The 121,681-nt window shown below is 40.9% G+C and overlaps 3 protein-coding genes and 2 long non-coding RNA genes across 13 annotated transcripts; 1 reads left to right on the top strand and 4 right to left on the bottom strand.

The window, feature by feature from the left end:
- Positions 1-13,109: 13,109 nt before the first annotated feature.
- On the bottom strand, positions 13,110-19,890 carry C7H10orf53 (chromosome 7 C10orf53 homolog). The gene is made up of 3 exons (XM_077821279.1): positions 19,527-19,890; positions 14,870-14,989; positions 13,110-13,333 (listed from the first exon to the last, which is right to left on the bottom strand). Exons 1-3 carry the CDS (start codon positions 19,618-19,620, stop codon positions 13,269-13,271), a joined length of 279 nt encoding a protein of 92 aa, XP_077677405.1. The 5' UTR covers positions 19,621-19,890; the 3' UTR covers positions 13,110-13,268.
- LOC144267365 (uncharacterized) lies at positions 19,110-105,225 on the top strand. Of its 3 annotated transcripts, none has more exons than XR_013346610.1 (5): positions 19,110-19,344; positions 97,427-97,563; positions 98,720-98,843; positions 98,961-99,019; positions 100,451-105,225. It is a non-coding gene; the product is annotated as an uncharacterized LOC144267365 (long non-coding RNA). The 3 variants fall into 3 exon arrangements; XR_013346609.1 differs by having other exon boundaries at positions 99,104-105,225; XR_013346608.1 differs by having other exon boundaries at positions 98,961-105,225.
- CHAT (choline O-acetyltransferase) lies at positions 23,353-74,157 on the bottom strand. Of its 7 annotated transcripts, XR_013346607.1 has the most exons (16): positions 73,915-74,156; positions 68,201-68,339; positions 64,929-65,120; positions 61,994-62,112; positions 58,988-59,041; positions 53,742-53,922; positions 51,958-52,135; positions 43,691-43,860; positions 42,806-42,906; positions 41,990-42,118; positions 40,699-40,821; positions 38,215-38,356; positions 33,776-33,838; positions 29,840-29,977; positions 27,233-27,592; positions 23,353-25,112 (listed from the first exon to the last, which is right to left on the bottom strand). XR_013346607.1 is itself a non-coding variant. In XM_077821271.1 (15 exons), the coding sequence occupies exons 2-15, from the start codon at positions 68,255-68,257 to the stop codon at positions 27,323-27,325; spliced, it is 1,917 nt and encodes a 638-aa protein (XP_077677397.1). In that variant the 5' UTR covers positions 68,258-68,339; positions 73,915-74,156; the 3' UTR covers positions 23,353-27,322. The 7 variants fall into 7 exon arrangements, 6 of the variants coding, with proteins under 6 accessions (XP_077677397.1, XP_077677398.1, XP_077677400.1 ...); XM_077821271.1 differs by having other exon boundaries at positions 23,353-27,592; XM_077821272.1 differs by lacking the exon at positions 73,915-74,156 and adding an exon at positions 72,610-72,658 and having other exon boundaries at positions 23,353-27,592.
- Positions 76,533-79,410, bottom strand: SLC18A3 (solute carrier family 18 member A3). Its single transcript, XM_077822337.1, has one exon. The coding sequence runs from the start codon at positions 78,682-78,684 to the stop codon at positions 77,128-77,130; it is 1,557 nt and encodes a 518-aa protein (XP_077678463.1). The 5' UTR covers positions 78,685-79,410; the 3' UTR covers positions 76,533-77,127.
- On the bottom strand, positions 83,437-103,009 carry LOC144267366 (uncharacterized). The gene is made up of 5 exons (XR_013346611.1): positions 102,939-103,009; positions 100,241-100,300; positions 98,644-98,774; positions 87,906-87,957; positions 83,437-83,523 (listed from the first exon to the last, which is right to left on the bottom strand). It is a non-coding gene; the product is annotated as an uncharacterized LOC144267366 (long non-coding RNA).
- Positions 105,226-121,681: the final 16,456 nt, after the last annotated feature.

Here is a 121,681-nt window from a genome sequence, read left to right as displayed (position 1 = left end):
AAATACAAAAAGATACATGCATACAAATAGCATACAGCAAATATGATTCAGAAAATCATAACCTTTTCATAGACATGTTACTTGACACATTTTGTATAAGATTTGTTGCAATTCTATAACAGTGGTAGCAACAATGATCTACATGGTCATACCTCTTAACTTATTTGTAAAAAGGGAAGAATGAAATTTGGCAAATGTTAGGTGCAAAATTGCTTAGTCTTTGTAATGAAGTTACCCCTCACTGCTAGCCCACCTCCATGCATCTTGCTCTGGTAATGTAGCATTTGCTGCATCGGGTACCCCCTTGCTGCTCATTACTTGCTCTGCAATAGTCTTTCTTCTGATAATGTGGCCTGCTGGTCAGGTCACCATTTAGTCCACCTCTTCCAGGGTTACAAAGTCCAGCAGGACAACTGTCCAAATACTGTTTCCAGACAGTGTTTAACCCCAGCTGGGGGTTCTATGCCACTCTACCAGTGGCTGCCAGTGGAACTTAGGCCCACCTGGCATACTGGGTTCCAGACCAGGGACCCTATAACTAGAAATTCAGGCCCCCTGTCCTTGTTTCCCTGGGCTCCTTCCTACCAAGCCTCACTATCGTCTCTTGCCTGGTTCTGGTTTTACCATGGGCACCTACTCTACTCCCTGTGGTTACTTCACCCACTTCTAGCTTCTTTTGCCAGACTCCTTACTCCAGGACAGGTTCTCAGGACCTACTCTCCCCCTGGACTTCCCCTTGTTCCTGCCCCACAGGGAGCAACTACAGACTTTCCCCTGCACCCCCCTTCCTGCTTTTAGCTTCCTGTCTTTGCAGTGCTGTTCCAGCCCTTCCCCAGCTGGGCTTCACTTTCAATTAACCTTGGCCCTCCCTCTCTCAGGTGATGCCAGGTGACCTAACTGGCCTCTTAGGCAGGAGCACCATTTTAGATTTTGGTGGGGGCAGGGAGGGGCAACTTTAACTGTGATTCCAAGGACTACTTAGGCACCTGAAAACGCTAGGGTGTTTTTGCAGATAATTTAGAAATTAGCTGATAGGAGCACTGTACTTAATTCCTATATAAAAAAAGAGGATTTAATAAATATTAGACCCACTCAGCTCTAATACTAACATGTTCTCACATCTTGTGTCAAGTCACTTAAGTACCACTGGTTAGGTTTAAAATTTTAATGTATATTTGTTACTAACTCTTGAATACAACAATTGAAACAACTGTAGAAAAATCTAGATTACTTTCTATCACTTTTTTGCAGTTCACCAAGCTTGGAACAGATCATTTAACTTTGGAACATCCTACTATAACTAGGACAAGGCCCCATGAGTTTATACTGCACCTGCCTGGGGCTCTAGAGGTGTCACCTCACTACAAATAATAGACAGAAACTGACCTTAAACAGGAGTGAAACTGACATTTTCAAGTCATTTTCACAGTATTGCCAATCCCAAACTTTCAAAAATCATGAATCAGTCTCACCAAAAATCATGAGATTGGCTTTAAAATCATGAAATTATGTAAAAATACCAGATTTGGGGTTCTTTTTATTTGCCTTCTGCTTTTTGAGACTTTGGAGTGCACTGGGGTCAAATTTTGAAGCTTTCTCCGCAGCCACGAGGACTAGAAACTTCATTTTTCTTTAAGAACGAAGGCTGAAATCATCACATATCCACTTGACTCCAGGAGCTGAGGCTTTAAGGAAAATGATAATTATCGTGAGACTCATGACAAAATCATGAGTTGGCAACACTGCTTTCACTTCTGTTTAAAGGCTAGTTACTTTCCAGAGGGCTGTTAAACACAACGCTGCAGTGCTTGAGTTGCAGTTCTCACAGGAGAATATTTTAAACCAAACACCAAGAAAATTCTATATTTTAAAGTTGAGGGAAAAAAACCTGAGATTTCTGAGGTATATCGGGGCACTGCAGGCAGGAAAGGCAAATAAACAGACACAGGAGCTCTGGGTAGCTCTTCCTTTAGAAAGAAAGTTGGAGGATAAAATCTTCTAGTACTTAATCAACTAAAACATCTATTGCCATCAGTGCCTCCACTCGTAGATATAAACATCACAGTGATCACGTGATAACATGTGTGGTCAATAACTGTACACTTCCTACTTAAATATCTGAGCCATCTTATCCAGAGTTACACATCTTATTATATGCATTGGTTCAGGGACTGGATTTTCTGGCATATTAAGAACAGTGCTGAGCACACATATGGTGCCCAGTGAATAATGCAAATCATGACAATAATAGTCAATTTTATGGACTCTGTGGATGCAGTTTCTTTTCTTTGTTCTAGAATTGGCCTGAATACAGCTGAAACCCTAAGAATTTGAGGCATAAACACATCTGATACTTATATGACACTTTCTCATTCCTTTCTTTTCTCGAACTCAGAACAAAAAATGACCAAACAAAATGGTTTTCTGTTAAAATGTAAAATTGCACAGCAGCCATTGCTCTACAACCTAGCATGGGGCAGGACCTGCCACCTCTTGGGAGTTAAGTGATCCCCTCTCATCTGACGCTCATTCTCCATCCTTCCTAACCTCTGTGTTGCTTTTCATGCTGTCAACCATGACATCCATCCTGGGACCATTTGCTGTAATCTTGGAGAACTGGGCTCCTTGGTTTTGCTCCCATCTATCAGAGTCCTCTTTTTTTGCAGCATGCAGCAGAGAGAGAGTGGCTGGTCTGCTGGATAGGGAGCTAGCCCTCAAAAACTTGTGTTCTGCTCCCCGCAGGGACTTCCTGTCTGACCCCAGGCCAGTGCTTAAAGGACAAAATTTCAAAGGTTTTTAGGCACCCAAAGATGCAGCTAGATATCTAGTAGGGTTTACAAAGCACCAAACCTTCTAAGTGCATTTGAAAATCTCACTAAGTGCCTAAATACCTTTGAATATCTGGCCTTTAATCTGTGTGTGCCTCAGTGCCCCATATGTACAATGGGGATAAGAGCATTGCTCTACCTCTCTGAGGGGCTGGGAGGAGAAATCGGTTAGACACTGTGAGGCGCAGCCTCAGATACTATGGTGAGGGGGCCACATAGGTAGAGTGGGAACTTCTCTGTACTCTGCTAGCCCTTCCCTGGGTTTGACCCCTTCTTTTTACCTACTCCCCCAAATGTCCTCCTTTTCTGAATGTAACCTAGGCTCAGAGCTTTGCTGTATTTTTTCTGAGGCCCCTGTGTTCTCTCTAAAACAACCCCTTCTCCCTACAGAGGGATTCCTCTTTTAGAGGCTATATCCTTAATTAAATCACCAGCCCTTTCTTATCTTAATCACCCTGCCTCTGTTTGTAAACAAAATACTGACGCCCTGCCCCAAGGGCACCTCTCCTCTGCAGAACTTACATTTCATATTAATGCTGTGCTGTAGTTAAGAACTCCACCTGAAAGCTTGCACACCTGTATGAAACTCGGGGCTTCTGCCCTCCCCTATTCCCCCCCCCCCCACACACACACACATTAGTGCCCTTGCTCTTGGGCCCTCGTTAACCTTATCAGGGTGATACATTTGGGCAATTAAAGTTGATTGGGTAGCTGTAAAAAGTTTTAAGTAAATATATAATCGGTTCCTAAATTTAATCTTGATTTCACTCCTCCTGAGTACTCTCATTCTTTCAACTGAATTATTTTGTGAGTGAACAGAGAGAAAAACTTTAATTAAAAGGTCATTAAAGCCCATTTAATATTATGAGGCACAATATACACACTCCAAATGTTACTGCGTACGTAGTACATAGATTTGGAAGTAAGGGCCATGCACGATCCCTGGCTCCATCTTCAATAAGTTACATTATAATTGGACCTGTGAATTATATACAGGAATGAAATATGTATTAACTGGAAAAGCTTCACTTCATAAAACATTAAGGTTGTACAGTCAAAATAAAAAGGAAAGTGCAAATAATAAAATTCCTACAGCAATTTGTATCCTGGACTGGGATCTTCCTTTGTGGGGTTTGAGGGACAAGATTGTTTGAGTCCAGAATTATAACCTATAACTCCCATGTACTTATTTTTAAATGTCTCCTCCTGGTTACTGAAACCAAAAATAGCAACATGCTGATAGCAAAGCCTTTCATCCTGCTGTGGAGGAAAGGAAATGTTTGTTATCTTCAACCTCTCTCCATACTGAAGACTTAGTCTTCATAGGTCTGCTCTTTCCAGAGACCCACACCAAAAGACCAAGCTTTTTTTTTTTTTAGGAACTGGCCTTTTATCCCAAGTAGTAGGTGTATTTAGGTAGAGTAATACCGCTAGTTCCAGTCCAGACGTGCCTCTCTGTAAACAGGAAGTGACAAGACACCCGCCTCCAGTGGAAAATGCAAACTACACCCCAACAAAGGCCTAGTTTTCCTCAGGTTCAGCAGAGCAACAGGACTTTGTTTGAGGTAAGCACAGGGCTTTTATGTTCCATGTTGTCAATAAGTTGGGGATATTCCTGATTTAGCACCCATGTCCTATGTATGTTATCGTATATGATACACAGTTAACTAAACATCAGGAATAATAGCAATATTAAATGCAATACTATATGTATGCAATGTGGCTAAGTTACCATTTCTGTAGGAACCTCAACTTTTTCATTTTGTAACTCTGCATTTTAAGCCTGCCTCTTCAACAGCGCAGTAAGTTGTTGTGTGTTTTAGTGCAAGGCGAGGATTTATCATAGATACTATGTGCAACACCCTCACCATTTACTTCCACATTGCTCATCTCCACAGCAATACAGAGGAGACTGTGGACATCTGAAATCCACGAAGTCCTTATTAAGCCCCCCTTCAACACAACATAAGAAGTTCTTCATCTTGCATACAAGTTGTGATAACTATGCATGGGGAAAGAATGATAGTCTGGGGCCTATTTCTGTTGATTATATAGTGTCAATAGATAAATATTGATCACTCATCTGTAACTTGAAGATTCTGAATGAATAATCAGATACAAACGCTTATACCACCAGGATTTGGAAGATTATATTGTATGTCACTGCAAAGGTAATTTCCACTGTATTTGCAATTTTATCTCAGATACTTTACCTACGGTAAGTCATTTCACTACATTCATTCACAGTTAAGTACATATATAATTTTATTGTAGCTCAGCCAGATCTTTGCAAGGAAACTTGATTAATAACCCAGTTATTTTAACATTAATTTCTAGTCTATGTTATGCTTATTCCTCAGATAAGTAGCTTCATTTTTGTGGATACTATTATTCTGAAGGCTGAAATAAAATAACATGTTTTCTTGAAACAATGTAATGAATACAACTGGATAAAATGGTGGTACATAAGCCCCAATGAATGGAAAGAAATGTTTAACAAACTGTTCCCAATAGGCATTTTAGAGATGCAATATTTATTACTATACATTAATTAAGGCTTTATAGCAGTGCTTGAATAATTTTTTAAAAGGGAGGGGCAAGCAAGGCTGATCCCTTTGGGATTTTTGTGCAGTTAAACCTTCTTGTGTCAGTGGTTCTTGGTGCTAAAATAACGTAAATTTCATTCAGTCCTCTTTTAATTAAACAATATTTACAATGTTGAGGCTGTGGCGTTGCACTGTGAACAGTTGACAGTTGCTCTTGAGTTTTATGGCACAGATGCTGGCATCGGATCAGCAATTTGGCATCTGGACTGAAGCAGAATAGCTTTTCAAAGCATGAAATATCTTATTAATATGGCTGAGTTGCATAGGACTCCTGGGATATTCTCTGATTCTAACAATCAATTGTAAAGCAGTCTTTGTGTCAGTTTGTCTGTTTTTTTTAGTGCAATATACCAGACAAATACATATATGTGAAATACAAAAATGGTGTAAGACTATTTCTTTATTTTCCACCTTCAGGTACCAAAGGAGTCAAATATTTTACAGCTTTACTCATCAAGTAGCCTTTCATAGGAATTTTTGCATGACATATACTGTTAAATTACTCTGAGAAAATGTATTGGATTGTCAAAATCTCAAATTATTGTTGACACAATTCTAATTCTGGTTTGAGATAATTCAGAGCTGAAGCTGTGTGTTGCCTTCTGATGCTTTTAAATCAGATTCTTTTTTTCTCTGATAACAGTGTACTGACTCAAATAGAGGAAGTGGCATTTTAAAGCTGTTTAATGCTGTTCCTGTGGTTCCAAATGGTAGCTAGACAGATTCCTATGCAGTGTTTGCGTAACTAACTTCTCTTACAATGTGAATACTGCTATTTGAAAAATATCTTTGCTCATTTCTGACCATCGATCCTTATTTAATGGTAACCCAGAATCCTTACACTACAATATACTGAGATTTTTATAATGGCAAGAGATTTCTTTTGTTATACATGGGCCAAATTCTGAAGCTCTTGCTCAGGCAAAACTTCCACTGGCTTCAGTGAAAGAGCTACCTGAGTATGATATCAGAATATGGTCCCATATCAATAAAATTGCTCCTGCAGAGACTGTCATCAAATTCTTCTGATATTTCCCTGTCTCTTGGGTGCCACTATTGTGATCTTCATTTGTATGAGAAGAAAAGAGATGGAAATTCCAGACTATAGGTGGTTATTTTTAGGTCTTTCAAAGACCATTCAATTCCTTTATTAGACATACTAATAGAATACTATTTGTTACAGTGAACCCACTACTAGAAAGTTCATGAGCTCAGTAGATATATTTATGCAGAGAACTGCAGTAATTTTATGGTATCTGTCTTTGTTATGAAACCCAAGAGACAGCAAACTGAGTTTCTCTTGTATGTTCTATGGCCTATCGTTAATCAGTAAGCACACAACCAACCTTACAAATTCATGACACTTCAAACTATACTTCAAATTTCCTTGCCAGTAACATGCATATGTATATATAACATCGTATTTATTTAGTGCTTCTGTGCATACATGTATGTGTGAATGAGGAATAGTTCCTTATCTTTAACATACTGCGCAAGATGTAACAAAGTTTAAACATTTTTTCATTCAGTTGGCAGGTTAGTAATGCAGCTCACCATTTCTTGCATGAGCCTATTTGGAGTAATTTGCTAGCTTGAGTCATATATTCCTTGCCAGAACAGAAAAATCTCACTTGTACATTACGTTAAGTTATTTTCCAGTAAAACAAAAAAAGAGATAAATTGGTAGAGAATACTCTCAAGATTCTAAATATAGCATCTCAGAATAACCCTAAACCATTATTAGCAATTACAGAGATACTTCAAATACATTAGTTAAAGCACAAAAATCTTACATTTGTTCATTGGCTAAAACCTGTGAAAGTAAATTGTATTTTTTTCTCTTTAAACATTCCCCTGCAGTATTTGCACCCAGATTATTGCAGTACTGTAGTATGTATTTATATGGCACTTTTGATCAGAGAATCTCAAAACACTTCACAAACGTTGAAGAATTAAGCCTCACAACAGTCCTATAGGTGAGGATTATCTCCATTTCAGATGGGGCGGGGGAAAGAGAGAGAGGTTCAGTGACTTGCTCAAAATCATACAAGAAATATGTAGCAGAGCCAGGAATATTGCTGGTGCATGAGGAACAAAAGATTAAAACTGACATTCAGCCTTTTCTAGTTTCACTGCCGAGATCAGTGCCGCACAAAAAATAAATATTGAATCAGCATACAAGGTGAAAAGTAAATGAGACTTCTTACTGTTTTGGGATTTTAATAATGTTAGGTACTGTTAGTAACAGGTAATAGACCATTTAAAAATACAACATCCTGACAGTATCCCTATAAGAACATAAGAATGGCCATACTGGATCAGACCAATGATCCATCTAACCTAGTATCTTGTCTTCCAACAGTGGCCAATGCCAGGTGCTTCAGAGGGAGTGAACAGAATAGGCAATCATCAAGTGATTCATCCTGTCTTCCACTCCCAGCTTCTGGCAAACAGAGGCTAGGGACACTCAGAGCATTGATGGACCTCTTATTGATTAAACAGTATTCCCAGATCTGTGCTGGCATCAGCCTTTTTTTAAAATTCTTCCAAGTAAATTATTGACTGTGGCAGCTATAGGAAATGAGTGATTATCATGGGGGAAACTGTAACTTTAATGTATAAAATAATAAGAAGAGGCTTGTGAGCAAACAAGATATATGTTGCTTATCCATGTGGGGAGATATTTACTGCTTTTCACAATGCCTGTGCATCGTTTAAATCTCAATGAAATGGTGCACATGCATGTTGCTAGTCCTCTCCATTTCACTGAATTTCATTAAATTACACTCTTTTACCAGTGATGATTATTGCCATGGCTATGATAGGCTCCTGAGAATTTACAGCCTGAAAAAAATGAAGTGAAATAACAATAATGATACTTAGCTTTTATATAGCACTTTCCATCAGTAGACCTCAAAGCACTTTACAAAGGAGGGCAGTGACATTATCCGTGTTTTACAGACTGTGAAACTGAGGCACGGGGAGGTGAAGTGACCTGTCCAAAGTCTCACAGCAAGCTAGTCCTGGAGCCAGGAATAGAATCCAGGTCTCCTTCATACCAGACCAGTGCTTTATCCATTTAGCTACTCTTCCTGCAGAGCATCACTCTCTTTTTCATCCTGTCATATGTGCACTAAAACTGCTCATGGCGGTTCTTAGAGCTCACAAAGAAAATGTGTTGTTTCAAGGCATGGTTCATGCAGCCACTGGAAATAATGGCCAGGACTTTGACCTACCAGTGCAAATGGTGTGTCCCCAGCATATTATGTGATGCTAGATTACACTTTTTTAAATGGAAGCTCAGATGCACATTCTATGTAATGCTTTATAGATAAAAACATCACACACCCATCAGAGACAGAAAAGACTCAGATTATTTTCTCTCCTAGTGTCCATTCTGCAAAAGGAATGGCATGAGTACCACATAACCATAGCCCTATTGTGACCTATGCTTGCTGCAGTTGTTTTAATCCTTTATTTACCAAATGTTAAGAATTTATGAAATGTCTTTAAGTTCTTTCAAAACTACAAATATATGGAAACTGACAGTTTGGTTGTTCCCTCCTCTCCACTTGTTAAAAAATTACTGGAAAATAGTCAGATTTTTTGAAGCATGCATAAAACATAAAGAAAATCATGCAATACAGCATAATCATCTTATACAAGATTATTACTCTAATAGGCAAACTATTTTAGTTATATTGTGTTATTCTGCCATTAGTACCACTTGACTGTCAACTGTGCAGCAGAGGGGCTGCAATCAACAAGGATTTTTGTGTGTTTTCCATTGTAAATAGTATTGAGGACAGAAGGGAGAAAGGCACTTAATGGCACAATTTCTTCAGTGATTAAGAATACTTGAGATCCATTTCAATGATCAGAAATGTGTCTTAATGAGACAATTAGTCAAGACATAAAGGCCGCATAGCAATTTAGTTTGGGCTCCTACTGGTACAATTTAGTGTTTCTATGTTCCTCATGATTTGACTTTCACAATATATGGTATGGAGAGAGAATCTACAGGTAAAATTTCCTTGTTCAGTCATTCCCATGTAGCTCTAACTGTAGGACATGCTAAACATGAAGATTTGAAAGTACAGTAGTCACTTTAAAACTTTTTTAAACATTAAATCTCTTTGCTAAAGTACAGTGCAATAGGATATCCAGCCATCTAGAGCCACCATGGCAACTAATTCCCACTAACCTTTGGGTGGAGGGGTTGAAACCCTCTAAGTAGTACTTAAATTTGTATTTTAAAAATTATTTTTTCCTTTTGCAACAATAAAACAGTGGTGGAGACATCACACATGCTGGGGCAAAATTAAGCAAACCGGGCCTAAGATCTGACTAACAAGTTCTAACAAGGCTGCCTAAGAGTTTGATGGATTTAATTTTTGTCTTACCCGTTCTGATAGTAGTGAATCTTTTCTTGGTTTGAGGTGTTGCAGAGCAGTGATGATGTTACTCTAACCCAGTGGTTCTCAACCTATTTACCACTGTGGGCCACATATGCGGCACAGAATGTGTTATATGGGCCGCCTCCAATACTACCTGTATGGCCCTGAGGATGTCACATGGCCACAGCTCTCTGCTGACTGGGCCACAAGCAGCCCACAGACCGCAGGTTGAGAACCACAGCTCTAACCCAAAGGAAGATTTACCTCTACCTGAATTCAAAATTCAAACTCTTATCCCACATTCCTTCCACACCCAAAACTCTATCCTGGCAAAAGCAGCCTCAGCTTCCACTAATGTCAATGAGAGCTGTGGCTGCTAATAGCAGAGATGAATTTGGCCACATGGCATCAATGGGAGATTTGGGTGTGCAAAGAATGCAGAGTGAGACCCTCAGTAGGTTATTGGTGAGGCCAACCACTATGAGTTTTTGTCTAAAAAATGTAGCTCCTGACCAACTGTTCAGTAAACAACTTTGGGGTTCCTGTAGATTCTTAAAAGTGAAATTCACATCTGCATGTTCCTGAAGGTTCATAGTATATCGATCAGAGGGACTCTATTTCAACTTTGAATTTAGTACAATATTTTGAATTCTTTTATACATTCATTCAAATATGAGAGGTTCTTTGTAAGAAATTAAAAAGAGGCCATGTCCTTGTGTAATGTATAAACTAAAAACTTTTAAACTTGTTTAGAAATAGGGCTCACTCCTTCAAGCTCTCTGCATATCTCTTCCATTTACTTCAATGGGCATTCCATTTACAGAGAGCTTAATGGGCCCCTAGTCTTCCATTCCTGTGTATAAAATGTTCCCAAAATTAAGATTGATCTAAATTAATTATTTAAGCCAAAATTAATTAATCTAAGAGGTGCAACACAGAACTTGCTGCCGAGTCCTTTTAAACCACCACTGAGCTTTCCTGATTCTGGGTTGTTCCAGGGGCTGGCATGGTCTCTGGCATAACTTAATACAGCTCATAGACAGCCCTCAAGAGCAGCTGTGCTGCCTAGCATCCCTGCAGTGCTATGTGCTGTTAATCCACGCTGACACATTCCTATGCTGGGGCTTGGAAACAGTCCTCTGAAGACAACCTGTGGCTGTCTTCCTCAGTTCCTGTGCTGGGGGAATTATCTGGGGTTTTCAGAGACCTTTATGCTGTTCTGGTCCCTTTACCCAGCATATATAAACCAGAATGGGGGGTGAGAATCTCAGTCCTTGTCTTTTGTATTCAATAGTGATCGTTTCCAAGTGTAGAACACACCTTTGTCATTGGTGTAAATATTAATTTTAATACTCAAATAAAATGATACAGAGAAGGCTATTTCTACTCCCTCTTTTACTCTGAGAGTAAGTCAGGAAGCATCCCATTTGAAGAAGGCAAAAAAGTTATTGTTTTGTTTTAGTTCTCTGAAGGGACAATAAAGTTCCTGCTTCACACAATTTTAGCTACTGGTATGCTTAGTTCTTCCCACTTATTGAAGATGGGTTCTTAAATGCCTCTGGCATTCTCGTCTTATTAGTAAGGGACCATAGCAGGGCATACTGATGGTATTATTTTGACAATGTTTCATTACTTTGCTTCAGATCCATGCTGCAGTAAATGCAGTTTGGTCATTTGTAATTGAAACGATCTCCCTGCAGGTTATGGTTCATAGGAGATGTTGTATGGGGTAGTGTTTGATTATCTCTTGCTCTATAAGGGTGAGCTTCTGTCTTCCTGTAGACATGTTATTAGAAACTGTGGTTGTACCACCTAAAACTACTTTAGGGCAACTACCACGATGCTCCTTTGTTCAAATAGTGGCACTAGGATGCAAAGATTGATCCAAGGAGTCTTCCTGTTTCACAGGAAGGAAGTAATCAGTTTATAATTTTTTTAAAATGTATCCAGGACCTGAACTGAATAAGCTTTCAAAAATGCCAGCAAAATGATCATTTTCAAACTACTGCATTAACCTAGGCAAAATTATTAAGATGGACTTAAGGTTGACAGTTGCCTGCAGTGTTGTTGTAGCCATGTTAGTCTCAACATATTAGAGAGACAAAGGTGGGTGAAGTAATGTCTTTTATTGGACCAACCTCTGATGGTGAAATAGACTAATTTTCAAGATACAGAGAGCTCTTCTTCACTTCTGGGAAAGGTACTCAGAATATCACAGCTAAATACAAGGTGGAATAGATTTTTGAGCATAAGTAGTCAACACATTTTAAGGCCACTTCACCTTTGGACATAAATTGGTCCAATAAAAGATATTACTTCACCTACCCTGTCTCCCTTAAGGTTGACAGTATGTATCAATAACTTAAGGATAAAAAAACCCCTGGAGTTAGAGCATTAGAGAGCCAGCAAATTCAGAATTAAAGTTTTAAGAAACACAAACATTTTAAAAGTATGCTAATAAGCAGTTAAGGTTACCCAAACAACATTAACCCTGACCTCATGATAACATTCTCTCATCTTCCTTCCCTTAGGATGTTTGCTAAATACTCTAGGTTGTGTCTAGTTACAGAAAAGGGCAACAAAAACGATGAGTATGGAAAAGCTTCCATATGAGGAGAGAGTAAAAAAGCCTAGGACTGTTCAGCTTGGGAAAAAAAGATGACTAAGGGGGGATATGGTAGCAGTCTATAAAATGGTGTGGAGAAAGTGAATAAGGAAGTATTATTTACTCTTTCACAGAACACTAGATCCAGGGGTCACCCAAAGAAATTAACAGGCATCAGATTTAAAACAAAACAAGGGAAGTATTACCGGTACTTCACAAAGGAGGCCAGGATCAGCACAACTTCTGTATGAGTGAGTATGGGATACTAGTTTTGTGGTCACTGATAAAACTAACCATTTAGTATGGATGGTTAAAGTTGTATAAGAGATTCTGATTTTTCTTAGGAGAGCATTATGGCTCAGAGATTTTATTATTTAGGTGTCTTAACCACATTTCCATACTGTCAACGTTTTTTGTTTCTTTTAAAATTAACCTTAACTCTGAACTGATGGTCTTAACTTGAAAAGCTTCTCCCTAAATTTTCTTCATGGCAGAAATAGTTACACACAGTGATGATATGTTGCATGAAGAGCTGTCTTAAACCTAAACTCTAGAATACCCATGTTGTAATTTAAAAGAATTTATTAAAACCATATAGAAACTATATATGAATCTGTAATATATTTAAGATTAAATTAATATATAGTTGATTCTGTAAGAAGGTAATACATACTTGTTTATTTGACATGACCATATTTTATTTAATTATGCAGAGAAATACTAAGCAATGTGAAAATGTACAGAACGACCTTTATCCTGGCATTTCTGATGCCATTGTAATATAATTCCTTGGTCTACAGTAAACCAGTGTGAGAGAACATGTGCCTGATAATCAGTAGGCATTTAGCACTGCTATTCTGGCTTCTTCACATAGTGGATCCAATTTGCCATCACCTCCTAAAGGAGAAAGATAACAAAGAATATGCAGAGTAAATAGATTTTCATCTCATACTCCTCCTCCTTGTCATAGCATTCATACACTCCTTTAAGGTCTCTCATTCAAGTACTGGAACCCAACTCAACCCTGCCTCTTCTGTGATATCTGACACGATTCCTAAAAAATTGGTTAAATCTTCAGCCCACTGTAAATCCTGATGTCTTGGAATTATGGTAGTATCTGGGTTTTCCTGGGACCCTATACAAGTAACAACCAGGACTGATCTTGGTTAGCTGAATAATTTGATGACACTGGATTCAGTACTTGGAGTGGAGAACTTCAGAGAATACAGATATGTTGCAGGCAATGGATGCACACTGCTGGTGATTCAGTAGATGGATAGCACTCCGCTCCATAAGCCAGTATTTAATCAGTGCACCAGCATGGAATTAAGTGTTGTTGGCAGTGACACCTTTCAGATAACAAAACTGAAGTCTTTGCTGCATGTAATCGATAGTGATTCTATGACATTTTTGAACTGATAGAGCTGGCTGGAAATGGAGCTGGAAAAATTTGAGCTGGCTGGAAAATGGAAATTCCTTATGGCAAAAAATTTCATGCTTTTGGGAAAAAAAAGTCCCAAATCGAGATGAAAAGTCAGACTGCCAGGAAGGCTCACACCAATTTCACTTTCTCCCTGCAGGCAGAAAATGAAATTGGCAAGAACCTTCCAGGTGAGCAACCAGGGAGGTGTCATTTTGACAAAACTGGATGGGGAAAATTTCCTAGGGAAAATTTCAATTTTGCAAAAAGGGCAGTTTCTGTTAGAAAATCATTGTGCTGAAAACTCCCAATCAGTAATAATATTAATTAGTGTTCTGGCCAAACTCCAGTATAGGTTATTAGATGCAGGTATACTAAATTTCACCTGCCATTTTAGTTGAAACACTCTTCACCTTTTGTCCTACCTTGCTGTGCCCCGCACCAAATGCAGCTTTAGTCTGAAATGACCCTGTTATATATAATCTTAACTACCTCACATAACTGTGAGGATAAATTAACTATGCATCATACTTATATGGCCTTATTACTGTTGATTCTGAGAGCCTCACAATCTTTAATGTAGAGAGACAAGGTGGGTGAAGTAATATCTTTTATTGGACCATTCTTCTGTTGATGAGAGAAACAAGCCTCGAGCTAACACAGAGTTCTTCTTCACAATACCCTTGTGAGATAGGGAAGTACTATTTCCTAATTTCACAGATGGGGAACAAACATACAGAAAGATTAAGTGACTTACCCAAGGTCAAACAGCAAGCCTGTGATGGAGCAGAGATATGAATCTGGGTCATCAAGCTCCAAGCTACTGCCCTAACCACTGAGCCATCCTTTTTTTTGCTGTGCACTTTAAGATGCCTCACGTATAATGCATTTTAGAACTTCTAAGTATTAATATTAAAATTGACAGAAATTTGACTATGCCTTAGGAAGTGCTATTATTTCAAAATTAAATAGCTTTTAAAGAGGAGTTACAGTGAAGAAACTCCTATACTTACCAAAGTCCAGGTCATTAATGTTGCACTGGAAAACAGTCTCTCCATTCACTATGAGTTCTACATTATTCCAATCTGGTATCTTTTCTAGAATAAGTTGGTGACCCTCCACTAGCAACACAGCTACAAAAAGAGCAGAAAAACAGCATGTGGTAACTGTCATTTGCTTGGTTTTCCATGAACTTTTAGTATTTCTAAATTCTGGTATTCATAAGAGCAAGGATCTGATAATAAGGCACAGTGCAGGCAAGCACAGTGCAAGATTACCCACAAAATTCTACCAATTCTAATTTGTACCTTCACTATTACAATAATGGGCCTGCTTCGATGGAAAAACTCCACTTTCTCAATTATAGTCTTGCATTAAAAGAAAGGCAGGACGCTCGCTATGCACTTAAATATGCTATTAATGGTCATAACAGCCATGAGGAACACAATTAATTTGTAGGTAATTTCAAAAGAAATCTTCAATAAAACATTAAAACAGTGTTATTGTGCAATTGGAGCAGCAGGCAATCAACCTTTAACTGTACGGTTGACTGGCACATATAATTCATCTTGTTTCTGAAAGAGTGCTTAGAGAATTATTTCTGAATATAATTTAATATTTCTGAGATCTTCTAAAGTAGTTGGAGAATCTGATCAAACACGTCCTCTGTTTGTTTTTCCAAAACTCGATTGGAGATCCATTCTGAACAGAATGTAAAGGAGTACTAGTGGCACCTTAGAGACTAACAAATTTATTTGAGCATAAGCTTACGTGAGCTACAGCTCACTTCATCGGATGCATTTGTTAGTCTCTAAGGTGCCACTAGTACTCCTTTTCTTTTTGCGAATACAGACTAACATGGCTCCTACTCTGGATTCTGAACAGACTGATCCATGTTGGCCACCTGCTTTCACAAACTAGGAGGGAACTAGTTTGTTGCAGCACATTGTACAGTGCTGTCTTAAATTCAGCAAAACTGAGGAAATAGGAGGATTGGTTATTAATACAGTTCTAGCAATTCATTATTAGTGTATTGTTCTATTTTGGACCTTCATATGCTTTGTAAATGGCATCTTATGCTGTGTGTGCGTGTGTTTTGGCAGTCTAAGCAAAATCATGAAGCAGTGTACCGTTAATTACTTATCAATAGAAAACTAAAAGAGTTTGAGCTAATATTAAGATTACCACCAATGCAAAACAGTCCTTTTCAGCTCAGTGTTCCAGTCAATGTTTCTTTCAGAAAAGTAAACAGAAGTATCAACTTTTTGCATCTAATTACTATTACAGTTATGACTTTTATGTGTCCACTTCATTGTTTAATCAGTTTAGCATAACTAGAGACAACTGTGAAAAATATGATTATAGAATTTTAATTTAACTTCTTGAGAAACTGCAGATAGTGGCTCAGCAAGGAGTCCACTTAATAAGGTAGTGCTCCTTGAGTTTCCAGCAGCCTGAGAGTTTGGGAGAGGCTTCATTAGCTACTTCATTAGAACGCTTTCTGGAGAGTTTTAATGGTCATCTGTGATAATTAGCTCTGTAAAGTTCATATTTACAAAATATAAACTACTTGCTGTAGGTGGTATTCCACTTCTTTACTGCCCACTCCACCATTTATCTAATGTCCTCTGAATTAATTTCTGAAAGAGATAGTTCAATGAGGGACTTAGTCAAACAATTTCATTAGTTTAGGATCTGATTCTGCAAAATCCTTACCCATGTTTCTTACATATTCCATTGATTTCAGTGGATGTCTTTACATTAGTAAATACAACATACACAAGTAAAAGTTTGCTGAATCAGACCCTTAATTAATTTTTTCTTTTGTTTTAATAAAGATATTGCATTAGAACAAAAAGATATATAATTTATTATATGACAACTCATTTTAGATGCATTTCCAGGTTTGGATAGGCAGAGGGTTTTTTTGTGTATAAGCTATTGTAAATGGAAACAAACAATACAATTAAAGTGGGAAAATATTACTTATTCCCTAATAAATGGAAATTAGACTACAGAAGTTCTTCATTCGTGTACATCAGAAAAGAGTTTTGCAGCTATATTAATATAAATCATTTTAATTACAATTCTTCTCTTGTTTGGGACGCTGAAATGAATATATTTTCCCACAGCTATGTATATCACCATTAAACTCTTCTAGCCATAGACAGCTCTACTCTACTTCTCTCAGCACTGCACTAAAGGGTTAAAAGCTTCTTTTGCTACCTTTATACTATTTAAACCTCAAGCATAATATACTGAGCACCTCCAGGCCAGCTCAGTTCCCAATTCAGATGTCTCAGCTGCTTACTGAGGGTGAAATCCTGGCTCCACTAAAATCAATGGGAGTTTTGCCATTGACTTCAGTGGAGCCAGAATTTCACCCTTAACCTCAAGGTATCCTTCTGTCTACTTTCTATTAGTTGTTGAGAGTTATCAATGATCTGTTAAAAGGAAGACTAAATAAGATTACTTTGCTGGTTTCCAAGTACTTTATTTTACAGCTATCTTATCATGAATTTATGTAAACTATGAAAATACATAGAATTTAAGTTTAACTACGCTCAGCAAAGCTTATGCTTTTAATGGATTTTTGTGTAACTGGAAAACTAAAAGGAAAAAAAACATGGAAATAAACATAACTTAAATATCAGCTTACTTTATGAGCTAGAAAGGATTTTAAGTACTCATTCTTACTAAGTCAGACTTAAAGATCTGCTCTGTTCTCCAACACAGTGGTTCTCAACCAGGGGTACACAGATGTCTTCCAGGGGGTACATCAATTCATCTAGATATTTGCCTAGTTTTACAACAGGCTACATAAAAAGCACTAGCGAAGTCAGTACGAACTAACATTTCATACAGACAAAATGAGAAAGTAATCCATTTTTCAGTAATAGGGTGCTGTGACACTTTCGTATTTTTATGTCTGATTTTGTCAGCAAGTAGTTTTTAACTGAGGTGAAACTTGGGGTACCCAAGACAAATCAGACTCCTGAAAGGGGTACAGCAGTCTGGAAAGGTTGAGAACCACTATTTAACTTCTGTTAATGGAAATTGCATGCCTAATTGCACTGATTTCAACAGAGTTACATGAGGGTTGAACTGGGTCTAATATGTGTATTAGTTGAATTAAGGTGTTATATTTTTGAGGGCCAGTTTAAATGTCAAATACATGTATTTGGTAGATCAACTGATAAATCACTGTATAAAGCAAAGGAGAGAATAATTAAAGTTATTCTTGACAGCCAGTTGTCATTAATTACATAGATGTTATGAGATGTTATAATCTTACTGAGCCATTATTCAAACTTCCCCAAAAAACAAAATCTGATGATTGGAGTGATAGTTTGTAAGCCATTTGCACTGTGTAAAGAACTGCACGATTAAAGCAGAAAGAAATTTTTTTCCCTGGCATATATAGAAACATAGACTATCCTCAGTGTTTACAAGCAGTGAACTGAAAATGTAAATGCTGCTGCTGTATTTTATTAATAGGGATGAGAGGAATATTCACTCTAAATCTCATTTATATATGTATACTTGTAATTTGCAGGCGTTTGTATTCAAGTGAGTGACCAAATAACTATAATATCCATCACCGCTTTCAAGTTTAGTGGAGATGAGATGTGGAAGGTGTGTATTTAAAATTGAGGAATAGTTACTGAAGCATGATCAACTTAAAAGTCACATTTGTATGTGAAGACTGTTTATCTAGTGTTATATAGAACATACAAGTTAAATATAACTGAAAGCTTTGAAAACCCTGAAAAATATCTGTATAACTTCTCTTGTACATTGACAGTCCCTTGTGGATAGACAACTTGGCCCCAATCCTGCAACCACTTGTACAACTTAGGTAACGTTATGCATGAGTGTAGGTAGTGTGTTAAGAGTTAGTTGAGAGAGAGTGTTTACAGCAGGGGTGGTCAACCTGTGGCTGCCGAGCTCCATGTGGCTCTTCAGAAGTTTAATATGTCTAGGCACCGACTCTGGGGCCACCTTTTGGTTTACAGGATCAAGGCTGTAAGTCAGTTTCTTCTGTTGCTTGTGTGAGACTCACATAGTTACAGTCCTGACAAACCATTTTTACAGAAACAGGAAAAGCTGAGGGAAACCCCCAGAAACTGGCCCCGGGTCTCACCCCCGCCTAGTGCATGAACCTAGTCCAACTTCTTTTAAACTAACTGGATTTCAAGTTGCCTTCCAGCAGGGGATTTCATTTCCTCCTCTCGCCCCAACGGCAACGTTTGGCTGCCGCTGCTTGTCCTCTGTCCTTATCCCGTTTCCTCAGGGGCAGGGCGGCCGGTGCCCCTACACGGGACAGATGGGGGCGAGCAGCTGCAAAGATCTGAACCCAACTCGGGACCGAGCCCTTCAGGGGTGGGCGGAGAAGCGGCTGACGTGACGGGAAGGCCCCGTACAGCTTTAAATGGGCGCCCAGGGCCGGCACTGCCGGCGAGGATCTCCCGCCACATTTGTACCCGAGGTAAACACCTAAAGCGGGCTCCGTGTGAAAGCTGCTGCACGAGGCGTAGGCAGGGGCGGCCGCGCCCCCCCCCCCCACCACCGCTCCCCACATTGGCGGAAGAGCTGACAGCCGCTCCCCCAGCCGGACTTGGGGCTCTGCCCTCCCGCCCGCTGGTGGGTCGGGGGGAGCCGCCCACGCACCTTGCAGGCCCTGCAGGCGGAAGGGCCTGTGCTCCAACACCCCACAGCTCCGGTAGGGGCCGAACCGGAGCGTCACCAGCGCGCGCGGGGGCATGGCGGGCGCAGAACCCCGGCCCCAGCGACAGCAGCCGCGCCCGGCGGTTGCTAAGGCAGGGGACTCCGGGTCACGGGCGTGGGGCCGCCCTGCTGGGTGCGGCGCCCAGGCTCTGGTCTCCCCAGCGGCGGCGTGTGTGGAGAACGGCGGGGACCGTAATTTGCCGCACCGAGGGCGGCCGCCGCTGCAGCCGGGTTTCCGGCATGGAGCAAGGGCTGGCTGGGCGTCGGGCTCGGGTTGCGGGTGGCACACAGCCTGGCTGGCGCGGGCTGTGCGCGGGTCCTACGCAAGCCCGCACAGACACACGCAGCGCCTGGCAGGGTCTGTGCGTCACACACGCTTACACACAGCCTGTGGGTCCCGCACGCGCAATCTGGAACCAAGACAGAGCCTGGCACTGTTTGTGGGACACCCAACCCCCAGGTTCACAGTTGCCAGCTCTCACATGATAAACAAGCACCCGACTTTCAAATTAAGCCAGAAATCAAGCTAATCCCATTTCAAAACAAGCCAACCCCTAAGAACCCCAACACTCCATGTGACTAGATTTCCCGCCCCCCCCATGCAGTCTGGGACTTTGGTGAGCCTGCACTGCACCCCTCACTATCTCCCCACTCTTTCCCCCTTTTTGCCCTTTGCCCCTGCTTGCCCGGAGCTGATAAAAAACAAAACAAAAAACAACCCAACAAACTACAAGCCAAACAAGCAAGGAGCTACTATCCAACAAGCAACTCACAAGCCAATTCAGCCAAAAATAAGCTCAGGTTTTTTGGGGGGTTTGGCATGTCTGACCAGGTTTCACTTTCATTTCAAAAAGGGGTTTCATAACCTTGTGTAATTTGCAGTCAGTTCCCCTTTTATAACAAGCATGAGTGTTTATGTTAATAACCACATGGAAGCACACTCTGAAAATACAGTTACTGAATAAATGAAACGTGCGTCTGTATAAAGCACTGCCGTCCTGATGGCATAGGCTAAAATGTTATTTCTGAAACACACTTTTCTCATGTTTGTTATGGGAGAGCATAAGGGCTGACCAAGAATGGACCCAGTGTGCTAGGCACTGGGAAAACACAGAGCAATAGGCAGTCCTCATTACTGAATAATGTCATGTTGACTATAAAGGTTATTTTGTTTTGAGACGTTATTTAAGGAAAGAAGAGTCTGGGATAGCAGTTGAATTCTCTGCCTAAAGCTTCCTGGACAGGAAAATAAGGTTCTCAACCATACCTCAAATATTTTAGATATTTTAAACTGGTATTGTTGGAATGTAGAAGCAGGATTGAAACCTATAAGGGAAGGAGTACTATGTAGTGGTTAGAATGTGCACTTCCAAGTTTTGTTTTTGGGTCTGCTACTTATATGGGGAGGTGACCGTGGGCAAGTCACTTAACCTGACTGATTTAGGTCTCTTCATTCAATACACAACATAGGGCTTTCACTGCCTTCCATTTTTGACAGTGTCTTGATGCAGTCTCAGCTTCTTCCCATGTCAATTTGATAGCTTTCAGTTCTGCTTCAGTTGTGCTTTCCCATGTTATCTTTGGTCTACCTTGTGTCGCCTCTTGCCCTGGAGATTCCAGTCCAATGCCTGTGTTATGTTATGCAGCTCTTTCCTCCATATATGTGCTAGCTATCTCTATTTTTGTTCTGTAATTTCCTGTCTCATAGGTTTTGCTCTTCCATAATTCTTCATTTGTGACTTTTTTTGGCTATCTAATGTTGAAAATTTGTCTAAAGCAGTTGTTTATGGAAACTTGGAGCTTAGATAATAAGGTCTTAATAAGTCTCCAAGTTTCAATGCTGTATAGTAAGACCAACTCTCGAATGGTATTAAATATTCAAAGTTTCATTTGGAGAGTAAGAATCTGTTTCTCCAGATCCACTTTCAAGTTACAAAGGCATGTCTGGCTTTCACTATTCTGGCTTTAATATTTTCATGTATGTATAGATCAAATAGTAACCCTATGTATCATCACAGAACTGCCAATCAAATAGTCACCACTTTACATGAATGTTATAGATTTCCAAAAACCTTTGATACAGTGGAAAGAACAGATTTATGGAAGTTGCTAAGCCACTATGGAATCCATCAAAAATTTGTAAACATCATTCAGAGCTTCTATGAAAACATGACATGCCAAGTAGTACAGAACAGTTAACTGACTAAGTCATTTGTCATCAGACAAGGATGTCTTATGTAACCCATGATCTTTTTACTGGTAGTAAGTAGGTTATGAGAGAGACCATAGAATGCTTATTGGCAGGGAGGTAGACTAGATGATCCTTGCAATCCCTTTTAACTTTTGACTCTATGAATAACCAAGGGACATACAATGAACTTTTACACAGAAGTTAGAAGACCTTTGTCACAGACAGGCAGGGCCATCCCTAGCCATTTTGGTGCCCTGCGCAGTTCCCCCCCACCCCTCCGCAGGGTGTGTGTGTGTGGCCCCAGGCCTCTGCGGGGCAGGGGTGGGGCAGGAGCAGGCTTGGGGCCAGTAGGGAAACCGCCCCCCAGCATGAGCCAGTGGACCGGGTTGGGGCCAGGTTGCTGCACTTCATGTTGCCCAGTGAGTGCAGGATGGGCCTGACCCTGCGCTTAAGGGGTGGCGGGAACTGAATTGACCCAGCCCATTCCACTGTGCTCCCCTGGCTCCCGGACTTTGGGGGAGGGAGGAACTGACCCCCAGCACTCGCCGGTGGCGCAGCTGGGAGCTGGCGGCATGGCGCAGGCTGGGTCTGGGTCGCTGCACTTACCGCCGCCCGGTGAGTTCAGGGCACTCGACCCCTGCTGCAGCCCTCAGGGGAAGGGGTGGAATGGGGCCGGGGCGGGGTGGGGGCGGGGGCCATGGAGAAGAAGTGGAGCAGGGGCTGGAGCAGCATCCAGCTGCGGAGGTAGCCGAGTTGCCGAAGCAAAAAAACAAAACAAAAAATCCCCCGCCGGAGCAGCCAAATCCGCAATATCGGGATAAATGGCATCCCAACCATGCAGCGGTCGGGAGGTGGGACAAAGAACTAAAAATCAGGACAGTCCCGATTTTATCAGGATGTCTGGTCACCGGGGTAGGGACGGCCCTGCAGACTAGGGTTTGGGTGGCCAGGTCTAGTGGTCGGAATTAGAGGCAGAGGCCAGAAACAGTACTAAGGATCAGAGCTGCAGTCAGGAATCAGGAGTCAGAGCCAAGGGTCAGATCTGTGTGAGGAACAGAGCAGAACAGGAGCAAGGCATGTATCAGCGCAATCGAGTGGCAGGCATAAACGTTGAAGAGCCAGTGGCCTGGTGCTGCTTCTGGGCTTCAGAGCAGGCGTGGCCTCTCAGCCAGGCAAGGGGTCTGGTCAGTCAGGGTGTTTAGCTGGTCCCAGGCATGGCTGCAATCCCTGATTCCTGACAACCTTGACTTTGCACATTACATCAATTTGCTATTCCATATCCATAGAGACGTGCAAGCCAAAACAAATGCTTTCCAGGCCTGTGCACAATTAGTAGGGTTGAAAATCAACACTGAGAAAACCAGAACCAGGCCATCAACACACAAGAAGAAACACCAATTACACTTTCTGGGACTAACATAGAAGAGGTCTGATATTTCACATACCTTGGCAACATTGAAAGTACGTCAGATGGAACAGATGAAGATATCATAGCACATAGTTTTAACATATTTGCTTAAGTAAGAAATGAGGCTAAAATAACTGCTGTCTATATGATTTAATAAACTCAATCAGGTCTTTTCTTGCAATACTTTTTATTGGACACAGATTTTTACTGTTTAAATATTCTGAGTTCATAGTACCAATATACAGTTTACTTCAATTTTATATCTCTCTAGATATAGATATTTGTTTCCTTAAAGCATAAAACTTAGAACAGAAACAAAATTAAGATGCTATAAATACACATTTACATTTGCCATAAATCTATACTATGTTATAAAAATAAAAATGTCACTAAAATATTAATTTTGTATGGTAATTCACATACCATAAAAGGTTCAGATACATTGTTATAGCCATTTCCTACTGAACTTACATGCATAGTGTCACTGAGACTACTCACAGGGGTAATGCCAGCAGTATTTTATCCCTTAATGTGCATCACTATTAAGATTTCTCCCACTTCTGTCTGTTCATTGTGAATTTTGATATTCATGAGAGTACTCTTTTTAAGTGAGATATCAGTCCATAAATATCTTTGAGCACAGTCTAGCACTGGGTGAGTGGGTGGGTGAAAGTGTGTATAGGCTTGGGATGATTAGATTTTTATTAGTAAATATCAGTAAACCTTGATTTCACCTTACACACACAAACTGATGAAAAATATTTCCACTGATGATCAGAATCAAAATTTACATATAATATTGCTGAGAACATTACATAAAAATGTTGCTGAGAACTTGTTAAGTTTGATTTATGGATATTTACTTTGTATATGTTGACACTTGATGTTGACAGTTTATTTTTAATGGTTATATAGCTTTAACTTTTTGAATCTGTCTACTATCATTAAATAATTGTCTGACCCCCCCGCATTTTACTGCAACTCTGAAAATTTAAATAGATAAAAATTAAAAGTGCTTAAAACCCATAATTTTGTGCAACTGTAAAAATTTAAATCAGTAAAAACTGAAAAAATGCTTAAAATAAGCAGATATCTGTCAAAATTATTTAAAAAATAATTTTGCCAAGCCTATATACAGTATATGTTCGTATATATTGCACGAAACCTTACCATCCTAAACCATTTTGCAGTTAACAGGTGGATTTCAAGTGTCATTAACATGTTTATAATAAATCATTGCCACTTGCTATATTAATGTAATTATATTGAATTCATCCTACCAAACAACATTCTCAAAACACTTAGTATGAGTGATCCATTCACAGTTTTGTAGTTGAAAAATATGTAATAGTTTTCAATTAGCTTTGCATAGTTGCATATGCTGAGATTACGTGTTTTAAAACTGCAGAACAAAATTTTATTCTACTGGTCTAAAACAACTAATTTTAAATACATTAACCAAAACTAACCACTTCCTGAAAGCCACAAAATATTCCACTACAACACAGTTTCATACAACATGGTGATATGTGATTTAGTTAACCAAGAGGCTGGACCGTAACTGAGAAATTGAGAACACCTTCCGGCATCACAGTTGCTATGAAGTTTTATCCAACTTGCATTCATTAAGTACAAACGTAAAATTCAGCCACATTTGGACTGACTGCATTTCTTGTGCACAGAGACCCTGATTCAGTAAGATTCAGTGATGTGAAAAGCAGATGAATAGGAAAAACAGGTCAATATATCTAAGCCTGGAATCATTAAGTAATTGGTGGTAATCAGCAATCAGTAAGTATTGGTGGTTGTTGATTTCTTATTCAAATGAAAGGATGATGACAAAACCTTCTATTGTTAATCAATTTGCAGTGAGGAAAATAAAAGCATCTGCAGATGAGTGATGTATTCTTTTGTGGTCAGTTTTTTCTGCCTGTCAATTAATAGTAAATAAATATTATAAAATACTATGATTTTTTTATCCAATCTCAATTTCAATGCATACAGTTGTATGCTGAGTACATAATAATTAGTCAGCTATTTTATGGCATTTGCTTGTGCCAAAAAAGGTGTGCAAGTAATACTTTGAAATACACATTGAAATCTGTCAAAATGTAAAATATTTTTCCAATCTTAAATATATCTAATTAGAAATAATCATAACCACATTTTCTATAAATTAGCAAACTTGGAACTTGCTCATCGTTTCAAAAAGCTCAGACACAATTTTGTGATCATAAAATCAAAATATTTTGGTGTCAAGCTTGTATTAAAAGTGAAGACTGCCTTCACAGTGACATAGAACAAAGCAAGATCATATTGAGAATGTTGAAAGGTAATTCTCTTAGCAGCAGTATGAAAACAAAATGTAAAGTCACATTTTAAACAGCAAATTAAAAAAAAATGGTTACTTGCTAGACAACATACCCGCTACATAGTTAATGTAATTTTTTGTTATATTAACTTTGGAGCAAAATCATGCTGTAGCATTATTTAATACTTTAAAAATAGTCTCTCTTTTTACTATTCACTGAATGCAGTTCTGTGCTGTAATGAAACTGCTTTTTTTTTAAGCAGCAAACCCGCATTAAAATATGGGACCACATCCTCAGCCAGTGTAAAATTAATGTAGCTGATTTACACAAGTTGAGGAATAGGCCCATGGTGCTTAAATGTAACAGAGCCCTATATAGCCCTCCTCCAGCAGAGTACCTCAGCATGTACTTAACTGGAAGTACATGAATCGTCCCAATAAAGTTAATGAGACTGCTCGTGTTTAAAGCTAAGCATGTGCATATGCGCTTTACTGGGTTGGTTCCTAAACTTGATTAAATAAACTACAATTATCCTTACAGCTATCCAGTTAGTTTTGTGTACTGGATCATATCTGGTCCCATGCTCTTAGGGCTATGAATGATGAGGACAGGCATTCAGTTCAATGGGAGGAGAAAGCACAGATCCCTACTCCCTCCTGTCCAACTACAACCCTAGCTAAACTTCTGAGAGTGACCCTTCTGCCTAACTGGGGGTCTCCTCCTGCTCCTAATTCAATCAATAAGAGTCTTTCTATTGATTACCATGAGAGCTGGATAGGAATCAGGATTAAAAATCTCTAGACTGAACTAGCTGTGTCTTTCAGTCAGAGAGAAAGTCACTGAAACAGAGGTGGGGAGTAGAAGGGTTTCCCCACTCCCAAAATAAATTGTTCCAAAAGTTGTACCGGTGCTATATTGTTCTTACCACTTAGTTAACTGTATTAAATAACATTGAAGCAAATGCTTTATTTAAAGACACATAATCAATGCAAGACTAAAATGCTCTATATACTGTGTATGAATCACTACATCTGTATCTAAAAAACAAAAACAAACCAAACGGGATGATCAGAGGTTAGAATGAGTGAAAAATATTCTTAAACATGGATCATGCCTGGAACTTCTATAGTGGGGACTCCTGCAGCTTGCAGAGCACGTGTGAGTGCCTGCCTCTCTACTCCAGGTGTTTGTAACTCTTTGATTTCTTATGGTTGCATGCAGCTCTACTGTTAGTCACGTGATTAACCTTCACTCCTCTGCAGAGAGCTGACAAAGAGATTTAAGTGGGACAAGTGCCTCGGCCTTGTGCTGGGCCTCTGTAAAGGGATGTATTTCACCCAGTAAGAGGAGGAAGTAAGTACGTGAATTAATTTAGGGCAAAATTCTCTCTGCTTCACTTGACTCTGATGCACTGGTATGCATATGGAACTCCTCTGATGAAAAGACCCCATGTAGATTATTCTTGATTTTACTAGGAACAGATGTGTGCTTGGGGCTAGTCAAGGTCAGAATAAAGATGGATGTTAAAACTACTTTTGCATATTGATAGGAGTGGTGGTACAGTATGGTTCCATATTATTGCCATCTTCAGTTCAACTAAACAGACCATTATTGCTGACTCTAGAGCAAAAAACTTAAACTTCAGTGTTATAGTATTCTAGCTTTCATCTTGATAAATGATAATCATACCTAAAACAAGCTGCATTTTTGTTCTACAATAAAATGTTTCTCATTGTACCTTGCCTTTGAACAGTTGTATCATTGTTTCTTCATAAGGATCTGCAGAGTTGGAGAAAGGAAAGGGTGCAGGAAAATAAGTCACAGACCGTTAGAGCTTGCGTCCATTTTGAGATTTTGCAGCTGCTTCTTGTTTAGCCAGTGATTTTGTCGTAGTAGAGTTGCATTTGCTGCACAAATCTCTCATTTCCATGAGACTTTCTTCTACAGCTTTAGCAAACATAACTGAGGAGGTCTCTTTACAGTCTTTAAAGCTTGAGATGCAGAATAATATATGCTCTGGCTGTGGGTTGTAACATGCACCATAACCATTGGGGACCACAGGCCCATAACAGCAGAACATTTCCATGGTGGTTGGAACCTGATAGTAGGGAAAGAGTGATTTCAAGTTGAAGCATTGAAATAATCTAGTTAACATTAAATAATTATTTTTTAAAAAGCCCCAAACATTTTAAACATAGAGGATTCCCTTAACAAATATGGTTGCCTTAATAGGAAGTCTGGAGCACAGAGCTGGACACCAAAATCAGCACTTTGGCAGATAAAACGGCTATGTATGGCTCTAAACACTGATCTGAGTGTCCAAATGCAGATTTTGGATGTTTTGTTCAGTTGCTATATTTGAAAACTGGGCTCATTGTCTGAGACTGAAATGCATATATTTCACTTATTCTATCATTTTAAATAGACCTTTAATGGCTATTAGCTTTGCATATTGATTTCTACAGAATAACTATCAATAATTTCTACAGAATGCATATAAATAATTATACTGCCTAAAATTTCCCTAAGATTTCACTCCGCTTATCTCAAGGTTAATTTAAACTTGTAATGTGCAAAGTTTAATTAGTTATAGAATGTAATACTTTTTCAGCTCTTAACATTTATAATCCGGAGGCCGGGAAAAAACAGTGTGTTTTAATTCATTCAGCTATTAGTTGAAACAATTTTTCTGTTACAATTCGAATTTAATTGTGACATAATGCTGGATAAAACACTTCCTACTGAAGGAAATTTAAGATTTGTTAGAAATCTATATGTTTCAGACTTTGTATACATGAGCCTTCAAAAGTGACATTTGGCTTTTTAATGGCATAGAACAAGCCATTAGTCCTGCTAATAGAGTCACAGAATTGTCGGATAAATTTGCTGTGCAACAGCCGAAGGCCATAAAGCTATTCAGAAGCACTTTTTTGCTCATGGATGGTTTCTTGGAGAATTTATGTAGTGGTATTCTGGCTACAATCCTCATGTCTGAAAGCCCACAAACATTATGACAAGATCAAATTACTTATTAAGGTTTTTATGCTTCAGCACAATATTATCAGTCCGTTTTATTGCACACTCCCAGTCATATATAATTGAGGTAGAGTTTCAGTAACTGAATTACTATGTAGATGTCTTTTTTCACTAAACCTGCTACTGTATGTAGAGAAACGTTTAATTTGTAAGTTTTGATGACCCCAGTATTATCGTTCAAAATGTTGAATCTAGGAAATATTGGTGTGGCTAATCATCTTGTTACCAGCATATACCATCTGTAAATGTAAAAGCTCATTTGCACATCAGGAATTGCAACTCTGACAATTTTTGTGAATATCTGAAGGACGACTAAGCCTATAGTTACGATATTTACACTCTACATGCCCTAATCTGTTCATGTTGTTATTCCGTGTATGTGTTGGACAGGCAGAGCCAGTGATGGTCTTAGGCCTGTGCCAACTATGAGGTTTGCCTTTGGGGCTCCACACATATCCAATCCACCAGTCACAGGATCCGAAAAGCACACCTTCATTTCTAGTTGTTGTGTTGCACAGTTTTCATCTCATCTTCTGGTTAAAGCTCTTGAATGTGTTTCCCTGCTGCTGCCTTCCTCCTAATTTACTGTTCAGTGGAATTTCCCATCTGGTCTATTCCAGAGTCTGTAGGCGAAAGCCTTGCAACCAGGTATGCGGGCAGTGTGTCACAGTCATGTAACAGCCAGTCAGTATTGTTTTAAGTGTGAAAAGGTGGGGGTATTCACAGATGAGGAAAGGCTGCGCAAGGCCTTGTACCTTTTAGTAACATGCATAGATCCTTGCAAAACCTAGGCTAGCACTAGCCTGAAATTTCAGACACAGCTGCTTTTAGAAAGAGAACTATTTGTTCATGCTTCTTTGCCTCTCTAGCCACAATGGCAGGACGTCTGGCTTGGTGGCTGTGCTGTCTGTGGAAAACAGAATTACTACAGGAGTTGGTGCCTTCAAAAAGGGCAAGGGCAGAAGGGAGACCTAAAGTGGAAAGGAAGGAAGCACAAGGCTCTCATACAAGTTTTGTTGGGTTTTTTTGTGCTCAAGACTAGGCGTCACAAAGTTTGTCTGTCAGTTGGGGTACAGCTTTGGGATAGAAAAGGGAAGTTATGGCTTCAGCCAATTTTTGTTATGTGCATTTTGACTATAGAAAAATACTGTGGAATGAAAATCAGGAATTTTGCATGGCTGTTAGTGTCACTGTCACAATATTTCAAAGCCACCATTCTCATTGTGAACTATAGACTCAGCTGATTAGGAATGAATTAGTTCTGTAACAGGGAATCTTGCTACAAGACCCATGAATTTGAAACACTCACCTGGCTGGTTGAGAGGATAAATCGACTGCTTGTCAAATATGTTTCCTCTGTAAATATCTCTGGCAGTTCCTTGAAGTGCTCCCGTGCTGTCTCTCTGAGCCCTAGCAAGTGATTGTCTATTGCCATTCCAGTAATGGCCTAGCAAAATATAATTGAAAACAGACGGTTTTACTGACAGCATGCAGAACTACAGAACTCCCAGCTGTTGCTGTCATTTCCCTTGGTTAGACTTGGGGGACTTTGTGTGGAATAATGCCCTAAATGTATTTTAAAATTACTCAGGGTATATTCATTGTGGATAATCAATAATAAAAGTTCATATGGTACTTTTAAGTGCTATGTAAGAGCCTGATCCTGAGAAGTGTTGAGCACCCACAACTCCTACTGAGGTCATCTGGGGTTATGGGTGCTCATTATCTCTGAAAATCAGGTCCTGTAAGTATTATGGGCGGGATTTTTAAAAGAGACGAAGGAAGTTAGACATCCAATTTCCAGTGAAACACCTTTAGGCACTTGTGAAAATCTTACTTCACAGTACATGTACTGGTTTCAAGGAAATTTTCTTAGGAAGCTCCAAAACCTCTCCAAACGGCAGCAGATTATTCTCAGAAATTTCACTGCTTGTGGATCTGGGTCTGGGCTGATAAGGGGCTTAGGGTTCAACAGAATTTATATCCACAGAGTTATCTAGGGTTTCCAGTCACTGGAGAAGAATGGGGCCAGGCGGTGGGGATGCTCTCTGCTCCTTAGTGACTGAAGCTACAACTGACTTAACTTCCAAAGTCCTATCCTGCCATGCATTGGCCTGGGATGAATTCTCTTAGGGCCAGCTCTCCTCTGATTGCTCTAAAGTCCTTATCTAGAATGTGGAAGAGAGAACCCTAAGATACCATAACCACTTTGTTCCAATCTTCCTGTGCTTTAGGAGACTAGAATTGAATTAACTGAGAATTTAAAATTATTTTAAAAAGTCTTGGCCACAGCAGCCTAGGTTTTGACTGGTCTGAAGTGAGTGGAAAGTCACTCCAGATTAAAAGATACATTTAAATCTAATTTTTCCTTCAGTTTATTCACCACAACTGCCAGCCATGGATGCTGTCAAAAACCCTTTTGGTACATATTCAAGTTCTTGGTGAATGTGTAGACTTTATCTGGGACAGAAAGATATAGTTCCTCACTGATGAAATCATTTGGGAAGGGCAGATCATTTAGACATAGAACAAGAAAGTTCAAATGGCAATTAAAGTAGAACTGATAGCTAACGGGGCACAGAACCCTCAAGGACAGGGAAGACAAGATGCTCTAAAAGGGAAGGAGAAGAGTAAGAAGGCAGCAATTTGTTTTTTCTCTCAGGGAAAGAATTGTCCCAATGTCTAAGATGAATGATGCAAGGGGAAGGGAGTAAATAACCTTGTCTGGCTCATGAAGGAGAACACACCCTTTGGTCAATGGTCTGTACGCCTGTCAGCACATATGGTTCAGAAACACTGGAGAAAAGATTGTGCAACGTAACAGTGGTTACCTTGGTTTTTCCTATCGAGGGAAATTGACTTGATGATCAAAGGACATATTTTGCTATCATACAAGATTTATAAGGCTCTTAGCAATGACATTTTTGCAACATAGATCGATGCCATGTCTGAAGAGAGACTGAGACAGGCTAACGAAATAAACTGTGAGTCAACACATAGGAAAAAATTGTGCTAAATTGAATTTTAGGGCTCCAAGTTTAAGATAGCAATGTTGCTGGTAAGCCCTAACCAGGGAAAATAAAATCACCCTAAACTGCTGTTTGTGTTATGAGGTGGATGTTTTATTTTCTTCATGGCTGGTATATTTCAGTCTGTAACATATACAGTTTAGTCAGATTGTGTAAACCTTCACTTGAATTTTCCCATAGTTTTAAGGCACACCAGTTAAATTATGTTTTTATGAGAATGAGGGAATGCCCAATGATCAAAAGTGGGTGGAGTACTTTTACATCTAAAATTGAATTTCATTGTCTCTTCAAGTGCATGCTAATATTAAACTGTCCTCAAAAAAAGTGGGGGGGGGGAGGAGCTAATGAAATATTAAGGTTGAGATTTTAAATTCCTTATAAATTAGGAAAGCCAGAATTAAAATTCCCAAAGCAATTTTAGCTCTGCCCCATGAGTTACACAAAGGTCTAATGTTTGTAACATTGCATTAGACTGAAAATGAACTACTGCATATTTTTGGCAATTTTAGGGAAAGGAGGCACTCTTAGTTATGTTAAGGGAGTGCCCAGGATCTCACTGAGATTGGGGCCCTTTTGTGCTAGGGACTGTACATACTCACAGTGAAAAACAGTCCCTGTCCTGAACAGCTTAAAATCTACATAAACAAAGACAGACTCAGAATGTGAGAAAAGAAGTGTTAATATCCCCTTTTTAGAGATGGAGAACTAAGGATCAGGAAAAAAAATCTGTGGCAGAACCAGGATCTGATCCTCCAATGTCCTAGTGCAGTGCTTTCACCACAAACAGTCGTTCCTCATCCCTTTCTTCATTCCACAGTCTGAAGAATGCCTCCTTGGATATGTCTTCCCCCTCTCACTCTGCACGTGCTTTGGGATAAGGACTAGTGGAGGATGCTTTCTTGTCTATTACTACTATTTAAGCAGTAATCAGCAATGATTATGCCCAGCAGCTTACAGTGAATTTGTTAGGCATTGGACTGAGGCAAAAGTAAAGGTGGTAAATTTTACAACAAAACTGGTTATTAACAATTATTAACATCATGAGTGACTTGAGTAAGTTATTAGTATTGTAAGTCAGCACTTTGTCTTGACACAGCAGGTTGTGAAGTGTTACCAAGACTGAGCTGCTTCACTTTTAATCAACAGAAAATGGGTCGTTTTACTAGTAAAGTGATTTCTTCACTGGGGTATCCCCTTGTTTTATTGTAGAGCATATTCAATAGTCTTTTAAAGGGAGTATTGTACAATTATTCATTTGCTGTTAATAACCATGCAAGTTCTAAGTCAATGTTTGGAATCTAAGGACCAAATTCTCAGCTGGAGTGTATGAATGCAGCTCCATTGATGTCACTAGAGCTATGCTCGTTTACCTCAGTGGAGGACTGGGCTCTAAAGGCATAGCTGCTTCCCCGAAGGGTAATATAAAAATACATCACTAGCCAGCTTTAGAAAAGTAACCCCCGGTATAGTAGAGACCTTCTTGAACAAAAGCCTTGGATCTAAATCCCTGTAAACTCTGGGAGAGATGTGCATGCTTGCTTCTATTCCCTATGAGAATGGAGTTTTTGGACACTAGAATAAATACTGTGCTGAATAAAGGAAATAGAGGTGGGTGTCTCATTGAGCTCCTGCATCTGCCTGCCTGTCTGTATCTACCTATTGCGTCTTTTTGTATACTTATATTGTAAGCTCTTTGGGGCACGGAATGTCTTTTTGTTCTGTGTGCATACACTGCCTAGCACAATAGGGTCCAGGACTGGGGCTCCTAGATGCTACTGCAATACAAATAATTAATAATAATGTTAATAATTAATAAGTGTAACACAAATGCCCAGTGTCCATGTAGAGACATCAACTACACCAGGCCATCTTCTGTGACAACACTATATAAGAACTATCATATCTAGAAAGGTTGTGCCCAAGAGTGTTATGTCCAAAGATTATCATGTAAGCTAACGAGCACGGTCTCATGCAGATGTTTAACCTTGCCATATCAGCTTCTGGGAAGTGTTTCTTGAAGTGAGATCATAGAAGATGGAGCCATATGGCTGTTTGGATGGTAGGTCTGATAGTCAACAAGATAGTGTGAGGCACTGGGGTCCTCCGTATTCAGAGGCACCTAAAGTTTTTGAAATTCATGTACTTAGTGATTATGTCTTCATGTTTTTGTATAAAACTGACTGGTTTTCATCCAGGCAGAACAACAGTTTACTCACCAAAATAGTATAATTAGTCTGTGCCGTGATTGCATCTTTAAATCGTTGCATCTTCTCAGATTCCTGTTGGTGGAATAGAAACATAACTATTACTGAAAATCTCTCCAGGAAGTAACTTCTTCTAGCAACGAGCCAACAACCAATAGTATACCCAAATGCCCCCGGTTACCCCAAAATACCTACTTTGTTGTGGGCATTCTGAATGAATGGAAGGCCACTACGGTTCAAAGTTATGCTCACTAGTATTGCCTTATTTTTGAGGGTCAAATAGGTCATAGGACCTAATCTAAAGCCAATGGAAGTCATGGAGAGACTTTCAATTGACTTAATAGAGTTCGTATCAGGTCCATAGTCAACATAATGCCTCATATATTTTTTAATCATACTCTTATCTGATTGGCAGCAGGTATCAATAAATTAAAAGCAGAATGAACTGTGCCATTACATGTATTGTATTAGTGAACAGAACCAGTTTACTGAAACTAAAACATGATCAGTAGAGATGAGATGAACTGGTGAAGAAAATTCTCAGTAATTGTACACAGGGTCAGTCAATATAGGTGACTGTGGGCAGTCAGTAAAGTTTGCAACAGATGAAGGTATGACTAATTAAATTTTAAAATTTAAAAGGTACAATAATTGCATAGTTTAATCCTTGCCTTGCAAAAATATCATAGAAATTTACCAGACCAGGCACTAAATCTGTTGAGCATCCTTTATCATGATGACAGAGACAGTGATGTTAATGAAAAAAAGTATTGATATTTTACCAGCTGGTCAAGAAAATCACTCCCCTGAGTGAATGGGCAACTAGAATTTTCCAGGGCTGCTTTAACCTTTGCAGTTACTACACATCTCTGGTTACAGAACTGTAAATTTTGGCTCCTGCCAAGTAACAGACTTTAGGTCATGGGATCAATTTTAGGCATAGCTGCTAGTGTATATCAAGCGAGATGTTGCAGATTAGGGAGATCATGAAACAGGCAAAAGTTACTGCCTTCTTTTGTGTAATTCTAAATGAACAGGGAAGCTTCAGCTTGCATCAACAATGAATGATCTTTTGAATAAAGAATTCATTTTAGAAGCAATCCAAGGGCATCATCAGAAACCTTCACAGCACAGAATCTGATATCTCTCCATGAGACTAGAGCCAGGTCCCAGGTCCTTTAGATAGATTACATTAGAAAATGCAGTCTTTAAATCTGATTTACAGTTTCTCAAGCACTCTCTGCAATGTCAGAGGTTCCTTCCTGTAAAGATGGTGTCTAGTGTATGATATATATCTCCTGTGTTAGATAATCAATCTGACTCAGACTCAATCTTTGGTGATTGTTCAAACTGTCATTTGAAAATCACTTTCTTTGGTATCAGAAGCAAAATATTTTCTGATTTGCTTTGGACTAATGGCTACTAGCAAAAAATACTTCAGAGAGTTCAAGGCTCCTTAAATCAAAAGACATGTCTTTTAGTCCAACAAAAAAAACCAACCCCGTTTCACTTCCATTGGTGGAGTGTAGGTCAGCTAAGGGAATCCTGTTTCTCATTCTTTTTTTAACTATGGTATATATGGATCTGAGACTGGAAAAGAATGGTCATATATGAACAAATGTTTGTGTTCCAAAAAATTATGGGTGAAATATCCACAGAGTAATTCAGATGCCTGCACCTTTCCAAATAGATATTCTAACAAAATATGCATACTTTATAATCGCCAGGAAAACCATAATTCCATTGGGCAGAACTGTATGATGTTTACAGGATTCTTTAGATGGAATAATGACATCATTCTCCTCCATATTTATTATTGCCAAGGGGTGAGATAAACATTTGGAAGGTTGGAGCACACAAAATGAGGCACGGGCTGGCAGAGATGGTTCTAGAGAAACGAGGACTATGTGGTCACCTGTGACATTCCCTTGCTCACTCACATGATTCAACACAGTTAGGATATCACTGGTGGGTACACTGTCTCAGAGTTGAGGCAGTAAAGTACTGGGAGATGATGAAGCTTTGCAAGTGCTGGAGAAGCCACATAGTTGAATATGAGTGGACAAAGGGAGGGATAAGAGCCACCAGCAATGGTTCAAAGGGGCAAGAGAAATCAGATAAAAAATTTGTCAAGAGAACTTGGGGGTGGGAACTGATTGGGGCATCTGTCTTCTGCTAGAGGTTCTGAAAGTATGAGAGCATGCACTGGTGTGGCACCCAGGCACTGCGTGCTGTCCAGGGGCAGGGACTGATGCATGGAGAAGGGACTGTTCTGGGGAAGTACCTCAGGGCTTGCCCACTCTGGACAAACTTCATCTTCCCAGGCAAGCTGCATTGTTGACAGTAGCACTGTATCACCAGAGAGGTTACCGGCAGGCAGAAGCCATTTTCAGCATGATAGTGAGTCCTATGTAGGATGGGTTGGCCAAAGTATAGTGATTACCATTAAAAAGTCATGTCCTGTTCAGGAACCACCTCAGCCTTCATGTTGTCAGTGGATTTTTAATATGGAGTTTTTGAGAGCCCTGTTCAGAACAAGATGGGTTTTGAACTGGACAGCATACAGAGGTGGAAGATGTGGTGGTGGAATGGAAACTGTCACCTCCTTATACAGTTCTCCAGCAACCTCTGGAATTTTGTACACAGGTCTGTACTACACTTACACTTACAGATGTACAGCGCTGTGAGTTAAACCCACCTTTGTACAGCTGAGTAGGGAAAGCGCTGCAGTATGTCCACACTGACAGCTGACAGCGCACTGTTGTGGCCACATTTGCGGCTGCATTGAGAGCGGTGCATTATGGGCAGCTATCCCAGCATTCAAGTGGCTGCAACCTGCTTTTCAAATGGGGTGTGGGTGTGGAGTGTGACAGGGAGTGTGTGGGGGGGAGAGTGGGTTTTTGGGGTGCTGAGAGTGTGTCAGTGTGCTGTCTTGTAAGTACAGACCCTACTCCCTCCCCCGCCTCTCTCTCACTCACTGAAAGCAAAGGGCAGCTGTTTCTTTTTTTCTCATAGACAAGATAAGCAGCCGCTCGCCGAACCGGACCCCAATCCCCCCTTCCCTCCCCCCGCGCCGTCTCTGTCTTCAAGCAAACATTAGCTGTCGGCACTCCCAACGGAGCCCCCCTGCCTACCTCTCACTCATTCAAAGCAAACAGTAGCTGTGTTTGGTTTTTTGATAAGCAGCCCCCGAAAGGGAGCTTTGAAACGGCACTTCTGCGTCCGTCCGGAGTTCACAAGAAAACAAGAGAGGACGCTTCAGTTAAAAGGATTATGGGGAGTTTCCAGAGGTCAATCAGTGCATAATAACATTACTCCCCGTTTACGCTGGAGCGTCTCAGCCAATGCGCAACAGCTGTTAATCCTCTGGGGGAGGTGGAGTACCAGGAGCGCTCCAGCCAGGGAGTCAGTGCGCTCTACGTGCCTTGGCAGTGTGGACGGGGAGTGAGGTAGAGCGCTCTGGGAGGCTTTACTGCGGTATAACATGCAAGTGTAGCCAAAGCCTAAGATTTCTTAAATCACCACACCTCCTTGCATTGCAATGTTTCTGTTAAAGTTCTGATACTTGGAAGCAGCTACCCTGACTATCCCCTGCTAGAAGCAGCTCTGTACAAATATGTCCAAATTCTGGCGGGGTGACACATACAGGCACCCACCAGAAAATCTGTGCACAACAGAGGTGGAATACTCCCCTACAAAAAAAAAAACAGAGGTGGAATACTCCCCTACAAAACCTGCAGAGATGTACAGAGGGGCTTTCCTGCAGACTGCAAAGGGGAGAGCCTAGGACAAAAATTAGGGTAGGCCTGTTTGTGCATGTACACTCCCTGACCTGGCAATTGCATTTCGCCACACACCCTCCCACCAGTGCAAATTATTCATATTCCTGGTAGGCTGATGGAGTGTGTGCAGGAGGAATCTGCACATAGGGCAGCTCAATAGTGCAGTTCCAGAAAGTGTCTGTCAGTGCATTATGGAAAACTGTTTCCTAAGCTTGACCAAGACTTAAACATCTAATATCAGAAGTTTTAGCCTGACTGGGCATATTAGATAAACACTATCTATGTTTGGCAGAAGCGTGGCTATAGAAACAAACAAACCAACTAACATCTAGTGTGCAGTATATGACCCTGAACTTTCAAGTTCAGTGTGAAATTCTCCAAAGAGCAGAATTTGGCTCTGCGGGTGTAAATTACAAAAGATTCTGTTAAGTAAGTTTAGACACAGATTCTGTTTCTCATGGTGTAATTATCTGTATCATGCTTTTGAATGGTCAAATAATAAAATGAATATTCATATTTAGCATGAAGCTCTGGTTCTCACAGAAATGAGTTCCTACCTCGCTAAAGTCTATGAGGCATTTTTGTCACCCTATCTATAGGTAGTAGATTGAGAAGCATGATTTTTTTTTGTTCTGTTTTAAATAAAAGCAAAAGAGAGGGTTAACGTACCGGTAGTGATGACTTGTCATCAATCATTGCTTTTACAAAAGCTAAAACTTCTGGGGTTGCAGACCTAATATTGTCGACTCTTCCCTCTTCAAATCGGCGTATGGAAGCACTTTCATAGGTAGGAACAAGTCTCCTGTGGCATCTGAGAGAATGAAATAGGAAAAGCAGAGAGTAATTGTTTCAGGGAATCATAACGGCAAAAAGAAAAATAGGCTCAGTAGATTTTATTTTTATACGGTTGATTTTATTTTTGTGTAGTATTTCATTTTAATGTTAATAGAATTATATAAGAAATTGCCAAAAGATGGATACTATGGCCCTTTCAATACAAAGAGCTGTGTACAGTTGAATATATTTTATTTATGGAGTGCTAGTAAAATATTACTTGGTATGTAAAAACAAGGCTAATAAAACTAGAATTTACTGAAAGATCTCAAGGACTGTTTTATTAGTGCCACACGATAAAATAATTGTGTGATCAATCATTTACGTACAAGATTGGAACATGTTTTATTTAAAACAAGAAAAAAATGCATTGCATGTTTTCTGTGTGTGTGCATGTCACAGAAAATTATAAGAGGAAATGTATGCCATTTCAGATTTAGAGCCAAAGGCGAAAACCCAGGTTACAAGCAGAACTGAATAAGGAAATTAGCACGTTACCATCAGTTTACAGTCCTTTGTCCCCTGCTTTTGCAACTAGTGGACTTACTGGTATCCCCACTGAAAATAACTTACAAATTACTTTGGCTTGTCTAGGCTACAGTTGAATCAGGGGACCTCTTATAGCTCAGTTGTCCCCCAGTCTATGCAGCAGAGTTGAAATCTGTATTATAGTTGGGACCTACCATGCTCTCATAACCAGGCTATGGACAGTCCTTTGTTGGCATTATTGGATTTCAGCTAACAAAGTGCGTGAAACAAGCTTGGCATCTGGTCACGTGAAAGACCATTTTAGATTTTAATTTGATAAGTTTAGGGATTGTTGGTGTAATGGGTCTACTGTAAGAAACCCCACAAGTGGTCACTACCCTGGAACATTCATTGTCCTGACAGTCCATAAGCGAGCCTGTGACAATGGAAATGCCATGGAGATTAGTATAGTAAAAAGAGCAAGCAAGGTCAAACCCTGGGGTGCCCATTTTGCTTGGGGCAAGCCCAACAACAGCTTATGTCAGCTGTCCAGGGGGAAATAAACAGTAACTACTACCCTGCAGTAGAGCTTGAATCCTATATGCTGCTGAGATATCTTCAGAAGGTCTCTGTTTTTCCCTGTGGATGGGGAACTGACGGCATTATGGCAAGTTGTGCAGTGTGCTTCAAGCTGCACCCCCTACTGGCAGATGCAACGCACAGGTAGGTGCTTACTGCACAGGGGAATTGGTTTCCAACAGAGGTCTAGGGCTTCTCTTTCCCTTGGCCACTTCTGGTGCCATGAATGGGGTGGGCAGCTCCCACCACATTCAATGCCTATCCTCCAAGCTCTCCCCCCTCCCACCCCAGTGAAAGTGGAGGGGAGGTTGTATGGGACGGGAGAGGAAGGGGTGGGAGAGAGGGCAGGCAAAGTGAAACAGAGAGTGAGGGTGAGAGAGACAGAGAGTGAATAGGGACTGTTAAGTGGTGGAGACGAGGTGATAATGAATGTGGGGTATGGGATGAATAAGGAGAGAGGGAGCGGTAGAGTGGAGAGGCAAGGGGATGGAAGGGGAATAGATTGTGCTCATGGGTTTTAACTATGGCTCAGTCAGTCATTGATTCCTTGCACAGAAAAATAAAATAGAAGTGATGTTGGTGTGCACTGCACAGAACCTCTGGGCCCAAATCCCATATAGGAAAGGGAGTGGCACCTGGGTCTACTATTCCTGCCAGGGTCTGTATCATTTGTTTATATATTAGCAGCTGCAGCCTGCCTATGCCTATTTAGACAGGTTGTACTCTTTCCCCAGGACTTCCTTTATGCTAAAGAGTCTACTCAGTCATGTGTTTACTCATTTCAAGCTTTTGGGTGACGTGATTGTGTCCCGTAATTACACACCATTATCAGAGAAGTGAAGAACTGGGTATGTTTTCATTATATTTTATATGCTGAATCTGAGCTACAACTTGGATTATAATAGACAGACAAGAGGCTGTAACCATTCTCTGATTTATCTGCAGATGACAATTTGCTTCCCTTCAGCTTTTTAAGCTATAGGCCCTGTAACTTTGCAGTAACTGTGGATGTTTTGCTTACATTTCTAGCTGATTTAAATAGTTCCATTATAATTGTAAAACAAACATATGCCCTATGAGAGGGTGCTATATGTCAGAACAAAGTGACTACTATTATGGGTTCCCATCCTGTTTTTTAAGGACCCCATCCAGCAGGCCTAACCTTTTATGCCAATGAGAGTTTGTCTGGGTGCAGTACTGGGCCCTTTGTTTTCCTGATTAATTGTAAATCTGTGCTCACAATATATTATTCCCATGATTTGATAAACATACCTGTAAAATGCCAGCTGAAGTGCAACTTGAATGTAGGCATCTGGGCTAGTCTTTTGTTTCTTGATAAACTCTTTTCCATAGTTTTCAAATGTATAAGCAATAAAATCTAGATTGTTTACTATCCTAGAAAACAAGCAGGGGCGTTTGTTGTAGAGGAAAATGCAAGATTCCCATATAACGTGGTTTGCAAGCAATATTTAGAAAACATTTTCCCCACGTACTGTTTACCACATATCTCAACTAGCATCTATAGACATTTTCAGTCTAATGTCTGGCACTTGGCAACCAGTAAATTGTTCTCAACTAACAATCTCTAATCATGCACTAGTCTACATGCAACTTTAATCTTCAGCACTGCTTATGAGCTGTGACACTCATGTAGTTGTGCTCATTTGAGTTAAACACTCCCCCCCCCCAGCAATTCTGCTCCGGAAGGATAAACATGCTCTTCTTTGTTCTAGATTAAATATCAGTGAAGCACTTGTGTTTAAATAATGGATAGATTAAAAGTCTAATGCAGGCCCTGATTTTATTATGAACTCCCATTTCAAAGAAATGTCACCTTTTGTTTATTTAGAAACAAAACAATTTTTATTTTATTTTTGGTATCTGGAATGAGCTAATGCCTCTCGTATTAGATCTTAGATTTTAAACACTTTGTACCAGTGCTGCCTTATATAACGGGATCACAATAAGCCAAGATTTAAAATTGGTCATGTGTACATTGTTAATTTTCTGATGAAACTTAGACAATAAGCTTAAATCTCTCAAAAAACATTTTTGTCATTCAAAGTCACCGTGAAAAATTCCGTGCATATCCACTGTGATCTAGAAAATCCAGCTCCAAAGAACTGGCCTTTGTAGTAGCAGTGTAGATACAAGCAAATTAAATGCTTGTCTATTCAAACCAGTTGTTTACAACTCCCCTAAATACATTTCCCACACAGGCTTGGCTATGTATGGGTCAGATCAAATCATATACCTGTACAAATAGAGGCCATTGTTCGCATTTTATGTAAATAATGAATGCTGTATCAAATTTATTTCCAGTGGTATTTGTAGTTTCATTAACTTGTCCTATATTTAGATGAATGGAATGGAATGATAGTGCAGTTCCTAGTGCATTGTATTAACCATACAGCCTCATCCTGTGAGGCACTGAGCACCTTTTGCTTTCATGGGAGTTGAGGATGATCAGCACTGGGTGGGATTGAGGTGTATAATAAATTAGTTGTTTGTTAGGTGGCTCACAACTTGAAGCAGTTCAGAAAAGTCCAAGAATCTGCCGTACCTTTGAAGTTTTTCTGCTGATGATGCTAAGTGTCCCTGAATTTCTGGAGAGCATTTCCATCTCAATCTCCTTGGAGTAGGAAGCTCACTCACTGAATCAGCTCTGACTAATTTCTTAGAGCTTTCCTTCCTGCAAACATGTCAAAGAAAATACAAAAGGAACATGGTAATAACCTATTCCTTACGAATGATGTGATAACCGTTTTCTTGGTAAATCATTAGTTCCTGACGTAGAGAAACCAGAGTAAGCTCTTATATTACGGATGTTCTGTTTTGCTGGGAAAAACACACAAATGCAATGGGCCTAATTTTGATGTCACTTATACCAGTGTAAAGCAAGAGTAAATCCAAAGAGCTGATCAGTTTGAGTTGTCTTTAGACACATGGTTTTTATTTGGGTCTGTTTCCGCTTGTTGGGGCAAAGCCAAGGGTGAAACTCCCACTGAAAAAAGGCAACTAGGATTTGGTCCATTAAACAAAAGTGGAGGAAAATGAAAGTCCTAAATTGTTTCAATCCTTTCTAATGCGCAAACTGCGATTCCAGTTATAAAGAACCATAATCAAGAGTGTGAAGTTGTTCGGGGCGGGGGGGGGAGGGAAACGTGATTTCACTGTGGGTTTCAAAATAGAGTTCAAGTGGGGCTAAAGCCATAGGGGTGAATTTCTGAAAGAGGATCCCAGTATGTTTAGAGCAGATACCGCATTTTTTGTTTTCAGGCACATTCATTTCTTTTAACACTTAAAGGCCCAATTAATGCATTTGAGCAAAAAAATCCAGGATGCTGTCCTGTTATGTTAAAAATGAAAGAGGACTCACATGTGCTTGAGCAAATGTTCGGTGCACTGTACCAGGACGATCCCATCGAAAGGGGAGTGTTCACACACAGTGCCACAGACTCCATCGCTTCCCACAACAAACTAGCAAGGGAAATGCCATAGCATAAATAATAAGCATAGGATAATGAACTGAATGCACTGTGCTTTGGATAAGAAACAGCAAGTATGCTGATGGCAGCAACATAGTGGAGGGCATTGTTCTTTCTCTGCTGTGGTATTTGCACATGTCTGGAACCTGCTCCCTCCAGAGGGCCACTAGGGCCAGAGTTGGGAGAGCTTGAGGTTAAAGTGAAGGACTTGGAAAGAAGAGGAAATATCAGCTGCTCTCATCCTTTTTCTTGATCTAGATTTCCTAATTCAACCTTTTTTCTTTCTTTTAGTCTGGGGTAAAGACATTTCTGGAATGTAGACGAGACAGATATCGTCTCAGCTGCATGGGTAAAGAGTAGCATTATGAATTCTGCAAGTGATTAAGTGTTAAAGGACACACTGTACACCGCAACACTTCCTGTTCCCCAAGTAGGACTTGCTTCCCCTGTCTGCCATCGCTCATGGACAGGAAGCCATTCTGGTCTCAGTGCCAGTGCTTCCCAGCCTCTTGCTTGACACACTGCTAGGACCCCCCTCACCCCCCCCCCCCGACTCTGCTGATTCCTCGTCTGACTATCCTGCCTTTGCTCGTGGTCTATGCCTGATACTCCAAAGGAAATGAAAACCCTCTGTGATGTACTTGGCCTACTATGGCATGCAGATGGGTATCCATCCAGACCCCTGCGGTGATCAGCCCTGACACATGAGACTTGAGTATGCCATGGTTAGTGTGTATCAGAGCACAATTACATGTCAGAGTACAGTAAGATTTTACCTGCATGGGTTTGTCATACCAGCGATTGGCACCATTTTTATTATAGCCTCCCCCATGCAGAAGTTGCAAAGCCATATTTGTATCGTTGAGTTCCACCCCACTTGGGCCATCCAGACACACAAGGCATATACACCGTTCAATCATATCCAGGGAGTCTCGGTTAGTAGAGTCTGCGGATAAAACATTGACACATTTACAACTGCATCTTATTATTTGCATTACAATAGCACCTAGAGGGCCCCATAGAACAAAGTGGTGTGCAACTATAGACCATAATCCTGCAATGAGCTCCAGGCAGAAGGGCTCCTCTGTCCTGCACAGCCCTATTGCCGTCAGAGCTCATTGAAGGATCAGAGGTATAGAGTAGGAGGACAATTCCTACTCCAAAGAATTCGGTCTTTTGTGTTAATTTTGCAGTATAACTGTCTTTCTTTTACAGTAGTTTAATAGTATCAGTCTCCAAAAATTACACACCTTACCATAGCTCATGGGGCAAGTCAGGCCTTTGGTTCTCCTGAAGTAACCATGTAGGAACTCAGGTCCACTTCACTTCACTATGGACTTTTTCATCACATCATATTTGGGCAGTAAAATGACATCTGTTAGCTTTATTCCCATCACATTGCTTTTCATAAGAAATATTTAGGCCCATATTGTGAGAATTTCAATTTTGGGCTTCTTCACTCCAAGTCTCGTGTGTAATAAAACACTGGGCTATTGCTTGACAAAAGTTCCAGGGGGGACATGTGCAACTAGATTTTATCAAAGCAGATGTGACCCCTGAGATGTGGCTTGACAAACATTCCACGATGAAATAACTGGATCTCTTCAGCGTCACCCCCTTTCATTAAGTAGTTTTCACAGTAAAAATCCTTTTGGAACAAAGAAACATTTATTTGTTCTCTCATTTAGCCTGAAAATTCTCAACTTGGGAGCATTGAAGAAAATCTGCCTAGTCAGTAAACTCAAAGTTTCTTGTAAAAAAACAAAACTAAAAGAGTCTCCAACTTTGCCAGCTTCATGTCAATAAAGAAGATAACTCTACAGCTGAATGCTAAGTTGGTCTCAAATCACTGTCTAGAGGACAGAGCCCTGGACTGGCAAATGGGAGACCTGGGTTTTGGTCCCAATTCTGGCATGCTTGGGGACCTTAGGCAAGTCACATCACTGCCCGGGGCCTCACTTTCCCCATCTATAAAATAGGGATAATTATACTTATCCCTTTTTGTAAACCACTTTGAGATTTACTGAAAAAAAAAATGCCAGATAAGAGCTAGGTATTATTATAATTTGAAAATGGAAAAATATGAAATTAAGGTTGTGGGGTTTGTTTCATGAACACTTTGTGTAATCCATGCTCCGCTTCTCTTCCATCCCTTTCGGTCTCTGACACACTTTGAACTAAATGCACTTATTTTGGTTTTCAGTCTATGCTTCTCTCCCCTATTCTGTGTCTGTCTCACATTCAAAGGTGATTTGCATAGGATTTTTTAACAGTTGGGCTTGTACTCCCTTTTTCTTCTTTGTGGTGGATAAAGGCATGAATGGTTTGTTTGTTTATTTTATTTTCTGTGTGGCTTTTAACTCCCAAACATAAGAATGTAAAGTCTAGTCTTCCCTAGGAAGGCCAGTAGGAAGTGTCAGAAATGTTTATTGTTAGTTCTTAATCCCTTAAGGTAAAAGGTAAAAGTGTGGCATCTTTCACAAAGTCTGTGCTTGTATTCCAAGGTATATTAGTCAGTGATTGACATTAAATGGTTGTTATCAAAATCAAACAAAAAACAATTTCATACACGGACTTAAAATCCCTCTGAACAGCTTAGCTTCCCCTCTCTTGCTTCTATTGTCATTTACACTATCTCTTCAGTCACCGTGCAGTGAAAAAGAGGAAGAAAATGCACAGAGAAGAAAAGGCTACACAAGAGACAGAAAGGAGAACAAACAGAAAAGGACATGAGAGAAAATGGAAGTGAAGAACTATTCTGGGAGTTTGGGTGAAGAGGTTCACTCCTCCACTAGCTCAATCTAAGGGCAGCTCCAGCAAGAAATAGTTGGGATTCACTGGTTTAAAGTGATGAACAGGTCCAGGTTGTGAGCCCCTTGCTTGCTGTGACGAAGCAAGTTACAGGAGTAGTCTCATTGACCTCAGTTTACCCACAGGAGCAGACCTATTGCTCACCAGGACAAATAAAGGACTCATACTCTGGCTCATAGAATTCCTGTGTGGTTCTACACGTAGACTTTAACCTCAAAATTGTAAATGAACAGATAAGATGATCTTGAAGAACTCATTTCTGTATCTTAGATTACAAGCCGTGGTTTCTGTTAAATTTAATTGGTTCCCTTGCAGCATGCATGATACGCCATAAATATAGAGCTCTTTGTTGCTGGGCATTGGCTTTAAAACTACCACGGCACTTTTGATAAGAGTAGGTCTTGTCCCAGTGTCCTTACGCATACATCTCTTCTTTCCCCAGTGTGTGCCATTCTGACGTGTCCCGGGATGGCTGTATGTCACTGGTGCTATGTGTGCATTATTGTTACATCCATTAGCATTCTTTAAAGGTGGAAGATGCTATATAAATGATTAATGTTTTTATTTGTATACAGAAGCTTCCTAATACTATGGAAACAAAAACTGGTTGGATAGCGAATTACAAAACGGCCGTCCCTGTTTGCTTACTCTGTGTTCAATGTTTCGCTTATGTTACCTCACAGGCTTCTGAGTTTTATTACAGCAGCTGCCTACAACCCAGCAATCCTCACTCTGACACATGGAGTCAGGGCTGCAATAACCTAGGTTTTTAAAGTGAATAAAATGAGACTTGCATGCTAGACACAGCAAAGCAATGGGAAAATGCCCTTACCAATGAACCAGAACATGTCCAGAGAACCAATCAGTCAAACACTGACAAGTTTATCATGTAAGCAGAAAATGAACTGAACAAGAACTCATGTACCGTGATTTGGGATGGGGAAAAAATTTAAGGAATGAAAGCAAGGGGCTAGCAGAGAACAAAAACTGCACAAACAATTTGTTCCTTTTACCCCCTTACCTAACATACAGAATTGCATTTAATATGGTAAATCAATCTTTTTGGAGGAACTATTTTTTTTTAATAGGAAAAGAAGGGAAGGGAGGCATGGGCCTAATTTAGACACTGTAGGTGAGACTGCAACTCTACTGACTTTAGTAGATTTTCACTTGCTTCCACCAGATCTGAATTTAGACCTCTGAATCTTATTAGCTTTGCGATATGAACTCACAGTTAATGACTGTGTGTGTATAATGGTGACCAGTGTCCAAGTATGTCACCCTATAGCTCCTCTGCACCCTCACCCTCTTAAATACCCATTCTTTCTTGTGTATCTGTCTGTCGAATCATATTTATATGGCCCCCATTTCCCCATTATATCTGAATGCTCACAATCTCTAATATGTTTATTCTCACAATACCCCTTTCCAGTGTAGAAAACCCATTCCTGCTGCTTCGCTCCCTTGCTCCCTCCACTGAAGAACTACCACTGGCTAACTCTCAGTCTGCCCCACCTCCCATTGTAGACCATCACCTGCGCCTAGATGAGTTTGTTGCCAACTCTTGTGTTTTTATTGCAAGCTTTGTAATATGGTTAGGGTACTAGGCTAGGACTTGAGAGACCTGGGTTCAATTCCCTGCTCCATCACTTCCTCTGTGGCCTTGGGCAAGTAATTTAGCCTCTCTATGCCTCCGTTCCACAGCTGTAAAAATGTTCCTGATGCCTCAGTTCTCCATCTGTAGCAATGACTTACCATATTAGTAGCCCTTCCCTACTTCACAGGGGTTTGTGAGGATAAATGCATTAATGATTGTCATATGCTTTGAGATGCAAAGCTCTATCTGTCAGGTATTATTATACTATCACTTAGAGCAACAGCTCCTGGAAACAGATGATTAGCTGAAAACTCTCAGCTTCATTTAAAAAAAAAGTTTCTGCCCTCATGGTTGCAGAGAAAAGCCTGAAAAAGTGGTACAAGGGTACCCTACAGGCTTAGCAACCAGAAGGCAAAGATTTTTTTTAAAAAAAACTCATGTTTTTTTAAGCCAATCTCATGACTTTTTTTGAGGTCTGGCATGTTTTTTTTAATGCTTGGGATTGGCAATACTGTGTTTCTGTTATCTGCCAGAAAATGGGAATAATTGCTTTTAAAATAACAAAATCAGGATAAGCTATACTAGCTCTTTCTGCAAATGTTTGGAGCAACTCAGCTGACCAGTTTGTCTTTCCTCTTTTGCTGAAATTCACTAATTCTGTAGCTATGATTTTTTTATATCCAACTATTACTCTTTATGTCCCTTCAGTTCTTTTTTCCTGTGACATCAGTTCGGCGACAGATCTCCATGCATTAGTGGCAATAAAACTGCTAGGTGTCCAAAGTCAACCCCTAAGCATATTTTAATGCTATTATATCTCACCATCTGCTTTGACTCACCAGGATGAAGGTGTTTCCTGAAAGTCTAGCCAAACTCCAACAGCATGAGAGTGCCATGGCCATGTTGATATTTTATTTGTTTTTAGAACGTTGAGATCTATGAGACCAACAGACTCAGAGAATTGGTATTAGGATAGAAAACTTTTTATGTCAAGGTTACTGGTATGAATGTGGCGTGGGTTGATAGCTTGGGGATTTGAGAAAGATATTGACATATTTTATGCTGTCTCTGATCTGTTGACTTCAGTTTCCAGTGCTGTGAATCTGGTATCCTTTGTAAACACAAGACAGACTTTTTTTTTTATCATTAGAAGCATACTCTGATCAAAGGATAAGCTATTTGCTATGAGAGGGGAGCAATAAGAGGGCATGAAATGTGTACACTTATATCCCTTGCATACATGCAGAAGTAAAATGTGTATTTCCTTCTAGCACAGGCTCAAAATGTATGGCAAGTAGAAATCCAAGGAGCAGACCATTTGCAAAGCAGAATGAAAAGTGGATTTAAAGGAACTATGGAAAACAAAAAAAAAATAGCAATGTTTTAAAGAAAATGTTCTCTTCCTACAAGTTCATACAAAAATGGCCACCATTTTGCTGTATGTAAACTTGTACCCCCAAATGTTGTGATATTTTGATAAAGGCCTGAACAAAAGCCCATGGAAGCCAATGAGAATCTTTCTGTTGATTTCAATGGGCTGTGGATCAGGTCCTTAATTACTATTTTTCCATCTAAAAAGAGCTTAGCAGCTTGGTGAAATTTTGTCTCAGCAGAGGGGCTCTTTTAATAATAATTCTGAAATGACTCCTGCACTTTGTGTTTTGGTGGCTGATACAGGTTACAATTAGTGACAAAAAGAATTAACATTTATTTCACCATAGTATTTACAGAATTTTCTGCATGTAGAATGGGAAATACCACAAATGCTGGGGTAAACTTAATTAGGAAAACCATTTTTTCCCCAAGGATAGTCTTAATTGACTATCAATCCAATAGGGAAATATAAAGGAGGTAGGTTTGATTTTTGGGACCTAACTTTCATAGCCTTGACATGCACTAACGTCTACATGACATTTACTTGTGCAAAATCTGTCTGTCTTGGGTTTTGCACATCCTTTCCTGTGCCTCCACATACAGATGCTCCAATCTCTCACCTGAACAAGTAGGTGTCAATACTTGAAAAGTGTTTGCATACATAAAATTGCACACACAGAAACAGAGTCTGGTTTTGCTCATATACGTTCCAGCACTCAGTTGTGAGGAACATTAGCATGAAACCTCTGAGGTTTGAAGCCTTCTTTCAGAATCTGGTCTTTTAAATAACTCTTTTTCCATCTAGATATCCTATTTGTCATCTTAGCTGGCCTCTCTTTCTTTGCTGGTATCTAGACCAGAGAATTCTCTCAGAAATTCACTGGAAGTTCTGTGTTTACATAGTGATTATTTACAAACCACATCAAGAGAAATGTTGCTCGCTGCTCAGGAATTTGGAGGAATGACGCTCAGAGAGTGAAAGGATGCTGCAAACACAAGACTCAACAATGAAAGCAACTGAATACTTAGCCAAAAGTATTGAGCCATTGAGTAACCAAAGTTAACTGACTCGAAAGAAAAATCAGAATATCGAAGAATCAAATCAGAGCTGTCAGAATTTAAAGGGAAGGAGTTAAAAAGCTCTGATACAGTACTATAAAATCCTCTTACCTGTAAAGGGTTAAGAAGCTCAAGTAACCTGGCCGGCACCTGACCAAAATGACCAATAAGGAGACAAGAGACCTTCAAATCTGGGTGGGGGGGAAAAGGTTTTGTCCGTCTGTGTGATGCCTCTGGCCGGGGACAGATCAAGAAAGCGAGCAATTCAACTCCTATAAAGTTAGAAAGTAATCTAGCTAGAAAATGCATTAGATTTTGCTTTTGTTTTTGACTTGTGAAATTCGCTGTGCTGGAGGGAATGTGTATTCCTGTTTTTGTGTATTTTTGTAACTTAAGGTTTTGCCTAGAGGGATTCTCTATGTTTTGAATCTGACTGCCTGTGAGATTATCTTCCATTCTAATTTCACAGAGGTGCTTCTTTTACCATTTTTCTTTCTAATAAAGTTCTGTTTCTTTTAAGAGCCTGACTGATTTCTCTATGATCCTAAGACCCAGGGGTTTGGGTCTATGATCACTTTGTAACCAATTGGTAAGGATATTATTTTCAAGCCTCCCCAGGAAATGGGGTGTAAGGCTTGAGGGAATAGGAACTCCAAGTGGTCCTTTCGCTGATTCTTTGTTAAATCACTTGTTCGTGGCAACGTACCCCCCAAGGGCAAAAAGTTTGTGCCTTGGGGAAGTTTTACCCTAAGCTGGTAGAAATAAGCTTAGGGGGGTCTTTCCTGCGGGTCCCCACATCTGTACCCTAGAGTTCAGAGTGGGGAGGGAACCTTGACATGGTGGCAGAGCGGTGGGATCATTTTTGAACCAAAAGCACAGCAGGATTTTAAAAGGACAAATTTTTCTCTTTGTTTGAAAAACAGGGAGGGTTTTTTTAAAAGCTGATTAGAGCTTCAGGTTCTGTCTCTGTGCCTGGAGACAGAGCAGCTGCATAACAAAAGGATTTTTCTGTTAGCTGGGAGGGAACCCTGAGAAGAGCCAAGAACATTAACTCTTTGGGCATTCCAACAAGCTGGCACACTGCAGAAGATGACATTCCTAAACACAAGTCAATTTTAGTGCAGGACAATGGTATCAGATTGGCACTTCCTTGATAAGATATTCTCTATCCACAGAACAGATACTACTGCTGTAACAGAGGGTAAGCTGCAGGGAGCTGCAGAGTCAGCCCTCTTACAAAGGCAATGTTCCTGGGGATCCTGAGTGGATGAAAACACAATGAGCCAGACCCTTAGCTGATTAAAATGGGCTTAACTTCCTTTGAACTCAATGGCGTTACACTGATCACACCAGTTGACAATCAGGTTGAATATGAAGAAAACACTACAAGAAATGAGCCTAATTATTCTTCAATAATGTTGATTTTAAAAAAGATAGAGAATTTTCCAATCTATACTTAACACTGTAATTTATAGGCAGAAGGTCTCCAGAAAATCATTTCTATACTATGCATTTTTATAGAAAAGTTAATGCTTAAATTCCATTTTTCTTGTTTAGTTGTAATGAAGGCTGAGGGTGGGTGGATTGTGTGAAAAGCCATTATCAGTAATCTAAAAGGGAAATGGGTATACTCCTCTGGGGAAATATTTTGAAATGACAAGCTGTTTGGTAAACTTTGGTGCATTTCTAATCGTAATAGCACAAAATAGTATTCTTCCTAGTATCTCTGAGCCAGAGATAAAGGGATGATTTAGCATTTTTCAGAGAGGAAGATGAACTCCAACATTGTCCAGAGAGAAAGATAAATAGGAAAATTTCCCTTACCTTGCTTTAGTCTGAACACAGTGTAAAGCATAAAGTGCTAGACTATCCAACACTTTCTAAAGCCTACGGATGCATTGTACTCATTATCACAGTTTGACCATGAAGAAATAGACAAATCACAAACTCTGATGGTATGTTCAGAATTTATCAGATGAAAGACAAAGCATGGGATGAAATCTCGCAACATGGTATTGCCCTTGGAGTTACACAGCTGAAGGCTCAAAATCATACAAGAATTGAACTTCCTCATGCTAGAGGAATTCAACAACATGGCTGAGATTTTAGCCATCTATTTGCCTTAAGGATCACCTCCCATCAAGGACAAGTGATGATGATGATGAGGATGAAGAAGAGAAGGTTGGGATTGCCGATGCTAACCTTTCATGAGGATTGTCCTGGCCTCTGCCCACTCGGTTCTTCCATCAGATGTCAGTAGACCAATTGGAGGCAGCCTCTCTTCTTCATTCTCTGCCATTTTGACTATCTTTCTTAACTGAGTGAATAGATCCCCTTCGCTGAGACGGCGGAAATTAATTACAACATCCAAAACAAAGAACTGCAGGGAAATGATAAAAGTCAGAAGGATCACAGACAGATTATACTGAGCTCTGTAAGAAAACATCTCGCTCAATGTGGGATGGCCTGGAGATGCTGCAGCTCTGCACAATGAGAATTACGTGGCTGAGAGAAGTGGTGTGCTAACATGCTGGGGCCTGATACTGTGCTCTCACCTGTGTTTGGGTTTGATACCAGTGTAACTCCACTGACTTCAGTTGAGTGGCTCCTGATTTACAATGGAGTGAGAGCAGAATAAGGTTTACGTTGTTTGAGTAAGTTTAAAAACACCTGAGCCATTAAAACCAGGAAGCATGTTAATAATTTCCATAGTCCCAGCTCTTTTAAAAATAGCATAGGGATATGCAATACTGTTACATGTGGAACCCACACAGCTTTTTATAACCCATTTATTATGTGCTAAATTACGCTGCTTGCTCTCCAAAGTTTTGCCAGCATTCAAAAGCTGACCATTAGCAATAAGTAAACTGTAGAAGATTAAGTGATCTATTGTGGATGGATAAACAATCAGGTGTCTGGATGCTTTTCCAGATTAATCCAAACCACCTTGATGGAGAAACTGACAGGGTCAGATTAAGACCAGTTGGGACCTAGATCTACCAGAACTTCCCCTCCTGCCAAAAACAAAACAAAAACCCACACCACAAAAAAGATGACCAGATTCTTTCCCTCTGATTATCCATCTTCAGCCCCCCACAAATAGACTTTCACTGCCAGTTCCTTCCCCATAGACATGTCATTCTTCACTCTTCACACCACCCACAGGTTCCTTAATCTTCTGCCCTCCCATTATTACTCTCAGTTGGCTTGTTGTTCTGTTAGGCCCACACAGGCCGGCAGGCAGGGATTCCAAGGATGCTGCCTTAAGCTATCCAGAAAATTTCCTCATGACATTGCCAATGATTCTGAAACTTTGGCTTTTCATCTCGATTTAGAAAGAAAACACAATTCAAAATGTCAGAATTTTCTGTGGAAGAGAAATCCTGTTTTGTGACCAGCTCTGCTCCTTATAATACATTTAAAAAAGCAAAATCTTTGCCTTTGGAATGCACCATATTGTACTAAATGTCAGGAACTTGCAAACAAATGCTGTATCGGAGGGGTACTGTAGAAGGTCTCTTCTCTTCCCACCCTCACTCTAAATTATACATGCTGAACACTATGCGGTATGCCAATATACCCAATAGAGTTTTCAGGTTAAAATATAAACATTTCAGCAAATGCACATTGTATAAATTTGTTTGCCAGTGGTGTTGCTTCCCTGCTTGAGAAGTGTTTTTATTTGAGTGGAAACTAAATTAGTATTTTCCCCGGTCCCACATCCATCCTCGCTGCAGCAGTGTATTCACAATGTAAGCTGGGCTAGGAAGGGAACAAAATGATGGGAGCTTCTTGTTAAACTGCTGGCAGCATATCACTGATAAGAACTGAGTATGGGCTTCAGGACTGAGTCCAGTGCCATCATCTATTGTATATTCAATGGGATCCTGGACCAATGATCTTATTACATTGCTATCAAGCAAATTTATGCATACCCGATTTCTGAAGGAAAGAGGAAAAGGTTTAAAAACATAATGTCTACTCACCTGATTGTTACAAGCAACAATAATGTGCTCTGGTTCTGGCATTATGCTGCTTTTCTGGGCCACAAGAGTATCTTTGGTATGGCCTGGAAGACGATAGGAAGAAAAGAGTCCATAGTATTGCTTCATACAGAGAGGATGACCAGACAGCTGTCCACGAGCAAAATCAACAGGTATAGCATTGCTGGAGAGAGGGGAGAGAAATAAAGCCAGAGAAAAGTAGAAAGAGAGAGACACAGAAAGGAAAAGAAATCTAATCTGTCCTTTGTTCTGTTACAATTAGATTAGGTACAATACAAATGGAATAATAAAAACAAGATTACAGTGTAAGGAAATAGATGAATTCCCATACCAAAGTTAAATACATCATTCCTGGCAGATTCATGCATATTCATTAAGCAATTGTATTTGCATTCAATGAATATGTGCTGGAGACTCAAACAATAGCAGAGCATGCAAATCAGTGACTGCAACATATATTCATCATCTGTGAATATACAGTACACTTGCACTTTTCCTCATCCAGTATAAAATCTTTCACATATGTAGCCCCTGCCCATCCAAAAACAAATAAAAAAAAAAGGACCCCCAAGAGTCCTGTGATAGGAGTAGGGAGCTTGCTTAGAAAGGACCCTCAAAACTCTGTAGAATAAATGAAAGTCAGCTGAACATCTGAAGTTGACATACACCCTAGAACACGGACGGGCAAACTTTTTGGCCTGAGGACCGCATCGGGTTTTGGAAATTGTATGGAGGGCCGGTTAGGGGAGGCAAACAGCCAGGTGTGGCCCGGCTCCCCCCCCATCTGCCCCTCCCTGCTTCTTGCCCCCTGATGCACCCCTGCCTCATCCACTCCCTGTCCCTTGACTGCTCCCAGTACCCCCGCCTCTGACTGCCCCCCGCCGCCTCATCCAACCCCCTCTTCTTCCTGACTGCCCCCCCCCCAGGACCCTTGCCCCTATTTAACCCCCCTGTTCCCCGTCCTCTGGCCGGCCCGACCCCATCCACACCCCTGCCCCCTGACCACCACCCTGAACACCCCTGCCCTCTATCCAACCCGCCCTGCTCCCTGCCCCCTTACCGTGCTGCCTGGAGTACCTGTGGCTGGCAGCGCTACAGCTGTACTGCCCGGCTGGAGCCAGCCACACACTGCGCAGCACAGAGCACCGGGTCAGGCCAGGCTCTGCAGCTGCGCCGCCCCGCCCCAGGAGCTTGCAACCCCGCCACCCAGAGCATCGTGCCAGTGGCGCAGTGAGCTGAGGCTGCGGGGGAGGGGGAACAGCAGAGGAGGGGCTGGGGGCTGGCCTCCCAGGCCAGGAGCTCAGGGGCCGGGCCGGATGTGGCCTGTGGGCCGTAGTTTGCCCATCTCTGCCCTAGAAGGCCATGTTTGGTTTGTACTGGAAGTCCAGGCTAGAGTTGCTTAGAATGTTTAAGGGAAACATCTCCACCTCAGGAAATCAGTAGAATGTGCAGGATGGAGGGGAATCATCTTGACTGTGAGGAGTTAATTTAACACTACCAAACAACTTTGGTCCTTAGTGTGACACATGGGGGAAGTAAAGGCTGAAATTTAGCAGCTGGATCCTTTTTAATTGCTAGGAGTCTGGCAACAATACACACTAAAGTGCCTCTTTAGTGACCAGAACAAAATCGGGTTACTTTTCTGTGGAATATTTTCTTTTCTGATTACAGATTGTAGGACATTATACTGTCAATGCAGTAGAAACTAAAATAGTTGTCATTGTAGGCAGGGGCCACAGGGAAATTGCTGGTATTGTGGTTAAGATACTAGACCAGGAGAAAGTTGTCTAATTCCCAGGTCTGCCATAGACTTCCTGTATGACTTACTTCCTTGGAAAAGTCACTTAATCTCTCTGTGTCTCAGGTCCTCATCTGTAAAATGGGGATAATAATACTTAATTTCTTTCCACCCTCCACCTTTGTCTTGTCTATTTAGATTGTCAGCTCTTTGGGCCAGAGACAGTCTCTTATATTCTGATGTAGTGCAAAGCCCAATGGATTCCCAATCTCATTTTGGGCCTATTTTTACAAGAATAGTATATAATAACAATGATGATAAGAAAGCCTGTGATTATAATGATTTTAGGAAGGGGACATTATACTATATTGTTCTGACAACAAAACTTGCACTGATTTAATACCTTAAGCTATGTTCTTGTGTTATAATATTTTTGTCTGTCTAAGTTAGGCTTTGTTTGAAATACTTTACCCAGGCAACTGGGCTATCTACATAGCTAAAACTACATACAAGTAAAAGCTGTGTTATCCGGCACTTTATCAACCAGAAAGCTGTATTAACCAGCATTTCTGATATTTCCCAATACAAATCTTCAATCTAGTAACTGGGACTAGTATACTGCCCAGGAGGTTATGCAACTGCATATTCTACACTCTACTTTTATGCAAAAGAGGTGGAAGACAAGTAAGCAAGCCGATACCAGAGATTTATTCAAAACACCAGCTTCAAGGGTATGTCAGAGGGTCATTAAAGATTCAACGCAATCTCCTACACCTTCTACATCTACAATGATAATTGATGTTTATAATGATGACGCCAAAGCACTGCAAGATCCTGAAGTGCCTTCTGAATCATCAAAGATTAAATTATGTTCAGTATAGTTTTAGTGTTAAGTTTATTTTCAGTGATCTGGGTGTCCGCCATGCGCAGCCCATAGTGATATGTAGTGTCATAAGATAACCTACTGTATAGAAAACTTTAGCTGTATACACCTAAGTGCTTCAAGAAACCAATCACTCTGCAGTGCACTACTACTACTGGATTGGTGAGTACAGTACCTGTATACTATTTTGTATTTTATTCATTTTTTGTATTCTATTTCTTTGAAAATTGGTATTCCATTGATAAGTATAACTCTTACTTAACTGGAATTTTTGACTAACCGGCACCACCATTCCACCAACATGCCAGATAATAAAGTTTTTACTGTACTTCGGAAAGTTATGAACTGCTTTTGCATACTAGTTTTGTGCCTATTGTGTTTGCCTATGTAGTGATTCAAAAGATGCTAGGATTACATTGATTATCCTATGGCTGTAAAAGGGCAACAATGGATATTGGAATATTAATAGTTATAATGAGGAAATATTAGTGTTGGTACCCAAAGGTAAGCAACAACAGTAGAACTTCATAGACAAAGGAGTAAAGAATTATTAAAGAAAGGCAAGGAATACTGTGACAAGTCTTCTTTAGATCAAGGAACCCAGGTCAAAATATTAAAGATAAAATTTTACATCTTTGCTAAGCAATATGTATTCCTAGCTCTTCACAGATGCATACTGTACTGTCATGTAAAGATGTAGCGACAAAGTAGTTTATAACATATCAACATCTGTATTTTTAGATATGCAGATATGGCATACAGTTCTATAGTTTATCTTAGACAAAAGCACATGTTCCTGAGCAATCAAGTGTGATAAGTTTTTGAATAGTTTTAGATTTTGAAGTAAAAAAATCCAACAACTCCTTCCAATTTCTTTTCTTATAGTCAATTCACAGGTGGTGAGACTAGGGTGACCATATATCCCGATTTTATAGGGACAGTCCCCATATTTGGGGCTTTTTCTTATATAGGCACCTATTGCCTCCCCCCCCCCCCGATTTTTCACACTTTCTATCTGGTCACCCTAGGTGAGACCTCAGATGGCTAAATATCGACTTTGTCTTTCCCTGGCCCAAAAGAATGCTGGTCAGGATGCGTGACAAGGGAGCTCTCATTATCCCATGATTGAAAATGTTCCCTTCCTCCATTATGGTGCAGTGTACTGTGCCTTGGTTGTCTGCCACATTCCATTCTTTGGGTGGATGCATTTCAGTGGTACTGCTGGAATGTAGTTTGTAAAATTCTTTTGGATGAATGGTGCTATATATGTAAAATACTGTTATTAATAGTTCTCAAGGACTGCTGGAGATATTTTCCTACATTTACAACAGGAAAAATGGATTACAACTTTTTTGGTTAAATACCAGCAGTAGAACCTGGTGTGATTATGCTTCCTCTCGTGGGGTTTATTATTTTGGGATGGGATAGGGGATGTCTATTAACAAATTAACCACGGTGGAGAGGTGAATATCAGAAATATGGAAAATTGTAGAGATACTTGTGAGGGAGTTTACTAAACTGGTGGTTCTCAAGTTAATACATAGGGCTGTTAGCAAACTTTGCTATGACACACCACACAACAACATTAACCCAGGAACCAATCCCTGCAACAAACCCCGTTGCCAACTCTGTCTGCATATCTATTCAAGGGACACCATCATAGGACCTAACCACATCAGCCACACCATCAGAGGCTCGTTCACCTGCACATCTACCAATGTGATATATGTCATCATGTGCCAGCAACGCCCCTCTGCCATGTACATTGGCCAAACCGGACAGTCTCTATGCAAAAGAATAAATGGACACAAATCGGACATCAAGAATTGTAACATTCAAAAACTGGTAGGGAATCACTTCCATCTTCCTGGACTCTCAATAACAGACTTAAAAGTGGCCATTCTTCAACAAAAAAACTTTAGAACTGGAATTAATTTGCAAACTTGACACCATCAAATTAGGCCTGAATAAAGACTGGGAGTGGCTGGTTCCCTCTGTTGATACTCACACCTTCTTGTCAACTGTTGGGAATGGGCCACATCCACCCTGATTGAATTGGCCTTGTTAGCACTGACTCCCACTTGGTAAGGCAACTCCCATCTTTTCATGTGGTGTATATTTATACCTACCTAGTGTATTTTTCACTCCATGCATTTAATGAAGTGGGTAATAGCCCACGAAAGCTTATGCCCCCAAAAATTTGTTAGTCTCTAACGTGTCACAAGGATTCCTCGTTATTTTTGCTATGACACTGCCACTCATTGATCTGTGGTTGGAGAGGATGGACTCCTTAGGTACATCTGAAACAGTCACATTAGTCAGATTTTTACATTGTACTGTAGGTTGAACTGTGTATCTGACAGATGACTGACATGACTTATGAAGAATCCTCAACTGGCACCTCATATTGTAGTCATAAAGGAGAAGCATGTAAAGCTACCATGGTGTTGCCAAAGCTACCATACCTGAACCATTTCAGTTCCTAACATTAGACTGGTCCAACGAATTATGGCCTAATGTAGCCTGACTTTGGACACCTCCAAGCATTCCTAATCAGAGCTCTTTATATTTGTAGTCAGTCAGTGATTCTATTTCCAAAATACTTACGCATCCAGTAAAGCTTTATAATCCAGCACTCCTGAAATGAGATTAGCAGCAAACCTGTAAGTGAAAAATAGACATAACCTCACTCTTTTGCCATGCAGCAACTTGGTGCCATTTCTGGGAGTTCAGCCTGAGCCCAAGAAGGCCCATAAAGATCAATTATACTCTACAGCAGTGGTTCGCAAACTTTTTTTTCCGCAGATCACTTGAAAATTTCTGAGTCTCGGCGGACCACTTAATGATCTTTCCAAATGTTATTTTGTACCATTAGCTAACTATTGTAATGCGCTTTAGATAAAAGCGCTATATAAAAAAATTAATAATAATTAATTTTTTTTGGTTCTACAGATAAAAGCACACAACTCATATTTTAATATCAGTAGTCTCATCTTTCTAATGTGATGGATGTGCCCTCTCTCCCCCCGCCACGGCAGCCCCCGAGCTGGGGCTGGGAAGGAGGGGGGGCTCTCCCTCTCTCCCCCGCCACGGCAGCCCCCGAGCTGGGGCTGGGAAGGAGCGGGGGTCTCTCCCTGCCTCCCACACCACAGAAGCCCCTGATCTATGGCTGGGAAGGGTGGGTATCTCTCCCCCGCCACAGCAGCCACAGAGCTTAGGCTGGGAAGGAGGGCCGTCTCTCCCCAGCAGCTGCAGCCCTGGAGCTGGGAAAAGTTGCCTCTTTCTCTGGCCCCCACAGCCCTGCACATCCCAGATTCCCCCCATCCCCTCTTCTCACCCCACTGCCTCCTCCCACCTACCCCTTATTCCCCCCAAGTCCACCACCTCTCCTTACATGTGTGTCTTCTCCGGGGTCCAGGCACCTAATTAGTGGAGCCCTGCCTGCGCAACTCCATTAATTAGGTGGATAGGCCTTTATTCTCTCGTGTGTGGCCATCCAGGCATGCACTTCAGAGAACTTTTCACAGACCACCTGAATGGAGCTCACGGACCACTGGTGGTCCACGGACCACACTTTGAGAACCTCTGCTCTACAGCATAACAGAGTCTGTCTCTTGGCAAGAACAGAAAAAAACAACAGCTATGATAAATTTTAAAATACACATACAAAGGAAGAATTTGTTGACTAGTGTATATAATTAGTGTTATGTATTTTTATGAGCATAGTGCCTAATCATGGACCAGGACCCCATTGTACTAGGTGCTATACAAACACAGAACAAAATGACAATCCCTGCCCCACAGAATTTACAATCATGTAATGATGATCCTTACTTAACAATTAAACAAAATTAGACTGGATACCACAAGAGGATACTTGGAAGTAGTTGTTTATAGAACGGGATGGGGGCTGCATCCTTGATAGGAGTCTCAGCAATATAAACACTTAAATACTACCTGGTGTATTGAAGTACTTGCTGTCCTGAAATATATACTCTTGCTCCATGGCTGTAGGGCAGGAACATTATTTCCTCAGACCGCCCATTTGCTGTGTTTCTGAATGGGATCTTCTATGCTAAAAGTGTTTGCATGTTACACATCATATGCATTAGAGAAATGCAAAACAGTTTCACAGAAAAGAATGTGCACAGTGAATCTATTCAGTAACAAGAGGAAGCACATTTATTCTAATGTTTAGAGTAGGTTTAAAAAAAAGACATGGTGCTCTATTTATGCAAAATTTTAATATAATACAGATCAGCTTCAAGGTTCTGGCTGTTTTTCAAAATTATAATAGCATAAATTCATATGCAATTTAGTGTTTCAGTAATGCGCAGCTGGAAAGTACTAAAAGCAAAGAGGAAATCTGCAATATTTGAAAGTAGCTTTGCCTTGTATTGCTGTTTAAAAAGATTTGGCAAAGGTTGAGAATTGGAAGCTTACTTTTTTAATAGCATCTGGGGATGTATATTGTGTACTTGGCTTGTATAAACTTTGTTTATTCTTTATGTTTTCACTTTTTAAAATAAATTTAGCCACCCTTATATCCATATAGGGAAATGGTCAACACCAAAAATGTTCTTTGGATGCTGGTGATTTTAGAAGGAACAGGGCTCCAGAATTCATTGGTTTTACGTGCAGCAGCAGGTATAATCAGGAGTAATGCAATTACTTTTTGATATAATTTTTGAAAACACTGTCTGTTAAAGGGACCCTTCTCCCCCAAACCCTGTTTTCTTATCCTTCAAGTCAGCTCTGTTGTACATAGCCTAATTCTTCATGAGCCCTGGAAATGATTTTCTTCTAGCTCATGTTTTAATATTGTATCTCCAAGTTCTTTTCTTTGGGCTCTGCAGCAGTCTTTTCCATTAATCTGTTATCTGATCAATGACAACAAAGCACTCACTGTTGTTTTAGAATGGATTTTATCGTATTGTCGGAGGGTGTTGATTTCTTGATACTAGTTCTTGGTATCCCAGTTGTTTCCATTGCACTTTCAGGTTGTTTTGACACTAGCAAAGTTAGTGCCCACTTTCCAGCACTTGCGCAGCCTGGGGGTACATGGTGGGAGATGGGGCAGTATACTAACTTTTGGGCTTATATTTTTCCCTACTCATCAGTCCCCAGGAGATGCTCAACTGAGTACAAATGTTTTTCCTGCATGGCGCAAAGACCTCCGATTAGGGTGGCTGACATGTAGGGCTCTGCTACAGCTTGCTGAGTTGTAACTATAGCATATTGGAGACTGTTCCAGTCTAAACAGCACGCATGGAGTCAGGATTTCTTTTCCCAGCAAAGAGCTCTGATTTGGGAAAGTATCTGATGAGTAGTTTAAGATGCTTCACAAATATCCCTAGTTTTAAAATTTCCACTAGTATATTTTGTCTAAAATGATAAATGTGATGGCAAAATTTTCTATTAAAAAGTATAATTCTTAACTTAAGGTTTCTGCGTGAGTGAAACTAGAAGCTGCCTCTAGCCAGTATGTACAGTAGGGAATGGTTTAATGACTGGCACCCTCATTTGTTCAAACAAGCTACTTGTCTGTTTGCCAGAGTAGCATATTTAAAGGGTTTTTTTCAGAGGCAAAAGCTGTGGTCTTTAATACGTTACCTCAGCTGGTCATTCACATCCTTGAAATGTTGACGAGCAAAGATAATTGCAGGGCTGGAATTGACTGGAAGAGCCAACCGGTTGCTGAGGTACATGTCATCCAACCAGTAGTTAAACACCTAAGGGAAGGGGAGGAAACATCTTACAACCAAGTAAAAGAGTGTGTGTGTGTGGGGGGGGGGGGGGGGTGGCACTATGCATTAAATGTGGGCTTTGATTAATGGGGCCATTGATCATTTTCAGTCTGGGCTCAGTGGGCTCAGCTCACTCTAAATCAGCCACAAATCCATTATCCTATCATTCAATCTATGGTAATTTACAGTGTACACCATAAAAAAAAAAACAAGTTTATTGTATTATTACCTATATATTTGTTCACAACAAAGTAGATTTAAGAACCAATGGTAAGTGTTTATTTCTTACTGGCCCCAACTGTATTTTCAAGGATGGGTAGAATTTAACCAGTGTAGGCTTTCCTTGTGGAGATAGTTGCTGCAAATGTCGGTTGATATTGCCTAGATGCTAATTTTATTATCTTTCAAGCACCTTCAGCGTACTTACTGCTGTGCAGTATGTAGAGGTATACATAGCCCCAGCGAACTTAATAATCTAAGGCCCTGATCCTGCAGATAATAGTGGATGGGTGGAATCCTTAGCCTGCACAGAACCCTATGATAGTCAATGGGGCTTCATGCGTATGCAGCAGTCCACTTACATGCCATCAGTTCCAAGATCAGGGCCCAAATTAGACAGACAATATACTGTAGTTAAAAAACAAACAACATCAGGACCTAAATTTTCAAAAGTGACTAGTGATTCTGGGTGCCTGAGTTTTTGGATGCCCAATGTGAGAAACCTCAAAGGGACTGATTTTAAGAGGGGGATGGTACTTAGCATTATCTGATCATCAGGACTATTTGAAGTGGGGAACTCCAAAATTGGGTCATCTCAAACACCAGTCATTTGAAAATTTAGGTCCATGTGACCATATGAAGGTCAAAATTTCAAAGCAGTTCCAGCATGGGGTGTTTGCTTGTTTTTTAATTTAATAAATTTGTAGGTGGATTATGCCACTGAGAGATGGGGAGAGAAGCACATCAACTGCTGGCATGTCAGAGTGTGATAGTTATCAGTACTTGGCCCATACAAGCACAAGTAATGACCTCCTAAGCATTTGTGTACAGAAGTTGAAAGTACAACAAAGACATTCTCATATCCTCAGCCACTGTTTCACGCTGTTGCTGATCACCACATTTTGGAAGACAGAGAGTTGTTTGGAAAATCAAGTTGTCTGTCTGAATTTAGCAGACATACTTTGAGTACAGTAAATATAAACAGAGAAATTATGCAAAACTAATTATGAATTTATGCATCTGCTGAAAAAGATTTCCTTTGAGATTTTTTCAACGTTATTGGAACAGATGTTGAAAATAACTCCTTCCCCCACATTCCCTGGAGTCTTCAGGAGAAGAGGCCAAAGCTTTATTCCTGGGAAGTTAAATTCCAAATTAAAATAACTCTAGTTTGTCTTAACAATTGAATGATTACTTTTACTAGCCAGACTGGATGTTGTGATATTTCAGAAAAGCCTTATATGTGGCTCATCTATCATTCTTGTACCCTTCAGGCGGGTCACATTTCTTATTTGAATGATCAGCTCTCTCCTTAAATAGTTATTAGAAACACATTTTTATTTAATAAATGTATTTTTTTCTCCAACCAAGAAGATGAATTATTGTTTCAGGATCAGAATAACAAAAAGAGATTTGACCATTCAGTGCAGCTTGCAGATGATATCTGTGTGTAGTCTGTATAGCAGGGAGAGAATTATTTACTTGGAATGCGTTGGCTTTTAAAATCCAGCTGTCATGTCATCATTACAATCTAGGTCTGAATATAGGAACACTTTAATTGTTCAAAGGTTCTCGTGGATCATATCACTAAAGCTGGGGGGAAATTCTGGCCTCACTGAAGTCAAGGGCAAAACTTCCATTGACTTTAGTGGGGCCAGGTTTTCCACCTCTTCCTAGATGAGATGGATAAACCTGAATACATACCATTTTTCTAGTTTAGTTACAATTTCTGTCACTCATTCATTATCCAATATGCTGTCACTACTGCCATTTTTCAGATTGGCCAGAAGAGACAGCTTCAGAATGGATGGCCTGTAACTGTCTGCAAATATCAAACACAATTTATCCATAACGTATTGAACTTTTCTTGCTTTAGGGAGCAGAAACCTTGATTGTTTAAAGATTGAGGTCTTCAGCATGGCGCACACATTTTTTTTTTCTGCAAAGAGGGATTTTAGGCAAATCTTTTGACATACTATACAGAAAGAAAAATAATAGTCTTCTTTGAAACCATGTTCCCCATGTATACCGCCCAGAATAATTCGATTTGATCAGAGATCACATGGAATTGGTACCCAATAGTACACCATGCCCACATTCCTTGTAGTCCCATCAGTTTGTGCAGAATTCAAACTCTTTTTTTAAAATAAAAAATTTCTAGCGCCCAAGGCTCCCCAGAAAGCCTTCCAAAAGGGACGTGATGTAGCGCTCTCTGCCTGAGTGTGCAAATAGCTTAAAACGATGGCTCTGAGAGATGTGAACTGCCCTCATCCATACTACTGAGTTGTTGACCCTGAAGTCTAATGATGGCATTGTAAATATCTACATTTTTAACAATATCAGTGGCTAGTCATTTTAGAAACATTCCAGTCTACCCTTCTGGGAATGTGGGTAGAAACTGAGTAGAAGCACCAGCACGTTTTAATCTAGTCTGACTCCTGGACTTGATCCAAAAAGTTGACATGATTTATAGCAACTTTATATAAAGGTTTTTCATGTAACTCATGTAGGTAATCACGAATAACTTATAAATGAGCAGCCTCTCACACAAGCCATTCTTTTTCTAATGTGCATTTACTTACCCAGTTTCCAAGCTTCTCCCTTCTATCTAGAAGTTTTTGCTGTAAGGATTCTCCTAGGCCTCCTGCAACTCCAAATTGTTCTACTATGGCCTTGGTCTTCCTAAATTGCTCATCTGGAATCAAGTGTTTCACGCATTGTAGGTACATGTGCAAGGTCTGTTGCAGTGGAGGCACTGGAAGCTTGGGCAGTGTCTAATCATAAAAAGATGGAGCGGTAAATAATGTTATGCATTCGTAGTATTTCTTTAGTTTTGGGTGAGTTACAACAGATGATGTGAATATTTTAGAGGAATATATAGGTTCGGATTGGATCTTGGTTTTGAGATGTTATTATCTGAGACCAAGCCCATATTCCTAGCTTTGCCCAAATGTCATTTCTGTCACACATTTTTTTGCATTAACTGCTATAGAAATAGCATGAAAATGTTTTTTCTTCTTTGTATTAGAAAGATGAGCCAGATGAAGGCAACACTTAAAGAAATCTCCCAGGAAGAGTTAAAGTTCTCCTTAAGGGAAGCCTTCCTGATGATGCTGGAATCTTACCAAGTTTAACTGAAAATATGCAGAGATTCCTTTGGAATTAGTTGGTGCTGCTCTCAACATGCAGATTGAGTTTCAGGGATAGATGCACAGAGCTTTTTTTGAGGGTGACTGTGACAGGTTTCAGTTGGTCCACCGAGCCGCTGGGGGGGCAGTGGGGAGCTACTGCCTCACCAGCCGGCCTTGATCACACCTTTCTGTCTCTAGGGAATTAGCAGAGGGAGGTGTGCCGGCTAGAGTCAGTGGCACACCCCTCAGGCAGGGGGAGTGCCGGCAAGTCTGTAGCGTGCCCCTCAGGCAGGGGGAGCGCTGGCAAGAGTCTATAGCGTTGTCAGGATTCTGCTACCCACGGCGGGTTGGCCGGGGTAGAGGAACACAGGCCCACCCAACTCCACTGCGTTCCAGCCCAGGGCCCTGACAGTGGCGGGAGGAAAGGGTCCCGCCACTGGGTCAGCGGGGAGCCATCTGCAACATGCTGACCAAACAGACCCACTGCACTGTACAGTTCTGCCCCTGGGCTACTTCGTACCCGATCTCTCGAGCGGGTCCCTCTGGTCCCCCCAGCTCATCAGGGTATTCTGCTGCTGGCAGCTCCAGCTCCCACTCCCCCTCAGGCTCATGCTGGCCCGGGTTACTGCCTGGCTCCTCCAGGTACTAGGCAGCTGGCAGTCCTGGTAGCCCCAGTCCTTCCTCCAGGTCAGGTTTCTCCTGGCCCAGGGCCTCCCCTGGCTCAGCAGCAGGGTCTGGAGGGAACAGCCAGCAGCCTGTGTCTCCCTCCCTCCTTGGTGTGCCCTGACTGGGCTAAGGGCCCCGCCCTTTGTACTTCCTGTTCCACTCCTCCCCTTCCGGGGGTTGGAGTAAGCTTGGTCTGGCCCCGCCCACTCAGACTGAGAGAGTGGCTCTTTACCCTCTGGTTCGGAGGCAAACCACCCTGGCTCCCTACAGTGACTAAAAGGGGAAATATGGAGGACCACATGACCTCTTTCTCTAGAAAAGGTTTCAGCCATCTTAAGAAAACTTCCCTTTTGGACACCTTTAATTCTCCTGGGGAGATTCCTTTAGTAGCTACTGTCTATGTCTTTCTAATAAATCTGCATGCCATGTGCAGTATCAGTGAATTCCAATGGGATCCTTGTATATTTTACATTTGTAGTGTCTCGTAGCAGTTGGGGTTTTGAACATTGTGAGTGTAACTGTGTCACTTCAGTGTAGTTGGATCAGTGATGATGTTGACCCAAGATAACTTGGGTGTAAGATCTCTGATGAAGAGCATAGTTAGTTGTCTATAAAATAATGAATCAATGGTGGCTCTCAAACAGCATTCCTTAGTGTTCCCATGCATTGCTTTGGGACATTATCACTTTGTTTTATAAATTGGAATTAAGCCAAACAAATATGAGCTTTCATTAAAAATAAAAAGAGCAGAGAAGTCTGGTGGATAGGGCAAACAAAGCAGGGATCCATGGAAGAATGGAAAAAATATGTGGAATTTTGAGTCTATTGGAAATCACAAGTGTAGTCCCCAGAGAGGTGAACGGTGGCCTGAGAGTCCTGAAATTGATTTTCACCTAGTGAAGCCATCCATACCCACCCATTAGTATTTCGCATACAATGGGATGTTTGTGTGGATCAGTTCTTTTAATAGATATTCATTCTTTTTTTTTTGCTTTTGTCTGTTTCATAAACAGGCAGTCTTCAGGTTGCTTTTCCCTAGTTGATGTACTAGAAATTCATTTTTAACAGGTTTGTTCCTTTATCAGAGAAAGTATGTGAGTGAGAGAGAGCTGTGCTCTGCGCCAAGAACTGGGAACCAGGGAACTCTGAGTTCAAATCCCAGCTCTACCACTGCCACTCAATGCTGCAGGGAAAGGCACCACTTTGCCTCCATTTCCCCATCTGTAAAATGGGGATAATATTTACTTACCCATGAAACATGTGATGGGATGAATTAATTGATGAAGATGAAGGGCCAGTTTAGCCTGTAATGCCTCTATATACATCATAAGTGAAAAAGTAATTAAGTGATTTTTGTCCATTTGGTGCACAATACAGGCATACAACCTCCTTTGGAATTTATTTGAGCAGTTCAGTGGTAATGGGCATAGAAATTTGTATGTCCTGGTGATGTCAGATATTCTGGTTCCACCATGTTTTGTCCAAGTAACATTGCTGTTAGTTCCACCTCTTTACTAAGGCCAAAAGTTTCACACTTGATGGATTTCACACTTAATTTTGGGCATACTCATCTGAATTTCTGGTCTAAGCTCCCTAAATCAATGTATTAACTTTTTAATATTTTTACCCAGCTGTCTCACAGATGAGTTGTATGTGAGAAACTGATAGGCAGCCTGTACTACCTTGTGGTAGAATGAAATGAATACTGGCCATTTCAGACTTTGTTGTAAATAATCTGCTCTATTTTTTTGTTGTTAGTCTCTGTTTGAGATGTGGATAATAATACATAACTACCTAGTAATGCAAATGCAACAGGGGACAGGTGAGGATGAATTATTTGTACTTTGAATACGAAAAGTGCTAAGACTAGTTTAAGGTCTTGATACTAGACTGTTGCAAGTGACCATTGTTTTCCAAAAATAAAGAAATGAGGTCAGGAATAATGTTTGTATTTACCACTGAGTTTCACTGATAACACTGCTCCTATTGATAATAACTAAAAATCATCTTTCTTTAATCCAACTCTGTTTTGTTTTTGTCCAAAAACAGCCACCTACTGTCTCATCTTTGCTGCATGCATCTGTCTCCTGTGTGGGTTTCTCTAGCACAGGCATCCTTGCATTTCTTTTGAGATCTTTTACTGAGGCCAGAAATTGAAGCCACTTGGGGGCACTTACAGAGCAGCACACCTCAGTTCTGGAAATAGAAAAGATTTAAAGCCAAGTCAGTGACCGTTATTTATTACCAAAATATGCACAATATATAGTGTTCCCTGTGCAAGCGTACACTGAAGCTTAAGAATGCAAAACTGAAGAGAAACAGAACTACAATATCTAAAGTAAACTGAATTGAATCCTTTGAATATTACTTTGTCATTCAATTTGTTGCATTTCTCTACAAATTCATTTCTATAGAAAGATCCCATGCACTTAACAGGTTCTCTTTTGCCAGTTTTGATTCACTTTAATTCGTCAGTCTAATTTACTTCACAGTATGTCACAACATTTCAGAGTAAGGCCTGGTCTGCAGCCAGCTTTTGTACTAGTATAACTACGTCGGTCAGGGGTGTGACTTTTTGTTGACATAGTTATACCAGTACAACCCCTACTGTGGATGCAGTTATACCAGTATATTCTGTCCAAGGTACTTCCAGGGCCCCTGTTACCACAATATCAGAGCACCTCACACTCTTTTAATGTGTTTTTTTCCTCACAACAAACCTGTGAGGTAAGGAAGTGTCAAGTGACTTGCCTAAGGTTACAGAGGAAGTCTGTGGCAGAGCAGGAAATTGAACCTCCTGAGCCCCAGGTGAGTGCCCTAACCATTGGACCATCCTTTCTTTTATCTGTGGCACTGCCTTATACTGATATAGCTTGTTCTCCTTCCCATTCAGGGATAAACTATGCTAGTATAAGCAGATATATTGGTATAGCTGCATCCACATCAGGGGATTGGGCCGCTTTAGCTATAATGGTATCGTTAAGGTAGTCCAACTTTTGTGAGCAGACAAGCCCAGATGCTTAAAGGTACTTAGACACCTCTCTGCCTCTCAGTTCAGGTGTCACTGACATTTTCAAAGCTGCTGCTCAGCAGCTGCCAAACCTTGTAGGCACCTAAGTCTCTTGGATACCTAAATATCTGCCAGCCAGCATTTGCAAAGCCGCCTAAGCACTGATGCCTCCCCCACAAGTAAAATAAATAGATGTTGATCAAGTAGATAGAGAGCTTCAATGTTTATAAAATGCTTGTGACTGTACAAATGCAAGGTAGTGGTATGATTGCTACAATGGAGTTTTAAAAGAATTGGTAGGAGAATTTTTGTGTATGAAAGTGAGGGGTGAATAACTGGGCATGCTGTGGAAGGCACTGTGGGTTATTTCCCTCACACAGCTGTATGCAAGGGAAATTTAGGTTAGATGGCAGGAAAAACTTTCTGGCTCTAAGGGTAGTTAAGCTCTGGAATGGACTTCCAAGGGAGGCTGTGGAATCCCCATCACTGGAGGTTTTTAAGAGCAGGTTAGACAAACACCTGTCAGGGATGGTCTAGGTTTACTTGGTCCTGCCTTAGCACAAGGGGCTGGACCTGATGAGCTGTTAAGATCCCTATGGTTCTATGTCATCTTTGCTATTCCAGTCTTTTGGCATCTGCACAGCTCTGCCAAAAAAGTGTCATTTGAATCCCCTTCTGTGATTCCAGTCCAGAGCCTTTGCTGGACAAACTGACACTTGTGCCATATTGTGAGATAGCTTTAAAAAAATGGTCCACAGGGCACTGGAATGAAACATACCAAACTCTTTTTGATCTGTGATGTGCTTTATCATAGATATGAGGTGAAAGGCTGCATTAACCCACAGTACCACTCAGCTCCCTATATAGTACTACAAAAATCTTGCCAAGTATTTATGAACCATTAAGTGAACAACATAAACTCAAAAAGAATTTAACAAAGAATTTAACAAAAGAATTTAAACTTTCCGTAATGCTCACTGAAGTCTGTGGCGTATGTAGCTGTGAACCTGTGATCCCTTAGTTCTCTGTGTACTGCCTTTAAATTCGTAAAAACCTATGTTGAAAGACAGAGCAGCCAGTTTGTCTTTGGCACTGACACAGCCTGTGCTGAGGAAGCACACACGTGGTGCTCTCGCAGGCAGACTTTACTTTCTTTCCTTATTGTTTCCTTTAATTTGAAATAAATGTCATGCAATCTCAAAGTACGTGTTTGTTCTTGGTCTGTGGAAAAATCTAGCAAAGGCAAAGCCCCTGGGGTTAATAGAATCATAGAAATGTAGGGCTCAAAGGGACCTCAGGTCACCAAGTCCAGTCCCCTACACTGGGGAGGACTAAGTAAATGTAGATCATCCATGACCGTTGTTTGTCCAACCTGTTCTTAAAAACCTCCTGTGATGGGGATTCCACAACCTTCCTTGGAAGCCTGTTCCAGAGCTTAACTATCCTTAGAGTTAGACAGTTTTTCCTAATATTTAAACTAAAACTCTCTTGCTGCAGATTAAGCCCATTACTTCTTGTCCTTCCTTCAGTGGACATGGAGAACAATATGTATTATGTACAAGGACTTGGAGAAATATGGGAAAGCTGACACTGTAGTTACTTTTGTTTTGTCTCTTCTGTGGATAGAGTCTCACTTTTAGTCTCAAATACATCCGATGAAGTGAGCTGTAGCTCATGAAAGCTTATGCTCAAATAAATTGGTTAGTCTCTAAGGTGCCACAAGTACTCCTTTTCTTTTTGTGGATACAGACTAACACGGCTGCTACTCTGAAACCTGTCAATCTAGCATCTCTCACAAATCTTAAATTCACTTAAATGTTGTACAAAGAAGATGAATGTTGCCCCAATGATGGAAAATCCCAGAGAAAAGCAAGATGACTTTATAGTTACTCTCTCTGATTGAAAGGAACATTGTCAAAGTTTTGGGGCCAAAAATTAATTTTCATGTCTTTAATTATGAGTGGCTCAAGCACACTCCCACTGTTCCTTCAGTTAACTCCATGTTTTTCAGCAGGATGCTGATCTTTGCAGGAATCATGTAGTGTTCATCATATTTCAAAGCAGCAGCAAAAATCCACATAGAGAAGACTGACCTCTTCTTTAGCAGATAACAGAGAAAGAGTGACCGATCTAATCCACTTATTTGGCTTTGTTTCCAACTCATTATTGGAGTCAATAGATAGGTAAATCCTATCAGTTAAAATTACTTCTTGCAATTTATAGTGTAATGGTAGTTTTACATGAACAGCTCACAACCGATCATGCTTATTCTCTTTGGTATCAAGAGTATGCACTTTGAGCTGTGCGTTACTATGGCTTGTTAAATGTTTGAAAACGCTAAAGTCAGGGCTATTTAATGACTAATTTAAGTCTCAGCCAGTCACATGGCCATTGCTTGATTTATGGTGTCTAGTGCAAAATCACAATTAAATCTTTTGCTCTTCCTTTTCATATTCAGACTTCTTTAGCTATTTGATGTGGTGGAAGGGTATATAAGTACTGGGATGAACGTATGAAGGGGAACATTTAGGCAGCATGTTAGGAGAAATGGGAGAGTGAAGTCATTCAGATTTCATCCCTTGAGACATTTAAAGCTACAAAGCAAGAAATAGTAGACAAGGCAGGGAACAATCCTGGATTCGCTATGAGATAGATCAAGTTGACCCAGTAGGTCTTTTGCAGTGTGTCTCAGTGAGCAATGGGCCTGATCCCTGAATATGCCAAGTGCCTCCCACAAGGTTCTGATCCCCTTCAACTCTCAATGACATCAGTGGGGATTGAGGGCTTTCAGCACTTTGTGAGAGACCCTCAGCACCCCTCGGGCCTGTTTTCTAGCGTGCTAACCAGGCCCAGGGTATGCCAGATGAACAACTCAAGGATCCGCGAAGTCAGCTGAGGAGGGGAAAGAAGACTTCGAGGGCTATAGCCCGTGGGTGGAATACCTACCCCAGACGGAATCAGAGCTACTAGTGTGAACCCAGCATCTAACCTTCCCCTCTGGCAGTGTTGAGTGGGATCACGACAAACTGCCCAGCGCTACTGGGGTGCAGCCGCCGCTGGGCTGGGGAGGGCAGCGGGGCAAGCAGCAAATTTGCCGCTGCCCGAGAGCGAGCGATAGCGGGAATATTGGCCGGGGGTAGGCGCGGCGGGGCAGGTCCTGTCCTACTCACGCAGAGGAGGCATTGGGAGGTCTCCTCACCAACGCCTCAATCCCTTGGACAGCGCAGGGCTGAGAGCTCGGTGCCTCGGGCTGCGTGCTGGGCTGGGCTCCCGGGCAGGGGCGGTGCGGATGAGGGGTGCGGGCTCCCGCAGGGGGCATTGGAAGGGGGAGCTGGTGACCGCTCCGGGTTACAGGCCGGAGGGCCGCTCCCGCTGATCAGCCCGTTCTCTCGGCGCGGCGCGGCGCGGAGCCCCTGGAGCCCGGATCTCTCGCTGCTCTCCCAAGCCAGCGGTTACCTTTAGCTTTCGCTTTGCTCGCAGCCGGCATTATCCTGTTTCCTTCTTCCTCTGCCCCTTCCCATCTCCGTCCCCCTCCTCGCCCTTCCTGGCTGAGCAGCTGGAGCCTTTCTGGCCATGCCCCTGGCTAATCCCCTTTCCATCCATTGGCTTCTGCGGCCACCCCTTCTCGGTTCTCACCCTCCTGCCTCAGTTTCTTTCTAGGCGATCCCGAGGGAAGCTATCGGAACAGCAACGGGTAACCGCGGGAAGCAGGAGATAAAGCGTAGGCTTTGCGCTGCTGCTGGGGGAGGGGAACACCCTAGTTGAGTTTCTGCTGTGAATAAAAAGTTATTGCGCTCCAGCTGTGCTGAAAGTAACTGGACTTAGGTACGAGCTGCGGTGAATGGCAGTGTCCGCTGCGCGCGGAAAGCCTGGAATTGCTCAGGAGCCGGGCAAACTCCCGCATGCCCCGAGTCCTTGGGAAAGAGTTTGCCACCGAGGCTGGATCTTCCACTTGAGTCCAGAACCCGCCCCTGGTGCCAGCCTTTCCTCTTCGCCCCGGTGGGGTTAGTGCAGCCACCTCTGGGGCTGCCACCACTTGGAGGCGGATTCGTCTGTTACAAACCCATCCACAAAGACACAGGTGTCCCCAAAGGGCGGAGCGCTGAGTTATAGACCCAGCCCTGGTTCGGACCCCTTGACAATCTTCCCGATCTTCCAAGCTCTTGAGCCCTGATGGGAGGAGGCAGCCTATACAAATATTTAAAGGGACAGCAAAGATTCTCTCTGCAGCCAGCCCCTTTGAGGAAATGATTTAATGCGTTGGAATAGTCCTAGGCAGGGATTAATGGAACTTGCCAACTACATCAACATAATAAATGGTTAGCAGCAGAGCAAATTAATAACAGCAATAAAAGTCAAATCTTCCCCTTACCGTTGCTCTGCGCTCCGAGTGTTAAATTGATTATAAACTGGAGGCGTCTACAACTTGTAAAAACGGATGTAAATATTCCCCCTCCTCCCACTCTTCTGGTTTTAGTCGCCTCCCGGCTAAATGAAGGAACTGTTTGAATGTCTTTAGCTGATTCCCCGGACATTCTGCAGAGACTGGCGATTTGGTTTGTTCGGGGGTGTCATTCTGCAGAACAATGTCTGCTGCAAAGTGGTTATAACGCGCGCACACACAGGGGTGAGAAAGGCACATCTGTCTGGTGCAAAGGTGGGAAAAGGCACAAGCTAAAGAACATCTGACACGCACCCCTGACGTGCGTGCGAACAGCTCTTGAATGCATCAGTGCCAGCCAGCGGCTGAACACCCCTTACCTGTTCCAAAGCGAGTTGATTGAAGTCAAAGTTTCAAACGCAAATGTCAGGAGCAGAGGGAAACGTGGGGGTGGATATTTCAGGCTTCAAAGCGCTTCTTGAGGGCTCAGAAACGCTCTGGGCAATGTGGAGGCTTTGGAGCCTGCTTTTGCTCTGTCCAAGGTACTTTCATGTCTCCCTTTCCTTCTGGACACATACACTGCGTTGGGAGAACCTCTTCGTTTAGCCTCCCCCAGGTCTGGCTGTCTAACTCCTCCTTCCCTCCCTTCCTATTCGTGCAGCCTGAGCGGCCTCCCATAAGGCAACCCAGCCCAACCTCAAACCATCCTCCCGCTAGAGTTCAGCTTTCCTACAGGCTGGACACGCGTCCTCCTCTCCGGGGCCAGCGGCAGGGGTTTTGCATGGTTCGCGGTCCCTAACCCAGCAGCACACTGTGCGTTTAAAAGCAACATGGCACTAGTCTCTCTCAGCGACTAGTGCCCGGGAGCGGCTTGTCCGAAGTTACTGGGCATCGCCCCATGGCGTGTATTTCAAAGTGAAGGCGCCTTTTTTTCCAAGTGGAAAGCTGGTGCAGGGAAGGCAGGGTCCCCCTTCTGCGCTGACTTCGATAAAGCCACATTTTCTTTCCGTCTTTAGTTGCTTGACTATCAGGTTAACCTGCCACGTGCGGCAGTCTGACGAAGGGAAAAGGGCAGACACGCAATGGGTACGCAATATACATGTGCTCTGACCTCTCCCGATTCCCGATCTGCTTCCTCGGCCCCATTGGGAATCCTTAATACTCTCCAGCCCTTAAAGGAGCAGGTTGAAGGACAGGGCCTCTCCTGTGTATTGAGCAATGCTTCCAAGCTTGAATTAAAGTTCTTTTCCTTGGCGTTCATTAGATGATTAACGGTGTTACTGGGGGTAAGGGAGTGGGAGGAAAATAAACAGCTCTGACTCCAAGGAAAAATTCAATTCCCCATTTTTGCTGCCTTTAGTTCAGTTGTAATGCAAATTCTCTCCCCTCCTCCCCCCCTTTAAACAATAGCAGCTTCTCCTTTGACCAAGTCAGGTCTTTATTCCCCGCGTTCGTTAGAATGGAGTCATATCTTATTTCTAAATCTCTAGCCCGCTAGCTTCGGGGGTGCGGGTTAGTTTTAAGGAGCAATTGGCAGTGCATTTCGAAAGAGCTTATTAAATACCCTCTGCACCCGGTGTTTAAAGTAGTACTAGTCTATTGGCGAAGATGGTTAACCAAAGGGTTTTGAATAATAAGAATCGGAGTTCTGTACAGAAATTATTTGTTCCCCTAGAGTCACAGCTGGACGAGGCAGCGGTCTCGCTCTCTCCGTCTCTCTCTTTTTTTTTTTTTTTTTTTTTGATACAAATTGGCTGTCCTGAAAAAGGTAAGCACTTTCTCTTTTTCCGCTGGTTTAAAATGAAATCAGAATGTGGGTGTTTAATTAGTGTGCAGTCCCTGGGTTTGTAAATATTGCTACCCTGGTTGAGCCTCCTTACCAGCACACACAAAAGCAAATGATCATTTGAATCTAGCCACACTGAAAAGAAAGTAAGCTTTCAGACATTAACTAAAGTCATACCAATAGCACTATGGACGGATGCCAGGGAAATCCCAGTTATCTAACTCCAGGCGAAAAAAATTTATTACATCCTTAAATCTTCTTTTTGGCAGTTGCAAGTTGAGCTTTATTTTAGAAATGTGGGACTCAGCTTGGTCCTATGGTCATTATTGATTCTTTGTTACCGAAACCAAAATGCCACTACAAAGCAGCGCTTCCATTGTTATTTGTTCCTCTGAGAGGGGACTCCGAGGCCCTGAAAGCTGCTATCATAACGCCCTATGTCAATCAGAGACCTTGATGACCAAGTGAAATTGATGACTGGTTTGTTGTGTTTCTTCTTCATTTTTTCTAGGAACTCTAGCGGGAGGGGACTCTTTATTTTTTAGAAAAGAAGCCGTTTGTTTTGTCTAATAGATGGTTGAACATTTAAATAAACGATGTATTATAGCGACCTATAAGCAAGGGGGGAATCTACAGGGAAAAAATGTGAGCTTCGGTTTTATATTTGCGTTTGGACCACAGGTTCCATCATTTGGATACGATTGAATAAATCACCTTCGCCCTTTTTAGCCCGTGATACTGACATCCTTTGTGAAGCGCTCTGAGATCTATGGGAAGCGCTGTATAAGAGCTAGGTATTATTATTTAAATCCCCATAGATTATAATTATGTGATATAGACGGGACTACATTCTGGGCAAAGTATTACATTTTCCTTACCGTAAATCTACGTGGGGTAAATGCAAAATTCGGAAGCATTTGATTATGTAAAGTCTTTATTGAAAAAGTGCTGTATTTAAAAAATAAACCAATACCTTAATACCAAGACAGTGTACGCAGCGAAGTTTGATGCCCTGTTTGCAATTCAGTACACATTTTCTGTCGGAACATTTTTACATTGTCAATCTTTGAATTCTGAGATTCCACCCCAGGGAATTTATTTGAATTTATTGAATCGGTCTTAAGAAATAAACGAGGCTGATGTTATAGGGAACTTCTTGACATTTGTTAGAGTAATATCCTTGCCCTCAAAAACAATGAAAGAAAGACCATGGACCCCTCAAACTTCATTTATTCAGATCATATTATCCTTGCAGATTTGGACTTACACATGATACAATATATTGCATTTACCAAGTAGCAGCACAACAGAAAAAATGATTACAGCGCTTCAGCTGGTTCTCAAAGAAGAAATAATACGATGTGATTTTTGTTGCTGTTGTTAAATATGAAACCAAGTGAAAGTGTCAGTACATATATACAAGATTTAGTAAATTTAAGTCCCTGAATATGCAATCTGAATTTTATTACAGACTTCCCTCCCTTTTAATGTATTTTTACAGAGATATACAGTATGTCACACACAGAGTTTTCAACTCGAGAAAACTTTTGCACAAGAGACCTCAGCTAAAAGTTTTTGGAAGGACCACCACAGATTTATGTAAATGCATCATTAGATTAGTCTTCTTCGTGCTTTTCCCTTGCCAGTGTCTAAGGAAATACCAACTTAAAACAAGTCGAGAAGACATTACAGCATGATAAAGGTTAAATTGTATATAGTGCACATTGGTACATAAACAGATGGCAATAATGCTTTCACCCCCCCCCACACACCCATTTTAACCCTTGTTCTGCCAGCTCCGTGTAACCTAACTGTATTCATAGTCTGAAGAGTCCTCCTCCGAGGCCCCTGTCAGGTCTCTGTGGTAAGAGTCCACGCTGTTTCCTTGCATCCCCCCTGTTGGATGGGGGGTTTTCCCCTTGCCTTTGCGCTCCTCCATTTTGATGGTGTCATAGAGTCCTTTGGGTCCTTCCTCCAGCAGGATGTTCCTCTCGGAGTGAGAGGCTTTCATTTGGCAGACGTTTCTGAGGAACAGGAGGACCGGGGCGTAAAGCACGTTGGCAAGCCCCATGCCCAGGTTCAGCTGCACGAAACCTAGCGAGTGCACGATCTGGCTGGCGACTATGGGCCCCAGGGCATACGCCAGGGAGTAGGAGATATCCGCTATGGCATAGACGCTGCCGTAGACGGAGACGTGGCGCACGTCCACGAGGAAGGCAAGCGTGGGCAGCAGGGCCGTGTCCACCAGGGCGATCCCGAAGCAAATGCCGCAGAGCGGGACGATGAGCTGCCCGAAGTTCCGGCAGGCGGGCACTGTGCACGAGCTGGCCCCGATGATGACCATGCCCAGGGCCCCATAGAACCACTGCAGGTGCGGGTACTTGGCGGCCAGTTTGACGGTGATGTAGACGCCCAGCACATGGGGGAAGAAGGCGGGGAGCCACGTGACCCCCATCTCCCACTCCGAGGCGCCCATGGTCTTTTTCATCCACGTGGCGATGGTGGGTTCGAGGAAGGCCAAGGGGATGTTGCACGTGGTGAGGGCGCCGGCCACCACGGCGATGTAGGGGTCGATCATGAGCCTCTGGATGGGGGTGCCCACGGGCATGTTCTCCCGAGCCCGGCTGCCGAAGGGCTTGATGACGGTGAGCAGCAGCAGGCAGTCCAACAGGCAGACGCAGGCCAGCACCAGGAAGGGCACCCGCCTGCCGGCGAACTGGTGGAGGATGCCGCCGAAAGGGGGCGCCACCAGGCTGCCGAAGGAGATGAAGGCCAGGGCGATGCCCAGGGCCCGGCTGCGCTCCGACTCCTCGGTGTACTTGTCGGCGATCATGGCGATGCCGGAGGTGTCGGCGAAGGCGGAGCCCAGCCCCTGCAGGCTGCGGGCGGCGAAGAGGGTGGCGTAGTTCTCGGCCAGGGCGAAGATGATGGTGGAGAGGAACATGACGGTGAGGCCGATCAGCAGCGGGATGTCGTAGCCCACGCGGTCGATGAAGGTGCCGCTCAGCGGGTTCACCAGCAGCTGCAGGATGGCCTTGGAAGCGAACAGCAGCCCGATCTTGATGTCCTCATTCTCCGGGGGGTACCCGGGCCCCAGCACGGACTTGGCCCAGCTGGCGTTGGCCCCGCTGGCGTTGCTCTCCCGGGCCTCCCACTTGGTGAGGTAGCTCGGCATGATGGGCACGATCACCATGTAGAGCATGTTATCCAGGAAGAGGGCCACGCACACGATGACCAGGATCAGCCGCCGCTGCCGGTGCACGTCCTGCATGGCCGTGCCCAGCTGCTTGGTCTTCTCGCCCATGGCATAGGACAGCTTCTCCACGGCGGACTTGGCCAGCCCGGCTCCCCCCTCGGTCGCCATCCTCCGATCCGGGGGACACCCCGTCCTGCGCCCGGCAACACAGCCGCTGCCCTCCTCAAACTTCAGCCTGTCCGCTGCGCGGGTGCCTCGCTATCTGTGCATGGGGGGCCGCGGGGGGAGAAGCACTCCGAGGACAGAGAGGGCTGAAGCTCCGGTCTTTTCCTCCACACACCCCTCCTCCGGCCTTTCCCTCTTGCCGCCTCTTCCTTGGCGATACGGCTCCCTCCAGACACACCTCCTCCAGTCCTGCCCTCCTTCCTCTGCCCCTGGCTCTGCTTTGCCCTGCGCTGTTGCTCGTCTGCTCCTCACATGCCCGGACGCCTTTCACGTCTTCAGGGAAGCCGGCAGGGCGGCTCACACTGTGGCGCGGGCTCCAGACGCGCGTTGGCAGCTGCTTCCCCTTTGCCTCGCCACTCCTTGACGGACGGGCTGCCAGCGCGCCCGCTTACTTCGCTTGGCTTTGGCCGGAGCTCACTCCCAGTCCGCAGCGACCATCCCTGCCAAGGCTGCGGGGCGGATGGGAAGGGCTGGCCAGCCGCAAGAACGCCCCCAGCGCCCCCGCTCCCCAGCTCAGAAGGCCGCGGAGAGCCGGGTGCCCCCAGGGCTCAGTCCCATCGCTCGCGAGCCAGCCGGTGGAAGCCGTGCCCTCAGCCCCGCGCAGGCATGCCGGCTTTGGGGGCCATCGGCGCAAATTGAGTTGCATGCTTCTCGAGGCTTACTCTTATTTTTTTTTTTCTTCCCCCCAAATAATCCCGTTTCCCCTCCCCAGCCAGGGCTCTGACGCACAGTCCGCGTTGGCCCCCAAGTGGTTACTTTGCCAGCTGCGTCTCTTTATGCTAATGTGCCACATGGAGGAGCCGTAGCCAATTACCAAGGAGAGAGCCGTGCCCCGAGCGCAGCCCCTCCGAATGGAGTTCCCCCCGGCTCGGGGACCAGCACACCGCCCACGAGAGAGGGAGGCGGCGCGGCGCTGCTACGCCCTGAAGCCAAGGAAGCCACAGAATCCGCAAGGAAGTTTTTGGGACGGGACCGTGCAGTCGTGCCCAGTTGTAAGGCGAACCAGATCTAGCAGCAGGGCCGTGTAAAGTGTAAGCGAGTGTGGCTAAATCTGATCGTTCACTGCACTCCGCGAGCTAGACCTGCCTCGGGGGCACTTCTTGGGCAATTTAAATGAAGGATTCCGTTAGTTTATTCCAAACCCAAAGGAAGAAAGAAGGGAGGTGGGTTCAGATCCCCACGGGAGAGCAACAAACAGGGCACCGATCTTGTGGAGAAGAATAGACTCTGTTTTATCTCCCGTTTTATCCGTCCCCGTAGAGGCCAGCGGAGACTTTCAAACCGCACACGCTAAAACCCCCAACCCCAATCGCGAACATTTGGGCGGAGCGGGAGGGCTGGGGGGATGCCACGTTCCCTTTGCTTGAGGAGTCTGGCATTTCGCCATCTAAATAAGCCCATTTCTGAATCATTTCTCTGACAGGGTCCTCTGTGCCTGAGGTACAGGAGAAGGAAGAAGCGGAACCTAAGACCCCACTGATCCTGTCCCTAAAATGTTAGCAGTCTTTCTCCAAACAGGGCTTACGTTTGTTCATGGAGTTTTCATTAGTGCTGCTTCCCCCGAGGGGCAGCAGGTGAAATGCTCATATGGCCAGGCTGAAACTGCCTTTGCTTAGGAGAGATGCTCTCAGGCTCAGTCCAGTCTCCAGCAGCGCTGATTCCGTTCGGTTTTCAGACACGGTGCTAGGTAGCAGGGGATTAACTCTTTGGACCCTGTGCTGTTTCGTCTGTAAAACGATTTCCCCCTCAGCTTTGTGCCGACTGTTAGATCGCCGTGACTTTTGTTGTCATTTTGCCGAAGAATTAACTTGATCTCTTAGGCGCCACATGTTGGTGTAACTTACGACAGGAGAGGGCATTGCGATTGAGAATTGGCACATTCACACACACTTTCTACGCCCTCACACCCACAATAACATACCTAAGGAGCTTGTCTTGACACTCTGCCTTTTCAAATAGGAGCGAATGATACCCCTGGCAATGCTTCATGCAGGCTCTGCCTTCTCTTGATACTCCTTTTAGTATAAGCGAGAATGGCTAAAGTGGTTATAAATTAACCATACGCGATACGTCCCCACCCCTGACTTAGGTAAAGAAGGAAATTTGGGAGGCACTTTCTGAACAATTTGTGTCACTCTTTGTAAATCCCCTAGCCGTTAGTTCTTATTAGATTGTCCTTTGAGCAATTTAGTTTTGCTGAAATGGAAAACATAGAAATACTCTACATTCAAATAACAACTAAAAGAGGATTAACTTTCTACATTAAAAATCTGTTTCAGATGTCATTAAGTCTAGCCTGAATAATAGGAGAAAATAACTGAAGTGGCGCTTGACCCTGCAGCCCCTAAAACAGGTAACTTTCTGGGTTCCCTGTCCATGAAGGGGACACTGTCAGGGATAGTTTGAGTTTAGATTTTAAGAACAAGACCTTTGGAAAATTAAAGCCAAGAGAAACAATTCACGACTCCTTTAAAATTCAGAAAAGTTTGTTTGGATTTTAAACATTCTCCTGCAGTGTAAACAGTACAGCCTTGTGCTAATTTAGAAGACCAGGGAAGTGAAATTGACCCAGGAGCAATATGAAACTGACTAGTCTGTTTTCACCCCCTAAAATGAAAGAAATGCAAAAACTAAAACAACAGAATAAATTAGGAAAAATATATTAGATGTGTACATTTCCTGCATTTTTAATCAGTGAAGTGGAGATACTAAGGCTGCAAAGTCTTTTTTGAATGCTGTGAATAACACATTACCAGTTTGATAAATACCCAGAAAAATGAAATATGTTCAAATATATGCATTTCAGACATTTTAGATTAGATTTTAAAACAAATACAATCAGAATTATGACTTCAACTATATACTCCTTGTAGCAGAGCCCTTGCTCCCCATTGTGCCCTGTGGAGTTGGGAGCATACAGTAAATAAATAAACATTCCATATAGCAGAATTATGTGTAGACTAATCCAAGGAGATAGTTCTGCAAATGCTGTTTAAAATAATCAGACCTCTCAATTGAATGAAAAATGGTTTCTTCATTGATATGGAGTGCAAGACTCCTTCATTTGCTTGCATTGCACTCTGCTGGGCTTCTGAGGCCAAAGAGAAAGTCATTCATTCTGTCAGTTGCTGTGTCTTGCACTATTGAAACAAAACAGTCTAGATGACCAGAAAGACTCTTAAGATGAGTGTCTGTATGGAGACAGAGGTATACAGATGTAATTGTGCATATACAGAAATGGAGAAGCAAAAGAAATGTAAAATTATACACTTTCACCTGTTGCTGTTATTTATTTATTTTATTTTATCCAATAACACTCACATTCGGGACAAAGATCCCAAACAGAGACCCTGAGAATGATGTAACATTAGTCAAAATGATTATTTTCACAGAATGAAAAGAAAGCAGCCAGGAGGAAAACTAGTTGCTCCTAAGTTACTTAAAGGCCATTGCAGTTACTCCTGGATGCACAGTCCATGTCAGTTGTTTCCCTTGGAAACACTGCTCTTTGGACAAAGAATTTAGACTGGAGCGTCCACAGAAATACCCAAAGGGATCAGGCTGAGGAGGAGATTTCAAGAACGTATAAAGGCATACCTGGGGTTGAGGAGGGAGAGAAGAGAAATGAATCTAAGGATAAGAATAAAAATGCTGAAGGACATTCTCCCTACTTGTGATGGATGTCACGTTTACACCAAGTGGTAATGGGTTGTGTGTGTGGTGGGGATTTGATTTTGGATTATTGCTGTGCTGTAGTCAAGAGTATTGGAATCTTGGCTTTTGCTTGATGATGCACTTTGTTTGATTAAAGGTTCCCTTTTAATCAAAGATATGGCCATTTCCCGTCTCTAAAATGGAATCTGGCTGGGGCCATGCCTGGAAAATACAGGGACTGGTTCTCTTGTCTCAGGGGAGCTGATATCTCATTTATTACCATCAAGGGTAAGCTGAATTATACTTGTAAAATGTCACATAATAAATTTAGCCTTCTTAGTAAATCAAATCAGTTGATTCATTTATCTACGACAGATGCGTCATAGCTACGTGAACTTCATTGACTAGACAGAACTAATAGGCAGAGTATGTACCTTCAAACGTGGTCGAAATTTATGGAGCTACAGTGAAATGAAGTAAGAAGCAGTGCCACAAGGTCAGTTTAGAAACTAATAATACACTATAAATAGAACTCTAAGGTTAGGTGAAAGCACTTTGTCCCTAGGTTCTGTTCTTCCCACAGCCCAAAAGACACTAGTGCACACACTCACTTTGGGTTGAAGGGGAAAATGCTAAGGAGCAGATGTCCTTCACTTGTCCTACATTGCAGTACATTAGCTCTTTGGAAAACTACCATGGATATCAAGATGAGTAAGAAGATTCTATATCCATAAAGGGAATGAAATGGTATGGGCTAGGATTAGTTACCTCCTTTGTTCTAAAGGCTGTAGATAAAGGGAAGGGAAGCCTGTGATGAGCACTCTGTCCTACTTGTGAGTTTAATGGCAAACTGACATTGAAGGAACTTGTAAAGAGACTGCTTTTGTTGACGAGTCTTTATATTCGTTTTATCATAATTTCATTCATTGCCATCCACCTTGGCACTTACATAAGTGGTAAGAATCAGGAAAACACCTGACTTTTCATCACCTATATTTTCTATGTCTAATGAGCTTTCCAGCCCTCATAGGCTTCAGATCTCCTGGGTTTTTCAGTTTCCAGATAGTCATAATTAGAACATTGTATCTACCTCACTGATGCTCTTTTTAGGATAGTCCAATCCAAAACCTGTTAAGACAAAATGTTGTGATTTTTTTAAAATTGAAACAATTAGTGGAAATGATGTTTAGGATAATCAGATTTCCAGAGAGGAGAGAATTTAACACATTCATATAAATAAACACACAAAAGGCTAGAATAAAAGTTGGATTTGATTATGAGTGGGAGTGACTTGTAGCAGAACCCACAGGTTTGTAACACTCACTTCAGTAAAAGTAAGAAGTGAAAATCCTTAGGAAATTCTGAAAATGAAAAATTTCAACTTACATGTTCTAATAGGAAAACAAAGGCAATGACCTTGCAAAATCTGCACTCACCTCACTGAATTACTGGTGACTCAAAGAAAACACTTGTGCTTTGGATTAAGAATTGCTTTAAAGGTAAAATTAGTGCAATTTTATAAATAGAGAAATGATAAGACAGTATTGTAAAGAATGGATTTGAAATAGTTATAAGGTGTTTAGAAATCTGCACAACAGAAAAACTTCTTGGTATAAGGAGACAAAATACAATGACTCAGAAACTTGGACCACTTCATATCTTCAAAATACTAATCCCCTTAATAGCCCTAATTCTTAGTGTTTGTAATAAAGAGCTCATCCTCTTAAGGACTGACAATACATTTTGGCACCCATCACAGAGAAAATTATGTTTCCTTTTCTAGATAATTTTTCACCAAGATCTGTATGTCTATTTCTTGCAAACAGAAAAACCATCACCTATTTAGACAAATACTGTATTATTTGTCTAGACAGGGCAGGGAGAAAAGGGAGGAGAGTTGAAGTTCATTTTTCAGTAAACTCAGTTTCAAGTATCCCTTTGTATGGTAAACAATGGAAGTAAAAATAGAAGGATGTATATTATTTTTGTATGCAGAATTTAAGAGTAAATGCAAATATTTTGCATCAGCCAATGATATTTTTTCCCTTGCATCATTGATATACCTAAGGTGTCATCCTGATCCCATTCAAGTCAATAGGAGTTTTGCCATTGACTTAATCAGAGTAATCATTTCACACCCATCTTTTGGAATGCATTCTGGGACTGTTAACTTTAATTTCCTGATAATTTTCAGGAAAAATACAGCGGAAATCAGAGAGGTAGGCTTTACACTATAGCATATTTACTATTTGCATAAAACCAGTGTTTAAATTGTATCATTTCTCTCTGGAAATATTATTACTGCTTAGTTGTTGACAGTAGTAAATCGTCAATTTGTTTATACTGCGTACTTCATATAGTTTGAAAACTGCTGTCATACTTCCTGAATTTTTTGCAAATAGTGTTTTGAGAGAGAGTAAAACAGGTGACAAATAGGAGACAACAGGCAATCAGAAACTCCAGGTTTATAAATTATGGTATAAGTTTGTGTTAGTTTAGTGACTGTTGATGTTCTTGTTAATACTTGTGGGTAATATCATCACAGAGTTGAAATTGGAAGAAAGCGATTAGATTGTGATTCACCCCCTGCAACGGTAGAGTTATTCTCTACGATATATTCTTGAGTATTTTTATTCACATTAGTTTAAACAGCTCAATCTGCTGGGCTTGCACCACTTCTTGGGAGAAAACTTAGAGTCTAATAGGGTTCACTGCTTGAGTATTCTCCTGATATTCAACCTTAAACTTCCTTTGCTCAGTTTTATCTCATTAATCCTAGTTCTATTCCCTTGGATCACATTAAACAATCTCCTTCCCTTCCTGGGTTTTTACATCGTTCAAATACTTATTCTGTCAATCACAAACCATGCCTTTTACATCACTGGCATACCCATTGATTGATCTCCTGTATCAGTCTTCTCTTCCTTGAGCTAAACATGACATCAGCAAGATCTCAAGGAGCTCATCTGCACATTCCCGCCATCAGGTCTCTTTCTAGGCACCACTGTCACCCTTATTCTATCAAATCTCCCTTCACTTCACTGACAAAACTTGTTAAAGAGATTCCCCAATCAGATCTAAAAACATCAACCTCACCAAGTCCTCTTTTCTCAGCCATTCAATGCTAAAAATACAGACTCTATTCACAAGAATAATTTGTGCAAGAACTCACCTGTCATCTGATAAAGATAACAGAAAACCCTCCTGACATTTCAAGAATACATATGTGTGCGTGTTTGTGTAGAAGATACATATCTAAGTTCTTTAGCTTTGAGAGGCCAAGTGAACCGAGAAAGTCACAGAATGAGGAAGAAACAGAGTTCTAATAAGAAGGAATTTAATCTGGAGTAGGAGTAAGAGGCCAGCAGCTGAACAGAGCGAAGTAAACAGGAGTTGAGTGAGCAGGAAGACTGCAAATGTTTTGATGGTCTGAAGATTTGGGGACCCTGTCTACGCATAGCTTATTAATTCTTTTAGATGTTGGGTGCTTTTTATGTGTATCTGTGTCAGACTGAAGACTCCATTTTGAACATGGGGTTAGTTTGCCTTTGAGAGCTCTCCATGTTGGACTGGAATTCCAAGGGGCAGTGGCACAGGGCTAACACTAGAGTGTTATTAAATCAGGATGGTCCTCTATTCAAATAAAAGCACCATAGACAAAAGACCAGCTCCTGCCCAGGAACTGGGAGAGGTTGCCTGGCAGGGAAGTCACCTGTTGAAGTAGGGGTCTGAGGTCACCTGTTGAGGCTGATCAGGAAGTCCCATAACAGAGGAGATTGGAGGGTTATAAAAGAGCAGAAGCTGCTCTGCTTTTGGGTCTTTGGCCATTTTCACCAGCTCAAGCAGAGGAAAGCTGCTGCAAGACCATGATGATGAGGCAGGGAAAACCTTCCTACCTGAACACAGATGGACTCTCAAGGGAAGGGTGACTCTCAAGGGAGGAATGTGGTGGTGGTTTCTACATCACTGGTTTTCAAACTGTGGGGTACCCCCCCAGGGGTGCAATGAGGTATCAGGGACACAGGGTGTGGGGTGGGGCTGGGTGTACATTCTGGGGAGGCTTAGTGGAGACTGCATTGGTTTTGGGCCTAGGCAATTGGACTTGAGGGGTCCCCCCTGCTAAGAAGGGTGTCAGACACGAGGCCTGCATTTGGAGTGCGTCCCTAGCAGCCCAAAAGCAGACAGACAACATCTAAACTCTGCCCACCCTTGCAAGGGAAGGGCACATGGGATTCAACATTTGGATCCCCTCACAGCAATCTGTTGAGTATCCAGGAGGGAGAGCGTGACCAGATCTGACAGATTTTTATTGGAAAAATTGTGTGAATGGGAAGACGGCAAATGCTTTGATGACATTGTTTCTAACTCTCATCTCTGTTGAATGCTCATCTTTGTTCACCTCTTAGTACCATACTCCCACTCAGATTAAATTCCTTCTTATTAGGACTCTTTCTTCCTCCTTCAGTGCTTTTCTCAGTTCACTTGGCTTCTCAAAGAATACACACACATACATGAAATGTCAGGAGTGTTTTTGTTTTACAAATTGTATTTAGCATCTTGACAACCAGCTTTGCTGGCATTTTACCTGAAATTTTTCAATATGCTAGGTATTCTCACCATGCTTTCTGCATAAGAAGAGTATCTAGACAAAGCTATCCAGAATGTCACATTAGGTAATCTGTGAAGTGATTAACATTGTCTTATGGAGAACAATTCTCATATGACTTGCTTGTCCTCCCAAATTGAAAGGCAAATGTTCTGGAAAGGAAAATGAAGAGCATTCCAGTGCTTGCAGAACATACTGCATGCAATATATTCCAGTGTGCATGGCACCAATCAGCTTCTGTTCAAGTTGTTAAATTGAAGCTTTCTTTTCATAGAATTGTAGGACTGGCAGGGACTTCGAGAGGTCATCTAGATCAGTCCCCTGCACTCGTGGTGGGACTAAGTATTACCTGACAGGTGTTTGTCTAACCTGCTCTTAAAAATCTTCAATGATGGAGATTCTACAACCTCTCTAGGCAATTTATTCCAGTGCTTAACCACCCTGACAGCTAGAAAGTTTTTCCTAAAGTCCAACCTAAACCTCCCTTACTGCAATTTAAGCCCATTGCTTCTTGTCCTATCCTCAGAGGTTAAGGAGAACATTTTTTCTCCCTCCTCCACGTAACAACCTGTTATGTACTTGAAAACTGTTATCATGTTGTCACCGTGCCTCCATGGGTCACAACTGAGAATACCAAATTCAGGACAAACTGCTGAGAAATAGGGCAGACACACCCCAAACTGGTGGTTATTCTTCGATGAGATATACCAAGCCAGCACCAAAAGTAAACTTCTGTCTCACCACACTGGCTAACAAGGAGTCAGAAATGTAGTCTCTTTAGGTATTCCAGTCCTGGATTGAACACCCAGACACCAGACTTAATGATGAGTTGTTATTTAAAACCAATTTCATCAAACCAAAGAACCAGCCACATACCCAGGTCAATATATAACTCAGAACTTACCCAATAATCATGCTGTTGCCAATCCTTTAGTATCTAAAATCTAAAGGTTTATCTATAAAAGAAAGAAAGAAAAGTGAGAGTTAAAATTGGGAAAAGGAATTAAATACATACAACAATTGCAAAGTTCTTGAATCAGGCTCGTAGCAGTGATGGAATAAACTGCTGGCTTGCTAAGTCTCTGGTTGCTTCCAAATCATTGGAAGGTCCTCAGTCCCTTTGCTAGAATGCTCCCTGTAGTATAAGTTCATAGTTCAGAGGTTTGAGCAGGAAAGAGGCAAAATGGAGCTGTTTCCAAGGGCTTTTATGGCTTCTGCCAAGGGAAGGGAAACCCATTGTTCTATTTTGTGGAAAATTACAGGTAACAAGATAGTGTTTGGAGTCACGTGGCCAAGTCACATGTCCGTGCATGCTTAGCTTAGTCATAATAGAGGCCATTACCCATACTGTAGTTTGAACGTTCACATGAAAGTCCATCAAGTGTAGATAGGCGTTTCCCATGGGCCATTATGAGTTAAGTCTTCCTTGATGGGCTATTTAACATGAATAGTTCCTTCAGGATGTGCGGGCTAAATACCTTGTGGGTGTTACCACATGAGCAAACATTTGAAATACAGATACGTAATTAATATTCATAACTTCAGACACAAAAATGATACTGTATACAAACAGCATAATCATATTCAGCAAATCATAACTCTTCCATAGACATCTTACGACACACTTTGTACAAGATTTGTTGCAGTTATATAACAGTGGTAGTAACAACGATCTACATGATCATGTTTTAATCACATAATGTCACATGTCCCCTCTCAATCTTCTCTTCTCCAGACTAAACAAACCCAATTTTTTCAATCTTCCCTCATACGTCGTGTTTTCTAGACCTTTAATCATTTTTGTTGCTCTTCTTGAGACTGTCTCCAATTTGTCCACATCTTTCCTGAAATGTGGTGCCCAGAACTGGACACTGTACTCCAGTTGAAGCCTAATCAGCACGGAGTAGAACATAAGAATTATATCTTGTGTCTTACTTACAACACCCCTGGTAATACATCCCAGAATGATGCTTGCTTTTTTTTGCAATAGTGTTACACTGTCGACTCATATTTAGCTTGTGATCCACTATGACCCCCAGATCCCGTTTTTTAGTATTCCTTCCTCGGCAGTCATTTCCCATTTTGTATGTGTGCATCTAATAGTTCCTTCCTAAGTGGAGGACTTCACATTTGTCCTTATTGAATTTCATCCTATTTACTTCAGACCATTTCTCCAGTTTGTCCAGATCATTTTTTGCCAAGAAAGCTTCACACACAGCAATTTTTGTAATGCTTTAACACAAAATTACAATTAAAAACACAATTATGAATAAAACATAAATAGATGGGTCCTGATGTCCCTGGGATAAACAGAACAACCATCCCTCCAGTAAGAGCCTGGGTAAGCCATCCCTCCAGTAAGAGTCTGGTATGGTGCCACTCATTGGTCAGAAAATGCAAGGTAAAACTAGATCATTAAGAAATAATTATACAAGTCCACAAACATGTATGCATACTTGTGTGCATGCATTGTATATATGTGTATGATAATATATGCATATGCTATATGTAGCTAATGCTGTCACAGGATCTATAGCTAATGTTGCCTATACATTTTCATTATAATTCCCTATTTACAGTAACTCATAATTCCGAAATATTCACCTTTGAGCTGAAATTTTCCATAGCTGGTCTCTGCTTCAGAATAATTATTCTGTGTATGACAAGTTTGAATAAAACACTCAAGAATGTGGAGAGTGGGGAAAAAGGCCCCTTTTCCCACTGTGAATAAAACCAGCTCATTTGCGCTTGGGGCCTGTTCATCGGCACAAACTAGGATTCAGGCTTGTGCCAGTTTAGGGATTAAACACTAGATATGGGCTGGGGTCCTTTTCAAGACTTTGGGCTGGGTAGAAGATCAGGGCTAGATTGTGGGCCTAGCCTAAACTTATGGTGGGGTCTGGCATTAGGCCAAATATAATGTTTACTCAGTTTGGGACAGACTAAGGTCAGTTTGGGGCTGTTTTAGGCCGGGATTGGGGACAGTTACTGGATCCACGCTAGGTTTAGGTTTAGTAAGGATCTTGGGCTTGGGTTAGGATAAGCATTGGGAAAGTGTGAGAATCTTGTCTAGCATCACATGGGGTGCTTTATCTTGGATGCAAACCAAATATTTCTGTTTTACACTATGTTCAAGCCATTAAAGTATTGATCAAGTAATGTGCAATTTGCTTCTTTTTCTATGCATTAAATAAGCCTATTGAACAGCCTGTAGGGATTTTTACTGTATAAACAAATATCTTTGAATGACATCTAAATGATTGTATTAATGAATACAATGTGTTATCTACTTCATCAAAACCACACAAACCTTTTTAAACCATCCCTCCAGTAAGAGCCTGGTATGGTGCCTTGCAGTATGACCAGAATAGAAAACTCAGACTCTGCTGGAACAACAGATGATTGAATCTCAGAGTTGTTTGCTCCTCATTGAACATTCCCAGCCTAATAGCCCCCAACACTGCTCCCTGTGAAAAGTTCCTCTAAGTGACTTGGCTGTTGCATTTTGCATAAGCTGGTATTTGTGGGTGTTCATCAAATATTGCACCAAGCAGAGCACATTGAAGTAGTTTAATTTGGCAATGGCAAAGGCATTGGTTACTGTGATGAAGACAGCATCCAGAAAGAATGGTCACAAACTTGTAGCTTAGGGTAAGTGGAAAATAGCTCTCGTCATCACTGCTGCTATCTGCACTGCTTAAGAATCTAAAAATTGAACTGAGTATAAGGTTGTAAACTTGAATAACAAAAGGGCAGATAAAAGATTCTCAGTCTATGGGGTAATACCATTTTTCTTCAGTTTCTTCCCTTGCTCTATTAACATTACATGACAGAATAGAATGCAGCAAGTAAGAGCACAGGGGCAGATGTATTGTGCATTACTTCCTGACTTTTTAGGTGATCATGTTATGCCCCTAAGCATGAGATTTATTGTCCCTCATTTTAGCTTGCACTACATACAAATGGTACTAGCATTCAGGGTAGATAAAAAATCAATGATTTTTTAAAAAAAAAACACAACTTTTTTTACGTAGATTGGAGTTTTTAAATTTAAATTCAATAAATTTTTCTTTTAAAAAGAACCTATTTAAAATTAAATTTGAAATATGACTGCCTGTGCTATGGCCTAAACTTATTATAATCTATAAAAATGATTTAATTAAATAAAAAACCTATGAATCAATCCATGTTTGTTGCCAAAGTTTTAAAAAAAGCTAAACCACTGAACAGACGGAAGTCATTGGCTAAGATAAACTGGTAGTGCTAAACCAGGTTTTGACAGTAGTAGCTTCTTCTGCAGGTGCAGAGAGAATATCATCTTCATTTTAGTTTATTCAACTAGTTCAGTTCAATGACTAGTTCATTCGAAGCTATGAAACTGATTGGGGGTTGAAAAAGCTTGCTTGCCTTGTCCAATCCATGAGTTAAAACTAGATGTGGGAGGATGAGATCTACTGTTCTAAAATCTTGAAGGACATGGCGACCAGAAACAATCGCTTTGATTCACTGGCTACAGATAATATTAATTTGTTTAATAAATCAGTTAGTTATAAATACAAAATATGTTTTCATAAACTTTTATTTTCCTTATATATTCTGTACATTTAAGGTAGTTTTATTTAACTAATAAAAAAGTAAAATGCTGGTTTTGCACATTTTTAATTGAATTCCAATTTTGCAAAACAAACAGGGCGGGACACAAATCACAAGTAAAAAGTTACCCATTATCTAATAAATAAGAAATGCATCATTCACCATTTTCTAACACAGTCAAAAATGTAGAAATTAAGAATCTGAATAAATGTCTAAGTTATTTGATTGCTTAAATAAATGTGTATCCTCCTGATTAGCAAAAAATAGTATCAAATTTAGTATAAAGGCTATATTTAGTTACAAATCTACATGTTTTAAAGGTTACCAACCAGTGGGAATCACCTTTTCTTTAGGAAAGTAACTAAAAAGTACAAATGGAAAACAAGATTTAAATCACCAGTTTTAATCATGGTTTAATTTAAACCATTTGATCAAGCAGAAACCTTGATTTAAATAACTGATTTCATGACTTTTATTTAAATCAATCCACCCTTCTAGCATTTTTTTTTTAAATTTAGGCATAGTATTTGACTCCATGACCTACTATAGCCAAGAAATCCACAGGTTGACTATATGGTATGGGCAAAAGTATTTCCTTTTATTTGTTCTTAATTTAACTTCCCATTTATTTGCTTAAATAACTCCCTTTTTCATATATCTTCGGATAAGGTAAAAAGAGTGAGATGAGCATTTTTCACTCTGCCCTTTGTAATTTCAAGTGTCTTGGTTAAGTCTTTTCTAACTGTCAATCCAGCTTCAGACTGGCATATGGTACAGAGAATGTGCAGTTCTCATTGGCTGATGCACCCTTCCTAGTGATGTACAAAGGTCAGGTGTTCATGCTGGTTCTCTTAGATCTATCAAAGCAGCCTTTGATATCGTTGAATAGTGTTGAGTGAATAATTCATAATTAATAATACATTAGACGAATTTGTCTTCATTCTCTGCTCAGTAATTATCTGAGATTGCTTTGCAATTGCCTCACATTTATTCTTTATTTGAGAATTTTGTGAATCATTCTTGGTCTGTAGCTTGTTCACAAACAGTTTGCTGCAAATATTCAATATCTGAAGTGTGAATTGTGTGCTGCATTGGCTAGGTTTGATTGGACACAGGCCTTATATTGTTTCTGTTCCCTGTCTGAAAGAGCATTTTTTTTACTGTTATATTTCTGACTTGTGTTTACAAATTAAAAATTCACTATTTGTGAACAGTCCCTTAATGTTTTCTTAAAATGTGCTGTTTCAGTGAACATTCCTGCCATGCTCATCATTGTAGTATATAGATTACAATAGAACTGCAGGGAGCATAAAATTGATGTTGAACATATGGTGTAATGGATGCCTCCTTTTACATAGAGACAAATGGAGATCACTGCTAATGAACACCTTTGCACCCTGGTGAGATGAAGGACCGTAATGAGATTCAGTAGGTTTTCATCTCTTCCTAGCAGTGAACTTTTAATGAGGCCTATTCTTTTCTCTGCTCTATTTAAAAATGTCTCTACCACTTCCTAAAGATGGCACTTGAGAATTAAAAAGAGGAGGCAGTGATTTTGCCTTTCCGCCATCTATTGCTAGGGTAAAATTCTCCTGTGCACAGTCTTGGTTTCTGCTCTTCCTGTGCAGAGCTCTCTTTGACTTCAATACCAAAATTTAGTACTTCTGTGCCAGAGACTTTTGTCCTAATTATCTCTTACAGAGGGTGCATTAATTGGATGCCAGGATTCTGATTGCCATCCCCAGTGCTGTCATAAATCAATTCTTGTATCCTTAAACAAGTTATATCAGCCTAATGGGAAAAGATCTGCAGAGACCATTAAAAGAATTAACCCAGGGAATTGGAGGTCGATACCACTGTATAATCTATCACTTAGTGTTGTGATCAGTGCAGTTGAATAGCCAAACCCAGATCTCTCTCATGAGGAAGCTGCATTTCCAACAGCATCTGACACTGGGACTCTAAGACTTCCAAGTGCTGGGAGGCTGCAAAGGTTTAATTATTTTTGTTATTAATTTGTATTGCTCCAAGGTGGAAATCATCCGTGTGTGTGAATGCATTCACCTGGGTATATGTGTAGATCTTTCTGTCTAATACTATGTATCTCTTCCAATAAAATCAGAGCAGAGGCAGCAGGACTGAACTATGCTAATGATTTAATACTTTATAGCTATGCAGTTTTTCTTAATCATTGACACAAGAAAGTTGAGTTGCAATATTGATTATATGCTTTAATGGGTTGCCTAAATCTAACCATGTGGGACTGTTACCAATAGAAGGTATCATTTGGAAGACTTCATATTAGAGTTATATTGTAGGACAAATTATGAAAGCCAGATAGCTGTGAAAATTCTATCAAAAGATGAGGTTCCAATGATACTAGAGGAAGGTTTCCTCAATTTTGTCACAGCATCATTCCCTTTGGCACGTTAGGGTCAAAATGAAGATGTGTCTGTTGAATATTTATGGCCTCGATATGTGTACCAGGGTCTCCCAGTGAAATCAGAGAGCTGCGCATCTGAGAGATGAATTACTCCTTCAGAATCCAGTAATTATTACCTGGTTCTGGCTTAGCTAAGTCCTATGGAAGAAAGAAAAAAATATTGGTCCTTTCCATTTCCCTTGGGTGCGCTTCAGCTTTCCCTGGAAGGTACCAAAATATCCTCAGGGAGGCTCTCTCACTGTTGGAAAAGCAGTGTAACAAAAGCAATAGCATTAGATACAATATTAACCCCCTTTGCTCGCCCTGATACAATTAATTGTAGCATGCTAAGAGAAACCAAAAGAAAACCAGACTCTGCACTGAAATTTTCTGATTAATCAGAAATTAAGCTGTCTCTGAAACCCTTTTATTTGACCTTGTGTGCTCTAAATGAATGCATAATAACTAGGGCTGTCAAGCAATTAAAACACTTAATCTCAATTAGTTGCGCTGTTAAACAACAATAGAATACCATTTATTTTAAATATTTTTGGATGTTTTCTACATTTTCAAATATATTAATTTAAATTACAACACAGAATGCAAAGTGTACAGTGCTCATTTTATATTTATTTTTATTACAAATATTTGTACTGTAAAAAACAAAAAAATTGTATTTTTCAATTCACCTCATACAAGTACTGTAGTGCAATGTCTTTATCATGAAAGTTGAACTTACAAATGTAGAATTATGTACAAAAAAAGAGACTGCATTCAAAAATAAATCAATGTAAAACTTTAGAGCCTACAAGTCCACTCAGTCCTACTTCTTGGTCAGCCAGTCACTCAGACAAAAAAGGTTGGTTATAATTTGCAGGAGATAATGCTGCCTGCTTCTTGCTTACAATATCACCTGAAAGTGAGAATGGGCATTTGCATGGCATTGCTGTAGCCGGCGTTGCAAGATATTTACGTGCCAGATGAGCTAAAGATTCATATGTCTCTTCATGCTTCAACCACCATTTCAGAGGACATGCTTCCATGCAGATGATGGGTTCTGCTTGATAACGATCCAAAGCAGACTGACACATGCTTGATAATGATCCATGTGGACTGACGCATGTTCATTTTAATCATCTGAGTCAGATGCCATGAGCAGAAGGTTGATTTTCTTTTTTGGTGGTTTGAGTGTTGATCTTTTAAGACTTCTAAAAGAGCATGCTCCACACCTCATCCCTCTCAGATTTTGGATGGCACTTCAGATTCTTAAAGCTTGGGTCTAGTGCTGTAGATATTTTTGGAAATCTCACATCGATACCTTCTTTGCATTTTGTCAACTCTGCTGTGAAAGTGTTCTTAAAATGAAAATGTGCTGGGTCATCATCTGAGTGGGGTCATCATCATCCTATAACATGAAATATATGCAGAATGCAGCTGAAGCATGGAAGGGGCATACAAAAGCTTAGTATATCTGGCATGTTAATACCTTGCAACGCTGGCTACAAAAGTGCCATGCGAACGCCTGTTATCACTTTCAGGTGACATTATAAATAAGAAGCAGGCAGCAGTATCTCCCGTCAATGTAAACAAACTTGTTTGTCTTAGTGATTGGCAGAATAAGAAGTAGGATTGAGTGAACTTGTAGGCTCTAAAGTTTTACACTGTTTTGTTTTTGAGTGCAGTTATGTAACAAAAAAAAATCTACATTTGTAAGTTACACTTTCACGAGAAAGCGATTGCACTTCAGTACTTGTTTGAGGTGAACTGAAAAATGCTATTTCTTTTGTTTATCATTTTTACAGTGCATATATTTGTAATAAAAATAATACTATAAAGTGAGCTCTGTGCACTTTGCATTCTGTGTTGTAATTGAAATCAATATTGAAAATGTAGAAAAACATCCAAATATATTTAATAAATTTCAATTGGTATTCTATTGATTAATTTTTTTTAATCATGATTAATTTTTTTAAATTAATCGCCTGAGTTAACTGCGATTAATTGACATCCCTAATAATAACCCATGGGATTGACAGCTTGTGTCAGTGGGCACTCCTATCACTGTGGATATATACTTGGCTCTCAGAAGGTGTTTTCTCTCCCATGTTGCTGCACAAGAAAGTTTTGGGCTTTGGAGAACTAATCCAACCCAGGACTGCATGATTGCCAATAATCCCATTTTGTCCAAGACAGTCTGAGGTTATTGACCTCTGTCCCAGGTCAATAACACCAGCTAAGACTGAAAAAAATGGTTTCAGTTCTTTCCTCTGTTACTAGAGGCTACTGCTGCTGCTGGGGTGGCCACTGGTTTTCTTCCCATCCAACCCTGGCAGCTTCTTCAGACAGGGAAGTGGTCACTAGTAGAATGAGCTTCAGCTCAGTTCATTTGGAGGAGGCAGATAGGAAGCGCCACCATGGGTGATGGAGTAGACATGTAAGGGGAAACCTCACAGAGGGCAAAGGATTGGAACTCCACAGGACAAAAAAGGAAGGGGTAGAAAAATGAGTGACAGGGTGTGTTGTGGGTGAACCTGACTACCAGAACATAAAGGGTGCAGTTAAATAGGATCTGAACATTGCTGAGAAGCTGAATGAGTCACTTGCATTAGTTTTCATTCACCAGAGAGAACGCTGGGTGGGGACCTCAGATATGATGCACCACTGGAGACTGAGATGTCAAAAGAAAAGGTGCTAGTTGAGCTGGTCAGAAATATTCATCAGAAAATGCTGGTTTGTCGAACCCAAATGGCTTGTGAAAGCAAATCGGGTTTGACAAACTTTTGTTGATTCACAGGTAGGGTTCCATGGAAACCCTGCCATGGTCTGCTTTCTGAGAAAGTTTCTGACCAGCTTGACTTCTGGGCAAGGAGAACATTGCTATGGCCTTTGCTATAACCACTGGACAATATTCCGTCCCAACCAAAGAAACCAATATTTCATCTTATGTTTAGTTAGATATTTAGCACCAGAACAAAAGTTCATATTAACAAACTCCACTTTAAGCCACATATAGAAAATAGATTGATAGCAGACAAGATATTTAATAACTGACATCTATTGTATAAGAGAGACAAGGTGGGTGAGGTAATATCTTTCATTGGACAAACTTCTGCTGGTGAAAGAGACAAGCTTTAGAGCTCTTCTTCAGGTCTCAGAGTGAAGTTTTTGACTTCTGTCCTAGATCAGTAACAGGGTCTGGGACTGTAGGTCTCAAACCTGAAGAAGAGCTCCGTGTAGCTTGAAAGCTTGTCTCTTTCACCACAGAAGTTGGTCCAGTAAAATATATTACCTCACCCACCTTGTCTCTCTAATATCCTGGGGTCACCATGGTTACAACACTGCAAACAATGGAATCTATTGCATATAAATACATACAGATTGTAATTAATTTTTGTGTGTTCTGCATTTAGATATATTTTCACAATATGTGCTCAAGAGATATTTGAACAGAGGAAGGCATCCATTGGTGTAGGAAAACAAAAACCTGGGATGAGAACATGAATAATGACCCACTCTTCAATCCACAACTTTACACTCCCCTGTAGTGGTAAGTAGTTGGAAAACGTTTGCTTGTACTGCAGGAAGTTCCTTAATTCAGATTAAGTTTTGTGGCTTTGTTCCTTTCTGCTTGATTTTAAGATCTGTTTTGTGTCCCCCTTTTTAAAGTACTAGCTATATATCTGGAAACAAAGAAATATTATATTAATAAGGAACAACAACACTTGCAGGCAGGAAAGAATAATTTAACAGACTTAACCCTGCACTCTTGCATGCCATTTACTGCTGGGTAATGCACACTGGCTGGTAAATCCTTCCAAACATAGGGAAGTTACGAAGGCCATTCAATGTTTTGGTTCTGGATTACTATAAGAACACTGGTTATCTGGTGCAGATGATTCTGTTAGTGTGATACCTCTAGGAAAGATCTATATTCATTGACCTTTAGACTCACACTTCCCTTAACTAGTGTAGTGTATGTTTACCACTGCAGCTTGTGTTATAAAACAAGCTGGGATAATTTATTGGCTTGCTCAACACCTGCTGAAGGATGCTTTCCCGCAGGGCATTCTTTTGTGTCTGTGTCACGGTCATAGACCTGTGCCATTCTTCACCTACTTCACATGCTCTGTCCTAAAGGTCCCCATCATTTCGAATGAGGATGACATGGCATTTCCTTCTCAGACTATCAAAACCTCTCCCTGCCACAAAGGGTCATTGTGGAGCAGTGTGAGGCATTTCCTTTCCCTCGGGCTAGACATACTGACTCTGCAGCACTGCCAGGCCCTGCTACTCCCAAGGAGCAGGAGGTTAGGATTTAAAATCTGATTCCTACCCCCAGGCTTAGTTTTTGTGGGCTCCTCTGTGGACGTTGGCAATGCTAATGGTTGGTTTGCTGCATGTTTCCATAATTGTATATGCACATCACTGGAGCCATTTTCTACTCTTCTTTGGGTAACAAAATTACAAAAAAATCAACTTTATTTTATAATGGTGTTCCTTAAAAAAACAGGAAGGGAAGAATTTTGCTATATTTTAGCTATATATTTCCCTCTAAGCAAGGCACCCTATCAAAATGATCTTTTTGTACACAATGATAGTTATTGGGACAACTTATGCGCTCATTTACCCTACTGTAAGGATGGAATAACTCCTCTGTCTTCATCTGCAACTACTCAAGTCCATGATTATGTTTCCACACTCAGGTAGCCCACACTGCTCCAGGTCTTTGTGATATGCAGTTGTATATCTAGAAGGAAACTAACAAGTTGGACAGAAAGGGACGAGAGAGAGAGAGAGAATTGTAATCATTCTTGTACCCCTGCAAAGGTATGAAATAAACATGGACTGTCATTCCTAACTCTGAATAATATTAAGGTTGTGAGATGATACAGGAAAAGCCAGACATTCAAATGTAATTTGATTCATATAACTTTCCTTTTTCAGGTAGCATTAAAGAAGAAGGAACAAAAGTGGTGGTAGTTATGCAGACACTTGTCTCAAAGGTCAGAATGGCTTTTTGGAGCTGAACCAACTGTGTGTGTGTGTAATTATATATGTATTGTACACTTTATGATCATATTTTGCAGCCCAAGCTGAATGGCTATGTCCTGGGGAAAGATCTACAGAGGACGAAGGGGAAGCAATCCTCTCTCTCAGTCTGCTCCACAACTGCTATTGTAGCCTAGGATTTATGTAGCTTCTATGTGGATTTAACCCACCCTCATGTGGAGGGAATGATTAGGGGAGCTAGTTAGTTGTGCTTACTCTGGCCCCACTTCTGAGGAAACGTGGAAGAAGCAAATGCCGAGATGGGCTCTGTTCTACACGGGAGATCCACACCCTGTGTATGAACTCCCAGCATCCTATTCGTTCCTTTTCTCCTCATGCAGTTGAACTACTGTTCTGCTGTGTCCAGGGCCCATTTTGCCCATCGATGGGGATAAAGGGAAAGTTGAGCCACTTAAAAATGCGAAGTATCTACAATTTACCAACATAAGCCTATGTTCTGGAAAACATATAGCAATTGTTCTATATTGTTCTGATCTCAATGGAGTTACGATGGTGTAACACCGGAGTAATTTAGCAGTGAATCAGGCTCCTTGTCCATGTATTATATAAAGAAGTCAGTGGATTTCCAAGAACTCAGGGGCAGGTTAAAGTGTACATGTGTGTTTAAATCTGAGATGTCAAGCAGCTTGGAAATGCTCTCTGCATAAGTAAGTACATCCTGGATTACCATTGTGGCATATGTGTAAGGCCACAATACTATACATTATACACAAGATGGTGTCTGTGGGTTTTATGCCTTTATATTAGATCAAATTCCACTCCCAGTAACAATCAGACAGCGAATATACATTTTCCAAATGTGACTGCAGCCCTAAAGTTCTATACAAGCATTTTTGAAACATCAGTTAAGTAAGGTAATAATAAAATACCTGACAACTCATTAAGGGGTCTGGAGGAAGTTATTGCTCAAATAAATACAATGCTTTTTTCCACATTTGGACATTTGTCAAAGCACCTGGGGCCAAATTCCTTGCTGACGTGACTCCACTGAAGTCTGCGGAGAATCTGCTCCACATTTCCTAGCTAGACCATTGAGTGTAGTATGGTTGTGTGGATATACCTGAGGGAAGATTTTGGTCCAATTTTTTTGGACATCCCCCATCTCTAGTTTGTTACAACATGCAGCACAGATGGCATGCTACACATTAACTTACCATGCTTCTGTTTTGCAGATTTTTTTCCCCATGCATTTCCACTTCTCCTGGGATTTTTTCCTGCAAAAAGGGAACATATGGCCTTCAGTAGCCTATAATGACTCTAGTGCACAAATATGACTGATAGCTTTATGAAATATGTAATGAAAAAAATTAAAAGAGAAGCCAGTGTTTGTGCAAAGAAGCTAATTTCTTCCTTTCTCTCCCCAGCTGATTTAATGTCAGAAACGAGGGCTTGCAGCTGTGCCTGCCCAGTCATCAGACAGCCAAGGCAGAACCATCTGAGGCAGTCAGGTGTCTTGCTCTTAAGCTCCACAGCTGCAGAGGCTTAGCAGCTGCTCATTGCACATGTCCACAGGTTCTCTGTCACCAAACCCTACTTTTGCCCCCTCACAGCCTTGTTCTAGCCTAGCCCCTGTCCTGCACTGGGCCTTGTTTCAATCCTGTCCTGACACCCAGCCCTGCTTTTGCCTTCCCTGACTCCAGGTAATTCCTGACCTTTAGCTCTGCTTCTTGGTTCTGACTCTATCTCGACCCTTGGCTCTGGCATTTGGACACTGACCTCCAGGCCTGACTCTTACTCTTAACATTAGGCCTGACTGCCTATGGCCCAGTCTCCTGGCACTTTGCCCTTTGCAGACTTTTAGGGAACTCATTTTCTCTTTTAGTCTCATATCCCTCAAAGGGTCTCTGCTGTAGTGCTCCTTCCTGTGATACCGAAGCCTATGTAGCTTGTCTTTAAGGGTGTGTCTAACTAAAGTTTGGGGTCTTGGTTGAACTTGAGGTAGATTGCCAGCTAGTAACACTCACCTGATAGTAAATGCTAGTGTAGACGCTCTACAGATGTTTGGAACACAAATGGTGGGTTACTTTAGATCAAGTCTTAGTTAATTGGCAAATAATTAACTTGAATTAAAACAGGGCCACAAACTGTCACCAAATAAACCTTTTATTGGACCAGCTTCTGAGGGTGAAAGAGACAAGCTTTCAAGCTATATTGAAGAAGAGCTCTCTGTAGCTTGAAAGCTTGTCTCATTCACCAACAGAAGTTAGTCCAAAAGAAAAAAACGAAACAATTACCTCCTCCACCTTATCTTGCTAGTGTCATATGATCAATATGGGTACAACCACACTGAAACCAAATAAACCCTAAGTTGGCCAGAGGTGGTCACCAGGGCCTGATGGGAAATGGTGGTTGGTTGGACTTTGAGCCTGCTAACCTCAGAGCGCAATGTTAGGAGCACAACTGGCTCTCAGCCTGGTTTCTAGGTGGCCCAGTGAGCCTTCTCCAATGTCTGTGCTTCCTGACTGAGCAGAGAGCCTGGATCAGCCTGCTACGTGAGCCTTAGAATGGCAGCAGTACAGTGGTTGCTCAATATGTACCACACCTGCAGCTGTGTTTGCCCTGGTCCTGCCTCCAGCCCTTGTTCCAGTTTCCACCCCTGTCCGCTCCAGTCTAGTCTTTGCCTCCCTGCCCTGCTCCCGATCCTGACTCTGGTCCCGACCATTGGTTTGGCTTCTAGACCTTGACTTTGGCTTTGCCCTGAGCTCAGTACCTGACTCCTGGATCTACGCTTGCCACTACTCCAAACTGCCATTGCAGCCACCAGACGAGCTCGTAGGCCACCCATGCACCAAAGGTTTACACCCAGATCCTGATATCCCTTGTGTGTGCTCTCTAAACCACCCAATTGGCATTAAAAAACAAAACTTATTTCCTATTTCTTAGGAGAGCTCATCTGTGTAAAACTTTATTTAAAAAGTCATCCCTAAGTGTTGACTGTGAAAACATGCATTGCTGATATATTTCTTTTCCTTATAAACCTAAAAGGGGTTAAATAATTTTAAAAGTTAGCATTAAATGTTATTTAACAATCTTCTGTAGTGCAATGTACATCTTTAACAATGCTGAGTTGCAGAATGTTTGGCAGATTGTAGAGCCATTCAGAAGCAATAATTAGTGGCCAAATTATACATTCCCTGGTTAAAAGGGGTTAGAAGAGAAAATCTGACACAAATAATCTTTCTCTTTTAAATTGAACTAATACTGGTGAGAGGTGCCAGAATGACAGCCCTGCAAAGTCCTGTCTTGATTGCCAGAACAGGCAGTAGAAAGGCAAAGTTTCCTACACTGTACCCTCCCAATGCATGATCCTGGACAGTATAATTCAGGGCTATGTATGTCAGGATGAAATATCCCACTGAAACTACCCTGAGTCACCTGGACGCTATGTTGCTGGTCCACATCTAACTGCAATATAATGGTGCAGAAACTAAGGGTGAAATCTTGGCCTCTTGGAAGTTGCAGGGATTTTTGCCACTGACTTCAATGTGGCCAGGATTTCGTCCTATTTTTAAAAAATTCTAGAAAACTTAAACACCTTTAAAAATATTCACAGAGGCTTTAGATAATGTACACATGCATTACTGGAAAACCTTTACATCTGCTACGTATGTAATCCTGCATGCCCGACAGTTGCTGCCTCTGCTTGGCATTCAGCATTTCCAAATAACTGGTTTCTTTTGGGTGTATCATACTGTGGTGTAGCATCTGCTGCTGCTGACATGGCTCTGTTTGCTGGACCCAGGTGCAGGCTGCAGTGAGTTTACAAGGTGCCCAGTGGTTCCTCACTGTACTGAAGGGTTTGTGAAGTGTGCAGAAAGCAGATCTATAGCTGAAGATGAAAGCAATACCCACCGTCAGGTACTTAACTTCTAAATTGTGATATGGAATGGGTCTGAGCGTGCAGTAAATTCAGACATCGCCCCTGGAATGTCAAGACAAACATGGGGTTAAATTGCAGCAAGGGTGGTTTAGATTGGGCATTAGGAAAAACTTCCTAACTGTCAGGGGTGATTAAGCACTGGAATAAATTGCCTAGGGAGGTTGTGGAATCTCCATCACTGGAGATTTTAAGAGCAAGTTAGACAAACACCTGTCAGGGATGGTTCTGCTTTGAATGCAGTCCTATGATTCTGTGGCTGGAGGCATCTATGAAAGGAAGGTAGAGTTGAGGGAAGAGGCAGACATCTTATTTTTTTTCAGCCCAACATCAGTCATTAGCTAATTTTATTGCTCCTTTTCAGATGACAGTCTAATTGCCAGATCTCACACTGTTGAAAGCACCAGTGACTATGGACAGCCCATTAAAGAGAGTATATAACTGATTTGTGGCAATTTAATGCCACCTTCTGGTTAGAAAATATAACAGAGCTACTCTTTTAATGATTTTTTGATACCTTTTACTAACTAAACAGGATCAATCAAATATAGAGCTGCACGCATCAGTAATCTGCTTCCATTAATAGGTTTCTTTTTAACATATTCTCCACAACACAACCAATTCATCTGCTACTGTATATTATCTTTAAAAATAAAATAATAAAAAAATCAGCATTCAGTGATTTGCTATTGCTCAGAAAGGAAAGAGTAAAGTTTATGGAATTAAGCTTTGGACCCCTCTTACCGAAAGCTGTCAAAGTGAATTGGCTCTGTCAAGCAGGTGCAGCCCAATGGATCAGTGCTACTTGTTCCTAAGTTCATGATTTTAACTGTGTATTAAAATTTAGTTTAGTAAATTTTACGCTCACTTTGCATGTTAAAATAGGTTAAGCACCCATAGTAAAGAGCAAGAATACAGTTTTGTTGACCTTCCAAGAATGTGATAATTTCAGAAAATAAGGACTTTAGATATTGTTTCTCTTCATTATGTGTTAATCTACTGAATAAACTGTTCCTCAATAGAAACTAAGGGCAATTGCAAGTTTAGTTAGAACTGATTTATTTAAAATGATATCTTTTAGTCTGAATGTTTGAAATAAAATACAGATCTGATAGTTAGATGTACAGGTTAGAAAGAAAAGAAGCATTAGGTGTGGCTAGGATCCTCTTGGGTTTTGCTCATGAGTTTTCCCCCAGCAGGGGGTGCAAATGTATTACTCATTTGGGGGGAAAATCCTACTGTTTTTCTTCTGAACATTCTGAGTTTGATTCTCTACTGCCTTACATGTGGTGTAGTCATTTACGTGAGTGTAAAATGAGTGCATTGTGATTATAAATTGCTACCACTGGTGTAAGTGAATGGAGTACTCTGATTTGATAGTATTTCAAGCTCACTTTGCACTTACTATAGAAGGTTCAAGGCAGTGGAGAATCCGGCTCCTTCTGTTGACTACAAGCCCATTTTATTGTAATTGAAGATAAATGAGTTGAAGGTAGATAAGTGTTTTGTAGTGAAGGTATATTTTATTTCTTTGATTTGGATTGCTGAAGAGATGCTGGGGTTTCTTTTCACTGGCATAAACTATTTGATGCCACCTTTTAGAGTCCCCATAGAAATGTCTTTGCTGAAGTAAGTAGGAATTTGATTATTGTGACACATGGGAAAGATAGATTGCCTTTCTGATTGATATAATTTGGACATTTACATGTATTGAAAGGCAATGGCCCTGGACCAAAATCTCAGATCCAATGCCACACCTTATGTTTGTGGCTGGGTGAGTTCCTAATTTCACAGTTGGCTCTACTTCTGTTATTGAATAAACCAAAACCCCTCTGGGTACCCCTGAATTTTTTGGGTGTTTGATATTTGAATGCATATTTTGCAATTCATGTTCCTCTCCATTAGTGACACTGCTGGTATGATACATGCTCTTGGTTTGTAGATATTTTCCTCACCTGATCTATCCTGACTTAAAGCTCTGCACTAAACCATAGAACTAACTCAACCCCTCTAAGACTTGTGATTGTGGTGGGAGTTGTATGGTTGCACCAATTAGTTATTTCTATAATGTTAAGCATTCTCACTAGATGATATGGTAATGATAAATTGTAGCGTAAAATCATTTGAAACTAAAAAAAAATGGAGCAACACTTTTTAAATGACAAAAATAAATTCCTTTTGAAATTCTGGTATTTTTGTGTATTTCATTTGATTAAAACATTAGGTTCAATCCTGTAATTTTTTCTCATTATAGGAATTCTATTCTGCCAGAGAAAGGACTGCAGGGTGGCATGTGGGCAGTATTTTTCTGTATTCCCATTGCTATCATTGAAAATATCTTTTTCATAAAGGTTTCCTCCCTCCTAGGACAGGATCACCCTCTACTCAATCCTTTAGTGAAGACATAATCATGTGTTTATGATGTCATGAAGTATTATCATTTTGTCTGTTGTGATGTCACAGATTCAGCATTATGACTTTACTGCAAATGAACTTGTTTAACATGATTAAAATATACTATAAACACTACCTGAGGTTTAAACTAATTAAAGATCTTTAGTGAGATATATTTCTAAATTCTTCATTAACACAGTTTGTTTCTATTAAGAGCAAGCATGGTGGTGATATATGGTCAGAGTGTTGTATGGATATCATCAGTAGTTACCTTTATTTGCTGCCAACTTGTCAGTAGACTAGCCAGTACTTAGGTCCTCAATGAAATCCTTGGTATTTATACAAGAACACAAAACAAACAACATCTGCTCTGCCTCGTCTGGTTAGAGTAGATTAAGATGCAGTCAGGTGTCTTGCTGTAATGCTGACTATGTAAATCAGCCTTGAGTGACAGAGCATTGAACCTTGGACTTGATTATACATAACTATGTCCACAAAGCCTAAAAGAAGGTAGAAACTGAGGTGTGGCTAGATTGCTGAAAAAGCAGAGAGTCAGAAACTGTTGAATGAAATGGTCTGTTGGGGGCTTTCCCTTCAACTCCTCACCTGGTTTTTGTCACGCAGGCAGAAAGCAGAAGACCAAAAGTCTGAAGTGCAGGCAATGCGATGTTTGTTTGGGTTAGTTTCAAGCAAGCATATCCATAACTCTTATGCCGCAGAGCCTTGTTTCCCAGTATCCCATCCGCCCCACTCCTTAGCAGGCATAGATATACCTGTTGTGCACACCCTTGGTCTCTTATAATTTATGGTCATGTTTCATTTTGGGAGGTCGTGAGTCTGGGGGCTTCATCCCACCTCTTTTGTATCCCATGTGAGGGGTAAGGAGTGAGGTTGTATTTCGGTCAGGGACAGGCATTTCTTTGGCCTTAGTGTTTCTTATACCTCCCACCCAGCCCCACCTCCTTGGCCTCCATGGTTGCTTGACCTTGCCTTGAGATAGAGTCAAAGCAGTCTTTAAGTGTGCGCTCGTATATTATACTCCCACCATACCCAGTAACACTTTAGCTGTTCTTATTTGTTTCTATTATACTAACAAACCCATCTGGCTAGGCAGAAGCCACACACAATGTCTTTGTTCTTCGTTCACACACATTAGTAAGTATATAAGTGTATCAAAAATCAAACGGGCAAACAATACCCAAAATTCTATCTCAGGCGAAAGGGTCTAGGAATATACAGGCCTGAATCCTACATTATCATCACTAACACTCCTAACATGGTCCATTAAAAGAAAAGATATTGATAATTAATTAATTTTTAAACATTTTAATTGTCCTCTGACCAGTCTCAGAAAACTAGCTACCTCTGGCCTTTTGATAATGAACATTTTCTGTGGATGTGAGTCCTCCAGGTCACACCTTAAACGTCAAGGACCCTCTGGATAAATCCTGAAGTCCTTTCTCGGTGTTCTCTTAGTCAAATCTCACTTTGTATAAGAACTGAGAGCATGCTAAATAAGGACTTCTGGAACTGTCCAGTATACTTTCTTGTAACTCAAGATCCAGGAGGAAAAATAAAAGAAATAAACCAAAAGGCCAGCCCTGCAGTCACAGATCGCTTGGAGGTGGCTCCAGAGCAATCTTGAGATGGAGAGAATGGTTAATACAAAGATACATAAAATGCTCCCTCCTCCCAAGTGGCTAAGCATTCTGCCTTCTCGGCACTATCTGCCAGCCAAGGATCGAAGGCCTACATCCAAGTTCTTCCTCCCCCATCATGCTATTGTTGGACAGCTGGACTGGGCCTAAATAACACTTCAATGTCACATGTTCATTTACAATCTTCTAGTAGTTGATTCTTTGCTAGGACTTTGTAATGATAGTTTTTGGATTGTGTGTCCTAGGGCCACCAGTTGCAAAGTTGGGAAAATAAAGGGAAAGCATTTGCAAGTGCTATTTGGGCATTATTTGGGCATTGCACCCCATTCTAATCTAGTAACATAAAAAAGGTCTTGGTGGGCCCTTTATTCAGGGGTGAATTTCACTCTTTATGAATAGGTTGGAGTCAGTCATGTCATTTGTAATTCACACAGAGCATTGTGTTAAAACATGCACTTTCTTCCCTGATTAGGAAGGATGGGAACACTCCACATTGCTCTTCAGACAGTTCCTTCTAGTGTATGAGGCTGATGTTCTCTGGCCAAAGGGAAGGAATCTGGGCTGTGGTGCTTTTTGGGAAGGAGAGAGTGAAGGAGAGGAAATGGTGGGACCTGCATTTCAAAGCACGGTGTTGCTGCTGGTCTGGTTGTAGTGTTCAGCCCAACCAGATCTGGGTCCAATGCCTAGGCCTGACCTCTAGTTGACAGGGGCTGAGGTGAAGCGCAAGGTAGAATGCTTAGGCCCTCCAGTGGGCTCAGTTTCTAGATATAGTGAAATTCTTTTGTCAATTATGTTTTCCTTTAACACTTAAGAACAATTGTTTGTTTTTAAATATTTTTGTTAAAAAACCCAATATGTGATTTCATTTCAGCCCCTCTTTCGGGGTTGGGAAGGGATGGGAGAAAGCTGGTGAAAAAATTGCTTCTCATATAAATTTTCAGTTTTAAAAGAAGCAGCTGGGATTATCTTTCTCCAGATATTTCCAGGTCTCCTGTATATGAGACTCAAGACACAGCACACCTTTGCTTCACTTAGGGAAATGAGAATATTAGTTTTGTCAGTGGGAAATGCTTGTGTCATTGGCTTGAGGGAGGGAGAGGCTTAGAATTTTGAAACAGGAAGGGAGTAAATCTTCAGGCCTTTAGATCTTCACATGGCAGTTCAATCCTTCCAGCTAAAGAAGATTGGGTGAGAATTCTTTTAAGGCCCATAAAGGCTACTCCTTAGTTGATGGCAGAGGTCATTGCTACTATATCAGATACATGCTATCTGTGGAGTTTCGCAATTCATGTGTATAAAAGCCTGGAGGTAGTGTGTGGTTTTTTTGACACAAGGGATTCACTTTCCCAGGCCACTTTCCTCCTTTTTGCCTCTTCAGTGAAGCTATGGTCTGAATTTGTGATGTGATATAGCCATGTTTGTGCAACTGGCTGGCTATTGTGATTCTCTGCGGGACCAAGCAGAAGGAGGATTTGGGTTGTAAGGAAGAAAAGCTTTTAATTGCACACAATTTGTTAGTTTGGACTATTTATATTGCTCCTTAAGTATTTGTAGTGATAGGTGAACTATGCAAAACCAATAACAATTCCTTTCCCCCAAAAGTTTTCAATTTAAAGGCATCAGGGAATATAATACAATGCAAATACAGAGTGAATTGTGCTATTAGAACTTCATGGAATAGGAAGGCTTCTAGATGTTTTTAAAAGTGGAGAGGGAAGCAGTTTAGTGTACATTATTTGGGTGGGTGTTCCAAGTATAGACAATACCAGCAGGAACATTGGCAGAAAGGAATGTAAAGTTGGGAATGGGCAAAGGAGAACAAAGAAGTGCTCAGAAATGAACCTTGGTCAGACCATAGCTAAAGTGTGTAAAAGGAGAGAAGGCCAGAGATATAGGCTGGGTTAAGAGTCATGGAGAAATCTGAACTTAATGCAGAAGAAGAGAGCAGCTTTTGCAGAAATGCAAGAAGAGAGAAGACCTGGCCAGACTGGTGGGAAACGAAGAACATTAGCTAAAATCCCAGTAAATTATTGAAAAGGAAATTAAGTAACATACATTTTTTTTGGTGGTGGAAACTCAGAAAGGTACTACACATTACTCTTTATTTCTTTATTTAGAGATGCACAGGGTAAGCACTGCCTATAATTGTAATATATAGGGAGCATGTGTGTGTGTGTGTGTGCATTATATATATAATGCACATAACACACAGCATGAACTTTGCAGGTTTATAAAGGTCTCACAGCAGCTGAAAGACTGTTAGCATTATTGAGAGTGTCCCTAAGCACATAATAAACTTAGGCTATTTCCTGGGATTAGTCCAAGGTTTTTTTCTTTTTTTCCCCCCTTGTCTTAATGGAAGTGTCCCCTGATGTCATGGATGCAACTTATAGAAACTTCAGGATCAAAATACACAAGAAATCAGTCTTCAAAAATTTAGAGCAAAATTTCTGAACTTCTTGAACCTGTTTAGAATCAGGTGGTATTTAAAACTGTAGCCAGACTCTATAGCATCACTGAAGAGTATAAGAAGATTAAACTAACCTGTATTTCCTGAGGAAATTAGAGCATAGATAACTGCTTAACTGGCTAATCTCTTGAAAAGCATCAGTAAACATGGTTTAAAAATATTAAGAAATTCTACAGAATGAAAGTAAATATAAGAACCAGGTGTCTCTGGAATACACTGAATGAAACCTAGACTATTACATTTTATAAAATGCCTGTTTTAACATTGTTTGCTACTTATAAGAGATTTAGTATGAGACAGCTGATGCTCCAGTGTTTTTGAGCAACAAGACAAGTATTTCAGGGAACAATGTCCAGTCATTTGCTTTCAAGAAATACCACACTGTGAACAGAAAATTGTAGTAATGTAGGTGATTCTGACCATTTATAAATGATAGCACTGGAATACATTCCCCATTGAACATGGTGTTTTTTCACTGTCTATCACAATGGATCAAAATATATTTTAAGCTGTGCTATAAACCTGGTTTAAAATGAGCTGAATTTAAAGTTCCTCATAAATCAACACTTGGGAAATATGTCATTAAGCAAAGAGGGGACACAAAGATATGTTCCAGTTTGAGTTGTTGGGCAGTGTTCATTCTAGTGAAGCCAGTGGGGTTACTCCCAATTCATACCAGTGTAAGTAAAATCTAGTTTGCTGTGACAAAAGCCCACTTAGTAGCTTCTTTGTTTTCTTTTGTTTTGTTTTATTATGGTAGTGCCTAGAGGCTAACTGAGAACAGGGTCCCATTGTGCTAGCCATTGGCAAAACAAAATAAGAGACAATCCCTGCCTCAAAGAGCTTACAATCTAAATAGACAAGACCAAAACAGGGTGGAGGAAAACAGATATAGCTGGAGTATCTGCTTCGTTTGCTCCCTGAAGGACTTGGAATTAAATACAGAAGAAGGCAAACAGGAGCATAGGGCACCAAGACCTTGAAATAAATGGGATTATTTACATGCATCAAGGCCATAGTGAAGAGTTATCCATTACAAATGATAATTTCCTTTGATTAGTAAAGCCAGCAGCATGAGAATTAAACGAATCCTGCAAACATCTGTCTGTGAATATTTGTTTGACTTTTGAAACAAGTGCTACATTTGCCTTCTTGTATTTGTATTCCACTAATTTTCGAGTGAATTAGTTTACTGGCAAAAATGTTTGTGGAAACAGTAAGTTTTAAAGCAATTATTGTAGGTGAATTTCAAATTCTTATTTACATGGGTCATCCAATTTTAACAGTTGCGCTCAGCCAATCAGGGAACAAACAGATACGGTAACTTGTGTGTCTAATGAAAATGGGTCAAATTCCCAGTATTGGAAGAAACTCCTTGTGACTGAGTGACACGCTAAGAATTACTATTAGAAATTAGTTAGCAAATGGTTTTGTTTGAATAATTAATACATTTGAGAAGATAGTCATCAGTGAACTGACAATTTTCGGATTTGTTACTCATTTTTTGCCCAGCCTTAGACAGCACTTGAATTGTTTCCAACAAGCTGAAATAAAATGGCCAGGCAAACACAATCAAATGTACTTTAACTTGCAGTCTTTGCACAAACTCCTTTCTCTTCCCATTTCTGGGCAAGTGTTTGGAGGTAATCCTTTCTGTGGGGTATGAAAGCCAGTTTTGTCAAGGATAGTTTGCTTTATGTCTACACAGTGCCTACAAAGAGCAAAATAAGATGCAGCCGAACTTGCAGCCTTGTAAGTTCAGTACTCAGCATTCAAGACAAACCTTTACATTTCGTGAATCTTGCTCCTGATTTTTATTTACATAATTGTGAGCCAAATTCTTTGAGTCCCTTTGTTGTTGTCCCCTCAGAACAGGCACAAAAATGCTGAAAACTCATATTCCAGTTGGTCAGGATGTCTGGATAATTGACCGCACAGCTGTTGGTGCAGCAGCAGAGAATACAGGAAAGAGTGCACATGGATTGGGGTGTGTGTTGAAACACACAGACTTAATAACACTGGAATGCATCCTCAGTTGCAAATCTGACTCTGAATACCATGGATTTTGGAGAAATGGGGCAAGATTCATCTCCTGAGTATGGTTATGCTCTGCTCAGCTCAAGGACTGAGTTTTAACACTGATTTGCTAATTCATAACTATCTTTGTGCTCAGACAATCCTTCCATGACACTAGTATTTTAATGTTGGAACCATACGTTTCCCTTGAAGCGATAGTCAAGTACGGTATTTAATTTCAGTTTCTTCACTGACTTAATTTCTGTGTTTCAAACTTCCTCTGTCTCTGCAGTGTAGTGACTCTTCATGACCTAGTGATGTTATTTCTGTAGTTTGTCAGTGGTTCTCAACCTTTTCAGACTACTGTACTCCTTTCAGGAGGCTGAAGTGTCTTGCATACCCCAAGTTTCACCTCACTTAACTACTTGCTTACAAAATCAGACATAAAATACAGAAGTGTCATAGCCCACTATTGCAAAAAAATTGCTTACCTCTCAGTGTTACCATATAATTATAAAATAAATCATGACCCCCCAGAGTGAGAAACACAGATATAGTATATAGAGCTGTATAAACAAGTCCTTGTCTGTATGAAATTTTAGTTTGTACTGACTTCGCTTGTGCTTTTTATGTAGCCTGTTGTAAAACTAGGCAAATATCTAGATGAGTTGATGTACCCCCTGGAAGAACCTCTGCGTATCCCGAGAGGTATGTGTATCCCTGGTTGAGAACCACTGGTTTAAGTGGTGTGTCAGCTGTCCTTATGAAATAATCAAGGAACATATGAAGAGCTGTCCTGGATAAGCTAGTGGGAGTTCAATTCATACAGAGACTTTGATATGTGTTATACGTTCAATTTTGTATTAATTTACTAGTGCAGAAAATATAAAGAAGCAGGATGACCAATCCCAGTTTATTACAGCCCTTTGATCAGGATATTCAAGTGAATGAGGACAGACATGGGAATGGATTTAAGCAGCAGGCCACAACTTTATGCAATGGAGCACCCCAGTGTTATCTGCACTGCACCATACCAGGCATTTAAATGGGTCCACTGTGGGGTTTATAGGGCTTTCAGCAGATAGCCTATAACTCAGGGTAGACTTTCCATTGTCTCCGCTCAAATTCAGCTTGCTCTGCTGAATCCTCTTACCCTCCCCTGTGTAAAGGGGACAGAAGTGAGCTGTAGCTCACGAAAGCTCATGCTCAAGTAAATTGGTTAGTCTCTAAGGTGCCACAAGTACTCCTTTTCTTTTTGCGAATACAGACTAACACGGCTGTTACTCTGAAACCTGTCAAAGAGGGACTGCAGTCTGCAGATGTGCCTTTTCCCCCCAGTCTTGAGGTCCACCAGCAAAATCCCAAATCTCTTTTATTTCTGGGTGCAGGCCCCTTTGGACCACTGGATGCTGGCCACAAGTTGTAATGCACTAACATTTACACAAATACCAAATATTAAATGTCTAAGTCCTATTCCTATTTAACCTAACTGTGTCTCCATGATGCTTTGAGGAAGGTGAAAAAAACTACCAGTTTGGCCCCTAGGGGAAAGATCTCTAAACCAGGTGATTGGTCAGGCCCACAGCACCCCTAAAAACAAAGTTTCTATACTATATAACTAGGGGGAGGGAGGGTTCAGCTGAAATGGGGCAAGAAGGTCAAAAAACCCCAGGCAAAGGTTTACATTAATGCCGATGGGGAGCAAAGAGTCAATTAGTTCCCATTTCTCCCTGGCTGACTAGTGGGCAACAAAGTGCCCAAAGGGAGAAGGGTCTTAACTCTGCATACACTCACTCTTTTATTCTTAATCTGATCCAAGCAGATCTTCCACCCATTAAACCAGGTGGGTGACATTCTGTTAAGGTTATTTTACAGTGAGAATATTGTAATGGATTTGCTAGTGTGTGCCCCGATACCTTCCACTGAATGGAATCATCAAGTTTATCTGTGTGTCATGGGCCCCATATTGCTAACATATAATGGAGACTTTGATCATAGCTAAAATGGTGGGGGCTAGTCCTTTTTGAGTAGGAAGCTTTGATTTCTCTCCCCACTATCACAAGAAGATCCAGGTCTCTATCGTGTGCCACATAACAACAGCTCGGAAGTCCTAGGGGGCCATAAAGTTGTTAAAATATTCAGCACCGCCTGTTTATTCATTAAACTATACAATATAAATGCCATTTTTCCAAATAAAAAGTCTGGAAATCACTTGTGGTTTTCTTAAATGATTATTATGACTATTCCAACACAGTTAACAAGAGTCACTTGGGTGTTAACATTATATTTAAACTGCAGAGTATATTTAGCATTTATGGTGCTAAAAGGATTATATGAAAACAAATACTACATAAGTGGCCATAATCAGATCACTGCTTAGCAAGAAATGAGTGACAGAGAATGGGGTGCCAATCTGAGATTAAATTTCTAATTTTAGGGGGCTAACAAGAGAGTCACATTGCAGTCACAAGGTAACTACCTAGATTTCTCAGACAAGGTGTCTCATGTTGTCTCCGGCCCACTCAAAACTTTATGGTCAAATTGTAGATTATATATTACCTTCAAATAGTGAATTAATAAAATCAAACCAGAAACTTTGTGTTATGTCTCTGATGAAATAACCAGATTACATTTCAGGAAGTCAGTTCTTTCTGCTTAAAGGCTACCAAAAGTTGAAGTTTAACAAGCAGGCTACGTGACCACTTTGGGTCTATTTTATGATTGCTAGTGGCAGTTCTTCACTAACTATAGCCCTGTTCCATAAGATATCAAACATGATTACAGCAAAAAGAAGGAAAGCTAGAGGTGCTGCTGGCTAACACAAACATTAGGTTGCCCTTTCCTTGGGTGCTGTGTCCGTCAGGGTAACCCTCTCCAAAAAGAACCTTCCAACTTATTTCCTTTTTACCAACTTAAAAAACATTAAGCATATTAACGTCAAAGGCTCGCATGAGTCACAGTCTTCCCAGTCTCGCAGGAGGCAGGGTGACTTCTAAAATCAGGGATAGTCAGTTTCTAAACTGGTCAAATGCTCTTGCTGCATTACCAAGTTATTAGCTGCCTCAAATAAACAGGTCAATGTTATTGAATAGGGGTTGGTATATGAAACATAAGGGAATGTTCTGCAGCCTTTATTCCCCACTGCATTACATTTTTGTATGGTCATTTGCACCCGTGCCAAGGGGGCATAAAATGCACACATTTTGCCCAGGTGTAAATGACTACACAAGGTGCTATGCAGTGGAAAATCAAGCCATGCAAGGATATTCTATTACTTAGAACAACAGGTATGTTTTTGGAAGCAAAAAGGGACAAAAAGCAGAGAAGTACTGTGTATGCAACAGTGACCTTGCAAAGGGCCAGTACATGCCACTGGAGCACCAGGGTTCACTTACAAATACAGTCGCCGTACTCGTTATTGTAGCTTGCTGGAGTCTTACTTAATAGCAGGCCATGCTCTTGCATTTCTTGTGTAACCAAAACATTTATTGAGCTGGAAGAATGCAAGACTGGGCCCAAATGCAAGATGGGCATTTGGAGAATACCTGAAATAAGCCCCTTTTTATTCCTGTTTGACTGTAGGCTTTTAATGAGACTTTAAAGTAACGATAAAACCCTCTTAATAGGATATGTGTACCCATGTCACAACCAATTTCATCCTAAAATGAATCTTTCAGTTCTGTCACTTGTCTCAGTCTACAGATATTTTTTCCAACAGGAAAAACAAAATGCATCATTTGAAACATATATGTGAGCACTTGCAGCAGAAAGTCACCTTCACATGGGATTATACGTTACCTATTTCCCAAGGGTGTAACAATGGAAAGTCGATGTAATCAACTCAGTTCTTGTATGGGGGACACTGGGCCCCTGAGTTGTTGTGAGAAGTATTTAATATAGTGCTTGAAGCCGAAAAGCACCATATGGATATTGAATATTACTAGGTAACAGCATTTTAAATTGCTCCCAGCCCATTCCAAAAAATCTGTACTTTTGTTTACAACACTATTACCCACCCTTGCTCATGAAAACCTCTTAAGAAGCAACTGAAAAAAGGGGGGGGAAGTAGGTACTTAGTAAATGTTAGAGTAAGACAGGCTGTATTATTGCTTGTAGTGCTGCTGTTGGTAAACTCTCAATTTCCTGACTGATTGTTTTACTTGTTGATTATTTTTGAGTTAGAAAATGTATACCCAATGCCTATTTATTAAAAAAAGTGTGGCTAAATATTTATTAATAGCTTGAGAGACAACAATAATTCTTTCTACTGTTGAGAAGTCAAAGAAAAAGGGAGACAACTCCCAACTCCTAAAGCTTTGATATTTCTAGATCTGGCTAAACCAGGAAGCAGAAATACTGGAAATCTTATGAGAAAAGTTGTTCTCATAAGATTTCCAGTTAAATTTTGCAGACTAAAATAGCAAAATTGCTTTGCATAAACATCCTAAGGTTTGGGTACTTATCTGAGGCAAATCCAAATTCCAGATCTACTGAAATTGAACCAGTGCTAGTCCTATAGGTCTGTGCACTGACAGAGAAGAGCACTGGAGCTGGAAGTGTAATTTCCAGCTTGGTTAGACATACATGCACTAGCTTTGATCAAGCTAGCGTGCTAAAAATAGCAGTGTGGCCATGGCAGTATGGGCTAGCCACCGAGTACAATCCTGTCAGAGACCCTAGGTACATACTTCACTTCCAAAAGATTCTATAGAATTAAGGCTTCCAATTTAAATTGCTGACTAGCTTTTAATCTTGGAATCGAGAACCATGAATTTTTTCCCTTACAGTTTCAGGGCTAAAATCACTGCTGCTTAATGTGTTGTATTTAGCTGTATCACTTCTATATGCCTTTGATTTTTGTGTATGTCATTTTTAGATCTGTAAGGACACTGCAATTTGCAAAGATGGGCAGACAGACTGAGAGGCAGAGTTACTGCTCACTGTTTAGAGGAGACACACACACACTGTGCTCTCTCATAGAGACGTTATAAACATTCTCATCCTCAGTATATTGTTTCCCTTGAGTTATATAGATGCTATTAGAAAAGGAGTACTTGTGGCACCTTAGAGACTAACCAATTTATTTGAGCATGAGCTTTCGTGAGCTACAGCTCACTTCATCGGATGCTGTAGCTCACGAAAGCTCATGCTCAAATAAATTGGTTAGTCTCTAAGGTGCCACAAGTACTCCTTTTCTTTTTGCGAATACAGACTAACACGGCTGTTACTCTGAAACCTGTCATAGATGCTATTCAGACAGAAAGGACAGCTTTGCTCTTTAAATATGTAAAAATGTTACATCTCTATTAAACTTCTCTAATGTATATGCTAATTCTTCCAGTCTCTTTCTGGAAAGTTACAGTTCATTGTTGATCCTTATATTCCCCTGGGATTCAGACAATTTGTGGCTAAATTCTGTTTTCATGTTACACAACAAATCTGAATCTGTAGAAACAAAAATGTTTAATTTCTCCCCAAATCCAAAGGAACTCAAAGTGTGTTCAGACGATATAGACCTAGTTATAGTAATAAGTCCAGACAGGTATGATTCTTCCTGTGACCATACTGGAAAATATACATAACTTACTTGAATGTAAACAGTGTAAATCAGAGATGAGCAGGAAGAAGATTCAGATTACTGGCTGTAGAAACTTAGCATTGTCAACACTGGAGACACTTTGGCACCAATTTAATTTCACTTTTTCATAGGTGGTTTGTCTCTGCTTCCTCAGCAAAGGAGTTGTGGAAAAACATGTCACTCCTTTATTAAACTGTTAAAACTTCAGATGGCCTCTAAGCCCAAATTTCAGCTCCATTGTGTATTCAAACGTTTCCAGAGTTTTAGTGTGTTCAGATTGGGGTTTTGTTTACAAGATAGTCAGATTTGGATCAAGTACAAATTTTGTTTATCACAGATTCTATGGTCAAGAATTTTTTAAAAATTAGGAGCCTAAATTTTGATCTTCTAAGTAAATGGGTTTATCTTCAAAAGTGCCTAACACCTAGCAGCTCCCATTTAGGAACCAAACTTTAGTCACCTATTTTTTAAAATCTTGGTCCAGTTTGATACCAGCTGTCAGCAAAAGCTTAATCCACCAAACCTAGGGTTACTAACGGACACGCTGCTGTTGCATTTGCTGGCCAGTCTAATAGGGGATTACATTATATCAAATGAGTGCCTCCAAAGACATAACATAATGTCAGGGCTGGATACCTTTCTAGAAAGGTAAATCAGAGAGGGTAATGAAGCAGGAATTCATAGAAAAGCAATCATACTGTATTCAGCAATACATAGGGCCAAATTCTGATCTCACTTACACTGTTATAACCTAGGAGTAACTGCATTCATTTAGATACAATTACTTCCAGTTTACACCAGGTTAACTGAGGTCTCGCTCCCAGAATGCAACTTGTTCTTCCTATTGCTACTGTTCCACTGAACTGTGAAAAGAATGAAACGTGATGTCTAGAAGATAGTGAGACAGAACTTGGAGCAGGTGTTGTTAAAAAGTATTAGTGGCCATGGCTCCCAGACACAGACCAGACCCTGTGATCTGAGTAATCAGAATCTGAGAAAGTAGAAGAGGAAAACTTGAGCTAGGCACAAGACTTGAGTGCAATCTGTCCTCTCTGAATTTTTGTGCATGTAGTAGGTATCTTCTTTGGTTTTGAATTTTTAAACAGATTTCACCTTTCCTAGAAGGTGTCCTACCAACATCACTGGAAATGGAAAATTTGCATATATCCACAGCACGAATAAAGCATGGACAGCAATACTGCAGACTGTGAGCTTTTCTCATCAACGTGACTTAACCCTGAATGAGAGGGATCGCCTCTGAGTGTGAGTTCTTGGCATCCTGGTAGCGCTAAACACTGTCATTCTGATCTGGTTCCATTTACTGCCAATCTGCAATTATTTTACATGTGTGTAAATGACTATACAAGGTACAAGGGGGTGGAGAATAAGGCCCCACATTTCCAGTTCTATTATTAAGTATTACTGCCTAAGAAATCTTGAACAAAGTTCAGTGTAACTAAAAGTTAATCATTAGGGCCATGATCTAGCTGAGCAATTAAGCAGCATGCTTAACTCCTGTTGGCTTTGATCAAACTGCTCAAGTACATGAAATTAAATAAATGATTAAATGCTTTGCTTGGATCAGGGCCTAGGTCTCTAAGAACTTAATCTCCAGTGCTACCCACTGGCTAGTGTACTTTATATGAAGGCAAATCCAGATCCCAGCCCAATGCTAGGTGAGTCCTTGCTCTTCTGTTCTGCTACAGCCACTATAATGTGATGTTGCCTTCTTAACAACCAAGTTCCGTATGTACATTGAGTAATTTAATATATTGCCCACTAGAGAAAGCAAGCAGCCATAATACGCTCTGTGGATATCTAAGGGGCTTAAACTATAGAAAAGATAAAGAAGGTGGTATTTGATATTAATCTTTGTGCATGCAGTTTTTTAATTCTATTTAAGTTTATACTAAACTTCCATCAGTTTTGGGACTTTCTTGCACATTTGTGCATTTAATTTCAGGTGTTCATGGACTTCTGGTTTTCCAATAAACTCTTGTGTGGAAATTCAGTCACGTGAGATAATACACAACATTTAGTATGTGTGTGCACATGCATGCTCACCGTATTTTCTTTTTAATTAAAATGCACTTCATTCTGTTTGGAGAGGGAAATGCACATTTTCACAGCAAAACATACCTCATATTTACCAGACTATCCATATTGGCTTATGTAGAACACTGAATGTTTCGTATGCTATATATTCTCTCTATCTGTGAATTTATATACTCTGGATATATGAATTCCAACATCCATTTTTGCATTATAATGTTTACTGTAGAATAGACTAAGGTGTGCATTTTCAGTCAACCATTTTCATAGATAACACAACATAATAGATTTAAGTGGGATACTATTGAAAATAAATATGAATTTGTGACTAATACCAAGAATTTTAAAACTAAGGTTTTTTTATAGTGGTTGAACCAAACTCATAATTAGATTAAGAGATTACTCATAGATTATACAGACAAAGGAATCACAGTGATTTTCTAGTCTAACCTCCTGTATAACACAGGCCAATGAATTTCCTTGAATTAATTCCTGTTTGAACTAGAGTATATCTGTTACAAAAACATTCAAGCTTGATTAAAAAATTTCCAGTGATGGTGAATTTCCTAAAACCCTTGCAAAATTGTTCCAATGGTTAATTACCCTTACTGTTAAAAATTCCACAGAATGCCTTTTGAACTCAGGGACATTTTAGAAGGTAGCAAATGATCTAACCCGAGTTTTGAGAACAGAAGACAGCCTCATGTACTTACATGACTTCCTCCCATGTTTATGGAAACAAATTAACAGCATTTTCTTTTTAAGGAGAGAGGGTTTAGACTTGCTGGAAATAAATGTCAATATGCGAGGAGTCACATTACCTTCCTAGGATGTGTAATCAGTGAGAATGGGTTGGAGCTTCACCCCAGAAACTGAATGTTATAAAGGATTGGAAGGTTCCTACAAATCTGGAGGAGATACAGCAGTTTGTAGATCTCTGTGGATTCTATAGGCAATTTATAAAAAAATTCAGTGGGTAGTGCTATTATACCTGCTAACTAAGAGCAACTTTGTCTGGATGGTAAATCACCAAAGAGCATTTGAGTCACTGAAGAAAGCATCTGAGTCACTTCTAAGCCATGCTGTGCTTAAATTCCCATACGTATCCTGTCCATTCATGGTAGCCTGTGATGCATCAAAGGTGTCTGTTGGATTTGCACTTGAGCAAATAGATGAGTTTAGTAGGTGCCACTGCATGGCTTTTGGAGGTCACAAGTTAAATGAGAGGGAAACCAACTATTCAGTTACACAACTGGAGTGTCTGGCTATTGTGGAGGCCTTCAAGGCCTATCATCCCTATTTATTAGATATGGAATTCACAGTGTACACAGACTACAGTGCCCAGTGGTGGTTCCTTACAAAGCACAACTCAGAAAGACATCTGTGGAGATGGCTTCACAAACTGTCTAAATATACATTCTTGGTTCACCATAAACCTGGAAAGCAAAATCTGTTGGCTGATGCTTTCAGTGGGGGTAAGGGCTATGAGAATAGACTCAGCATGGTCTTGTGAAGATATCTGCAAGAACCGTCTAAGGACTCTAAGTTGTGTTTGGTGTGCCAACAGACCTACTGAAGGAGACCTAGACTGGGGAAGTTCAGTGAAGTTCAGGAATGTTTATCCACTGATCTGGTTATCAACTTGGTGATATATAACGGTAACAGGTCCATTGTCTTGCCAACAAGCTTACAGATAATGGTACTGGAATGACTTCCTGATAAGGAAGTGATAGGCCACCTGGAATGCAAAAATACACAGAACTATGTATCCAACAGATTTTTTTGGCTGGGCATGGCTGCTGTAGATGTTAAGGACTGGGTGCTTTCCTGTCTTGTCAAGAAAGGAAAATGCCAGCAAGAAGAGGCAGAACTCCGTCAGGGGAAATGCCACAACCTAGTAAACCGTGGGAGTTCATACAGACTGGCCCACTACCAGAAACACTAGGTGGAAATTGTGTTTGCTGGCACTATATGATCTCTTCTCTGAGTAGATGTTGTCATGCAACCACTGAAGGATGAAATTACTGAGATGGTTATGGATATATTGATGAAACATGTAATGCTGCGGTTTGGCCCACCAAAGTGAATCTGTAGTGATCAGAGGAAGGAATTTGAATCACAGTTGTTACATAAGGCTTGCCAACCGCTGAGATAACCAATATGAGGACTACTCTGTGAGTAATGGGCAACTGGGGAGAATAATCCACACTACTGGTTCTATGTTTAGAGTCAGTGAAGATAAACAAGACTGGGATACGAAGTTGCCGTTTGTCATCTTTGCATATAACATCAGCAGGCACTTCATTACCCGTTACTCTTTATTGGATTATTTTTGGACTCTGCAAACCCATGCTTGCCTGTGACTTGCCAGTTCTTGCTGCCTGAACGTCAAGACCTAGAGTTGCCAACCCTCCAGGAATTAAAGATTAATCTTTAAAGATTGTCATGTGATAAAATCTTCAGGAATATGTCCAACCAAAATTGGCAACCCTATCAAGACCCCATGCACCTAAACAGATGGATGATTGAACAAAGTATTTCAACAGGTGC

This window comes from Eretmochelys imbricata, chromosome 7 (assembly GCF_965152235.1).
Source record: "Eretmochelys imbricata isolate rEreImb1 chromosome 7, rEreImb1.hap1, whole genome shotgun sequence".
In the NCBI taxonomy this organism is placed as follows: domain Eukaryota; kingdom Metazoa; phylum Chordata; order Testudines; family Cheloniidae; genus Eretmochelys; species Eretmochelys imbricata.
The sequence above is the reverse complement of the archived record's forward strand: the minus strand, read 5'-3'. Positions and strand labels throughout refer to the sequence as shown.

Excerpts from the sequence above, each read along its gene's own strand:
- C7H10orf53 (XM_077821279.1), bottom strand. The coding sequence starts at position 19,620 with ATGCCCCCGCGCGCGCTGGTGACGCTCCGGTTCGGCCCCTACCGGAGC. Across the intron at positions 14,990-19,526 it reads CCGCCTGCAGGGCCTGCAAG|CTGTGTTGCTAGTGGAGGGT; the intron begins GTGCGTGGGCGG and ends CTCTTTTTGTAG. Across the intron at positions 13,334-14,869 it reads CATTAATGACCTGGACTTTG|GAGGTGATGGCAAATTGGAT; the intron begins GTAAGTATAGGA and ends TTTCTCCTTTAG.
- CHAT (XM_077821271.1), bottom strand. The coding sequence starts at position 68,257 with ATGCCTGTGCTAGAGAAACCCACACAGGAGACAGATGCATGCAGCAAA. Across the intron at positions 53,923-58,987 it reads TATAAAGCTTTACTGGATGC|CAATGCTATACCTGTTGATT; the intron begins GTAAGTATTTTG and ends CCCTCTCTCCAG. Across the intron at positions 38,357-40,698 it reads CTTCAGCTGGCATTTTACAG|ATGCCACAGGAGACTTGTTC; the intron begins GTATGTTTATCA and ends TCATTCTCTCAG.
- SLC18A3 (XM_077822337.1), bottom strand. The coding sequence starts at position 78,684 with ATGGCGACCGAGGGGGGAGCCGGGCTGGCCAAGTCCGCCGTGGAGAAG.